The 109,049-nt window shown below is 40.5% G+C and overlaps 2 protein-coding genes and 3 long non-coding RNA genes across 5 annotated transcripts; 2 read left to right on the plus strand and 3 right to left on the minus strand.

The window, feature by feature from the left end:
- Window positions 1-3,522: 3,522 nt before the first annotated feature.
- Window positions 3,523-6,347, plus strand: LOC145438632 (uncharacterized). Its single transcript, XM_080315981.1, has 2 exons — window positions 3,523-4,150; window positions 4,351-6,347. Exons 1-2 carry the CDS (start codon window positions 3,523-3,525, stop codon window positions 6,345-6,347), a joined length of 2,625 nt encoding a protein of 874 aa, XP_080172107.1.
- A 5,592-nt stretch (window positions 6,348-11,939) lies between these two features.
- LOC145433458 (uncharacterized) lies at window positions 11,940-13,606 on the minus strand. The gene is made up of 5 exons (XR_013913107.1): window positions 13,559-13,606; window positions 13,387-13,503; window positions 13,049-13,258; window positions 12,877-12,947; window positions 11,940-12,254 (listed from the first exon to the last, which is right to left on the minus strand). It is a non-coding gene; the product is annotated as an uncharacterized LOC145433458 (long non-coding RNA).
- A 176-nt stretch (window positions 13,607-13,782) lies between these two features.
- Window positions 13,783-14,374, plus strand: LOC145433560 (uncharacterized). The gene is made up of 2 exons (XR_013913137.1): window positions 13,783-13,940; window positions 14,005-14,374. It is a non-coding gene; the product is annotated as an uncharacterized LOC145433560 (long non-coding RNA).
- A 16,280-nt stretch (window positions 14,375-30,654) lies between these two features.
- LOC145457980 (uncharacterized) lies at window positions 30,655-86,199 on the minus strand. Its single transcript, XM_080336300.1, has 13 exons — window positions 86,024-86,199; window positions 85,809-85,938; window positions 68,483-68,574; window positions 68,094-68,256; window positions 67,815-67,957; window positions 49,881-49,936; window positions 39,389-39,491; window positions 38,690-38,854; window positions 36,086-36,219; window positions 35,926-36,020; window positions 35,152-35,323; window positions 33,436-33,521; window positions 30,655-32,044 (listed from the first exon to the last, which is right to left on the minus strand). Exons 1-13 carry the CDS (start codon window positions 86,189-86,191, stop codon window positions 31,941-31,943), a joined length of 1,611 nt encoding a protein of 536 aa, XP_080192426.1. The 5' UTR covers window positions 86,192-86,199; the 3' UTR covers window positions 30,655-31,940.
- Window positions 77,627-82,105, minus strand: LOC145433555 (uncharacterized). Its single transcript, XR_013913135.1, has 5 exons — window positions 80,897-82,105; window positions 80,532-80,652; window positions 79,785-79,974; window positions 79,145-79,240; window positions 77,627-78,790 (listed from the first exon to the last, which is right to left on the minus strand). It is a non-coding gene; the product is annotated as an uncharacterized LOC145433555 (long non-coding RNA).
- Window positions 86,200-109,049: the final 22,850 nt, after the last annotated feature.

The raw sequence follows: 109,049 nt of genomic DNA on the forward strand, positions 1-109,049 counted from the left end.
ACCTTCTTTGACACCTGGGGCTGCCTAGTTTGACCTTTGAACCCATGGTTCTATTTGTAACTTTTGAAGGCACTCATGCGTGACGTCAGTTTTAATTGCAGATATCTCTTGGCCAACAGGTGGAATCATCAAGTGTAAGGTATCATTGGAAAGCCCTTGGAAAGGCTTTCAAAATCAACAATAGAATTAGTGGATATCTCATCATCATTTGTTGTATACCAGTGTTGAAAAAAGTTATTGAATTTCGAAATTTTATTATAATTTTACTTTTAGAGGTTGCACGGTATTGAATTAAGTCTTATGTTTGTAGAATGGATACTTGTAGTATAGGCTGTGTTTTGGAAGCTGATTGTCACATAAAGGCCTACCGATATCAAAAGCAAAAATTAGAGTCACTGGATGATCTAACTGATGAAGAACGAGAGCTTCTTTAAAATCCAGGTTGGGGCAGAATGCAACATCAGTACAAGACCCGGTACTGATCTCCTGACTACTAGTACAATTTGCACGTTTCACAAGTATAAATGTGTTGACACTTATTCTGCATCATATAAATCCTGGTGTGATGTATTTCAACGCCACCAAAGACCTATCAAAAACCATCCACGCATCATTACTTTGAACTGGTTTAAACGATTCAAGCAACACGACAGTAGTTCGAATATCATTCCAGGGAGGAAACTGTGCAGCAATTGCAGAAACAAAATGGAGAAAAAGCTTGTAGGCGATCCTGATATATCATTGAGTACTAGTGGAAGTGAGTTGGAAGAAATACAATCATAGTTTGAAGCAGATTCCTACAGCAATGGAAAGTCTGAGACGCCCACTGACTGATCAGATTTTGAATATGGAAGGAATGATGTCTTACTGCGTGCCAAACCTTCAAAAAATTAAATTTATAAATTTGCTCAAAGACGAATTGGATGATACAAAACATTTTTTGAAGTATTTTGTGTATTCACCACAAACTGCGTACCGGTAGCAGAATTTCCTTCAATATTTGAAAATCTGTTTGTTCCATAAGTACGCAATGTGAGAATTTTTTATTAAAACATGCTATTTTCAGGTTAGTTTCATGGCACTCTTACGGTATGTAATGATTGGATATCCAGTAATTCTATTGTTGATTTTGAAAGTCCTTGTCTAGAGCTTTCCAACGACACCTTACACTTGATGACATCACTTCTTGGCCAAAAGAAATTTGCAATTAAAAATGACGTCACGCGTGAGCGATTTTTGAAGACGCGAACAGAATCACGGGGTTTAAGGTCAGACTATGCAACCCCAGGTGTCAAAGAAGGGGGCAAAGTATCAAGTAGGATGTAAATCAGTGGTTCTTAACCTTGCCCCCAGCGCCCCCCAGGGGGCGCTGGCGATCTTGAAGGGGGCGCTGGGCTCAGGGGGCGGTATGGGGGGCGCTGGAGAAAAATGGCTTCGCAGTAGATGATGTGGTGATAGGACATATCCTTAATCAGTATTCAGAGCAAATTAACACCGAAAACTTCGTTACATATAGCCTTCAAAATACATATAGGTTTAATTGTCCATGGGCGCCTAAATGACTGACACCGAATGTTCTTGTCTTGGCAATCTGAACCCCAGAAGACGAATTCCATCTGGCAGGGAAAAATTATATGTCAGTGAAGAAATACCAATCTGAAATCGTGTGCGTCTTTTAGGTTAGTACGATTGGGCGACATGGATATTCCTGTTGGGCGATATCCCCATTGAGCGATTCTATATTTTTTGATATTGCAGACAGGGGCTCACGAAATAACATCATGCAACGAAGTCATACCAACGGGTTCGCCCGCCCGAATATGTTAATTATTAGTAACGGGCCCTACAGTTTCCAAGAAACCTCACAATGTTCGCTTTAAGTTTTTCTGAGTCTGTGCACACTCAACAACTCACTGCGCTGGCCCTTGGACAACAGTGCGTAGGGGGGGTGTGGGAACTTGAGTAGGTAGGGAAATTTGAGTACATTTGGCTAAAACTTCCGCTGGTCCAACATTTCTGCTTCAAATTTGTCAGTTCTGCCTTCATTCAGTAGCTCACTATGCAAGCTATAGATAAGACTAATAACCAATTTCCTTGCAGGAAAATTATAGCTTACACATGCAATTGAAAATTTGTGACGCATTTTTTCATTTTTAACACTGTTTTTCAACTTCTTCACAGGTGACATAAAAATGGTTGTTGCAAAACGATATACCACTCAAATAGTGATAGTTGATCATACTACAGGGTATAGCTATGGATATTGTCAATGGTGGTGTCAGTAAGTTTTAATTTACAAAATAATTTTTTGGGGTATTTTGGTTATAGTATGCCATAAGTGGCGGGTAAATTGAGTGTACCATTGAATGCGGAATTTCTCTGTCCCACGATTATCAGAGGGGTTGCAAATACTCAATTGAATCTTGTTATGCAGGTTTTGTTAAATATTAGAGAAATCAATTGTTAAAACAGTCAAAAGATATGCCCAGGAATTATAAGAAAAAGCGAACTCCTACATACACGACACAGCAATTGCAACAGGCAGTAAAGGAAATTAAGGGAGGAAAAAGCTGTTATACAGACTGGAAAGAAACTGGAATTCCATATGAAACTCTCAGGAGAAACTCAATTCGAGAAATGCAAAAAATTGGAGCCCCAACCGTACTTAGTAGTGAGGATGAGAAATTGATCGCAATTGCATTGGGAACCCTGGCTGATGAAGGATTCCCATTTGATAGGAAAGATCTGAAACTGATGATCAAATCGTTCCTGGATTTGAATGGAGTTGAAACACGATTTGTGAACAATATACCAAGTATTGAATGGATCAGGAGCTTTGAGAAGAGAAATTCAGGGATCTCGAGAAGGAAGTCGGAGATTTTGACGAAAGCAAGAGCAGAAGGCCTGTCATGTGAGGTAATTGATTCTTTTTTAAGTAAATACCTTGACATTCTGAAACAAAATAACTTGGAAAACCAACCCACACGTATATTCAATTTGGATGAAACTGGCCTAAGCACTGACCCCAGGTCTCAAAAAGTTTATGGGACAAAGGGAAGGAAGCAGTCATACATGATGCATTCAACCTGTGGAAAAACAACATATTCCACACTATTTTGCTGCTCAGCCGCTGGATCCTATCTGCCTCCCTTCGTAGTCTACAAAGGCCTCAATATCTATGATACTTGGACGTCTGGAGGCCCAGAGGGAACACATTATGCTGTTACTCTAAGTGGGTGGATGCAAGATTGTGTATTTGAGAATTGGCTCAAGGAATTTGCAACTCAAATACAATCGTTGGATAAACCCTGCCTACTTATTCTGGATGGTCATGGCAGTCATATTACATATAAATGCTCTGAAATTTGCCGAGTGTGGTTTGCATGCGTTGTATGTGCACCGGGACCTGCGAGAGGCACTGGTGTGGGGAGAACGTGAGAGCGGCGGCGGTGGTATGTCGGACTAAGTTTGCCTGTACTGATTCTGTTAATACAATTACTATCTACAAGCTATCGCGGCAATATGTCGACGGTGAGGATAACGGACATTATGCCTATGTATGTGGACTTCGCTACTTCGGGGGATGTGGCTGTGTGGCTGGATAAATTTGAGACCGTTATGAAACTGCGAGGTAACAAGCCAGAAGAATATGTTCCTCTATTGTTGGACACTGCGGCGTTCTCAGTATATAGGCAATTAAGTGATGAGGATAAAAAGGAGTACAGTAAAGTAAAGACTGCTCTCTTGGCAGCATTTGGCGTCAATTGTTACGATGCGTACTGCCAGTTTCAGCGCAGGACTCTTCAAGAACGTGAGAGTGTTGATGTTTTCGTAGCTGACCTCCAGAGACTGGTTACTCTTGTGGGTATGGACCCTGCTGCTTCTGAACCGATAGTAAAGTGCGCTTTTGTGACTGGGCTGCCGATCGATGTGGCATGCCAGCTAAAGTCTCTTGCTGAAATTGAGAAACTGGAAATTGGTGAATTGGTGGTACGAGCTAGAATGATCATGCCCACCAGGGTGCCCGTTGGCATGCTCTGTGCAGCTGGCACATACAAAGGAAAGACTTTTGAGTGCTTCTCTTGTGGGAAAGACGGACATATAGCACGCGAGTGCCCTAATAGGGATATTGGGAGACGGAGTTATGGCCGTGGGCTGCCGCCAATAAAGTGTTTTGAATGTGGTAACCCTGGTCATATAGCTCGGTTCTGCAAGAACGGTGCTACATGGCCAATCAATCAGGGAAACGGCAATGGGGAACGGTCAGCATCGGATGGGTTCCCCAGCCACCGACAGTGAGGAAAGAGGTGCTGCCAATCATTTCTGTAAAAATATTTTGAATATCTGTAGAAGCTCTCGTTGATAGTGGTTGCCAGAGATCAGTGGTGCGAGAAGACGTGTGTAAGCAATTGGGCGTGCCAGTGAGGGGACCAAAGCTAGTTGTGGAAATGTTGAATGGCGAATTAACATTTTGTCATGGTGACGCGACAGTCAAACTGGAAATTGACGAAGTTGACCTCTGTATGGAAGTTTTAATAGCAACTCGTCTGGTTTGTAATGCAAAGGTGATTCTGGGGACGGATGTGATCGAGAGGATGGATGGGGTGTTTGTTGGTCCAGATCTTCGAGTACGGTTTGGTGCACTTCCCGCATATGTTGCTGTGGGAGTGAGTTGTCAAGAAGAAAATGAGAAGTTGAGTGAAGAAGAAGTTGAGAAGCCGATTGAAGTAGAAGAAGTCGAGAAGTTGGGTGAAGAAGAAGATGTGAAGTTGATTGAAGAAGAAGTCGAGAAGTTGAGGGAAGAAGAAGAAGATGAGAAGTTGATTGAAGAAGAAGTGGAGAAGCTGGTAATCGATGATAAAGATTTTAACGCTATTTTTGATGGTTCAAAGTGGGTTGTAGAGTGGAAATGGACGAATGAAGAACCAACCTTGTCAAACCGCTGTCCAGGGTACGCGATTCCACCTGAGTGCCAAGAAGAGTTCCATCATGAAGTGAATCAATGGATTCAAAATGGCTGGTTGGAAGAATACAACCCAGACGTTCATGGACGTCAAAAGGGTCTGATCCCTCTGATGGCAGTAAAACAACCGAACAAATCAAGAAAGGTGCGGCCAGTTATGGATTACCGCGAGATGAATAGGCATGTGATGAGTCATCCCGGTGCAGATGTTGTGGTGTGCCAGGAAAAACTGAGAGAATGGCGGAAGAAAGGCACACATGCGTATATGTTAGATCTGCAAAAAGCATATCTACAAATTCACGTTTCAGAGCGCTTGCACACATTTCAAATCGTGCAGCATGGCGAGAAGAAATACGTCATGACGCGTATGGGATTTGGCCTCAATGTTGCGCCAAAAGTAATGTCAAAGATCCTGTCGGTGGTGTTGTCGCAGAGTCAAGAGATGAAGCGTGGAACAGATCATTATATCGATGATATATTTGTTGATGCCAGTATTGTGGATGTGGAAACGGTGAGGAGGCACTTATTACGGTATGGACTAAGAGCAAAGGAGCCTGTCCCATTGAACGAAGCACGGGTATTAGGACTGAGAGTCACTGCGACGGCTGCGGGGTCGTATGAATGGGCCAGAGATGGAATCCTACCAGAGCCTGCTAAAGAATGGTCAAAGAGGCAGCTCTTTTCTATGTTCGGTAAACTTATCGGTCACTACCCTGTGGCAGGCTGGCTGAGGATTGCTTGCAGCTACGTAAAGCGCCTTGCTAATGAAGTGACATGGGACGAAACAGTACCACTTCATGTGTTACAACTAGCTGGCGAAATCCTTGCAAGGGTGAAAGAGAAAGATCCGGTGGGAGGAATTTGGCAAGCTCCTGCTGGAGGAAGGGTGCAACTTTGGTGTGATGCGAGTAACCTAGCAATTGGGTGTTGTCTAATGGTGGATGGCCATGTAGTGGAAGATGCGGCCTGGATGAGAAAGCAGGATGACGGTGCTCACATCAACGTCGCAGAATTGGAGGCTGTGGTGAAGGGACTGAATCTAGCGCTAAAATGGAAGGTAAGGAAAGTAGAGATTATCACTGATTCCGCAAGTGTCTACAATTGGGTGAGATCAATTTTGGAGGATTTGAACCGGCCAAGAGTGCATGGCTTAAGTGAAATGATTGTTAGAAGAAGGCTGGGATTGATGGCGCAGTTGATTGAAGAATATGATATGAAAGTCAGCATTCGTCTGGTTCCCTCTGCAAAAAACATAGCTAATGCTTTGACACGGGTACCACGGAGCTGGCACCCAAAGATTTGTGTGGGAGTTGCCACGCAAAGTCAAGCGGTGGAAGATCGTGTCAAGAGGATCCACGAAAAGCATCACCTGGGAACAGACTGAACATTGTATGTAGCAGAACGCTGCTTGGGGCGGGAAGTAAGCCTGGAAATGGTTAAACAAGTTGTTGACAATTGTAACATATGTCGCCAAATTGATCCTCATCCAGTCAAGTGGGAACACGGGCAGTTGTCGGTGGATAAAGTATGGAGTAGGCTGGCATTAGACATTACATACGTTGGTGGGCAGCCTTACTTAAGTATGATTGATTGTGGTCCAAGTCGATTTGCGATATGGAGGAAAATAACAACCGAATCTACCGAACAAGTCATCCAGCATCTAGGCCAAGTGTTGCTGGAGCGTGGGGCTGTCGACGAAATTTTGAGTGACAATGGTAGTTGCTTCAAAAGTCACAAAATGTCACAATTTTTGTGGAATTGGGGAATTGGCCATGTATTCAGCTGTGCTTACAAACATTCCGGAAATTCGATTGTTGAAAGAAATCACAGGACCATCAAACGGATGGTGGCCAGGACTGGTGGTAGTGTGAGTGAAATGGTGTATTGGTATAATAATACCCCAAACGTTGAGAATGTCGTACCAGCTGAGAGGGTATTTCGTTATGAGTCTACTCTTCCAGATGGAGAGCGGGGAGTAGCAAAAGACCGCAATTCCAGAAAGAAACATTTAAACCCATACAACATCGGAGAACGTGTCTTTGTGAAGCCACCTAATGCGAGGTGTACATCTGTGTGGAACAAAGGAACTGTGACGGATATTGTATCGGACTCGGTTGTTGAAGTGAATGGGACGAACCGTCATATATCACATATAAGACGCGTAATGGGTTGCGGCCCAGATCAGGAACGAAGCCAGAGCAGAATGCCACATCTGATTGACTTATTTTCAACTGATGACGAAAATGCTAGTGAATCGAGAATGGCTTCGGAAGGTGAACCGTTGGGGGAAGAATTGATGCCAGAAGTAGAACAAAGACCATCTCGCAGAAGGGCACAACCCGGCTGGTTGGCAGACTTTGATATGGGATAGCATTATATTCTAGTTTGTTGCATTGTTTAGTGATTTGTTTCATTTCTTTTGATCTTGAGATCAGGGGGGTATGTGGTTTGCATGCGTTGTATGTGCACCGGGACCTGCGAGAGGCACTGGTGTGGGGAGAACGTGAGAGCGGCGGCGGTGGTATGTCGGACTAAGTTTGCCTGTACTGATTCTGTTAATACAATTACTATCTACACCGAGATAACGGCATAATCTTATTTTGTCTTCCACCTCATTCGTCGCATGCTCTGCAGCCACTGGACGTCGGGGTTTTCAGGCCTTTGAAAATAGCCTGGAAGAATATTCTGAAAAACTGGGCCCGAGAAACACGAATGCAATCGGTATCAAAAGCCATATTTCCGACCCTACTGAAAAAATTGATGACTGAATTACAATCTAACTGGGCTGTGGGGGGGTTTAAAGGAAGTGGACTTTACCCAGTCAATGCTGACATAGTAAAAACAAGGCAGTTGATCGTGTTCAGCATGAAATTGTCGAAGAAAGCGATGTGGTGAAAAATTTGACACAGGCTATTACGAGAGTAGTGTCACTAGCAATTTCAAAAGAAACAAGAACTGCTTTAGATAATCACAATGCGAAACGGAGACTTGTTCAGGCCAAAACTGGTGAGGTGCTGACATCGGAAGAGAGCATGGCCAGACTTCAAGAGGAGGAGACAGTAAGAAAGCTTAAGCGCAGAGGTGGAAAAACCAATAAAGTTGTGGCCATAATTCCGACGCAACTTTGAGAAATACATGAAAAATCGCCTTGAACGCCATTGAAACAAGCACTTGAGCTATCCTGTTTTGGGTGGATCCATCTGACCGTGACCATTCTGCCGGCTAACAATGGGAGAACAATCGAGTCGTCACTCCAGTCATACTCTACAGTGCCACTGAAGGAGACCATTGATATTTGTGCGGACGGGCTATTTTAACGAAATATATTGGTATAACGCCATTTTATTAATATTCAATGAAGAGTTGGTAAACCGTACGTAATTCCCTGAACTGAGACCCGATAAGACCTTTGTGAGTCGTATATTTGTCGTGTGAACGTAGATAACAGAATATGAAATCGTGCGATGTTTTGTGCATGTACTCTCTCGCAGCTATGATAAATATGCGTATGTAATACCACGTAGAGATTCATTCATTCATTATTCGCTGATTCGGAAGTCCGTTGCATTGTCGTACGTGCGATACAGCTGATCTCATCTGTACCTTTACGTACCAATTTATCGCCTTACTACCGTAAGCATCGAATTTTGCGAGTTGATGAACTATATCGCTTCGAAGTATCAAAAGTTGTTCACAAATATTTTTCCAATAGTCTGCCTACTGTGTTTGATGACTTTTTCATACCTGCTAAACATGTCCATTCCCATTACACGAGATCCTCGTCTAAAGAAAACATCTACTTACCCCCACCCAATAGCAACCTAACTAAGAGATCTATCGACTACTCGGCAGTGATGAGCATCGGACGGACTCGGATGGCATTCGGACCGGATATTAGACGATTTTGTGGCAGTCGGATAGGACTCGGATATTATCACAAATATTTTTTCGGATATTGTCGGATAGTTGTAACTTTTGATAGGATATTTCCGGATAGTTGTAACCTTATGTGAGATTTGATTACAGGCCTATAGAAAGAAGTCATCAATTCAATAACCAATTTCAGACAGCTGACACCTTGCGATATGACTGGTAGCAGTCTAAAAATGTTTGTCAAGAGTCCAAGATAATATAGATCAACTATTGCCACTACCATTCTAACCATTCAAGAATAGACAATACTATAAGATCAGCCATGTTATCAGATTTATTAGCTAAAACACAAAGTATACCATACTTGCCAGTCTAACGATATATAATATGTGAACTGATAAAAGATGGTATGATTGGACATGAGCTCGTCTGATATGGTTATCATCAGTACGGTATTCTCGCAGAGCAGTGTCTGAAGTTCGCAAAATTAAAGGTATGGTTTCAACATCAGTCACAAAACTGCGTTTGCTTCTCGCCTTCACATGTAGTTTTTTAACCCATTGCTGATGAATGTCACAATAGGGCATACAATTTCTAGAATCCTCAAATTGTTGTTGTGGCAGTCTTCTGTAGATTAATATAGCGGTAAGTCAAATCCCTCTTTGCGTACTTGTAGCATGAATGATTTTCATGCTGCCACAGTAGCCGTATGATACCCTTTCGATCAACACTATACAGCGGTGCTTGTGCTATGGCACAATCTTTGGCTACCATGAGTCTTTCAGCAGTTCATGATCATAACGGAATATATCCTGATGACGTTCAACAATGTAATAACTCCATTCTGTGAGAAGGTATTCCCAGTGTGGACTTGGACTTCTTGTCAGCTTGGCACATCGAGTTAACAGCTATTCACACACTTGCAGCCCAGTCAACCAAATAAGAATATGCAGACAAACATGTACAAGTAACTTTCTGGAGTCAGATAATTATATAGAAAATTATGTAAGAAGATATATAGATAAAATGTATGATAATTAATATAATGATGCCTTGACGATACAGCAGCCTACCAGCCTCTTTGAAATCATTCAAGATACATGCATATCATACTAAGGCACACTAACAACATATAACAAGGCTATAAAATCCAGAATTCCTATATACCGTTACAACGAAAGCAAACCTACTCAACTGTCCTGCTTACTCTTCCCTTCCTTCAGCTGCTGTATTTTCTCCAATATGATTGACGGAATCAATCATCCAGAGCCACTGAGCCATACAAGAAAAAGCTGTTAGTTTTTTTGTCAAGCAATGGTCTGTTTAAGTAAATTTGATTTCAGTTGAAGAATTGTGAAAAAAGACTTTGGCGGTGATTATGGTGCTTTTCCATATGATTTCAACGAGAGACCATGTAAACAGTTTGAAAGTCAACGCCAAGGAGTGTTGATCAGTACGTTAGTGATGCGTCATATCTCTTGAGTGGAGCTCCATCAACTAGTGCATAGCATCATGGAAAACTGAATGGGATAGAACGGTAACTGCGTGGCCTGTCAATCATCCATGGTTGGATAATAATCAGTAGACCAAATTCCCGCGATACACAAAACCTTGGCGCACTCAGAAAGTTTATCTTGTCTGCCGTCGATCGGGTGCGGCATTTGACCTCATTTAATGTATATCTTTTGCAGAACTACTTGGTACTCGGTGATATTAGTATTGTTAAAATCGTCGTCGTCTTAATTTTATCCATTGCACGGCCTACACAATTATATTGTTTCTTTTGGAATTATGGCCTCCCAAGTCAGTGACGTTGTTGAGGAATGGTACGATATTCCACCGGAAATTGTCCATGAACTTCTCTTCAACGACTTTGATGAAAGCATGGCCACTGTAACTGTTCCAAATATTATACAACAACCGGTTGACCTCACACCGTTGTTGCACTCATTGGATTTCAAAGACCCACCAGAACTCTCCGAAAAAGGTATTGAACTAGCTACCGGATGGATTATCAGTATGAATTCCAACGGAAATCCAGATGATATTGTGATTAGTTACAGTAAAGTTTGCGTTGATCCTATAATATTCACAAAATCAAACGATAGGCTTTCCTCTGCCAAATTTTTACTCGAGCTCATGGAAAAAATAATTGATAATGGGTTGAAGCCGCCTCAGTCAGAGTCATTGGTGTCTGCGAGTATTTCTGAAAGGGAGAACGATATTCTAGAATACATTGCTGGTTTTACTTTGAGAAAGGCAATTCGAAAATTTAATGACCAGCTGGACCGTTCCTTGCTTGAATATCTATCAAATAACCGTGGTAAGGCCTTCGGCAAATTAATCCCCTTGATGGAGCGAAAAGCCGGGGTGCTTATATATCCAAGCTCAGAGCTACTTTTTCTTTTTAGGAGAGTCTACAGAGAGTTTACGAGAGAATGCAGCAAATCGCCAAATTTAATAAACTTCTCAATTTTGCAGGACAGAGTTGTGAAAAGTTCCTACGTATTCAACTTTATATGCAGCATAAACAAAGCAACATGTCCTGATGACCATTCTAAACTAGTAATAGATTATATCATTGGATTGTTTCTTAGAGTGTTGGGTCACTCTTTCACAAAGAAGCTAGTTCATAAACTTTGGAAAGGAAATGAATCAAATAAAGGAAGCCAGGGTACACGTGGTGATTTGAAGGGAAAACCTTGAGTAGAGTAAAAAATCATGAAGTATTTTCTTGGTAATTTCAGAGCTATTAGTATGTAACTTGCCTCTAATTTGCTTTCCATCTAGTTGCTATGAATCTGAATAAGACTAGTGCCATTTTTCCTCTCTAATATGCTATATTTTTCGGATTACAGGTTCTGTCTGCACCGCCAACTCTCTACACTGTAACAATTGACATCGCAGGGTCACTAAAGAAACGTTATCAAAAGTATGACGGTTCGATGACGATGCGTATATCATCAAACCCTCTCTACCACACGGAAGGGATGGCACAATAATACTGCATAGTGTATACATAGTCACTAGGTATTGTTAACTACTATTATCATGTATCTGGGCATGCAATCCTTTCTCAAGCAATAAACAAATTTCAACAGTCATTTCTGGTATTGTGTATTGACCATTATCAACCATTTGCTAGATGTTAGCCAGTTATGCAAAACTATCCGGGGCACAACTGGAAATAAACTGCTCGGTGTATGAAGACACCGTGGAGACCAAAGTATAAACCCGGTTAAAATGAAAGATCTCCGGGTCGCCATGACCCTTTCATAACTAGCAAATGGGATTGGTGTCGGTGACAGTTCTGCTTTATTCATCCGATTTTGTAATCTCCTCATCCTTCGTTACACGGTCCGTGGTGTTGCGGCTTGTCAATATGGCACATTTTCATCTGTATCTGGAAAATATAAATCTACGGCAGCATACGATGTGGTTGATAATAAGTGTACTGGACAAGGTCAGGATCGGAGCAAGCCATGCGTTGACATTGAACTGAGTGGAATTTTCTTTCAGTCTCAAACTGAACCTTTATTATTTCTTAGTATGAGTACCGCACTTAATTGAGCACCATCCTTAATAATACATATTTCAAGAGGGCAAAGCTTCATAGGAGATTAGCAGACTGATACAAATATACAATATAGGGTTACCATATTTTGGAAATCTGAAATGACGACACTTTTTTAAATGCTCAGACATAATACTGGAGTAGAGTCCGGAGACTTCGTTGTTGGTTGACTAAAAAAAAGGTCATTTTTCCTACTCGGCTGCTGAAATTCACACTTTTGCTGAATTCCTCCGCTAGTTGACTAAAGCAAAATAGGTCAACTTTACGACTCAAATCCCGAAATAGCAGCCGGAGTGTTGCTTAGGTGCTGATTTAATTTATCTCAGTCGAACCAAAATGCTCAAAAAAGAAAACATTTAGGGATCCTCCGAGGACGCTTTAACAAAGTTTAGAAAGAGGACAAATCCTCTTAAAAGAGAACGCATGGTAACCCTAATTAATATAGGTTGAAAAAATGTATTAGTACCTTCTATGGACAGCACCCCACACCTTCATCCATGATGATTATCTATTATCGTCACTGTGGCAATCCTTGGTCTAAAAATGATCACAGCTATGCAAAAGTCTGCGTGGAAAAGAAAATATTATGATGCATGTCTCAATCTATGCTAATATTAATGATCCTACAACTATCTCACCTCACGCTGGAATGATTACGAATCACACTTTTTCTTCTTGACAATGGGTTCTTCATAGATGGTAGTCCAAACATTACTAGTGCCATGCGTGGAAGAGGAACCGGCATTGGACCCTTTGATTTTCTTTATGGACTTCCGCTGGGTCTGGTGTTGCAGCCCATAATATGCCTGCGAAGCATCCGGATGACGAGATCGATAAGCTTGCATTCTCTGTTACAGAGGATGTATTGGAGAGATCAAATTATGCCACATGCTGTAAAATTAAAACAGACCAGATTTCCAAAACAAGCCTCCAGAATGTCCTGAGTAAATGACTTGAGCCATAAACAGGGCATTACTTCGAGAAATATTTCGGCCAATTTGACCAGGTTCAATGTCGTGAAAATGAGTCCCTCAAGAGTTGGACGAGCTATTATCCTTTTTCTCTCTCCTCTATGATGCTTGGATACATCCTCCTTAAAATATCCAACAAAATCGAATGAAATTGCCAATTCATCAAGATGTACTTACTTCCCAATCCAACAGCGATTTCACAAATTCATCCTGAAGCCACGTCAACCGGTCAACGGTCAAATGCTAGACCTGATCAGCAACATACAAGAAACAAGTTTCTGAATGCCAATTGCCAGGATTTGTGAAGCGCGCGAATTTGGTCTACTGATTATCATCCAACTGTGAATGATTGACAGGCCACGCAGTTACCGTTCTATCCCATTCAGTTTTCCATGATAGCATACACTGAGGTATATAAACACTGGAGTGCGCAACTTACCGTGACGGCCGAGAAAATTGAAAAACAGCTCTGGCTACCTACTTGCGCACTGGTGCTTATGGTGAACTATTGGGATTCTCCGTGTTTTTACGCTTTTCGTGGGATTTTCTTCTGGAATAAGTATGTTTTATCACAAAACTAACACAGAACATATTCATAAACTATAGTATACTCTTTCTAATAGGTATGTCAGCCTTGAATGACGCCATGGATTGCATTTGCGACTTCCGTATTCATAGTTGGATGGAAAACGGCGAAGACTCGTGTGTAAATTCAAGGGATACTGCATTGCAACGACATGCCGACGCGAATATTTCAACGATTAACTTCTGACTACATCAAACTCAACGTGCAGCAGTCTTAAGTAGCAGTGATGCTAATCGCCTTCGGTGATGTTAGCTTGCGAGTACTGGAACACAGCAAGTTTGCTGTCTCAAGAAGTTATCTAAACCTAAGCTGCTTCTGCCCTGTCCATGATTTTGCCATAGTTATTAAACTGTAATTGCACTATCGGTTCTATGCATCAGAAATATATCAACGAGATCATTGTGATATACGGTACTTTTATTTTAGCGATCCAAATAGCAAGAGTATGGTTTAACTGGGAAATTCATAAATAGTTTTCAATATTGCCGGAGATATGCCAGTCTTTTGTGCCACCGAAATAAAGTGTGCCACCGAAATAAAGAAGGATAATCAGTTTCTTGCAGATTGAGATGACCAAATAGACTTGTCATGGAATATGGTACACTGTAAAACCAAAATATCAGAAACAGAACAACAAAACTAATTCATGTAAATTGCTGGAGCATCAGGAATACTGAACACTTTCATTCAAAACAGAACTAGCCAAGAAAGAAACATGTTGACATTGATGCTACTGAAATAATTCCTGGTGGAGTCCAACAGTCCATATAGTTGCAGATTGTCAACATGGTCAATTCACGAAATCGACAAAATATATACGTCAATTAAGAATGTCGAAATAGAGTCGGCCTGAAATACCAGCCTAGTGAGCCTGCCACTTTTGGAACAGAAAGTATGGGAAACTATCCACGTCATTCGGAAGGTAGTTGCTGACGGCTGATGCCATCGCGAAATCGCTAATATTAATCTTCACTGACGCATCGAAAGAAAAAAGTTATGATCGTGTACAGATATCAGCAACGGTGCATATCCATCCATAGCTATGTCATAAGTGACAATATGTTTTGAAATCTTGAAAATTTTCTCGTATTTATTTTTATGTTGGTGTCGAGTAAGGGATACTGCAGAATCAACAGTTGGCTGATTACAAATGAACAGAAATGCTGAATCTGATAACACTTGAGCTCGCGGTCAAAATAAGTAGAAAAGTCACCTATCCTTTTTGCTGGATAAACTATTTGATGAAAAATTCGCTGCAACAAACTGAGGCGATTAAACTCAAAACATCAACTGCAACAAACTTTTCAATTTGAAATTTTTCAAAAATTAAGATCCAACTGAGTGATTCCCAGCCGGGGGGATTTTGAAATCTTTTGGGGGAAATCTAGCTTTATGGTTGTATCGGAAGATACACTGGGTTCACGAGTTTTCAAGTTTTTTATGGTAGCACTGTTCGGAATCAGTTATTTATAATTGTATTTTCTTTTGACGATTTTTAGCTAGATGTATGTATGTATAGTATAATTATATATAAATGATTTCTGTAGAAATTCCACCCCCTATTTAAGTAAGGGTCTCGAGACGATTTCATTGGGTCTGTGACAGCTTTTCGACCAAATTGCTACTAAGCATGGAAAAGTCAGGCCATCAGATTATATATAGTTTCATCTGAACATGACACACGGATAGGAGCATGCCGAACGACCAGTTGCAGTTGCTCAAACTGGCATCCACCTTGGCCTAGTGCTCGATGTCACAGTTCCTTTCGATGTTAGTCTCTATTCCGCGGCTCTTTCTTGCCCTTTCCATTGTTTGAGAGCTCTTTCCATTCTTTGGAGCAGATCCTTTATTATTTTAAGGGCTTCCAATTTTCTCTCTTGATGTTTTTAATCCATTCGTTCTTCAGAGCATATTGCTTCCAGGGAAACTGAAGACATACCATAGTAATAATCAGGTGTTCTTGAGCATTCCTTCAGCTGCAAACTATTTCATCTGCTCATGTATCTGTAAATAGAAAAATTTTCAAATTGTCAAGCTGGCTTCAAGCAAAGTGTTGGATTTCGACGCTTAAATAAACTGTGTTTCCTCATCCCCACTACCCTCGCTATAACTCCTGACAAACTCGATACTGCTTTCAAACGTTTTGTACAGCCATAAGATTATAACTTATAAGCACAGCACATCTGACCAACTGATCCCCCCCCCCCCCCGACAATATCTTGGAATCACCTGTACATGGATGTGAAAATGCATACGGATGAAAAATTTAGAAGGATCACCTAGTGATCAGTGATATTAGTTCAGAGTTGTGAATCTTACTTCTAAAGCAAACTGCTGTTCTGAGATCTGAGTTATCTCCTGTTCCTATATCGTACTTCTTATTCTTTTCCCACAATCCCCCTATGTTATAATCTGTTATAGGAATAAATGGTTTAGTATAAACGCAATATCATAAGATGGACGGCTGATAACTAACAGTTCCTGATTACTAGTCAGTTTTATGAAGGTACAATGCGTAAACGCATAAGCGCACAGGTAAAACTTCCGACGAGTAGGTAGCCAAGGAGACAAAATGGCTACGCTTCAATTGTCTCCGCTGGAGACAACATTGGGAATACGAGATGCGCACCGCTTGATAGCATAGCAATTTACAACGCAGCTACGTGCATAGTGTGCATTGCATTATTTGAAGACCTTGAATGTTGTCAAACTCCTCGTCTGAGTGTCGATTTGAGCTATGATTCCGTACTGTCGGAGTTTCGTTTCTCAATTATAATGGATTGAAGAAAGTCGACGTCTTGAGAGATAGCACAGCCAGAGTGGAGTGTAGAGGGATTGCATCCGGATTTATGGGACACTGGCTCTGCTGAATGCTATAATTTCTATGTTCAAGTGAAACACCACACGTTATCAAGTGGTACAATGAACCTTACAAACCATATCCAAAAGGCCAAGGATACACCACAGTTAAAGATGAGTTTCTTCTCGTCCAATAAACAAGTCGGCAAGACAACTACTAACCAGCTACTGGAGAGGAAATTTGGACAGATTGTGGGACATTCAGGAATCAGGATGGTGCTATTATTCACATCTTGTGTGACACGACTATAAGCGTCATGCTCGAAGCTTTGAACTGATTGACCAAAGGTATTATAAGCATCAGCAAGTTGCTACTAAACAGGCCTTCACGCCTTCCAGCACTTGTGGGCAAAATGTGGCTTTTCTGCATCTAATATTGACCATCTCCCGATTGTGAAATTCCATGGTCACAACTTGCTACTATTACTTCTTGATATATATTGGGTGATATGGTTAAATGCCTGATTGTTACATATGGCCATGGCCTAATAATCTTTGTCATTTTACATTTGCTTTTGATCGAGATACCACTTTCATTCGCACACTTCAAATTAGTAGCGTTGTTTCTTTGCGTTAACTTTCCTATAAATGAAATTCCAATTTTTGTTCATTCCATAGATACAATTAGTGATCTTCTAGTGCAGAACTGTAACTAAGCTCAGCTGTATAATTGATATTCTGCGATATCATTATTCGATAAGGATTTTTCGGATTCTTGTAGGAGATTTCCGGATAAATTCGGATAGTTGGATGAGATTATCCGGAGTCGGACGGATAGTTCCGCAGACACATAAACTGTCGGACGGATTCGGATTCTCAAAATCCAACATCCGCTCATCACTGCTACTCGGGACCTATCATCTGGAATGCATTACCACCACATATCCGTGAATTGCCTTATAATAGATTCAAAAAAGCCCTACTTGATCACCTCTTGTCGTTACACTAACACTGTTGCCCTACCTCGCCCAGACATTGCTTCATTGATCATTTGCCACCATTGTTTTTTTTTCTATTTTCCTTTAACTAAACATTTCTTTACAGCCAGACTGTTCAGAGTCAAGTGTACCTGTTTGATGCTGGTGTGATCAGACTAGATGACCTTCGCGGTCTTATCGATCATTCCTATCTAATACCGAATACTGTGCACGCATATTTTCTGTACCACCATCACTGCCGTTTGTAATGTATTTTGGTTCGATGAAAATAAAGACTCTCTCTCTCTCTCTCTCTCTTCAATAAAGTTAGAAGTCGTGGAGACAGAAACAAAATATATTCGTCAGTGTGATCCGTCGATGATACGTGTTTAATAGACAGGCTTCGTGGTACGTCAGCCAACAAGGCCGCATGGCGTGGTTACGCCGGTCCGTCGAACGCAAGGGAACACGCAGCGAATTGTAAACGCAACCTTCTGGAGTCAGATTATACAAATATAACATCTACCAGGGATATATAGAACTCCGGGATGGCTGACTCCGTCGATTGCGTCATCGCGGTCATACACAAGTAGGGTCATTTTCGCGCTTTCGCTTCAGATTGGATTGCTGACAGCGCTTTGTCTGTGCATAACTTGGAGACTTGGAATTGCCTTTCTAGTCTGATGATTGGGGGTGGATGATTATGTCAATATATAAACGTTTATAAAGCTAGAGGACTTATGTGATGTTCAGGTAGTTGATCATTTTAGCAGTATTGGTTGTGGAACTTCAGCTGCAGGTTATCATCGGCACTACCGGTATGCCGAATGCCGGCACGATATATCGCTGGTATTCGGAATATCTCCGCTTATCAAGTATGTTTTGCTACATTGATAAGCGTAAGTGCATATCAGGATGTAGCAGATTGTTGAGAATTACATTTCAGGATGATTTTAGTATTGATTACGTTATGCTTTTAAGACTGATCTGATGCTATAGAATTGCATAATAAGCTCAAGTCCTAGGCTGTACGGTGTCCAGTACAGTGACTGCCGCCAGTTTAGAGTGACTTCGTCTGTCAGGATTTTATGCAATAGGTTAATTAATGATTACAATTTATCCATGCTAAGTTCCTAATTGTAGAACATGATGCAGAACAAGGGAAAGGAAGGAGTATCGAACGAGCCTAACGATTCTATACCTACCCATGGTTTCCCAGAAGACAGTTATATAGTTGTATAGGGTGAAATGACCAAGAACTGCAGCCTCTAAGTACCAGTATGCAAGTTGCATTGCAGTCAGACAGCCAGGATGTAGAATACAAACCCTTGGGGCATGATAGTGGTACAATACAATACATGGTATTTATAAGGTTTCATAATTGTATAACAGTCCAAAGCACCATATAAATTCAACCTGTCTTTACAGGTACCGATAGGAATAGTGATACATAAATATGTTTGGTAATGACTGGCAATCAAATGCCACTATCCTGGAAAGATACCTCCGTTGCAGTGAACTGTAAGGAATGGCGGACACAAAATATAGCCATGGCATTTGCTGGCCACTTAAATTTTTCAAGATACAAGACAGGACTATTCATCACATCAATAGACTTGATGTTGGCCACTCCCTCATGATCATAACTCTATCATCAGGATGTGGCAATGGGGAAAAGCTTGTAGGCCTATGTGGCGAAGGAAGATTAAACTCTTGAAACTGCATCAAGTTTAAAAGGTTTTGTCAAATACTTGCAACTCATCCAGGACCTCTCCTCAGCATGCATGGGTAAGTTTGTCTGATTCTGGTGAGCTGTATCAAATGAAGGATTGAAATCCATCTAAATAAATTGAATATATTGTCGTGTGTGTGTGTGTGTGTGTGTGTGTGTCGAGTGAATCAACTGCTTATGGCTTGAGGCACTATGCTATAGAAAAGGTCATCCTGCCATTTTATTAACTGTGCATTTTGTCGACATTATACTCAATAGTTGGAATATTATGGCATTAGTTAAATCAGTGGTTGTCATTTCTCCACCAACTTCAGTTTGACTGTTTGATTGCCTTTGAAAAAAATACCAGCAGCTTGCTTATCAGTTTTCTAGCCCTCCTCAATTCTACTGCTGAAGATCCCTAAATTGTACTGTCCAAATTTCTTAATAGTCTTATAGCTTTCACATATAACTGCTTCTAAAAGAGGTGTAGGATAATTCATTCCGTACACTTGCAGCATTGCGATGTTGCATTCTCTAATGGACATGCGTCCAGCTTCATGAATTTGGAATTCAGATATAAAAATCTAACATATTTGGCGGTTGAGAACCACTGGGTTGAATCCCCAGATCAAGCTATTCTTAAATATTGTGTTCATGGTTGATTTGTATCTCTAGATTTCTGAAGCGAAAAGCGACGTTTCATCCTCTACAGCACATCATCGGTGGATATGCTGCTATACTATACTTGCGTTACCATCTTCATATATTGGCTTCGAACTGGAAATTTGGGTCTTGTATCTCAGCAGCGACACTTTTAATATGTACTCAGTCCATTGAATCAGTTATCAGCATGTCCAGAAATCTTCGAGAGAGAGAGAGAGATGATATTCTTTTTCGCCTGCACCATCGAGATGCTTTGACGGTGGAGATGCGATACGACCGTAACGTCACCTAGTCTGCACCCACGCATTTTTCTCTCCATGCTACATCCGTGGATGCTGAGCGCCTAGCAGGATAGCCGTGGATGCTAAGCACCTAGCAGGATAGCCGCGCATACCAGTTTTCGAGTCTTTGGTCTGACCCGGCCAGGAATCGAACCCACGACCTAGCGATCAGAAGCCGGACCGCATCACCATTACACATAATTTCCAATACTTGCGAATTAGTATCGAACCCTTCAGAAGCTTGATCCGGGATGTATTGCTACTGCACAGCAAATGACGACAAAGCTCAGCAATGTCTATCGACAAAAAATGGGGCATGGTGTAGTATTCAAAATAGCGTTTACAATTCATAGTCTCAATCATCATATATTTACTCTTTCCTGCTTGACTTATTACTTTTCCCCAAATACTTTTCAAAAATATCACCTCCACCGAAAAAGTTTGTAAAACAATGTCTTGAACGTTTAGAAAATCCTGATTTTCTTTGTTATCCACCTTTCTATGTATTACCCTCTGTAAAGTTAGGCTAATTTGAAGTGTACAACTGTATTCATGATTTACTGCATGAAATTGCTGATATTGAACGTTGTCAGAGTTTGCTTATTTGTCTATATAGCATAACGATTGAGGTATGGGAAGACCCATGTTTTCTAGAATGTCTTGCTTGCTCACCAGGAAGGCGACAAAAGGTGAAGGAACCTGATTGTGTAATCACCTACATCACTAACTTGCGAAAAAGTGAAGATTTCGAGGTAGATTGCAGCTTGATATATAGCCCTACTTATGTATAGGCCAAAAAGAAGTCAGCCCTCCCGGAGTTCTATATATCCCTGACATCTACAAACATTCGCTCTGCGTTATAGTGGTGGTGATTTAGCACCGCCTTCCTTCTCGCGTAAAGTATTCGTTGAACTTCTTAATACGGGTACTTGCTCTGTTGAGTTTAGTTTTAACGATACCTTGTACATGCAAACCGACGGTGTAGCTATGGGTAGCCCGCTTGGCCCGATTTTGGCTAATATATTTGTGGGATTCCATGAAGACAGACTTTTCGCCGCAGATAAAACCATAAGCCTCCATTCATGTATCATCGCTATGTCGCCGACACCTTCGTTATCAGTCACAATGAGACGGAGTTCGATGGCTTTTTTGATAACTAGAATTCTCTACACCCGTCTTTAAAATTCACATTTGAAAAAGAGCGTGCTAACTCGTTCTTTCGTTCTTAGACGTTCTAGTGGAAAAACGGGGTATTAGCTTTGTCACTTCGGTTTACCGGAAGCCAACGTTTACAGGTCAATATATACGCCGGAATTCGTTTAGCCCGAATCGCCGTAAACTAAATTTGATTGGCACGTTGGTGCACAGAGCCTTGGTGATATGTTCGGATGTAAAATTAAACGCGGAGCTAGAATATATCCGCAAAATTCTAATCGATAACGGGTACCTCGAACACATCATCAAGAGTTCTGTGGACAGAAAACTCAGTAATTTCAATCTCAGCAAATCACAAAACACGAACACACGGTCTGAGGAGAAGGCATAATTTACCGCGGCTGGGGCCCATCTCTTATCGTTTTGAAAAGCAATTGATTTCTGCTGTAAATCGCTGTTACGATAACGTAAAAACAAATGTTGTGTTTACCACCAAACAATTATTGCTTCCTGCAACGCGCAAAGATGTTCTTCCTGCTTCTCAACAATGCAATATAGTCTATATCAGTGGTTCTTAACCTTGCCCCCAGCGCCCCCCAGGGGGCGCTGGCGATGTTGAAGGGGGGCGGAAACGCTCAGGGGGCGATATGGGGGGCGCTGGGCTCAGGGGGGCGGTATGGGGGGCGCTGGAGAAAAATGGCTTCGCAGTAGATGATGTGGTGATAGGACATATCCTTAATGAGTATTCAGAGCAAATTAACACCGAAAACTTCGTTACATATAGCCTTCAAAATACATATAGGTTTAATTGTCAATGGGCGCATAAATGACTGACACCGAATGTTCCTGTCTTGGAAATCTGAACCCCAGAAGACGAATTCCATCTGGCAGGGAAAAATTATATGTCAGTTAAGAAATACCAATCTGAAATCGTGTGCGTCTTTTAGTTTAGTACGATTGGGCGACAAGCTATATTCCTGTTGGGCGATATCCCCGTTGAGCGATTCTATATTTTTTTGATATTGCAGACAGGGGGTCACGAAATAACATCATGCAACGAGGTCAATACCAACGGGTTCGCCTGCCCGAATATGTGTAATTATTGGTAACGGGCCCTACAGTTTCTAAGAAACCTCACAATGTTCGCTTTAAGTTTTGATGAGTCTGCGCACACTCAACAACTCACTGCGCTGACCTTTGGACAACAGTGCGTAACGACTAAAAAAACTCCGGATTTGTTGTGCGCAACGTAGATTTTCTGTGCGCAGAGACCGTGTCAGCACTGCACACGTGCGCAGCTTAGAGGGAACTTTGCACCTAACTCAGCTCTACCGGTAAATGTGTTCACGTGAGCAGAGAGAGGATAAAAATTGATCTCAATTTACATGCAATTCCCGATGATATTGACCAATTCAATCATTAAATAGTGAAATTTTTCGCACTTCGCGCGACTAGGCGAGAATAGCTCCCTCAGTAAATGTACACCCAATGTAGATACCTAATAGGCTATCAGCAAATAGCGGACAGCCTAATGGGGGTCTGGGAGCGAAGTCCCCCGGAAGTTTGGTTTATCACCCGATGGGGGCCCAGGACCAACGTTTTATGTTTGGGGAGGGGGGCTGACGAAGTGCTGTTACGGCCCTGGTAACGAATAATTGTACCTGCGGGAACGCCCGAATATGTTTAATTATTAATTACGTGCCCTTTATTTTCCTATACAACAGCTCACTCAGTGCTACTGGTAAATCTGATTACGTGGGCTGAGAGGATAAAAAGTTTATAGCGACTTATAAATGTAATTACCATGCATTATAGCAAATTTTGGTACCTAGGGCGACCAGGCCACACAAACTTTGCTGACCATCAAAATCACGATATGGGGTTCGTGGGGGCGAAGCCCTCAGAAGTTCGGTTTATCACGCTATGGGTGCGCAAGGCAATCGTTTTTAGGGGGGTTGACGAAGTACTGTTACGGCCCTCCCTCTTACTCATTGTCTTTATTACATTCCTTACAATATGAAGTTGAGGGGGGCGCTGGAGCACGATAATTTTTGAAAGGGGGCGCTGGACGAAAAAAGGTTAAGAACCACTGGTCTATATGATTTCAAGTGCCACTGTGATTGTCGGTACGTGGGAAGAACAACTCAGCGCTTGCATGAACGCATCAAACAGCATGTTCCGAGCGTTATTAGATCGCGAACATTGGAATCTGGTGAAGACGCAGCTGTAACTGATCTACGATTACTAGAACGTAATCAGGCCATGGCTATGAACTCTGCCAGCGGCAAGCATTTGGCTGAGAATGCAACTAGCGCTAAAAACTATCGCGATGAAAGATTTTCTATATTAGGTAGAGGCCGCACTAATTTCCATCTGGCTGCACTGGAATCGACTTATATTATAATCCACCGACCGCGCTTGTGTCAGCAGAGGGAATTTTTAGTGAATCTAAAAATTGGCCACTAGCTGCGCTGGCGTTTTGCCTGTATTTCTTGTTGTTCGTTTCTATGACGTCATAATTGGTTGTATACAATGTAGCTAGAATTTAGGGTTGCCATACGTCCGGAATTTCCAGGACATGTCCGGAATTTCACCGAAAAATCTGCGTCCGGGAGGAATTTCTAAAATATGCCTAAATGTCCGGAATTTTGAAGGCTTGAAGCAGGCTCCAAAGTTTTTCGTAAATCAACATAAACAATGTTATTTTCAAGCAGATTTATGCTATTCAAAATTGTTCTTCGCGCCGCGCGCGATTTAATTTAATGCAACGTATAATGATATTAGTATGGGCTTCAGGCACCACCCTCGCCAAAAAAATACAATCAAAATAAATATAAATAACCATTATTTACTGAAATAAGTCTGATTGTAATCGCAATTATAAGCTAACGGTATGTTCCTAGAGTTGGTTAAAGCCGATTAGATGCTTCAATCACAGACAGTGGTTCCAGATTTAGGGCTCGTCCGCCTTTAGGCTATCTGGAGATCGCGATGATGTTGGACGTAATCAGCTTCCTAGGCCGTGAGTAAGTTTGAGCAAGCTAAATTTTTTTAGTAATCAGCTTCACAAGTTTTGAGCTTTGCCACGGAACTTTTTCAAGTGGTAAACGAGGTCGCGAGCATAAAAGGTTGGAAATCACCGGATGTGCAACCTGCTGGTGCATTTTATAATAGCCTAATAATATATCGAAGAATCAATATTATTGCCAGAATTCATACATAAAATTCAACAGCCAAATGCATATAGTAGGTGCCCAACAAGTTAGATAGACTACCCTATGGTGGCCCAAGATCAGTGCTTTTTGGGCGGAAGGGGGGGGGGGAGAAAAATGTTGTTCCGAACCTGATTAAAACACATGAGCAGATAGCCGGATCGACCTCACTGTATAGCAGGGCTGTCAAACACAATCCTGACAGGCCAGACACGACCCGCCAGATGATTTCATCCGACGCGTGGAGGAATATATTGCAAACCCTAGCAAAGCAATCACCAGAGCTCACATTACAGATGGCTCAATTCATGACTTATGCTCGACTTCATTCCCGTATAGTGTATATCAGTGGTTCCCAAAGTGGGCGCCAGCGCCCCCGTTGGGGCGTTCGCGAGCGTGAAGGGGGCGCCGGCGATGAAATGGGTGATTGGGGGGGGGGGGCGCTGGCTGTAAAATTGGGCGGCAGGGGGCACTGAGTGCATATGGGGGCGGTGAGGGGTTAGAAGGCATTTAGCCTATCCCGTAATGATGAACGGTTGCTGAATAAAGCAGCTAAATATGTAGTCAAAACGCAAAATCGTTCAACTCAGGGCAATTCAAGGTCACCCGTCTCTATTTCATCAGCTGTACCGTAGAAGTCCAATTGTTACTTGACAATGTTGAATCTGTCCATAAATGGACTAATTTAACAGTCGGCAGAATGCCTAGACGGCGTGGTTCATCGTGTGCTATGAGAACTACGAAGCATATGAGCAGTTTTTGCTATGCTCTGCTCATGCTCACAGTGAGGTGTGATAGCTTTTTGAGAGAAACTGCCTTGTATCATTTTAATCTCTGCTTCAAACGATCGCGGATTATCCACAGTGCTGCTACCGAGGCCTTCGACACGACGTTCTGATTGCGAGAATCGATATCCCTTTTGGGCCTACTTGACGGGCATATTCTATAAAATTTATCAGTAAAATTTATCCGTTCCTAGCAATAATGAAACGCGATAAAGACGAAAACGGCGCTGTCCGGATTCAGTGATAAGCCCGTGATATTGCACCGAAATTTTGCGAGACGTGAACTGTTCCAATTCTCAAGCTTGCATGAGCTATCGGCCCAGCTCGACTACCCGATTTTGACGGAGAAGCATAAATCAATCACTGCTCAAGGATATGGTGGTAATATTCCGGGATATATTCCCATTAGAAATTCCTTACAATATTATCAATTCATTCTGTAAAGTTTCCGAGCATGAAATGATTTAGGATCTGATTCCATAGTAGTGTAGGTAGAACAGTTTGGAGTTCAATATTGCGAATCAATCATCCTGGATACACAATTAAATCAACTAGAAATACTCTCAATTGAGTCGGGTTGACTTTTTTGTCGTTGCCCTTCTCCGCTCATATTTGATAGAACGTGTCAAGGTTTTTGACTCACAGCAGCAGAAACCGACTTGACAGTACAGGACGTGGAGACTGGATATTTTAGAATGAGATTGCTCTTATGAAAACTCAAACCCAATGTGAAGAGGATGATGATAATAATAATAAACCATCTTCATCCGTCTCATTACTAGCTGTAATAAATGCATAATAGCATTCGTTTAATTTAGGCGTGGTGAGGGGGTCAGGGGGCGCTGGCACTTTATTCGTTGTCGTGGGAGCGGTGGCTCAAAAAAGTTTGGGAGACACTGGTGTATATAGTCGATGGGCAATGCTTTGCTAGTGTGACGTCATATTGACGGTCAATGTGTTACAACTCATTTTAAAATTCGCTAGTGGGCGCTAAAGAGTGTCCGGAATTTGCTTCACAAAAATATGGCAACCCTAAGCTAGATGCATGTTTTTGAAATTCTCCATTTGCTGACGATTGCCCTTGAAAAGTGTCAGCTCGAATAGCTTTGGGTTTTAATATATTTTACTATGAATACATGATTAAAATGTATATTGGTCACTCCAAAACTACAGTGCGCGAAGCGCAACAAAATTTCCGGGCTTTACTGGACTTTTATGAATATTAGATGTTGGTACTCCGTGAAAACAGCCCCAAAATTCGTCAGGCTATCTTTCGTGTTTGGCAATTAAATTACTTCTACTTGACAAACTGAAAATAGCGAGACGTAAGTAAGTATAGATAACAAAATTTTACGAAGTAGAATTAGAAGTAGATAAAATCAGATCTACCTGAGTAAGTACCAGAAGTAGAGGAAAACTACTTGAGTACTTCCAATAAATAGAAGTACTTCGTTACTGACCACCTCTGCAGAAGGCACAGCTAGGATTATCGATCCGGAGAACCCTATTCTGCTGAGGTGGAAATTCAGACGATAGTGTCCCGTCCGCAATCTCAATAGAATTGTTTCCACACAAGGCGTAGCTATAGTTTGTGGCTTGATATATATATATATATATGTGTGGAGAGAACTGTTTGTAATGGGCTCCAGCGAGAGTTTCTTGGCGGACTTATTACCATTGATTTTAGTTATCTCCGCAACACAATGCAATCAGCCAGTTTACTTCGGTAGACGTAAGTTTTATTACATTTCGATCGGCGAATTCATAGGCTGGAGTCTGTTTTGCAAGTCGATCGGTGACTAAATTTCCATACATGACAGACTATCCTGAAATCTATGTAAACGAAATAGCGGAATTGCTTCCGTGCAGAAGATGATCCAGTTCAGATCCAGTATTAGCTTCTTATAGAAGTATCTTTGCCAAGATGATTTTGCACTAGAGTATTTATTCAAAGTGACAACGTGTATCTTACTTTGTAATGCGTAGAAATCCATAGCAATGCATCGAATATTGCTTACATTTATATCAGTCGAGACAATATATTGCAGTTTAGATATCAAGCTTTGATACTTCAATGTTGCGATCGTGAATATAAAAAGAATATCAAACGCCACCAATATTGTTGGATCCATCGGTGAATACAAGAATAGTGTTTGGGTATTGCTCAGAGATCGTCAAGTATCGAGTGGATAACGTAGAGTGGAGGGTTGCGTCCGGGGGCTGTATGCAATATTACTTTAGCCATAGCTCGTTGCAATATCTAATGGTATAGATGGCAGATGGATAGATGCCTGCGACATGTAAATCCTCCAGCTATTGAAGTCGAGATAAACTAGGCCTATTGAAATACCAGTTATACCCTTTCATTCCCCACCGCATGATGTGCCATGCGATCATCGAAATTGCAGCTGCCGCTGTCCGTCACATGCCCAGGGTTGCGTTCAAGCAAAGGCCCTGTGAAAATTTCACTGAATATCTCGATCGCTGTAGGACGTTCATGACGCTCAATGTATGATAGTGCTACCCCGGTCGAATAAATAGCACCGGAAGCAGCTGATTTGACAATGCAATTTGCGACAATGCTCCTACTCATTGATGTTACTTCTCGGACCTGTCCGGAATTTCTCTGTTGAAACTGCGTCTGGAAGGAAATGCTAAAATATGTTTAATGATAGCTCAAAATTCTTCTTAAATCAACATAAACAATATGCTATTTTGGGCAGATTTATACTATGATAAGTTTTGTCGCGCTGCTCGCGGTTTATTCAGCGTCAAATAGCCTGATATTAGTGTGGGTATAACGGGTATTGATTAAGGCCCGTTTGGATGCTTTAGTTAAACACAGTTGAAAACCCCCAGGCGTGCTGTTGCGGGCCGGCATTTCGGCTCATAAATAGTCTTATTCGTGTGACATGAGCACGACTTGACGATGTACAATGTAGGCTACTTTCCTATTCATCACCTCCACCAGCTCTACCGCTATCTCTGATAACGTGGGCGGAGAGAGGACTAAAATGTTAGTAATATAGTAATATATGGAAGACCAAGATTATTGACAGAATTCATTCACAAAATTTAACAACCACATGCATATAGTGAGCTCATCAGAAGTTCCATCGATCAGCCGATGGTGCGCCCAAGGCCAGTATTTTTTAGGCGGTAGGGTGCGGGAAAAGTGTTTTTTGGTCCTAGTTACAACATACAGCCACATAGCTGCCTCGACGTAGCAGTATAGCGGGGCTGGTAAACACATTCGTCGTTCCGGACACAGCGCCCCCGACGAACATCCGGCCCGTGAAGTCTGTTGACGACCAAATGTGAATAGCAAATCTAGCAATCGCCAGAGCTCAAAATAGAGATAATAGTATAGTTTATTCACGACCTATGTTTAAAAATTCACTTATGTATACAGTCGGTAAAATGCAAAGCATTGCTAGTGTGACGTCATATTGATATCTTATTTCGAAACCCGCTAGCAGGCGTAAAGAGTGTCCGGAATTTGGGTCACAAAAATATGGTAACACTTTACTATGTGTTTCATGTGCCACGACGTGGAAAATAGTATTGAAACCATAATTCTCAATATGTTTTCCAGCTATGTTTTTTCCACTAAAGTACATAGTATATAGCAGGGGCAGGCAACATACGGCCCGCGCGCTGGATCCTGCCCGCGACGGTATTTAGACCGGCACGCAGAGAGTTTCTACCCTGAAGTGAAGTCCTAATCTGAAAGTAATGAGAAATTATATGCGTCACAGAATGAATCCAAGTTTGCCAACCTGAGAGCGATGGTCATGAAGCATGATTCAACATTTCCGACTAATAACAATTGAACAAGACAAGGCTGCGCTCCAGTATAACTGATTCTCAGGTGCACTCGTGCAGTCTTTACTAAGGGTTTCTACATCTGGCATGAAGCCAGTGGAAAGAACGTGGTGAGTGGTGACACTTCGATCGCCCACTGATGTCTGATGGACTTCAACAGCAATTGAAGGACAGTCGGTTAATAAATATATTAAATATTGTATCTGGTTTGTATGTTTCAAACTTGCAGTTTACATTAAATACGATTTATTCATTTTATAGATTGATAAATACGCGATTAATGTGGCGATTTTGTAATCCGGCTCGCCAAGAACTTCATTTTCCCATGTCAGGCCCGCCAACCGGAGAAGTTACTCGCCAATGGATTTTAGGCTACTACGTGTTTCGTACGCTAAGATGCGACCAATCTAGGTTTACAGCCTTCCACAGTAAAAAGGTTACGAAACTATAATTCTCGCTGATAAATCAGCACCTACTGGCCAGTATCGTGCAATTCAAGTGCTCGAAAAATCATTTGCGATTACTTCACTCGGCCGGCCCTAGTACTAACACCCCCTCTTGCCTGTGATTGCTTGAACGAGTTGATGTACACTGAGACTTGCAAATGTATATTGTAGGGTGACAAATCGATACACCGTTAACATTGAACCTCGTGGTGTCGGACAGCAGGTCGCCTTTGCTAATACAGCCCGCCTCAATCCAACAGTTTGAAAAAGTACACGATATCTCCACGTCAGCAGGAGCGAGGATCGTATAATTTCAGTACTCGATAATATCGTATTTTGCTACTCGACTCGAATCATTAAAATAATTACTCGATTCAGGTTCGAGTACTTGGATCATTGAGCCCAGCCCTAGTAATCACATAATATCTGGAGACATTATACAGGATATGATAGGCTTACCATATTTCGGAAATGAAAAAAGAGGACACTTTTTCAGAAATTTCAGACATGCAAAACTGGAGAAGAATTCTCAAAAACAGGTAAATTTCACCCGCTTCATGATCGGTTGACTAAAAAAAAAAAAAAAGGTCTTCATTTCGCTCAGAGCTGAAATCACCGCTTTTTCCTCCGAAATACCCGCCGGAGCTTCACTTCTGCGCTAATTTGCGGCATATCACTCTCAATTTCCTCTATATCTGACCTAAATTTTCAAAAAAGAGGACAAAATCTCAAAAAAGAGGACAAAAGGGCGTCCTCCGAGGACACTTTCAAAAAAGTCAAAAAAGAGGACAAATCCTCTTAAAAGAGGACGTATGGTAAGCCTAGGATATTACAACCCAACAGGACATGTTATGTGATTTGATATGTGTATCGATGGATGTGCGATAGACCTATATGGATGCATGTTATACAACGCTAATTCAGTAATTCGATGACATTCATTCAACGGGATTTTGAAACGATTAGTCAATAAGTTTACAAGTGGTGGGGAAAGAAACAAAGAAAGTTGTCCGTGGGATTTTGATATACGTATGTACGAGACAGAATCCGTTGTACGTCAGACAACGAAGCAGTTCACTGCCGCTCGGCACCAGTCCTTCCAATGGAGGATATACGCAGCGAATCTTACAAGTAAACTTTTGGAGTCATCACATAAAAACATTGCCCTGCGTTATACCCACTGGTTACAGACAAATTGTACAATTGATCAAAAACACCGACCGGCTGCAATTGTGGAGGCGCGGATTTTATTCCAGCCTATAGCGTATGTTTGATCTTTCGGATAATAAAAACGCAAAATAAACTATTTTTATGATCGACTTGAAGTTGTGACGTGAAGTTGAAACGTACAATTTACGATTACCTTAACATTATAACACAAATAATGCTATAGCAGTGTCGTGTTATTATAGTAGGATTACAGATACGTTTTCATTTGGTTTCGAATCAATTGATTACTGATATCTCCAGAGATAAGAACAGGGTTGTAACCAACGCACAACGCCCCAAATCGCAAGTCAATCTCACTTTCATAGTTTTGACTCTAGTCAAGTCGAGTCATTTTCAATTCACCGCCGAGTTAAGTCCGAGTCCAAGTCAGCGAGCAAAGCATCGAGTCCGAGTCATGGTATTATGACTCGAGTCCGAGTCCAAGTCATTGTCAAGTCACTTTTTTGAATTAGCAAGTTCAACATACTATCTACGGCCCGGTCAAATAGAAAATATGCTCATGGAAATATGGCAACATACTTCTTAAGGTCAATCCATTCGCAAAAAATACATACCGCTGAAGGCCAGACGGATAATAGTTGTGCAATTTAAGAAATGAAATCAGTAATTGCCAATCTATTATAAAAACTCATACAGTTGTGCATACGATGGGGAGTAATAATTTCAGACTTTCAAGAAAGGTTGCGTATATATGCCATCACAACATGGACCAACTCATGGTAATGATACAACGCCGACTAAGGTCATCTAGTGCATGTAAGCTTTCATCGATCTCATTGACAGTCTCAACTAAATGAAACAAAATGAACCAACGGTAAATTTTATAATGCATGTTATCCTTGAATCCACTATCACCATAATCAGATACTTCTGCATCTTAAATTGTTTATCGGTAAAATATCAGGAGAGTGGACGCGATGTCTTCTAATGAATGGCCATACGCCGATGACTTGTTGTGTGACCGTACATCGCCAGAAACACCGTACCATCCTGTAAAACGACAAAATTAAGTTATTGTCGCACATGATCTGCACAAAGAAAAGCTATTCATGGCTGAGGACGGTCAACGTAGAGGATGAACGATGGCAGGCTACACAGGTAGAAGCGAAAGTGACTCATAAATTTGTAAGCTAACGTGGTAACATGAGCAAATTTCTTCAAAAGTGCGAGTAGGAAAAGAAGGTAAGTAATATATCTTTATAGTGCTTGTTACACTAGAAAATAAAAAGTGTGAGCTTCAAGTACTTTTGCCTGAAAAACTTTGGTGTAGAAGTAGACGTAGTCCCAAAATATACCCACCAGAATAAGTACTGCAAGTCAGCAAAACCTACTTGAATGCTCCAGGAAAGAGGTACCGGCTACACAATGTACACATGCTTGGTGATAATGTAGCAACAAACATTGCAATTATTTGATATGGTGACGACAATACCAGTTAAGGCCATAATCGTTCTGTTGTGATTTTGGTAAATTTCAACCATCGTTCGTAGTCAATAGTTTCACACAATTCAGTTCATACCATGTGTGATGGTCTGAGGCTGGCCAATGGCAATATCTGGAATTCGTACTAGGTCATTTGTATGTAGTAAAGTGCAATAAATGCGAAGTAGAATCGAAATGAAACCAATTGACAGAATAATAATGAGCTTTTTGCTACTACCAAGACAGCACTTCGTTACCCCCTCCAATACATAAGTGTGTGCTTACGATAGGGTGATCAACCATACTATACATGTATTAAGGTCTCGGTAAACATGCAGTGGGCATTTTCAGCTAAGCTGTTCCCGACGATATTTTGGCAGCACAATTTGCGAAGTCTAATGATGGTCTAAACTTTATAAGTTTTTGACTGTCGTGGCGTTGTGACGGCCGGCTTGAAATGACATTTACTAAATATTTCATTTAGGAATTTTTTTAATTCTTTTGGGCCCCCTCTCAGCTAGTCTTTTAATTAGGGGGTTAGGGAGCAAGAGCTACGGTAAAGTTTATATGTTAGAGCTCGAATACAGCATTCGGCATGGTGCCGGGAAATACAGTCTGAGATTGATCAAGTCCTTCATCGCAGAAAAAGACACAGGATAATTTGACAGTTGCGAGGATTTTGCGCCAAGCACGAATGGAACAAATTGCAATATTCTTATTGCTCATCGAGTCATTAACTGTAATAACGATGATTTTGAGCTGTTCAATGAATTGACTCAATACGGATTTGACACTGCACCGTGTTCAGGCGGATGTCATATTGAAAACAACTACCAATACCAACTACCAATACATTACGATAACGGGATTAGTGAAGCCATCAGATTAGCAGATTCGTGGACCGTGTCCATCTTAACGTTCTTCCACCAACCGATATTCGGTAAGAGACATTCAATTACCTGCATAATCTCCACATGTGCCGTAAGTAGAGATGTCGTTCGAAACTCCTCCCACACAAGCATATTCCGGCTGGACGCCCGTCACCCTACAAGGCATTAGGTAAAACTTTGTATATTACAGATCTCAACTGCCTACATTGTCATTCGCACAAAGCGGCGTCATCAGGGCGATTAGTGATCTGATGAACGATTTCCGTACTTATGTGTCGCAACGCAAAGTACAGGTCGTCTGCTTATTCCTCTATTGGTTATAAATCTAGATTTCTCGGAGGATAAAATACAGAATGAAAATGGTTTTGAATATAGTCACGATCGGTACTATACGGCGGTAAACCAAACTTTATGCTGATTGGTCGAGAGATAAGGGCCATGGATACTGCGCAACAACGAGGACGCTGCATTTACGTAAGCCTAGTTGACACTACATTGTATTTCCATGGCTAAGTAGACGCTATATAAACTGTATAAAAACGACAGGATTACAGTTGAATGTTTATTCCTTCATCAATAACAGTAGTATTAGGAACGTAAACAAAATATTTAGTTAACATATACAAAAGTGAAATACCGAAATACTCATGTGTTTAACTGTTACTAAGTGCAGTGCCACCAATGGCAACGACCTGGGGAAGAACAGATCTTTCCATTCATTTCCTTCCAACGCAAAGGACTTCGGATTGGGAATGTAGAGTAAGAAGGCATAACTATTTGTGGCATAGATTTTGGCCTGAATTTGATGCTAATAATAGTGATTTAATTGTAATTATCCAGCAGCAGTCAAATAAAAACTCCCTTTCTGTGATTTCTGACCCAGTTCGAATTTCATGAACTTATCGACCACAATATTACGATATTTCCAGGGACACCTTACCTCAGGCACACCAATTGCAGATGAGGTTTGCTCAGCTAGAATCACTCTATCAGGTTAAGTACACAGATATCCACATGAAAAAACAAAAACAAGACCAATCTCTGCTACATTCACATGAGTGATGATGCCTAGTAATCTTGTATAGCCCTTTCTTTGTGCGACAACCCCCACAATATTGAATCCCTGCTCATACTGCACTGTCCTTGAAGTGATTTGTAAGGAAATGGTGGATATGGAGTACCTGCTGACTTGTTCCCCTCAAAACAGTCCAAAACCCTACGAAAATTGTTTCTTGTGAGTCGAAGAGCCCTATGTATTTATAGCCCATTCTGCACATTCTCTCTGTTCTGATGTCATGTGGGCAAAGTAGATAATCTGCATATGACTAGCTTTGTTGGTTTCTAACCCTTGATTCATGCGATGGCGTTGAAGATTCACTTCAAGGTTACACGATGGGGATTCCATATCTGGATCACCAGATGACAATGTAGGATTTGTATGTGCAGCATCCATAACATTGGATGAATACAGTTGACACGGCATGGAGTTCAGGGTCAGTCTTCTTGCAATGCGCGTATCTTCTGCTTCACCACGGAGATTGTCGCTCCGTAAACGGTGGTTGAGCGTATTTTCGGATCGTATGTATAGAGAGCAGTGATGCAATAAATCGTATACGAATGAGGGTCTAATAGTAGAAGCTCATCTCCCCATAGGTTCGGTTTATCACCCTATATCGGGGTTCCAATACCAGCATTTGGGTGGGGTAACAAAGAGCTGTGTCGGTCTTTCCTACACTATTTTGGCTACTCCTAACAACTGCGCAATATACGACAAGATATGCTTACCTGATACCAGGGCATAGTGCATTTGCATATCCGTACAGGTTATACGCTCGGAATTGCAGATGTCCGCTTTGGACCTGAGATCGCATTTCGGTTGGAATCTTATCGTTCAAAACATCGGTTGATCCTTGGTCAAAAGTCACTGGTACCGTGACAGAGTCAGCGTCCGATTGTGCTGCAGAATGAGTTGTTATAACATTGACACGACGAGCACAGATATCGGGCTTCTCTTAGGCTAAATATTTGATGAATGAGGTCACGCAGTAAATATAGGCCTACTCGCATAACTACTATTGTTGTAGTAGTTGCAAAATCAGAAGATCGTATAGTCTCAGTGCTCATATATGTTTATGCCGTTTTTTCATTTTATTCAAAATCAGGTATGAAAATTTATCACGGGTATCAATATAATATACCAAAGCACGTCTTTAGCCAGGTCAGACTTATTTCGTATCTCTTCTTTGTGAACGACCAAGTAGACAGAGCACGATTATTCATGTAAATACGAGACAAAATCCTTACTCAGAGATACTATATGAAGAGTGATGATATGTAATGCTACCTGCATGTTATTTGAGGGTAATAGGCTGTTTCACGATTCTCGATATTTCATTGCGGTTTATCCAAGTAAGCATTGTGCCAAAGTAAAGTTGAGGAACAGAAATTATTCAAGTGGTTATGTAAATTGAAGAATATTTTAGTATATTCGTTTTCGTATGTTCTGGGTATCTTTCACGTCTCTCGATCTCTCTTTTCTCTCTATGTCTATATATATACCTTTCATCAGATCATATTGAAACGTGCGGACAGTTTTCAAAATAGAATCTGCAAATACATCAAGGTCGGATGTGTCATAAATCTTTCCGTTTACGCTGCAACAACATCAGTGGAAACTTGATTCAGAAAAAATACAGAATTACTCCTGAAAATGTTTTACCGAGAAAGTAGTATGTTGCCAAACAGTACTCTGGCGGGGTATCCATCAATTTCGTATTCCACATTCCTATATCCATAATTGTTGAAATATCTATACGTTTCGAGAATCCCCGATGGATGTTTGGAATTCCACGCCTGTCATGAACAATTATGCGTATAAATTGATATCATTGTATTTCGAGCCAATGGTGACATAATTCGCAAAATTGAGTTGAGTTGTATATTCGATAGTAGTGCATGGTGGATACACAAGTTCTCTGGTCGACTCCGATCCTAAAACAGGGCCGGATTATTGAAATGACCAAGATAATATACGAAAAAAACTCCGATGATAAGGATCTACGAGTAGCTATTTCTTCTGAACTACAAAGACAGTACATCATACGGTACGGATTCAGGTTAAATATTCAAAATTACAACAAAAGAAACTTGACAAGAAAGAGACACTCACAGGTTTGTATTGGCGGCTACTGGAGTGTGGTTGCTAATTAAAACAGCCATGCTCATGAATTGCCCCGATAGTAATACTGACCGCATCAAAAGAGTATAGGAATCTGGCTCCAAACCAGTCAAAATTGAGATTAAACGGCTGGATTTATCAGCCCGGCTCCGCGGTCTATACTCCGCTCTACTCGCTAGGGATTATTCGGGTATGACAAACCCTTAGCGGTTAACTGTAGAACTTCGTCCGGCTCTTCAAGTCCACGCTTGGAGCTGTATAGAATATTGCTGTATACCGGCTAATATACTCATATATGCTACCAATATTCAGACTCTTATACGTCACCATCGCAATACAGGTGAGCATGCCATAAATGTTTGCCTGTGTTAACAAGTTGATACGGTGTAGCGATCCGAGTGATTATCGACTAGCTCAACTTTTTACAGGAATGTGATGGATATGTTTATTTTGAATGTGTTTTGTACTAGGGATGGTGTGAACCTCTGAAAGGTTCAGGTTCGTGCGAACGCGAACCTTTTTGAAAGGTTCTGTGTGAACACGAACGTGAACCTCATGACGTCACGTGACGTCATATTGCTAATTCCAACCCCATCCTTCAATGAAATGATAGCCTACAATAATGTGCAGATTGTACACGATACCTAGCGACATAATGTCTCAATGCTGAAGTATCCTATACTGACGCTTTAAACGTCGCCAAATGTATCAACTGGGGAAATCAAATGATATAATAATCTCGTAAAATCAATATCTTCCGCCGCTTTGCCAACAATTTCGATGAGGACTTACCAGGGAATATAATGACAGGAAAGGAAGTAGTTTATTTTTGTCCTTGATGGTTTTTTGCCGCATATACACCGAATCATGACATAAATACACACTATCTGCGAATATGCCCACCATGAGTACATGATGTGCATATGCCGCCAGGCAAGGAAGATGCAGATATAGCCTTGTAGCAGTGTTTGGGATGACTCGAGTCATGATTTTACTTAAGTCAAACTCGAATCACCTTTTCATATGAGACCGGAAAATGTATTCGACATCATATATTGATATTGAGCAGAGTGTGAAACGGGTATCTATGCTTGCTACTGATATTATATTACCCCATTAACAATTCATTCAGTCAATCGCACCGATTTGGTTTTAATGATACAGTAAACATGAAGTGAAGTTTGACCCCGTAAGCCTGCTAGTTTTTTTACATCAGAAAACGATATCAATCTCATTGATTGGTTGAATAAGCATCATTCTCTGACTACATAGCTTATTTCGCTCGTGATGTTTGTGATTGCGGGTCAAGCTCGCAGCATAGAGTCATTAAATATTTACAAACGGAAAGCAGGATCTTTCGGGCAAACTTTTGTAACAAAGCAAGCAAAACTTTTGAGATTGTCACGATGAATGCTCGTTTAGTGTCGATTTTTTTTTATGCTGCCAGCGCCATGAATAGATTGGCCTGTCGTTAACATGCAATAAATTTAAACCAGCAATGTTATAATGAAGTGAAAATTGTAACATATGAAAAAGGTTCACAGTGCAGAACCTACCAAGGTTCTGTTGTGAACGCGAACCTCTAAATTTCCGAGGTTCACACACAGAACGCGAACGTGAACCTCACGTTCACACCATCCCTATTTTGTACCGTATCGAGAAGGATGAAGTGATGCGAATATGGAACAAGTCTGCTGTAGATCTATAAACATGTAAATGAATATATGGCTGGCAGTACTGAACTTGAGTATTGCTTTTAGAACTACATTTCATTGCAGTATAGAATTTATTAACTTGAATACGTTAACTCTTGGTAAGGGGCACACGAAAAGCCTTCGAGTTGATAAATTCTGTACTGCAATGAATGCAGTTCTAAAAGCAGTGCTCAAAAATGTAAATGTATATATAAGGGCTATATCTAGCCAAAACATCAAGATCAGTACCAACAAAATTGAACTGCCAAATACGTTCCTGAATGTATCCATTATAAATGAGAAAACTGCATTATATATTCCAAAGTACAGGCGCTGTCTTATTTTCTGTTATAAATAGTAATGTCTACAATAATTGGGCCCTAATAACAAACAATGTTCGTCAGGATGGAAATGTCGATCATTGGTTGTAAATATCTTTAAAGAAACATACCTTGGTGTTTGACACATAGAAGTAAAAGCGACACTCTGTCTTTAGTTTCTGACTAGGCTCATAAAACTGAATCCCACGATAATAAATCTCGAAGTTTCCAAGTTGTCTCTTTCCCGAGAATTCGGTGGTATTACTATCTTCACCATTAATTCTGTATGACCGTTCCTGTTGCATGAACAGAAACAAGATAGGTCAAGTTTATATTTCGTCTATATCATTGGTAATCTTATATATTGCTAATAATATTTCAAACTTTTTAAACCCATGTGATCAAATTAACCGAAAGAACAGAGGGACGTGTTCACTTCCGAAAGCCAGCACAGGACCATAGGCGCCTGTCCATAATGAACAATTGGAAAAATGGACCAACATCCCAGGGTCATTCTCGGCGACCAAGAATTCATTTTGTAACACACTTCGCGAATGGACATGTTTACGGCAACTTCATAAGTCTTGGAGTGTCGTGTTACGGTAATGGCCGGCGCCGCATTTCCACGGATTCGAAAAATACAGGAAAATGAAGTAGGCTACTTCACTTCTTTATTTAAAAATAGGTCCTTCGATGTGAAAAATAAACGAAGTTGTATCAGAATAATGCGATTTGGGGAAAACTATAATATGATTGATAAATGAGTTGATTGTAGTCTAATTGAGTGCTCTCTCAAAGCATGTGGGCAAACAGAGCAAGAATATACTCACCCCTATTAGGTAGTAACTGCTATATCTAAAATCGTTTCTCACTAATACCAATCCCATCGATGGAGATGTAGAAGTTCTGAATACTGTTGAGAGACATGGCAACCTAAATGAATTGATATGTATTTAACTATATATCAACCCTTTGCAACTGCCCTGGGAGACTCAAAATCATATTGTAGACTTGTAATTGACCCTGATCACCTTCAAGGCGAAGCATCCTCAATTCATATGACAGGAATATGAACGTTTTATAGCAATGCGCTATCGTACTTATATGAAGGTATACCCGACGGCTCAGAAAAATATACGGACGTTGGTGCAGCATTTTGTATCGGGGAATTTGAATATTCTCTTTTGGTCTCTCGTAGCAATAAATAATTAATATTTTCGGAATTGTACGCAATTTGTTAACGTTCAAATTGGGCTAGCAACGTATGTATACTAAGTTTGCTCAGAATTAAGCGACTGTCAATAAGTCGTGGTTTTGCAACCGTTTTCCAGCCTTTTTTTTAGTGAAAAACGTGTCCTAACTACTGTTTCTTTAATTCATCCCTTGTATCTGAGTGCATGATCAATGATCATAGACCACGTTATAACCACCCGACCGCGGCATTGTAGTTTCACATTGGTAAGCATTGGGAACAAGTCAGTGACCCTGTTTTCAGAAGGGGAAAGAGAGCACTGAGTTTACAGTTATGTGTAAAAGTGGACCGAAAAGTAGGTATTTATAGAACCGAAAGCGCCAATGCGGAACCGTTATATGCAGTTTACATCAATGAGCTACAGGGAGAATATATTAGTTACACCATAGTGTCCTATATGGTGTCGACACAAGCAAATCTCACGGCTCAGTGAAATTGTATCACGTCACAATTTCCATTTGGATACAGGCAATTTGACGGTCATTTTTGACCGGCTTGCCGAGCATTAAATTTGGTAAAACGGATATCAATCGAAAGCTGACTCTTCACTGATTACGAAAATATAAATTTTATTCCGATCGCGGCCCTGGAACCCCCACAATCAGCCTCTAGTTTTCCATTGTTATGGAAATTGGCATTGGGACGCAACAATGCTGTCTAGCGAAACGAGAGAATAGCTCAAGAAAAAAGGACCCAGACAGCATTGTTGCGTCTCTCGTTTCGCCAGACAGCATTGTTGCGTCCCAATGCCAATCTCCATAACAATGAAAAATTAGAGGCTGATTGTGGGGGTTCCAGGGCCGCGAGCGGAATACAATTTATATTTTCGTAATCAGTGAAGAGTCAGCTTTCGATTGATACCCGTTTCACCAAATTCAATGCTCGGCATGCCGGTCAAAAAAGACCGTCAAATTGCCAGTAGCCAAATGGAAATTGTGACGTGAATCAATTTCACTGAGCCGTGAGATTTGCTTGTGTCGACACCATATAGTACACTATGGTTACACAAAAATACAATTCAAATATATATGGTCCAGGGATGTATAGAACTCCGGAATGGCTGACTCCGTCAATTGCGTCATCGCGGTCATGCACAAGTGGGGTCATTTTCGCGCACTCACTTCAGATAGGATTGCTGACAGCACTTTGTTTGTGCATAACTTGGAGACTTGGTATCGCCTATCAAGTTTGTGATTGGTGGTAAATACGTATGGTGTCAATATAGAAACGTTTATACAGCTAGAAGACTCATGTGATGTTCAGGTAGCTTATTATTTTATCAGTATTGGTTATGTAACTTCAGCTGCAGGTTATTATCGCCCGGCACTACCGGTATGCCGGTACGATATATCGCTGGTATTCGCAATATCTCCGCTTATCGAGTATGTTTTGCTGCATTGATAAGCGTAGGTGCAGATCAGGATGTAGCAGAATGTGGATAATTACATTTCAGGATGATGACACATTAGCTTCAGACATGTCACTGAATGACTGAAACAGTATTAGTATCATATGATGAACTTTGATACCGGTACTGGTTTTTAAATATGATATTATTAATAACTACAGCTCTCAGTCTATCTATTTCCACTTAGAAATATTTTACCTTTTCAGAATTTTGTGTCGAGGACATGGAGACACGTTAAATGTTGATTGGAGTAAACAGGATTGCTAACGGGTGGTTATAATGTCTTAGAGAGCATGTTTGACATTTTCTACGGTGTAGCGATCCGAGTGATTATCGACTAGCCTAACTTTTTACAGAAATATGATGGATATAATGTTTATTTTGAATGTATTTTATACCGTATCGAGAAGGACGAAGTGATGCGAATATGGAACAAGTCGGCTGTAGATCTATAAACATGTAAATGAATGTATGCCTGGCAGTACTGAACTTGAGTATTGCTTTTAGAACTGCATTCATTGCAGTATATAATTTATTAACTTGAAGACGTTAACTCTTTATAAGGGGCACAGGAAAAGCCTTCGAGTTGATAAATTCTTAACTGCAATGAATGCAGTTCTAAAAGCAATGCTCAAAAATGTAAATGTAGGCCTATATATAAGGGATATATCTAGCCAAAACATCAAAACACCGGTATTGTACCAGTACAGTAATTAACGAAGATAGGAAATCAAGTTTGAAGGCAGCAGCTAATGCACGGGCGGGCAACATACGGCCCGCGGACAGATTTTCGTATTACATGATAATGGGGCCCGCGGCCCCAGTCCCCGGGATTCCCCACTACTTGCTTACTATGTCAAAGTTTAGTGAATGTATGTGATAATATACCTGTATAGTGTATGCTCATTGCTCAGCGTTGCGAGAGTGGAGCTTACGCGTAAGTTCGTCGAAGCGAGAAGACTTGCATAATCGTCATTTAAGATGCACTCAACCCTAGTTTCCAGTCGTGGCTTTTGGGGTGGGCGAGGTGGGCGGTCGCCCGGTCCCCCCTGGTCAAAGCCCCCCCCCCCTATTTGGATTTTGCGCTTTTTTCAAGGATAATAACGAATAAACATGGAACTACGTGTACCAAGCAATACTATGATTCCGATTCATCATCAAATCTCTGCATTTGTTAGAAAAGTCCTGTATCCCGATAATCATCACGTCTCTGCATGCGGTAGAATTACTTAGTTTTTATGTAGTCTATCCTTGCACACAAGCAATAAAAGACATGGCCGAATCCAGCACCTGGCCAAACCTTGCGGGGGTGAAAGATAGACAATAATAACATATGCGAAAGGGGGGTCTGGTGGGCGGATCCCCCCAAAAGTTACGGTTGGATACTTGAAGGAGGCCCAGGGGTCTCGCCCGGGTCGCATGAATTCAATATCGAGATTAATCAGGCCACACAGTTGAACAACAACGCTATCTCGTCACCTACTCCACCCTAATGAATTGATATTTTGGTAGATTAGGGTTACCGGGCTTATCGAACGCCTTGAAATCTTGATCAAGGATTGCACCGTGTGTTGATTGATCAGAGAGAAGCAGACATGGCGGCGCCTGTATGACAATGTTTTTTTTCTCAAATCCACATTGCCTTCGCCATTATCGGCGAGAAATGGCGTTGAAGTGACATCGCTATCGTTAAAATACATTCATTGAATACGATTTATTTCTTGTATATGTGTATAAATGGGCGAATAATGTATCGATTGAGTAATCCGGCCCGCCAAGTACCTAATTTTTCTATTTCCGGCCCGCCGACTGGAGAAGTTGCCCGCCTCTGATCTAATGGATAATTTGTCTCTAGAAATTTCGTAAAATAGGTGTCTGAGTCTGGGTTTGATTATGGTTCATACTTGCTGCGTTCCTGGTTGCAGGACCGGGTACAGAGCTAAGAAAGGGACATCAAGTGAGGCTGGTGACTCTATATTGGGGTTACCATATTTTTGTGGAGCAAATTCCGGACACTCTTCAGCACCCACTAACGGATTTTATGATGATGTATGACATATTGTCTGTCAATCAGTGTTGGGATGACTCGAGTCATGACTTGACTCGAGTCAACTTTTTTGCATGACTTATCTTGACTCGAGTCACTTTGCTAAAATGACTTGACTTGACTCGGTGTATCAGAAATGTGGATTGACTCGTGACTCGGAGCAAAACTCACGAGTCAATTTCAAGTCATCAATTAATCGCTGTCGATAAAAATCACTGTATCTTGCATATGTTCGGATTGTTCGCGAAATGCTGGTGAAACCCATGAGAGCGACCAATCATTCAATGACCGTACATTTACTGGGCCTCCATTGTTCTCACACAAATAAATTGGCCACAAATGAAGTGATCGAAGCTTACAGCTCAAGTTGCAGTAAACTAGAAGTAAAGTAATATAATAGAAAATTATATATTTCTGTTCTCTGTTCTTACGTTTAACCGAACCTCTAGTTTTATTGATTTTGAATTTGAATATAGTTTATATACTCCTCAACCATTGGCGCAGGCTCGAATTGTTTCAAATCAAAATGTAAATGGGTAAAGAGTAATGTATTGCATCTTATCAATTCATCTTATCAATTCGCGATACATCGCCTTGTTAAGTGTATATTCAACTCTATATTCGTTCATTGGTTCGAAAGCAATGACCACCCAACCTGTATTACAGACAGCTAGGAAAATGTAATGACGTAATCATGCCTCATACTACGAAATAGCAACTTGACTTCAATTTTGACTTGACTCGTGACTTGACTTGACTTGACTCGAGTCACCTTCGAAAACCGATTGACTTGACTTGACTCGAGTCAAAATGTGCAATGACTCGAAATGAGTCGTGACTCGAAGGTAGTGACTTGATCCCAACACTGCTGTAAATATGACGTCACACTAGCAAAGCTATGTCTATCGATCAGAGGTGGTCGTGATCCGGATCAAGAGCCGCTATATTCTTATGTCGATGCATTTATGTGGTTGTTCTGTGTGTCGTAACCAGGACCGAAGCAACATTTTCTCCAGCCCCCTCCCGTCCAAATAAATACTGATCTTGAGCCCCCCATAGGGTAATCGATGCATCTTCTGGGAGGATTACAATATAGCCTACATCTGGTTTCTATATGCATCTGGTCATTAAATTTCGTGAATGAACTCTGACTATAATACTGGTTCCCGTGTATTAGCCTACTATAAAATTTTGATCCGCTCACCGCCCACATGCTGATTATAGTTAGCGGGAGAGCTGGTGGAGGATGATGACCTCGAAAATGCAAGGAACGTAATTATACATACATAGTAAAGGCATGCCATGTCACACGAATAAAACTATTCAGAGCCTAAATGCCGCTCCGCTCCATCAGGTTGCACACCCGGTGGTTTTCAACATTTTATGGTCGCGACTTCATTTCTAATTTGAAAATGTTCTGTGGCCCAGCTCATTACTGAAAAACGGTCAGCACCTGTTTATCTTAGCGAACCCCCGAATAAAGGCAAACGACTCCCAGGTGACTAAAAAAAAGGTCATCTTTCTCAGCTCAGAGCTCAAAATAACGTATTTATCTCCGCATTGCTAGGTGGATGACTAAAAAAAAAAAAAAAAAAGATCAGCCGTTTTGTTGCGTCATCGCCCCCTTGTCTAATTTCGCCTCCTGTCGCCCTTTTTGTCCATTTCGCCCCCCTATCGCCCCCTTCGTCATTTTCGCCCCCTGGACCGCCAAATCGCCCACGTTGGGAACCACTGATCCAAACGGCCTTAACCGACTCTAGGAATATACCATTCTCACATAATTGCGATTACAATTAGACTTAAAACAGTAAATGATGGATAATTTATTTATTTATTCACAACTGCATGTTTTGCGAGGGCGGTGGCTCACATACTAGAATATATGAATGTGAAACTACATCGCGCACATGGCGCGAAGAAAAATTTCTAGTGGCACAAATCTGCCCAAAAATAATATATTTTTTGTTGATTTACGAAAAAAAATTATCCTATTTCAAGCCTTCAAAATTCCGGACATTTAGGCATATTTTAGAAATTCCTCCCGGACACAGTTTGAACGGTGAAATTCCGGACATGTCCGGAAAATTCCGGACGAATGGCAACCCTACTCTATATCAACTTGTAATTTCCCAAAAGACAGTGTTTTGAAAGAACAGTGGGTGAGAGCTATTCCAAGGAAAAATTGGACAGTATCGGGAGGACACAGAGTATGTAAGAAGCATTTCAGTCCAGAAGATTTTCAATCCTTCACATATGACACTAACACAGCACGTCGACGTAGTCGAGAGTCAGCATCGTTGCGCAGGCCAAATTTGAGTCCAAATGCATTACCCATATTTTTTTTATTATAATCCTCGGATTATCCTTGATCGGGGATAATCCGCGATTTATCAACGAAAAACTCACATAACCCCGCTTCTACTGGTCGGAATTGACTCAAATCTGTTTTGCAACATCTTTGATGACAGCTCAACAATTTCATGGGATTTGCAGAAAAATTTGGATTTTTTTTTAATTTTCCATGATAAATTAATTTTTTTTATTGGATATGCGGAGTCCTATACTTGTTAGAATCGAACCAAATTGCATGTGCAGCGTTTTTTAGGGTAACCTGACAATTTAATCAGTGAATGGCAGGAATCCGTAAAAAAAGTTATTTTTGAACAGTTCTAGTGAACAGTGGTGATTGTGCGGATACTACTGCTCATATTGCATTAGCTATCAGTCATTTGAAAAGTTATGTAATGTCAAGAGACGGCGTCTCGGCCTTTAATGAACAGCCTGATGCTCTCATAAAATTTATAATGGCGCAATTGGAAATGATTTCTCGGCCGAAGCAAGGCCGTCGGTACTCGTCAGACATCTTTGTAACGGTATTTCTGTGGAAATTAACCAGCACCAGTTTGTACAAGAAGCTCTAAACACTTTTTAATTTTGCCATCCATCAGTCACCTAAGGAGCAGTTGAATCGGGCGAGGTTGATATAAGCTAACTGATGGCAAGAACATGTGATTTGACAGAGTCCGAAAAAGTTGTCAGGCTTGTGATTGACGAGGTCTACACAGCTCAGCGTGTAGAATACACTAATAGGTCTTTTGTTGGATACACAGACGATGCTACTCCATCTAAAACGGTATTGGCTTTCATGGTACAGTCATTCCATGGGAATGTTGTATGGTTGATTCCTGTGAGCACATTGGACACTAGCACACTGAGGAAATGGTTTGACATTGTGATGAATGCTCTCAACGATTTCCTTTTTGTCGTTTCTTTATCTGTTGACAACCATGTGTGCAATAGGAAATTGTTTCTTGATCTGTGCGATGGACATCTTCGCCCAAGTGTGCCGCACCCACAACGTTTTGATGAGCAATTATTTCTGATTTTTGACTTCACCCACAACTTCAAGAACATTTACAATCACCTCGTCAACAAAAATATCTGAATCTCCTAACCATGAATTTTGAGCATATTCTGGGTGAATCATGTACGCCGGAGTTCAGTCATATAAAAAAGCTGGAAGAAACGAAGACTCTAAAAATCGCTTCGAACTTGAAAAGGGTTTCACTAAATCCTAGCAATATAGCAAGGACCTCGCCGCAGCATGCATTGAGCATATTCAGCGAATCAACTGCACGTGGCTTGCGATTCTATGGCAAGGACCATCCAGCCCTTTTGTCAACTGCACGTTTCATCGAAATCATCCACAATATCTGGAGCATTATGTCAGTTAAATCTCCAAATATAGTCATCAGAAAGAAAAATTTGATGTTTAAGCCTTTGGAACACATTGAAAGTGGGCATTCTGGATTATTATACCTAAAATATGGCCTCCCTGGTTGATTGAATGTGTCACACAGCCCCGTTTCATGAAGTCCAAGTCCATGCAGATGTGCGTTTAGTCTACAATGCCCCGTTTATATTCGAATGAGAATAGAGGATCCTCTAGGATAGGGCATTGCTTTTCAACCATTTTGAGCTCCGTTCGCACTTTTAATTGCACAAATTAACCGAAAGTTGTCATACAAAAAGAAGATGAAGATAGGCCGTTATACTGAACAACATTTTGTTCAGATGTGCAACAGATTGGCTACTATGTAGCTTGAGCTATCAAGTGTCTCATCATGCTCGTTTTGATATAAACTATATTTCCCTAAAACCTTTCTCGGCGAAGCAAGTTGTTGGGTTTTGTACAAGAATGTCTACTAGTGCTCGGATGGCCAGGTCTTAAAATATGTTCTGCACTCCTGTCGAAAATACAGCGTATTTTCCGAGAGTGGATAATGCTTGCTGGCAGACATGTTTTTGAGAGCTGACACAAAGCTCCTGGAGGCTCCAGTTTGCCGAAAGGGTGAAGAACTCACATGTTTGCATTGAGGATTCTGCCTTATGTCTTGGAACATAAGGTCCAAAACGATCAAGGAGAGTAGGCACATTAGAGCTCGCTACTAGGGTTGGTTTGAACGTAAGCGTCACGTTCGCATTCTATGTGTGAACCTCAGAAATTTAGATGCTCACGCTCACAAACGAACATTTGTAGGTTCTGCACTTTTTAATATATTATAATTTCCATTTCATTTTAACATCATTGGTTGAAATTTATTCCATTTTAACTGCGGGTACCTCTATGCATGGTGCTGGCCACATGGAAAATCAACACTAAACGAGCATGCACCTTTCCAATTTCAGAAATTTCACTTGCTTTGTTACAAAAGTTTGCTCGAAATATCGAATTTGAATGTTTTTAATGTGAATATTTTATGACTTTCTGCTGTGAGCTTGATCGCAATCACCCACCATCAACAGCAAATATACTACATGTATAGGTAGTCAGTGAATGATGCTTATTCAACCAATCAATGAAATTAATATCATTGTCTGATGTAAAAAATCTAGCAGGCGTACGGGTTAATTTCGATTTCATATGCTTATTGTATCATAAAAACCAAATGCGTGCGATTGGGGTAGTTGGCTACTGATCCATACCTTGTTAATGGGGTGAGATCCTTAGCAGGTACAGAAATCCGTTTTACACTCTGCGCAATATCAACGTAGTAATACACCGACGCTTAATGCATTGTCCGGTCTGTGATTGCTCGCCATGAAAATGGGCGATTGGGGGCGCTAGATATAAAATGGGGCAGTGGGTGGACGCTGAAAGCAAATTGGGGCGGGTAGGTTTAGAGGTCAACTGCTGAATAGTGTTGAAACGACTGATGAACAAAGCAACCAATTCGCAGTAACAATGCAGAATCGATTCAGTCAGGGCAATTTAGGGCCCTCCGTCTATGCATTCTGTTGTATTGGAAAAGTCCATTGTCACTTGACAATGTCGATCCTACCCATCAATGGGCTAATTTAGCAGTTCTCAATATATCCCGGACCTGTGTGGTTCATTGTGTGCTGTGAGAACAACGAAGTATTTGAGGAGTTCTTGCTCATTGGACTTTTCAGGAGATACTGCCTTTCGTTAATTTATTGTCTTTTTCAAACGATTGCGGATTTTCCACTGTACTCCAACCAAGGCCTTCGACACGGCGTTCTGGTTGCGACATACGATATCGCTTCTACCTGACCTGCATATTCTCCAAAATTTATGAATAGAATATATCCGTTCTGTGTAATGATGAAACCTGATAAAGGTGAAAATGGTACTCTCCGGATTCAGTGATACGCCCGTGATATTTCACCGAAATTTTGCGACACTAGAACTGTTTCAATTCTCAAGATTGCGTGAGTTAAACCTGTACAGCTCTAGTACCCGATTGTGTTGGAGGAACAAAAGACAACATCTCTGAAAAATGCACGAGTGTATAGTGATTTCATTCCAGGACATATTCCAATTAAAAATCCCTCACTGAATAATCAATCTGTTCTGTGAAGTTCCCGAACATCGTATTGTAGAACAATTTGGAGCTCAATCAAAAGTATGCATATAATCCTTCTTAGTTCTGGATTCACAATTGAATCAAATACAAACACTCTCATTGGAGTCGGATTGAACTTATCGTCGTAGCCCTTCTCCGCTCATATTTGATCGTAGGCTACTTGACTCACGGCGGACACCGACTTAACAGTATGGGACGTGGACACTGTAAATCTTAGAATGAGACATGAAGAGAGATGACGATAACCATCATCATTCATCCGTCTTATTATTGGCTGTAATAAATGCAGAGCAAATTTCGTTTAATAAATTTAGCGTGATGAGGGAGTGTCGGGGGGCGCTGGCATTTTCTTCGTTTTCCAGGGAGCTGTAGCTCGAAAAAGTTTAGCAAACACTGGTCTAGTTGACAAAGTTGTTAGGTCTGCTAAAAAGCTGCGCATCAAATTTGGTTCAATTACAACCTGCGGAGCGAGGTCATTGAAGTACAAAATTTTATATCTGAAAAAAATATTATAAACGGTTGGTAATTCCCTAATTGATAATGAATGATTGCATGGCACATATCCACAAGTCAACAATGAACGCTTGAATAATAGGTCACCGCAGTAGGCTACACTTGGACAGTATCCTACATAATTACCGATGTAGAAGGACTAGTGCTAAATGTGGAGTAACATAAATGATTTATCAATCAGCATGCGGTTATATTTATCCTGAAATGTACCCACGTCATATTCTCTCCGTAATGTAGGAAGACCCACGATTGATCGGTCCCAAATAGCATCTAAGAACAATAAATAGAGATATCAAAACGAGTTTTGAGGGTGCAGTATTGGTTGACGTAAAGTAAAATAAGTTGACCGAAAAAACTTCGTCAATAGTAAAGTTTAGGGCATTGGAGCTCGTGAACGTTGTGGAAGATTTTGGATATCACCACACGAGGGTGTGCCAAGCCCTACTTTGAAAGGACGATTTATCGAGGTTTGTGTCCTTGTATTTTCTGTAAAAAATAAAATAGCCATGGGTGTATGGACGGGTTCTCGTGATGAGGTCATTATAATATAAGTCGTATCCATGATTTCACAATGAAGGTTCTACATTGGTGACACAATTGCGAAAGACTTCTATACTATCCTGTGGCAGAAAAAAAAATTAAATCCCTGGATCGGAATTTCACGGTATTCCTACTCCGTGATTTGACTGGTCTCCATGCTTCGGATCTCGAATACTAATCGAGTATTAATTGCCATGATTCGAGTAGCGAGAGACAATTTTTCGAGTGTTGGGATTATACGCTAGCTTTGATGGTTACATGAAATCACTGAGAGAACTATGACCGAAAATGATATTGCCGAGAATTATGTTATCGAGAATGTATTATTACAGAATGATGATGGTGTGTACACAATATGGACCGTAACGCTCCTCCCAAGAACCAACAACACTAACACAGAGGTGGTTCAAGTAGTAAAGACTGCAGCACAAATAGAAATACAACTTAGCGACGCAAAAATCTTACTGAAGTCTGAGTACAAGAAGCCGTTTTATTGACATCCTAAAACTACTTCAAGGGAACGTAGAATTAGCTTGCTTCAAGACGCAAAAATCTTACTGAAGTCTGAGTACAAGAAGCCGTTTTATTGACATCCTAAAACTACTTCAAGGGAACGTAGAATTAGCTTGCTTCAAGTCTACTCAGGTATCAGGAAGTAAGTAATAATTTAACCCTTTTAAAATCTGATTCCGTATACGGAATCGGTCAACTTCATCTGGCCTTATCTTTATTTGTCTATGTCCTATAGGCTTCATTTTTGTTTGTAGGGAAAGCTAGCAATCTTCTGATTTATATGATACCTAATTCGAAGGCATAAGGCATGACAATTTTCGTGCACCGACAATCTTACATAAGGAGTTCGGCCGAAAATACGCATGCAGAAAAAAGTGGTTATCACCAAAAATTTCCAGATATTTTCCGAGTGGGAAATCTAGTCAGACATTCTGTCAGAACATCAGAAGTCGACTTGTACGGTGTTCTGTGTAATTTTTCACCGTCTCAAACATCAAAACTTGTTCTTGGATGTATTCTGAAGGGGTTTGGTAATTGTGGTCACGCTTCGGTGATTTTCCAGAACATAGTTAAGTTCGTGACCGAATATGAGTCATAAACTGGTTTACTATGCCTGCAAATGGCTGGATACGACAAGACAAAGTATACCACGTTGTTTCATGCCATTAACTGGGCGGTAGGGGTCCGATTCGGTATTGATCTTGAAGTTGACCATAGTGACCACTTACTGACCACGCCCATATGTAAATTTTTCATGTATTTTTGATATTTCGATAACTGGCGAGCGGCATGGTTTACGGTCATGGTTGACGGCTTGTTTGAAACCAGGCAACGGTGGCTACGCACTCATGCATCATTTTTGACTCTCTGGCGCTATCCTGGGGGTCAGTCTTGAAAAATGAGAGAAAGAAAGAGATTTTTTAGAGAAAAAGATTGTTTATTTAGTCTTATACAAAACCCTAGACATGTCTTGGGGTGTCGATCGAGGGCGGAAACGGTAGAGGGGTATAGTCCGCCCACTTTTAAACTGAAACAGCCCAGAGTTAAGTCTTGCTGAGGTCACGGTATGAATTTGGAAAGTGATGGTCAGTTTCGCGAAAACTGACCGGATTTCAAAAGGGTTAAGTAGTTGTGAGAAGCACTTATAAATTTGCCTGCATAGGCTGTCAAAATCAGGAAAGTGCAAAATGGCTGGGATCGTGCTGCTACATACCAACACTAAAAAAGTTTCCACTGCATCATGGGATGTAAAAGATAATCACACCAGTGACCGTTTTCATATAATGTTATGACATAGTACCCTCAACCATATTTCGAGGCTCGTAGTTAAGGCGAAGAGCAATACAGAGATGCATCACATACCGCATTAACGAGTTGCGCAGTTTTCGTAAATTAACATGAGGTAGAGTATATTTAAGAAGATGAATTCAACTTGAACTTTTTCTTCGCGAATCGCATCGCATTTTTTAATTGTTGACCAACGGCCTACCGATAAATAAAAATGACAAAATACGCCCAAATAAAAAAGACGCGTGTAGACTAGGGGTCTTCAAAAATGACTTTTCTTCTCAAATCGTACTGACTACTTGATAAAATTGTTAGGTTATCTAATTTAAGCCTACACACCAAATTTGGATCAATTCCAACCAGTAGCCGCATTGCTACAGGAGAAGAAAGTTTCTATTTAATATGTAAAAATGAATTACAAACTATTTTAAAATTTCCTGTTCACCCCATGAACGTGTTAGGTTGTCTATAAAAATGATGTTCACCAAATTTAGTTCAATTCCAACCAGTGAAAGTGAAGTTATTGTCGTCGAAAAATTTGGATTTGAATGAAATAGTATTTAGGGTGGGCAAGAATATGATAAATAATTAAAGAGCTTCTTGGAGGTACATAACTTTATTATACAATTGAAATAAATAATAATAAATAATATTGAAAAGAACCCGAATATTTTCGACAGACACTCGTCAGGGGTGATAGTCAGCAACAAGTAGAGAATTGGAAAGAACATAGTATAACAACTGTCGTATCACAAAATATGTCAAACGAAAATATCCGGGTTCATTGCAATATGAATATCCTATTCAAAACTATTTTTCTAGCCCAAAATTCACCAGGTCTAGTCTACTTTATTATCCATAACAACATGACCATCACCAATCCGAGAACATGTTTAATTTATGGCGTTTATAATTGAATTGAGGTTACCCTTACTCCCTACCCTAATCCAACGACACCCCAACCTTGATTATAATTAGTAACCCTAACTTTAAAACTCACCCCAACCCGGACAACCCTACTCCATCTTAACATTTCAATACTTTAACAAGCCTAACCAACCCCAAACCCTAATTTGAAGATGCCCAAACCCAGGAGTCACCAACACGCCGTAAAAGGATAAATATTTTATAGTAATATGTAAAACTATACTAATATTTGTTGACGAAATTCACTCATGAACATAAATATTTTTTCGCGCTTCGCGCGACTACAGAACGTTTACATGTGGCTATTTACGACATAACTACTAACGATTTCGGTGCGCATAGTAAGCCAATATGCGTAAGTCGACTAGTTCGGAGTGTACCGGCATTGGACAGGAACAGTATGACGTGGGTATTTGGCCGCAGCTAGTTTGTCACAACTAACCACGCGACCGCAGGCTACATGAGTAATCGAAATGCGGCCGTGAATAGCAAAAATGTTAGCCACCCCTATTTTAGCGGCTACAGAGTGTTGTCAGGTATCGTGTACAGCTCATAGCTCAAAATATAATGAAATTGATGATCATGATACTTTTTGTTGTATTTGTGTTTGTTCAATAAAACATTAGTTCTTTTGTGGTGACTATAACCGTCGCCCATGTTAGAGAGCAAAGCATTGCAATAACGTAGAGTTATCAGACGTGGATGTTGAACTGCGTTGCCTACTTTTATCTCGATATTGATAGCATGCGGCCCGCGGATTCTAGGAAATTGAAAAAGTGACCCGCGACCCATTTTGAGTTGGCGACCCCTGCCCTAACCCTAAATTCTACTACACCGAACCTAATCCTGAACCCAATCCGATTTTATGTGACTTTAACCAAACCCCTACCCCCAACCCTAATTTTAGGACAACTCAACCGCAACCTAATCCCGGACGCCATAAATTTCAACATGTTCATGGTGGGATCTGATTTGATTCGTGATGTTGATACATATGTGGAAAGGAAAATACACTAGACTAGATCAAATTTTCCGTTTCAATGAATTCACATACACCGGTTGTAATTCAACTTATAGCATCTTCAGCCAGTAAATATGAAAAAAGAAGTCATTTCTATCCAACTCTAATGCACCTATACAAGACAAATATTTATTATAACCATACCTATATGCTAACTGCAATTTCATATTTCTATAATTCTAACATCAAATACCTCCTTAGGTGCTCGCGTAAACAGCATTTTATAAGACACAATGTGCTGTTAACAAATTTACATTGCTATAGTTGAAGAAATTCCAAAGTGCCAACGTGCCAAACTCATCATTCCGGTGCCAACCAGCATGAAAATGTGCCAAAATTCCGTAATTTGTATTCTAAATGCGTCAATTGGCAACACTGGTAACAATTATTCTCTCTAGCCACCGGGCACTTCTGGTTGCGAAATCACCGTGCACGACTCCGGATTTTGGCATGCTCAAAGTCTAAGTCCAACATTTTTTCTCAGAATCACAGAACGGATCCAACGAAAATAACCCACAATCCGGGTCCTGTCCAAAGTTCATATCTGCCGTGAAGCTGCGGTCTAGTGCATTTTTTTGCTCTCCGCACGATTTAACTCGAATTCATAGTTATTGCTTTGTGTATAGTCTGAATTTCATATTTGAGAATAGTCTCATAGCCAGTCTTAACCTTCCATGCCATCAAACTATCCGTTGGGATAACTAGCATTCTGGTTGCATTTTGTGACATGATGATAAGGGAACGCGAAATTTTCCATTATCAAAAAGGGGGGTGCGTCTAAAAAGTTTGAGAATCACTGTACTAGATGCGCATCCAGTTTATTACCAGTTTATTTGAGATTGCTTTCTGCCAATACTGACTAACTGAGATTAAGCAGTTGATAATTACTTTAACAACCCCCTATTATGGATTGAATGATGGTTTACACTTTACAGTGTCGTCACAGCTAATAGGAATTTCAATGAAGTGCTATGTTCTTTGGTCTTGTTTGAACAATAACTCAATACGACGAGGTTGCAATAAGAAATCAGTATATTGTACAGCAGAATAACTATCAGACAGGCGACACGATCCAGAGTGCAGTTAAATGAAAAGACCACGAGACAACAGAACACAGGGTATAAATCCAAGCACGACACACAAGGAAATAATGATTGGAGTTAATTACTAGTCCTATAGAAATTAGGAGACACTTAGGAAACAACACTGAAACGTAAATGCACGAACATAACAGTCCTCCCCTGTAAGTTAGAGGGTTGCCCACATGTACGTAGGTCTATAGAAATCGGTGGGTTTCCTATTCCTAAGAGGATAACGTCTACCCGACGTACAGGCAGGACTAGCTGCAGGACCTTGTGCCCTGTTCCTAACCAATGGTTGCTCAGCTTGCGACTGCGGAGGCTGAGCAACTTCCTGTGTGGCTGTATTATTTTGGGACAGGTGAAATCAAGCGTGGTTGAAGTTGGTTTTTGTGCCTTCTCCAATACCCATGATCTGTTTTTATAATGTACACAACACGCCCCAGTATTTCCGTCACCACGCCAGCAACCCACTTTGGTCCGCTTCGGTAACTGCGAGCGTAAACCGAGGAACCAATCTCGAAATGAGTGACTGATTGTCTAGGCCAGGGGTTCTCAGCCGTTCTTTGCCCGTGGCCCATTTTCCGGTTTGAAAATGTTCTGTGGCCCACCTCATATACTAGAGTCATACTAGTCCTGTTCAAGACGTGGTCATCGCTGGCGCCGATATGCCTATTTCTCTAAAATATGCGCTTTTTTCTCTTACTGATCATTACAACTGTAGACCTTAAAAGTAATGAAATCGCGCGAAGCGCGACGAAAATTTTCAAGTTGAGTAAATCTCCTTATACAAACAAACGACCAACGAAATTTGGACCCTTTGAGCTCCTCCCAATTGGAAGTTTTAGGTGCGGCAGTTACGGTCCTGGTAGATCGTATAACTCTTGTGTACCGCTGTTCCACTCACGTCGCGAAACCCAATTGTCGAATCCCCGCATCCACTGTGTGATTGCGGTTTTACTTCCACTATGGTGCGGATTGGGGCTGGGCCAGCTTCAAACAATTCGTTGGTGAAAGGGATACTGCACAGATGTGGAGAAAGAATATTTCAATGTTCAAGCTGTACAATGTACATATAGTATGTGCTGTATCCACTGAAGTTACGATGTCAGAACATTTATTTCAATGGTACAATCATTTCATGTGACTCTTACATTATGTACAATGATTTCAAGGCCGGAAATTTTAAACCGACTTGAACCATTAATGTGCTGCTCTTAATCCTCAATACATTATGATTCGTTGCGGTGGTGCCGTATACTTCGATAGGAAGTTGAATTGGTGATAAATTGCGATTATGGCTTTTTTTATATTACAATAACGACCTGCCAAGGTACCGTAAATCTACATTGAATACACGTCTGTCCTAGTTTATTGCACAATATTTTCAACGGCATACGACATACGACCCTGCTGGATACTTGGTCGCTTCAGCACTAACATCGAGTTAATATATAGTCGAAATTATTTTCGTTGGCGTAAGTTGTAGCCGAGGGATAAAAGTATCCGTTTCCCCTCCTATTTTCGACTTGTAGATTGTGACTCCATACGTTCCAATACGTCCCATCAGAGTTAAATGAAAAACTTAAGGTAGCCTACATATAATTTGATAATATGAATATATTTTCGAGCGAATAACATAACAAATATAACCAAATTTTCACTATAGTTCTACAATATTACAAATAGCTCTGTGGCCCACCTCAAATGCTCCTGTGGCCCACCAGTGGGCCATGACCCACCCTTTGAGAACCCCTGGTCTAGGCGTAACGGGTTTCGATTTATCGAAGGGCGAGCACAAACTTAACAAATTGCGCAGCTGCCGACCATGTAAAATCTCGGCAGGCGTTTTCCAGTCTATGCCCGGGTGCGGTGCACATCGGTACGTAGCGAGAAGTGTTTGGAGCGCGAAGTTGAGATCTTTTCCCCCGTCGCAATTTTTTATTAATCCAGCTTTTAAAGTCTGGACAAAACGCTCCGCTTCCCCGCTCGAGGCAGGATGAAAAGACGGTAATATGATATGGCTAATTGCCAAATTAGAGCAAAACGTATCGAATTCATTCGATGTGAATTGCGGCCCACCATCCGTGACAATTGTTACGGGCAAGCCTTCGATAGAGAAGACTTCCCTCAAAGCGTTGACCACACACAAGGTTGTGGTAGAACCGACATTCATTACTTTAACGAAAGGATATTTCGAATGCGCATCGACGATGACAAGAAATATTTTATTGTTTATTGGACCTGCGAAGTCCAAGTGAATCCGTTCAAAGCTTTCAGACGTTTTGGGCCATTCGCGATACTGACGATCAGGCGCTTTCATTACTTTGCGGCAAGCGTCGGAACTCTTGACGAGATTTTCAATGTCGCGATTAATGGAAGGCCATGCGATGTAGCGCCGATCCATCTGCTTCATTTTCGCGATACCCCAATGTCCTTCGTGCAACAATGATAAGACTCGCGAACGAAGTGACTGCGGAATTACTACGCGCTGAAAACCATCAATATTGAGCATGACTATGTCTTCGTGCAGAGAAAGCGAATGTTTGCGAGTGGAAAACCAAGAAAAATCATCAATGTGCGTCTTTGGATTCCAATTACCATGAGTGACAGATAATTTTACTAGTTTCATGGTTTTGTCTTTCAGCGTCGCGTCGCGAATTTCATTGCGAGTTAACGGTAAGCCATCGAATGCCATGTTAATAGCGTAAACGATCTCCGCGTTTTCACGAATTTCCAGTTCGTCAAACTCAGGGTCTGGACCCTTTGGTAGGCGAGATAAACCGTCGGCGTTTCCGTGCTGATTAGTCGGTTTATAGCGAAGATCGTATTGATAAGCCATGAGCGTTAGTGCCCATCGCTGTAAGCGTTGCGCTGTAATCACGGGAATTTTCTTGTCCGGCGAGAAAATAGCTAAAAGCGGTTTGTGGTCCGTTACGAGCGTAAATTTTCTACCATACAAGAATTGACGAAATTTAGTGACTCCGTAAATGATTGACAGAGCTTCCTTCTCGATTTGAGAGTAGGATTTTTGCGAATCAGAAAGCGTTTTCAATGCGTGCGCGATCGGTCTCTCTTCGCCATTGTGCTCCATTGAGAGGACAGCGCCGATTCCGAATTGAGAAGCGTCAGTTGACAAAATGAGCTGCTTGTTTACATCATAATAAGCTAACTGCGTAGCGTCGATAACGTCGTTTTTGAGAATGCGAAAAGCTGCGTCACAGTCCGTATTCCAAATGAATTTCGCGTCTTTTTGAAGAAAACGGTACAAGGCAGCGGCTTTATTCGTTAAATTAGGAATAAACGCGCGATAATAATTGACTTTGCCCAGGAATGCCTGTAGCTGGCGAACATCCTGAGGTTTAGGCAACTGTTTGATTGCTTCAACGGATTTCTGAGACGGGCGTTTGCCGTCCTTGTCGATTATATGACCAAGATACTCGATACTACTTTTGAAAAATTCACATTTAGCGAAGTTGACGGTGAAACCGTATTCGGTGAGGCGCTCAAAGACCACGCCGAATGGAGGCGTGGGTTCGAATCCCACTTCTGACACCAATTGTTATGTTCTTTGGTCTTGTTTGAACAATAACTCAATACGACGAGGTTGCAATAAGAAATCAGTATATTGTACAGCAGAATAACTATCAGACAGTCGACACGATCCAGAGTGCAGTTGAATGAAAAGACCACGAGTCAACAGAACACAGGGTATAAATACAAGCACGACACACAAGGAAATAATGATTGGAGTTAATTACTAGTCCTATAGAAATTAGGAGACACGTAGGAAACAACACTGAAACGTAAATGCACGAACATAACATGAAGGATATTGAAAAACATGGGGCGGGAACTTAAAAAAGCTTGAAATTACATTTTTAAACGACACTTGCGACAAAAAAGGCGGGAAACATGTTTTACAGTGGAATATGGTATAGGAACTATCAAAAAATCGGACATACTAAATGTCTGTTACATAGTGTTATTATTATCACTTTGCAACACTATTTTCGTTGACTTCGATCTGACAGTTGGTTTTGACTAACTTTAGGGCGCTGAATTCAAATATGACTAGGCTTTTCTCTTTCAGATTTGGGGGTTAGGCACCTGTCACATATTGTCTCATAATCCGCATAAAAGTACCACTTTTAATATTTTGTGTTTGTTACAGAAAACGTTTCAACAGCCAGCAGAAGAAAGTAACTCAATATTCCAGAAATAAACATCTATACTTCTGTATTTGGTTAATTTATTGTCATTGCTTCTGCAAAACAAATAAATCGCTAGCTTTAGGGCACAGATTTATGCTAATTATTCTTAAGATAGTGGGTTGCCTTGCTTGATTCTCAAGCAATAGTCGGCTGACATATGTAAGCTCTATAATCTAATCTGGTATCAGTCCCCAATCACCTTCAGATACTGAGTGAAACTAATCCATGCTTATAGCTGACCACGCAATATTTTCCGGGAAATTAGGGAAGTGGCTATGCCGAAATGCCTCGTATCTGAGATTGACCGACAAAAACGCTCATTTGTGATGAGCTGTAGAATTTATGGAGTAACAAATGCACCAGCTTTAACGTTTGTGATGTCAGGCGAGTAAACATCAAAGTGGGGCTATCCATTGGAGCAGTGCTTTTCAACCTTTTTGAGCTCCGTTTGCATTTTATTGGTAAAACAGAGTATTCGAAAGTACATTCTAAAACCGTGGCTCCTAACCAAGTTTCTTTTCCAGCGCCAGCTTTCAAAAAGTTCCTGGGTCTGACGCCCCCCTACTTTAAGGACTAGTAAAAACAATGGTTAAGTGTGCGAAATCTGATTTCGGGTTGGGACTTAACTATTAGACCACTCGGTTAATTAACGGTATAATTGTATCTGCTATTTACGGGATCAAATCCAGGTTGTTATACCAACAATCGCGTAAGGCCTAGGACCTCGTGACATTCGGTCAGAGGAAGTTAATTGTATTGGGTATAGTTTTATTGCTTCATTTCACTACTAAATGAGCTGAAAATGTGGTAGACATTTGCTCACATTAAATTTAGTAGGGCACCAAGCTCTTAACTTTAACGTGAGTATCATCCTTTATGACACGATGAAGAAATATTCTGACGATTTAATTTTGAAACTCTCAAATACAAGCATATTTGGTTGATCAGTTTGGCCAAAAAGCTTCAAAACATTTTTAATGTACCAAGGGCATCACTCTCAAAAGTTGTACAGTACCGTGACTTTTCGATTTCGACACGCAGTGCGCTGCAGGATACGGTGCATAGTTCCAAACATTTTGTGTAAATAACCCGAGCTATTAGAGCTACAAATATTTTTGCGCCGCCAAAAAACACTGTTTTAAAACATTCTACCTGTAATTGTGGAACGTCACATGTTCGCTACTTCTATGACGTCATCATGTTGTTTTCCTTTCGCCTGGTGTTTATAACCCGTTATTTTGACAAATTATCCCCAGCACTAAAACAATTTTATTCAAATATTTGAAAATGTGATTTTTTACGTCCTACGCGTGAATAGTACAACAGTAAATTACATTTACACGATGCTTGTGAAATGCCAGTCCGCTCGGTGCCGTCAAGTAAGGCGTACTTGCAAGTTATACCCGGAATACCCCTTTCAATAATGCTGCGCCTCGTGGCGTCATCAAAAACTTCCGACCCAGTTTTTAAGTTATACCTTGTCGAAAAGTCAAAGCAGAATTAACAGAAAGTTTCTAATTTGAATCTCAGTGTGTGCTGTGCAAGGAATTGCGTGAGGTGAGATCGTTCCCAGCGTGCCACACCATGTGTAAATCTTAAGAAGTTTTGGGTATTTTTACTATATTTTATTGACCTTGCTTACTTTGCTGATGTACAGCTAATTTTGTACACCACATAATCTATAGTAATAGAGTATAGATGTGTAGTCAGATATGTAATGTCAAAGGCGCCGAGTTACGGGGTGGCGGCCACCCCATACAAAATGCTTAAACGCCCGCCATCTGTCAATTAGCGAGTCCGTGATATACCGTAAATGCCAACTATTTACCATTTACCGATACGCGTGCCAATTATTGAATACGCACCTTCGTCGGCGACGACGAACTAGTGCTTAAAATGCTTCAATAAATTGTAATCCATGATTAGTAATCATGAAAATACAATCGAAGCGAACTCGTTTACGACGTCAATTTCGACATGCTTGCGCCGAGAAACGCCATCGCCTCTCTTGACCAAACGAGCTAATTCACGTTCTACTTATTAAATTGTATTTGGACGCATATTCCTTCACAAAATTATTAATGAGTTAGTTTCGTGAAAGTCTCTTTAATTGGGTCGCGAAATATGACAGTGTGTTTGTGCATGCCTGCGAATTTAAAGTCATTACTGTGCAAAGGGCGCATATTCATTACTCTATCAAGACTTTGCCAACTTTTATCGGGGAATACAGATATGCAGCTCAAGTGTCGTTGTATGAGCAAACAATTGTCGCGATGTCAGACTCGATCCCCCATTGTGCTATACGAAATTTGAGGAACTACTGGTTAGATGTGCACTTTCTCGTTCGCTATTATCTGTAGGCTACTAATTCTGGTCTGCTTTATACACTCGTATTCCCTCCATGTCACTTATCGGTGTTTGATTTACTATTATTACTGTGCATTGTGCATTGCACGGCGTTGAATTACGTAGTCAAATGCAGGGTTGTAATGACTCGAATCGTGCCTGTACGATTTTTTGTGTGACTCGATTTGACTCGAGTCATTTTCTTGCAATGGGAAATTGACTCGACTCGAGTCAATATTTGGATTGACTCGACTTGTACTCGAGTCATTACGCATGACTCGACTCAAGTCATTGACTCGGCTCATTTTATATGACTTGAAGGTGAAGAAATTTGCGAATCACGATGGTTGGATCAACAAATGTGACGAATTCTTACGACATCGCTATTTGTCACCACTGCTTTCGTTGCACTCGTCTGATATCAGATATGCCGCCGTGAAAACAATAGACAATGGTACATAGTAGTAATGCATTGTACAAAATCATCCAGTGAGGAAGAGGTAATAGATCCTCCGCCATCGAAGTACTCAAGAATTTTCTATTATACAAGCAAACAATCGAAGCAAAGTTCAATTAGAGCCAATGAAATGACTCAGATGGTCAAGTAGCCTACTTGGAAGAGACTGATAAGCTCATGTGTAGATTTGAAGGCAATGATTCTCTGCATTTTTGGGCGACTAGAATGCATGAGTATCTGATGCTCTTCAGTGTGGTTCAAAATTGCTTTTCAATTCCTGCATCTAATGCACCAGTGGAACTTGTATCCAGTGGATGTGGATTATTCTAAGGCCATGCCGCTTAAACATAAAAAAAACGTAATATAAAACTTCCATTTGACGTTTTGTTAGGTATGTGCATTGTGCACGTGAGTAATGTTGAATGGCTAATGTTGTGTGATGTTTGTACAATGGGACTGATCGAAAATAACTTCTTTTTTATTCTACTGGGTGGCAACTTGATAAAATTGTTACGTTGCATAAGAAGAACATTGGATCTGGCTTAATTTTAAAAAGTAGAATCAATGATGAGAAGAGAAAATTTTGGATTTGAAAATGAAAGGAGTATTTTTAGTGAGAAATGATTTCATATAATATAATTACGTACTAGTAGGGAGTCGACTATTTTATCATATCCGAAATATTCCACTCTAATAACTTCGCTTCTTCTAGTTGTAATTGAGCCAAATTTGCTGTGAATCATATTTTTACACAATCTAACAATATCATGAGGTAGCCTGTAAAATTCGGAAGTCTCTATTTGTAATTAATTCAAAATATTTTCTCTTAGCATTGCTCTCTTCTGGTTGGAATTGAGCCAAATTTAAGTTCTTTTCGTTAATCTAACAATTTTAAAAAGTACCCTCCTTTTCGAGATTTTGTCCTCATTTTTGAGAATTTTTGGTATATGTAGGGCAAATTCGACTAAGATAACAGTAAATCAGCACTAAAGTAACGCTCTGGCGACTATTTCGGGAGCTTAGTAGGAAAGTTGACCGTTTTCTGGTCAACCACCTGATAATGTGAAAGCAAATCTGTACCTCTACATAAACGTTTATCTGTTGATGCTCTACCAGCTTGTATCTAGACGTGAATTCGTTGGTTCTCTATCAGATAGTATGTAGACGTGAATTCGTTGGTTCTCAATCAGATAGTATGTAGACGTGAATTCGTTGATTCTCTATCAGATAGTATGTATACGTGAATTCATTAATTCTCTATAAGCTATTTGTGAGCGGTCGTCGATGTGCTCGTAATAAAAACTGAATGATTGTATTTGTGAAATATCAGACTGCCAAGACAGATATTTGATTTAAAGTTATAAGATTAGTAAAGTTTTCATATTGGCGGCCTGTCTCGTCTATCTGTAGCATCGGTAAATGACGCCAGGAACTATCCGTAATCTGCCTAAATAAACATGTGCCAGGACTATGATAGGGACAAAATAAGCATGTTTGGCAAGCAGGTAATTCGATATCACCCAAGGAGGATTGGAAACATACGTTGAACATGACTTCAATACTGTTACTTGGACTCGGACTCGAGTCATAACACTATGACTCGGACTTGACCCTTAAAACGGTGACTTGGACTCGGACTCAACTCGGTGATGAATTGAAAATGACTCGACTCGACTCCAGTCAAAACCACAAAAGTAAGATTGACTCGTGACTCGGAACAATGTGACTTGGTTACAACCCTGGTCAAATGTTGATGCAGCACAAGATTCTCGTTGACGGGAATTCTTAATTTATTCGATTAGATTGAGAGAGAACATGTTTTTTTGCAATAAACTTCATTGCTGGGCGGACTTTATCGGACGCAATCATATCGTAGATCGAATTTCAAACCATCTAAATTTGTATTCCTATTGATAAGGCTGCGGCATGCGCCCATATTGTTCTTGCTGCAATAACAAGTGGATAATTAGAATCCACAATTTCACGATGAAATTCGACTGGCTGATCAAGACCTCAGTAGGCCCCGGGCTGATAATAACCCTACGTGCGTAGCCCGGCAGTTTCTCATTTAAAACTAGAATTCCCGTCCTTTTGAAATGCCAATTCGTATTATCGACGATGCGCTCTGCAAATTCGCGAGAAACATTTGTATGCGAAATGGCTCATTATTGTCTAATATGCGCTATCATCGCTTATTTGATTAAGCGCGGCCGCATACAGGCATGCACGCTTTAATCGCTCATATGTTTAGCTTTAGCGCATCCGCACGCAGGCCTGCACGCTATAATCGCAAGCATGAACAACATCTGAACTATCACCAGGCTAGGCCTTACATCGTTACCAGCCGGAACTATTTAGTCCACACTACGGCAGGACTGCTGCATGTGATAACATCACTGGCCTAAACTATAGCGCTGCTACTGGCCTCGCTTGATTTGCCAGATATCCCTAGTTACGCGATTGTTATATCGTACTGGCCAGCTGACAGCGTGAAATTGAATAACTTTGAATCCGCGCAATTGGCCGTGAACAAGACTCGAACTGACATAATTCATTAGCGCGAATACTAAAACATCAGACGATGTGTGTTGAAGCTGAGTTATCTGAAGATACGAGGACAGGCCCGAATCACAACAGCAGAATTCAATCGTATTAATTTGTGAGTAATAATAGTTCATCTTCACAGAGGTAGCGTATTAAATTGCTCGCTCGCGTGTTGGTGAAAAGTGAATACCGTAATTTACCGAATATAATGAGCCCCCGTGTGTTACGCATCCTTAAAATGGAGTTTAAATTCTGGGAAAAAGCCTGTGCCCATCTATAGTACGCCCTGCATTCGCAGTACATGAATAGTTGTGTTTTAGTACACGATGTTGTTCTGTTTTGCGATGTCACTGTCGAACAATCATGACATAACCATCCATGCATCGCTAATCATAATACAATTAGCGGCATTGTCTCTAAACGAGACTAGATAGTAGCAAAAGCCTGTGAGGCCGGCGACGCGATAGTTCAGGCTAGCGACACACGACCAGGCTTGGACAACTAAAATATTCTCAGCTTGTATAAATTAGAGTAGAATTAGAATTAGAGCTACACATTTTTTTCCAAATCAGATTAGAATTTGAATTAGAATTTCTGAATTCGAATAAAGTTGAAAATTGAGCGAAATTGTGAATTAGAAATAAATACAGCGAAAAGCAAGCTCGGTTCATATCAAACCACAGTGCATTCTCATAAACATGAGTATGGATAACGTCTGTACATCAAGCTTATCTTGTTTTGTACTATACCAGAGGTCACCAACACGCGGGCCACATGGGGTCAGCGATCTGATTAGTGATTTTGGAAGAACGCGATAAACAACTTGAAATGCTGAAATTGATTTCAAGTATCAAATTATTGTAGTTGTTTCAAAATACTCCATTCGTCTGTGCCAGACACCACTGTTCCTCACTAGCTGAAATGGCTCCGGCCATGGAAACATCGTTGGAGAGTAAGCTGATATTAGCATATTTCCTTGACGTAAAATTGTCCAGACACTGTCAAGGCCGATACGCTTAGAAAACGGCCTAGGGCTTTCCCACAAAATCAATCCGTGGGATGATATGTCCACATATCTCCAATATCGATTCATTAGTCGCTGAAAATCCTGGTCAGGTATCGTGCGCAGCTTATAGTTCCAAATAAAATTAAGTTTATGATCACGATATTTCATGTTTTATATGTACTTCCCTAATAGAATATTACTTATTTTGTCGTAACCAAGTCCATCGCCCATGTTAGTGAGCACGGCGTTGTACTAACGTAAAGCTTTAAAACATGGTTACTCAACTGTGTGTGGGCTATTTTTTCTCGATATTGCATTATTGCATGACTCTCTTGCATGGCTGCAGGAAAAGCGAACATTGCAGTCATGCCTACGAGTTCTCGAGCAGCAGCAGCCTTAAGATGAGTAAAACGATTTTCTCCACTCAAAACATCGCAGTCCACGATCCCCTGCTCTGCTTCAAAATCTCTTTCCACTTCACTCTCTAATATGTTTTCTTTGGTTAGATCTGAAGCAATCATCCTCTTTTTACTTGATGTAGTTATGGGTATGAGTATAAAGAAGCCTGTGTTAACTATCTATTTTACTTCGCTGCTGTACTGTTTGTGATCGAAACTAGAATGTCGTTCGGAGACTACAAGCTACTATGCCAGCATGGCTATTGTTCGTCACGATAAATACTTTATTATGGTACGGTGTATCTAAGTAATGCGATGGCGCCTTGGCACTGGATTGCCCTGTGCGGGAGTGATATTTCTGTTAACTCGCTCCAAAATGCCGCGGACAAAGAGGCATTTTCAGGAAACAATAAATTAGATTAGAACTAAAATTAGAGCATGGAAACATTTGACAAATTAGATTATAATTGGAATTAGAGCATAGACACATTTCGCAAATTGGATTAGAATTAGAACATAGAAAATTTCATAAATCAGATTTGAATTATATTACTGGCATTTCGCTCTAATTTAGTCAAATGAGTCAACTAGAATGATCTAGTTGTCCAAGTCTGCACACGACTTCTTGCGCACGAGGCCTATTACAATTACAGATGCGATTGCTCAGGCCAACGGTTATGTAGGGCGCACCAGTCCTGTTGGAGATGCGACTGAATACGCGAGCGATTTATCTTGCGCACATGGCCTCTTGTGTATGCGATTGTTAAGGCCTGCCGTTGACGCGATGAATCAGCAAGGATTGCCGCGCACGCTTGTAGCAATCAGCCACCTAATTTTGCTCGCGTACAAACGACAAACCAAGTTAGCAAGAGATCGCGTGCTGTGCCGACTCTCGTTAGCTGGCAACACGCTCCTTTATTTGGCAGCGTGTTACACTCCGTAATATGAATTACGGGGCACGATGGCTAGAGGTGATGCGCGATTGGAAACGAACATGAAGAAAGGTGTGATTTCAAGTTTTTTAGGGAGGGGAATTTTCTTCAAGGCTTGCTGTACCCATGTACAACACGCACCCCCTTCTTTGGGGCAAAACATCGGTTAAATTTTGCGCATTATACATGGAAAATTACGGTAGTTGATATTGAAGCAAAATCGAGGAATCGCGGATTAACTGCTGGACTCAATGGCTATCTTACGCGCACTTATACGCGTGAATTAGTCAACATAATGGAGCTTGTCCTATCCATGCATTACGGGCATTCACGCATGTACTTAATCATAATAAATTGATTCCAACTTTGTAAATTTGAAACAATCTCAGACCCCTCCCTTTTTATTCAAACCCTCCCCTTTTTCATCTCGCCACCCCATGTAAAAATCGGCGCCTATGTGTGATGAGATATATTTTTGTTTTCACGACAATGGAGAAATTTGGTGTTCTACGAAGGCTTGCAGACTTGCGTAAGTTCTCCTCAGGTTAGTCAAGAAAAAAAACGCTGATTTAGAGAAATCCCGCGATTTTAATAGGGTAGAACGCGAGATGTGGGATAAAAATTTGCTATAGAAGTCCAAGGATTCGGCGATCGGGATTACTCGGGGAAAACGAGAAGAATAGTATTTCTTTAATCAAAGGAATGTGGTGTATTTGTGAGTATATATTTGTTCCATTAGAATTTTTTATTGCACGATTTGGTGATTTTAATATGGACACCCCGCCCCCCTCAATCTAGTACAGTATATCACGTTTATACAGTCGAACGAATTGGCCATGACAAATCACGCGAACTTTGTTATAGCAACATTTGAATTTGCCTACCATATTTCCATAGTATCCAAACATATTTTGGTCCCTAATCCGGTCTGTGAAATAATCGGGCATGCTATAGTTGTACCAGCCAGAAATCAAATTCTTCACAGAAAAACTCTGCGACACGGCATGTAATATTGTTGCCCTGTAATCTGAAAATAGTGTCAGTATAGCACTTCGCGATGATTCGTGTATCAAACCGTATTTTATATAAACTGGTAATTTTCAATAAATGATTTCATGGCCGAAACACTCAATGTGAAATGTCAATATGGAAGTCAATCTTACCGTTCCCAGCGGCAATAGGAAAGTGATCGCTGAATAATTTTTTTAGATTTCCTCCGTACTTCTGTAGAAATTGATTGGCCGACCGATATTTCAACATGGTTCCTGATTGCATTGAATCTAATTTCCCCTGACTGCGGACATGCCACACCATCACATCAGACGCCTGTAAAGATAGAAATGGTAATCAGGTCAATACCACAAAATCTTGCATGGACATTGGACAATCAATCGATAGTGGTATTTTGGCTCGGCAAATGGTATGTCTGCTTCAAATACTATACCTTTCACACCTAAATTGAAATATCCTGTATTAAACACTTCAAACTCTCTTACAGGAATGACATGCAATAATGCAATATGCTTCATCGCTGAGCGTAATGTATACTTACGTCTATTTTGTAATAGCCTTCATTTTTGTAGTCGTCTTGCATACAGTTACGTACATTCCCAAACGTTATTTGGTTTTCCCAGTTCGTCTTCCCTGCGAATGAGATCATTTACTGCGAACGTAAAAGTATATAATGTATGATGAGTAGGGCAATTTTTTTTTGACCTAAAAAACGGAAGATTTTGACCTAAAAAATCTAAATTTTGACCTTTTTTGACCTAAAAAAACTGAAATTTGACCAAATTTTGACCTCACGTATGCAAATTAGGTGTTTTCGCATATAATGTTAAAATTGTACTACTTATCTTCATTTCTGGTTGGAACTGTCTGTCCTTACAAAGTAGATTGGCCTGAAAAAAAACGTTTTTGGCTCAAAAACTGACAGATTTTTACATGAAAAACTAGTATTGTAACGAAATCTGGCCCTATGAAGAATTCCAGTAGTTACATTACGTATTCTGGTGGAAATAATTAAAATTTGTTGTAGTACAACGTAAGATCCTTTCCTACATTCTCGGGTAGAAAGTGTCTGTTCTTACTACGTAGCTTGCCAAGAACGGAGAAAGAACGTTCAACAGCAGCATTTGTTGGCTGACAACACTCAAGTTGTGTGCACACTGCTGGTGACAAACCGTGTTGCTTCATTCTGACAATGTTGTCTGTATCACAATTTTTCAGCTTGCGCTTCTTGATATAAGAACCATGCAATGTCCAAGCAGTCTTGCTTCAGCTAGGATATTGCGGTACGTTTACCATAAAACCATGTCACTATTTGTTTCATTTGACCATTTATGATTCACAATGAGCAGACGATGGTCCGTTTACAACGGTAGGCCTATAAAGTAGGCTGCAAGCTGTAAAATATCAAATGATAAGTTCACCGACAGCGCAAAATCTACGATACAAACGAAATGCAGAGGTCAAAAAATGTTTGACTTTGTTAACAATTTTGACAAATTTTGACCTAACGCTACAATTTTGACCTAATTTTGACTTTTTTTGACATGTCAAAAAAAAATTGCCCTAATGATGAGGTATCGGCTATATACGTTCATATTGTCATATTTATTCCACTGGAAGATTTACAACTGACTCTCTTCAGCAGTGAACGCCAGTAAATTAGGTTAACATAGTTCGAAATATAGCAAGAATTTTGTCGTTGTGGTGTAATAATGACAATTACACATAGTCGCGAATGGCAGTAAACAGCGCATGGTTACGGTTCAGCACACACAAAACCAGCTGTAAACAGCCGAATGACAAATCAACAGTAATGGAAGATTCCCAGCGGATCGTTTTTGCAGTTGATTCAAGGACCTTTATATCAGTGATTCTTAACCTGGGGGTAATTACCCCCAAAGGGGTAATTTGCCAATTTTCGGGGGGTAATTCGAAGTGACAATTCTTATAAACTTATGACGCTGCACTTATAACGTCAATATTCATGTAGGCCAGGAGTCACCAACCTTTTTGCAACCGAGGGCTACTTTTGCGTAATGATTGAAACGGCGGGCTACTATTTACTCCCGCCGTTTACCCGTGTCACACTGTATTTCCGCTTTGATATCCATAGCACTGGGCAGGACTGGACATCATGTTATCTGTTTCTATAACAGTCAGTGGGAAGCCTGGCATTGTATGAAATCAACTTGTGCGCTGTACTCTATGGTATGTAACTTGACACTGCAATTCTGAGTGAGTGTTCCAGATGTGCAATTAATTAGGCGTGTTTTGTGTTTGGTTTTGATGAAGTTCATGTCCGAAAAGGCTGATTCACAACAATAAGTTGAACCATAGACGCTTGCAACCTTCGTAGCTTCTGCGCATAGACCAGGCACTGGCGTCGCAGCATGTGCTGCCGCCCCTGGCTCTCGCTTAAAATGCCGCCCCTAAGTAGACAGCAGCAAATTTCGACATATATTGATTTCCAAACAATCTTTTCAATACAAATAATTACAAATAATATGCCGCATCTCAGCCTCACCGTCTCAACGTTAATAAGGCCAAAAATAATGCAGACGAGAAATAGCGAACGAATGTATTGTGCAATTAGAAAATCAATAGCCGCCTCAAAACTTGACTTTTCGGGCTTTCACTAAAGCAAAATCAGCGATAATATCTTCAAATTGAAGTTTTTGAACGTATTAGTCTCTTTCCATAGACAGAATGGATGGAGCTGATAGCCGATCATCATTCATGGTAGAACGTAAATAAGACTTGATCAGTTTGAGCTGTGAGAAGCTCCTCTCACAGCTTGCAATTGAAACACCAATGGTCAGATAAAGTTTCAGACACGAGCATAAATATGGTGACGAATCAAGTAGCTTTTCATTAACTAACCACTGTAAAACATCAAACGCTGTTGCACTACGAATAAACGTGGTTTCACTGCTCCATACCAGCCTCTTAAATCTGTCAATTTCCACAGCTAACTCCAAAAAGTCCACCTCGTCGTCATAGATGCTTTTAAATCCGCTGGTGAATAAATTGTGACTTTCGCTTTGCAGCAGCGCGTGGGGATTAAAAAATCCATACTTGTAAGTGGTGTAGGCTATGCCGGGAAACCTAGTTTGAGCTTCAAGGTTAGTTGTCACACTTGAATACCCAGACAGGCTTACTGCTGAGCCAGCTAAAAGCAGCATAATTGGTCATGGTCATCCTATAGTTGGCGCAGGCCCTCCGACCGCTCAAATTTAACAAAACTGATCTTAATCGAAAGTTATTGTTGCCCTGATTCCGGAAATACAATTTAAATGCTGGTCTGAAAATTGGTATTGCTCCGAATAATCGCTCGATACAATTGCCATTATCATGGTCAATTGGTCAGTGTGTCGCGGCGCTCCGATTGTTAGGAACAATCAGCCTTGACGGCTATTTTGGAGTGGTTCCATTGCCATGTTAACATATTAATTCGTGTTTTCTGAATCAGCGCGACACTATAGCTTTTGATTGAGACCATTTGATTCAGTTTTACCTCACGGGATGTCAGCTTTTGGACTACCAATTACGCTGCTTTTAGCCGGCTGTGTACAACTGTACAGTGTACACTGTGCAGTGTGCAGCCTCATTTTGCCGCCCCCTTGGAGCCTGCCGCCCCTGGCGCGGAGCCAGAACCGCCAAGTGGCTGCTACGCCACTGCACTGCTGTACTTTTCCGTATCAACAAGCCACCAAACGTTTGCTGCAGACTGAGGTGGGGGTAATTTTGCAGTGTTACAATTTCAATCTCCAACGGTTCAGCATCCAGAAATGACAAGATTTAATTATACCGGACAGCAGCAACGATTACATAAAGTTAGAAACATGGTATACTAAACTGTGTTGAGTGTAACAGAAACAAGCTGTGTCAAAAGATGCAATACGTAATGGGTATACAGATATCCAAAATCTGTTGGTACTTCACGGCAATCTAACTCCGAATAGTAATATTGTTTACTACTTTGGCATTGTCCTGGACGTCGAGCTATCATAACGGAGCCCCCGCCATTTCAGGAAGACCGTGAATGTCATTCCGTCATGTAGCCTGTATATGCAATGCGCCGTATCTTCAATTTCTGGTGATTCTATCACATACATCTATATCTTAGTAATTGTAATTGAGGATATTTTTAAAGTGTTTATATATGTAAGTTATCCATGTTACTGTATTTTAAACAAAAATAGCTGAATCAAGCAATCTATATATTTAAAAGCTCGGTGGTGCAAATCTGAGGAATATTGGTAAATGCTGCCATTCCACCTATTTTTAGGACGGGCTCGCGGGATACTCACCAAGTCCTCGCGGGCTACCCAGGGCCCGCGGGCACCGGGTTGGTGACCCCTGATGTAGGCTAACATATATTTTTGCGAGCTTGTAGGCTATATATTTTGTCTCACTTAACATGCCATGCCTGCTCTGATATCATAGTAACCAGAACCAATAGTGATTATGAATAACAGAGTCGAATGTAATTTAGTATAATGCTAGGTAAGTCCAATTTAATTTGCAGTAGTGAGGATCATATATTGTTACATATGCTGGCAAATTGAAAGACAAGAAGGGTCGTCTAAGTTCAGCTTTACGCCTATAATGCAGTAACAATATCGTAAAAATATAGTTGTTCGTATTGAAAAGTGTAGTGGTCTAGTCCAGTCAGAAAAATTATGTCTGGCATCATCGAAATCAGGGATATCTAGATATCCCTGATCGAAATGCCTTCCAAGAAAATAGGGGAAGATGTTGGAACCTTTTAGGTTCACCTTGAAAATGAATAACCATTTTTCGTCATAAAAGCTTTGAACTTTCTGAATAGAATTTCCTTCAATGGTATCCATTAAAACGAAATAAGTCTGTGATTGACAATTGCCTGAGATGCTATCTATTATCCTCCCCTTTTCCTAAATGTGACCACTGGATAACCCAAAAACAGCATCAGCCTTCCCAATAATTAGATATTCTTAACAGGTATTTCAGTGTACATTACGACGTCACGTTGAGTGCAAACAGTAATTTGTTATTTCTTGAAAAGGGGTGATTGCATCCTGTCATTTTCTTCTTTGGGGTAACGGTATGATAAAGGTTGAGAACCACTGCTTTATATGATCAAAAGAACGACCACGAGCAACTATGGAAAACTGATTGTTAGGCCTACTGTAATGTTTTGCACACTCTGTGTGTTTCAATAGGTACTGTCCGATGGCAGAGTTACATGCTGTTACTTGGTCATAATCACGCATGGTAAGTAGAGACTGTGATGATGAAGCAGACGTGTCATCACCCTGCGAATTCCTAATTTGACATGGGAAGTGTTGACGAATTCTTTGTTGCAAGCGCTGAGATGTGCGACCCACATACCGACTGTCGCATCGGCGCGTATATTGGTAAATTATGTTACTCTGATGAATCGCAGGAAACACATCCTTACGCGTTGCTGGTAGTAAAGATTTCGTATTAAATATGACACGGGTTTCCACTTGTGGAAAATAACGACTCAAAGATGGATTCCACGGCGAGGTTTCAATCCCATTACCGGTACAGATTAGTAAAAAAACTCCAGATATTTCTCTTTCAAACTTCTGTTCACTAATTTGCTGAGACTGACGACTTCAAATCCAAGATGATTCGTAAACCTTCCGAAGTCACACTGATTGAGCATACTACTCCAACTTGTTATTTCCTCCACAAACTCCTCAAAACTCCCCTAAACGACAATATATTTGTATCAGTAGGCCATTTTGACTTGGTAATAAAATGGGTTTGCACAGTAGAATGTTTCATCTCAGACGACAATGCTGTTGATGTGAGTCTTGAAGTTTTAGCAGGGATGAAACAAAACTGGTTCGTGATTTCCCTATCATAAAAAATACAATTATATTATCAATCTTTCTTCAAATAAGAGGCTTCGTGGGTGGACCCCCTGGAATTGGTTCTAGGACCGCTAGGGGTTCGCGGACCCTTGACTGAGAACCACTGCACTAGAGTCAGGTGCCTAATTCGACTCCTATTCCGATCACTACGAGAACGCAATCGACCAGATCCAATTGCTATCGCCATCATGTTGCTTTACGTCAAGAATGGATTGGGCGACATATTGGCTGGAATAATTTTGCAAATCTAGATCCAACTTCGAGATGATATAATTATACATTAAACTGGTAATTTAGATGTCGGATAGAATCAGTTTCTTTTCAGACATACACTCTAAATTCCAAGCGGTAGATTAAAACAGTGGTACTCAACCGCCGGTCCGCGGAACGGCTCCGGTCCGCCACGACTTTCCTGCCGGTCCGCCGGACATTTTACGATTCTATACCTTAATTTCAAGATACAATATGTTGAAGGCTTGTCCATTGATAAAACAAATAAAACATCAAAATTTAAACTGATTGAGAACCTCGTGAGGTAACATTAGGTCTGGAAACATTTGACTTGCCATTCAAGCCGTGTCATTTGACGACATGCGAGCGACAAGTACAAGTTTATTCGCCAAAATGCACAGTTTGTACGATGATTCGTTTTTCATTCATTCATTTTTGTACAGTAGCGTAGGGGCTATAGTAAATGCCGCACCGCAAACCCCTAATTGACAGGAGCCGAGCTTGAAGGGGACCTAAAGTTATTTCGTGAATGAACATGAATTATAGATTATTTTAGGTGAAAATTCATCGAATCTTTTTCAAACTTTTTTCACGCTTTTTCCGATTTTGTGTAACTAAATAAATTGAATATTGTGTCCCCTTCCGCCAAGAAATACATATGATTTGTAAGATCAGGCATTTTCGGCGTGGGCCATTGCCGCGCCACGCTGCGCCACGCCGCACCAATACATGAAGAAGTTTGGGCCAACACTGAACTGCGAAAAGTGTGCCAAAAATTTGGCAGCGAGAAAACCTTGGCCAAAAACGACTGCCCTTTGTAGATCGAAAACCTCGATAGACATGTGTCAAATCGTCCATAGGCACCTAAATGGCTGGAGCTGAATTACGCTGTCCTGGCAATCTGTACCCCACAGGAAAAACGCCATCCAACAAAGAAAAGATATTTTCCAGAGAAGAAATAGCAATTTGGAATCGTGTGCTTCTTTTGGCTAGGTGCGCATGGGCGATTTCAATATCTATTCACTATATAACAGACAGCAGATCATGAATTAATGACATGCAACGAAGTAATCAATGCAATAGTCCAGCCCAAATATGTTTAATTTGATTTCATGCCATAAATTTTCCACTCAACTCTACCGGAGAATCTCATAATTCTGAGGGGATTAAAAAAATTATAGCAATATGTACGCAATTACTAATATTATTGAGGGATTCTTTCATTAAATATAGGACATTTCCACGCTTCTTGCGATTAGGCTACGTAAACTATCTGCCTGCATATAGTAGAATCGATGTACTCACAAGTAGTGGTGAAAGCATCCATCTAATTGTGGGGCCCAAGACCAATTTTTATCGGGGGTTTTACTGACGACGTGTTTTTTCGTCGCTAGTTTTGTGCAGGGTTGTAATGACTCGAGTCATGACTCGACTCGAATCAGACTCGAGTCACGATTTTCTGATGACTCGACTTGACTCGAGTCATTTTCTCAAAATACGGAAATGACTCGACTCGACTTGAGTCAATATGTGTATTTACTCGACATGGACTCGAGTCATTTATCTGAAAAAGGCAATTTTACCTCGATGCAGACTCACTACCATAAAATCTCAGGAATACCATCATGAACATAATTACGATTAATTGCGATCAAAACCCTTAAAATGTAACCCTCTTGCACCATATTCATGCAAAAAACGGCTTCATATTTGACATTTTGGGTTGCTTTCAATTTCTGAAAGTCCACCGGTCCGCCATATAATTTTTGAAATTTTGCCGGTCCGCGAGGTGAAAAAGGTTGAGAACCCCTGGATTAAAACACAAAATGACTTTTTCCATCTATCGAGTAGCGTGATATTCAAGTAAACACCGATCAAGCGAGAGAGAAAGAGAGAGATTTTCGTCTTATCTCATATAATGTAAACTCTAAAACAGAGGTCTCAAACACGCGGGCCGCATGCGGCCCGCCAGAGCATTTTGTGCGGCCCGCGACGACGTTTTAGATTTCTATTATTTTGAAAAAATATAAGTGTCACATATATCTTTTCAGGTTATAAAGTGAAAATTCCCTCTTAAAATGCTCCGAAAGCCTTAAACTATTCATCAAACTTCACTATCGCATCAATTGCATACGCTACGATGCAGTGGAACAATCACTATTTCGCCACATTTCCAATTCATGATGACAAAACCGGACCCTTAGACGATTCTAGACTGAAATTTGTGAGTTGAACTTGGACGCGACCTTTCTTTGAGTTACTCAGACTCGGGCCAATTCGATGGCAAAATGAAAATGACTCGAATGGACTTGGAGTGACTTGGAATGCCGTAAATTTGTTAGAACCATGGACGCAACAAACTAATCGCGTATCAGGGGAATAGTAATAGATCAGAAGGTCGCAGCTTGGTATTTCGCTAACCAAGCAAGTATAGTTATGGCAACCATTGGCAATCTGATAGTTACATCTTTGGTCGCTAGACCATGTTATTAAGGCCACTTAAAGGTACCGAGTACCGAAGTGGTACGCTCCAACGATGTAACAGCAATGGGCCATTCGGCGTTCCGACATTTTAATCACTAGGACACATTCAATAATATATATATATCATATTTATATTTTTTTCCTGCTCCTATATTTGAACATATTTGGCAATGAGATTAATAGCCTACTTATAAGAAGTATACCCGAATCATGGATTGGAATTACAAAGCTCAACTTAAAAATGTTTTGATATCACATGAGTCTCTATTATCAATCTGTTGGATTCAAAATATTCATAGTAGCCTAGCTGAAAATTATAACCCGATAGCTGTTACGATGACACCATACATTTGTCCGCCCATATGGTGTCTATACCTTATAGTTAATATATATCAAGTACAACAACAATTCTGTTCAAATAGTTATAGATGTGATGACTCTTTTCGTGCCAGGCCTAAATTGATACAAACGTAAATCACATTTTGACGATGTGTGTTCACTGTCAGTCTGCTGGATCGGCTCACTTTCAATAGGAAAATTCATTCTCGCCAAATAAGGCCTACTTGGAAAGACATAAAATACCCCTATATAGATGCTGCGGCCCGCGGCGTCGTCAAAACTGGAAAACTGGCCAGCAAGCACATTTGAGTTTGAGACCTCTGCTCTAAAACGAAATGCCGTATCACGCGCTCGATGGTGTGTCAGGCGCGAGAATTCAGAGAGCCTTGGACCGCATTTTCCATGCCGAAGGTCGAGTCAAATTGCGAGTTTCCCGTGCCGAGTGTCGAATTGCGACTATTGTTCTTGATATAGTTCGTGATGGATTCCGAATTGGCTCAATGTTTGTTAGGAAACGATATAAAAAGAGACTTATTGAAAGGTAAGTGTTGAGAATATCCATCACGCACATCATAGGAAGCTACACTGTAAATTCTGAAGTGTTGCTCAACCCGGAAAATTGAACACGAAACGTGATCCAAAAATTGAACGCCTAGAAGTGTTGTGAAGTGTTCAAATTTAAGGTGTTTACCTAAAAAGTGTTCAGTCTCAAAGTGGCTGGTTGACTAGTCACTGGAACGCAGGGCTCAAAGTAAAATCAGATTTTATTGATTCATGAATAAATGACGCTTATAATACCCAACCTGGGTGATTAAATACGTGCAAACATTGAAATTTCCAATAGCTGCTGTTACAGGGTTTCATAAATTCAGATCAGCAGTTGAAACCGATCCCGGAAGAGTCGATGAAATGACGAACATCACAAATGATTAAGAGCAAACTTACTACAAATATCATGCAAATCGCTCTCAATGATGAAAATGAATGCATAGGGAATTAGGGATAGTGATAACAAAATATCATTTAGTATCCTGAACTTTCGTGACAAGGGCATGGAATCAAATTCATTGGTTACGTCCGTTAACGGAAAACATGATCAACACAAATCATTACAACTTATTTAAAACTGACCAAATTACGGCTTGTAAATTTCTAATTTATTGTAAACAAACAAACAATGAATGTATCAGTATCACTACCACTACCACGATAAACAACCATATATATTTTTTCACTCTTAATGAAATTGGGCCTGCTAAAAATATCCTAGGGCTTGCATTAGAAGTATTTATATCAGCTTAATGCCAATCACTTTTGTTTAAATAACAAAGAAATCGTTTCTTTGAGTCCATACAAATTTTGCAGATTTACAGAAAATATTTTGTTGTTATTTACCAGTCTGCTGCAAAATATGAAATATGGAAGTCATTAGGGCAGTGGTTCTTAAAAATTTTTGGACACGCTCCCATATGATAGCAAAACATTTCACACACTCCTTGTTGTCGTATAATAAAATTTAAAAAAGCAACCAGAACGCTAGAAATCCCAACGGATAGTTAGATGGCAGTGACGGTAATGGTTGTTGATGAGAGAATATTCAAATATTAAATTCTGACCATACACAGAGAAATAACTACAAGCTGCCACGCATGCATGTGCGAAAAAGATTTTAGTTTACAGCGGCTTCACGACGCTTCAAATGCTTTCTCCTGTTTGAGAACCACTCCTTTAGGGTATGACAATCCAATGCGTAGCAGCTCAAAACGTCAAGAATGTTTCTGAATACTCCATTTTCACTGAAGCAGTTTTATATTCTTGCCATCAGCTGCAATCCAGGCTCGGTCAATCTCTGATTCGTGGCGTGCCATGGCGTTTGTTTCTTTTCTACTGGTCGACTCCAAGTTGTGCTCCTTGAAAATGTGAATAAATTCCAAAGTTTTGAATATGTCAATGAAAATTCTAAATTTTATGCAGAAATAAATATAAAGATTTCACACACGCAGGTTACACAAGCTTAGGAAAGGCGCTCGGATAAATGTAAAATCCTATCACTGAGAAGGACTAAAATTAGCATAACAACTAATAAAAAGATCTTGAATCAGGTCTGCGTTTTTTTCAATTCGGCCATTTTGACATTTACAATGACATTCAGACGCACAGGCAACAGTGAGAATGCAGAACTGTAACTCAAAAGGACAGTTACAGCAGAACGTCGCAGGTCTATGTAAATTTGTATGGTCCACAAAAAAGAAAGATTACGGTACCTGTTTCAATAAGACTTGCGCTTGGGTCTTGGATTATATTCGTTTGTCTCTGAATTTGGCTTTGAGATGACAGTTGACTTCATCAACCTCGTTTCGCTGAAAATGAAATTGATTGCAAACAAGATCCGACAATAAATGTAGTAGAATTGTTATCCCTATGGGATAATTGACATACGGTAGGCTTTACATATAACTTTGATTCCAAGATTTTATAGGTGCTTTGAATTGAGACGAGAAAATATACCAGACAAAAGACACATTGATTGTCTTTAGTACAAAAACTTTGTGACATCTTATCGAAGGTGTTGAATACTTTTCCTTCATTGCGGTAATTGTAACTGTTCTCAATCTTTCAAAATCCTTCATTCCTGATTAAATTTAACTAACAAAATTAATTGGAATTAGCACGACATGGGAAATGATCTCCATTTGATGTTCCAAGTATAGTTCAGTAAGCGGTAGTTTAAATACATGTTACACCAGCTCTTCACATTCAACAACACCTCTGTTCAATGTACACAGATCAAGCCTCTCTTCAGCTCATATAGCATATATAGATAGTTTTTGAGAAAATTGGGACTGCAAAAACCAGCATATTACATAATCAATGGTGATATATGAAATGAATAAATAGACTTACATAATCACATGTTTCCATGGGTTCTTGAGGCAAAAGTATGTATCACAAAAGATGACTGCACCGGTACAAAATCCGTTCAGATGACTGCTCAAGTCACTATCAACATTGTCTGTTAGCAGAGGCACGGTGGAACCAGGGTTCTTTTCGAAGAGTCGACATCAGTTGGATGAATTTGAGGATCAATCTAAGACTGTTGAAAAGAAAATACTTGTTTTAAAAATTTGCAATACAAGGGAACTATTCAATATTCGAACAGCTTCTTCGAGGTACAAAACTTCAATATAAAATTGAATAGTATATAATATAATAAATTATATACTATATATATATAATAATATATAGTATAATCGTCAGCAACTAGTGGAGAACTCGAAAGAACGTTGTACATCAACAATATTATCACAAAATAATACATTACCAGCATTCAGTATTTACTTACGCAGATATCAGACTGGATGTATTGTATGTGACAAAAGGGTGTCTTTCATAGAACAATTAATTATTGTAATGGAAAGTTGCATGTGACCTTAACACCAATTTTACCCCAGCCCGAGTACCATACTTTCCTGGATTGTTAATCCTTTTAGTGAAATTTTACCAGCAGACATTCATAAAAATAACCGAATGCAGCTGAATCAAATTCATTATCTAAGGATATACCAGTTTACTTACGAAACATGGCGATGCTTAGCAGTATTTCAAACAACAAATCTATTTCAAAAAAGTGCCATTTGCAATACATACTACCTGCACTTTAGGGCATTTTTCATATTCTTTCCATCAGCCGCAACCCAGGCTTGATGAGTCCCTGATTCGTGGCATGCCATGGCGGCTCTTTTTCTGTACTGGTCAAATCCAATTGCTGCTCCTAGAAAATACAATAAATAATAAAGGAAAATTGTAAATTTTATGCACAAGTAAATATAAATATTTCACACAGGTAATAGGTTACAGAAGCGCAGGAGAGGTGCTCAACCCCCCAGGTTCAGAACCACTGACCTAGTCCATTATAGTTCAGTAAGCAATAGTTAAAGTACAAGTTACACGAGCTCATTACTTTCAACTACATCCCTGTTCAGTGTTCAGAGTATACAGTTCACTGTACACTGTACATAATCACATGTATCCATGGGTTCTTGAGAAGGTCTGCATCGCATAAGATGACTGTGCTGGCACAAAACCCGTTACGAACGACTCCTCACGTCACTGTCAACATTGTCTGATAGCGCAGGCACGGTAGACCCAGGGGGCTCTTTTTAGAGAGTAGACATCAGTTGGACAAATTTGAGGATCAATCCAAGACTATTGAAAAGAAAATATTTGTTGCGAAAATTCGCAATACAAATGAACTGCTCAGTAATCACGCAGATATCATACTGGATACAGTTGTTATTTTCTGCAATAAGTTGTGCATGACTGAACGGTGTCTTTCATAGAATAATTAGGTAATGGAATGGAAAGTTGCACATGACGTTACCACCAATTTACTTTGGCACAGGTAGTATACTTCCTGGATTGTTAACAATTTTAGTGAAATTTTATCAGCAGACACTCATAAAAATCTTCATCACAAAGATAACCGAATGCAACAGAATCAAATTCATTCTCTACGGATATTCCAGTTCACTTACAAATCACCGTGATGCTTACCAGGATTCCATACAGCAAATGCATTTCAAAAAGGTGCCAATTTCAATACATACTACCTGCGACATAGAGTTTAGTTCAGTTACCATATCATAATATAAACTCAGAAAAGTCAAATTTGGGGATTGGGCGAAACCAATACTACCCCTTTTGATCCATGGTTTGTTGAAAAGATTGTTTGTTTTGCTGTGCTATTATTAGGGCGATTTTTTGGACTTAAAAAGGGAAATTTGACTAAAAAATCCAAATTCACACATATTTTGATGATGAAAAACTTAATTTTGACCCCATGTACTTAAATTAGGTGTTTCTCACATAATGTTAGAATTGTATTACCGGTACTTATCTTCATTTCTGGATGGAGCTGTCTGTTCTTCCGAAGTAGTTTGACCTGAAAAAATCTTATAGCATGAAAACTGACAAATTTTTACATGAAAAAAACTTATTTTATCGAAATCTGGACCCGTGGAGAATTCTAGTATTAGTTACATCTCGTATTATGGTAGAAATAATTAAAACTTTGGTGTAGTACAACGAAAGATACTTTCCTACATTTTCGGTTAGAAAGTGTCTGTCCTAACTAAGTAGCTTGGCAAGAATGAAGAAAGAACGTTCACCAGCGGCAGTTGTTGGCCGGCTACACTGAAGTTGTGAGTACACTGCCCTTTCTCTACATCACAATTTTTCATCATACGGTTTCTAATGGAAGAACCAATGCTCACGCAGTGTTGCTTTAGTTACGATAGTGCAGTAGGCTACGTTGAGCATTTGTTTCATTTGACAGTCTATGATTCACAATTAGCAGACGATGGTCCGTCTACAACGGTAGGACTATAAAGTAGGCTGCAAGATGTAAATTATAAAATGATAAGTTCACCGACAGTGCAATCATCTATGATACAAATGAAATGCAAGTTTGCCAAAAACATTTTGATTTTGTAAACAATTTCGGCAATTTTTGACCTGACCGTACAATTTTGACAAAATTTTGACCTATGTTGACATGTCACAAAATCGCTTCAGTAAGCAGTACAGTGTAAAATGTGTACAGTTGAAAAACAACCAAAACCGTTGCATGACTGTCATACCGGTATTCAATTGCTGATATTGCAGTACTTGTCCACAATGGACCACAATATCGCCTACATAGGGTTATTTCAGTGTGGATGGAGAGAACATCCCTTTATCTATATATCAAAAAAGTTAGTTCGATAGCAGCTTCCTATCAGTACCTTGTACCTGGTCGCAGCCTGGTATATTATCAGATTCGAAGCTCGATCCTCCAGCAATAAGATCAGACGAATTATATACTACAAAACATCTAAAGAACATTCATATGAATAAGGGATATCAGTAGCCTACTAAAACATCTAAAACAAACGACCTTACTGTGCACAATGGCAAAACGAGTTCATTTTATGACTATTCTCACATATATTCAATAACATTTACCGCATTTCCATACCTTACAGTACATGGACGTTATGATCCTTTATGCCACCAGGTAGCAGGAACTGCTTTAATATATCCATTCCGCCAAGTCTTTTAGTGTACCCTACTCTCTGCTTGAAGCCTGACGAACCACCAATTCAAATTCGAAACTGAAATCGAGCGCGCTCTACCGTAACGAAGGTGGCGACCCCTCTGCGTCACAGGGAAATATGTATATTTTATTGTAATATTACCCTTAAACTTGATGGTTTGGTCAGTTGAATAACATTATTATACATGTACCATGATTTTATGTGATCTCCAATCCCACCGATACTTTATGAATGTGAAATTGACGATAAATTACAAAGTATAAATTTTCTTGAAAATAAGCAGCAGTGGCGAAGTGTTACATATAAACGGAGAAATACGCAGAAGCGTTGCGACGATAATGGCCCAATGCGTTTATATGCCCAAAAGGTGTGTCTGTACGCAGAAAAAAGTGTTATGAAGTGTTCAATACGACCTTGCGGATTTACAGTGTATTAAGATAGGTTCTCTTTAATAACGATATGACAAATATATGCTGCTGTCTTCGATCTCAACAGCTCGATTGTTATTTGTTAACGCGCAGCAACGCTGTTTGGTTCATTGTAAGCTTTAAGATGCACATATAGTGCAGTGCAGCTGTTCCTGAATTTTGCGTTATACTGCATGGTAACAGTGTTTGTAGCAATCGGCAGAGTGCAACGGTACAGTGAAAACTGGTGTAAGTTCCTGGCAAAAACAGTACGGTATGTATTATGGTTTCAAATTCGTTCACATTAGAAGATAAAATCCGGAGCAAAGTTCAAATATTGATATTCACCCTTTCTATTGACACAGCTTTATTGCTATTTTATAAATGTAACTTAACTTGGATACACAATAATGTCTGAACAACGGATTGCTCGGTTATGCCCACTTTTCTGTTCTGACCGGAATGCTTCAACAAAGCATTTGTTGGATCGCCACAAGGATAAATGCGATTTTATAATGTCATGCGGAATTTGCCATTTACATTTTTCCAATCACAAAGGGCCAAAGAATCACGTTGTCAGGCAAAATAAAAGTAAGCTATATGCAACAACATCTGTTATAATATGAATGATTTTCTCGTTATGAAATTCGGAGACTTCAGCTACCCTCAGTTCATTTGCGTTGTTACTGTTGTACAGTACAGTACCGCATCGGGGACCATATTCGCATGTACCGTCGCCTCAATGTAGGCCTACTACTCGCTCAGAGCTCAAAATACCTTTTTTCTCGCAATTTGCTCTTAATCTCACCTGAATTTTCAAAAAAGAGGAAAAAAGGGCGTCCTCTGAGGACACTTTCAAAAATGTCAAAAAAGAGGACAAATCCTCTTGAAAGAGGACGTATAGTAAGCCTATTATAACCAAGTGTATTGATCAGGTGTGGTGTCTTTAAAGGGAGTCCTGCTAAAGCTAGTGGTATGTTGTTTAACATGTCATACCTTTGACAGGGAAAATATATGTGTGTGTTTTTTGTTCAGCAAACGAAGTATGTAGCATGGCGTTTGGCTTGCTGGCTGATGAGGATATTATTGAACTGGATTTTAAATTCGGGTTGATTCGCAATATATATACCTGCTCTGAATAATGATTTCGAATATGCAGGAACATTTGGAGCACCCACGTCTGATGCACATAACAAATAGCTATATGATGGGTTAGCTGCATCTCATTGTTATGTGTGGTATAATATGCTCATAATTTACCAAAATTATAAAATGCAATATTTGTTGAAATTAAGTGCAACTTTCTCGCGATTTTAGTGTCACAAAAACTTGCCCTACGGATGACCTCTGGTCTTTATAAGGGCGATAGAGATATATGTTGAACATAGACTTGGACGTGCATATTACCAAATACTAACTTGATGAAAATGTTGTTTTTTAGGAAGAAAATGGAAGTAAAAAGGTCAAAAGTCCGCAATTCCTGCATAAACAATTGACCGACAAGCGAATAAAATCAACGATAAAGTTGCTCGCTATCGACGTGAAACAGGCATAATTCTATATACGTCACGGGTGACCAGGATTGTAACCGAGTCACAAGGCTAAGAGTCACAAGTCAATCTCACTGTTATATTTTCGACTCTAGTCAAGTCGAGTCCTTTTCAATTCACCACCGTGTCAAGTCCGAGCTCAATTCAGCGAAAAGAGGGTCGAGTGTGAGTTATGGTATAATGACTCGAGTCTGAGTCTAAGTCATTGTGTTGACTGCTCAGTTTCCAGTTGATGTCTTGGTAAGCTCACTTCATATAACTCTGTTTGGTGATATCGAATGTTTCGAGTTTATAATATACTAATTTCCCTCACTTTTAGCAGTTTCTGGTCGCATACCAGTACCAATAGACAAAATTCTAACGACAGTCTGGTTACGTTGCTATTCTTCAAAATGACGATGAAATGTCGGTCTTGGCCGTCTGAGGCTCGAGCCATATGACTTGAGTCGAGTCATTTTCGTATTTTTAATAAATGACTCGGGTCAAGGCGAGTCATTACAACCCGGCAGGTGACCCGGCAGGTGACCAAACAGTTACCCACATGTGGCACAAGAGAAGGTTTTAAGTGGGGAGGTGATATTTCAGACTTGGAGGACAGATTCTAGGTGGATCAGTGCCTGATCATATTTTATTTATTATTTTTTGGAATTGGTGCAACAGTAGCTTTCGATCAAGATCAGATTCGAATGAAACTGCAAAATCGGTTGTTGCCGTTCCATGTTTAATTTCTATAGTTAAACTAAAACGTAAAAGGGTCAGACACAATATGAGACGCAATCGGACAGTTATAAAGGGTTCACTTTGGCGTTTAATTTTCCGTCTCATAAATGATTTTGAAATATTGGTTGAATGGACATTGGATATTTCTACTCATACCTGTGTATTGCTCACCCCCAGTATAAGCGGACCATCTGTCGTCAAGTGCACATTTTGCAGTGATTTTGCTTTCATGAATGCTCGCAACCAACGTCCACCCACCTCCGTCAGTTTCCATTTCGCAATACGCCTATGCAGAATGAAAAATAATTTGGAACGCATCGACAAAAGATTAAACTCCAGCTTTTCATTTTACTGTAACCCAGATACAATACCTCATACAGTTCGGTTCCGTTAACATCAAGGTTCAACGACTTGATTCCACTGCGATTGAATCCTCGGTGTTTCAGGTCCAAGCAAGTTTCGCTGGTCGGATATATTGTACCATGTCCACTGAATTGTTTCATACCATAGGCATTTTGAAAATATGTATCAATTTCCATTTTAAGAGTGTGAAAGTGGAAAAAGTGAAAAATAAATGTTAAATGTTAAATGATGTTAAAGTGAATGCGACCCTAATGCCATTACATCCATATTGGCGCTGAAACATAATTTGGAATGTATGATGATGGTCAGCTACGTCAAAACAAATCGTAAGTGTCATAATTTTTATCCTTCCCGCAGTAACATGATCGGAATGAAATCAAAATCTCAATTCGATGCTAATCAACTTATATCTGTATTCATTGGTTTTTGTTTATTGGATCACGATAGGTCTATTAGCAATTTTCCTAGTTCAACGGTTAAGTTTATCAAAAATTTTATCGGCTCAATGCACCTCAGAAATTGCGATACAATGAAAAGTTAGGAAAAGATAGGTGTCGAAACTACTTGGACTAGTCATTGAGATCAGATTATTAGGTGAGATTTCGTCACATGTAGATGGTTATCAGCAAGTTGGAGTGCGACATTAGAGTTGGGGGAGAGGGCTATTAGGATTAAGGGAGAGGGATATGTGACGTTGAACGTGGGAAATTCAAATTATAATTGCGGAAGTGCGGAGTTCACTGGTGACCGGTATCCCACATAAATTATATTAACATAGAATTTTGTGGCCACAGCATATCTATTTCGCTCGAAACTTTATGAAAATTATGCACACAGCGCGAAAACAGCCGTTGAATGTATCGGTCTGGGTCTCTCTGTCTCGTTCGAAGAACATATAACTTCTACTTGGCAAACTGTATATAGCAAAAAGTAAGTAATTAAATCGCATAATATGACGAGATAGAAACACCGGAAATTAGATTTACTTGATTAGGTGCAGCAAGTAGAGTAAAATTACTTGAGTGCTTACTAAAACTAGAAGTAGCCTACTTCGTTACTGACCACCTCTGATTTTTAGCTTATCCTGTGATTCTTACAGCGGACCGCCGAGGACTTCGTTCTCGGTATGGCATTGACGCAAAAATACGGCCAATTTTGTCTACCTATTTTAGCGAACGGGACCACTAAGGAAAACATTTCGTCGATGGATCACCGTGCCTTTAGCATCCGATAAATGAATTGCTCACAGCAGCCAACGCCACAAGGAATGTATGCATATACATGTGGTTTATTTTCTCATATCATGCCTGCTGACGGCAGAAATTGCCATGCCGCTGCAGTAATGTATGCTTTTTCGCAGATGTCATTTTACTACCGTTGATAACCTGCATTTCGTGACGAAGGCACAATATATGACATACTATTACTAGGATTTTATGAAAATGTCTTAAGCAGATAATTCCACATCGTACAAAATTGTAGCAATCACGCCCTGTCGCGCGCTTATCTTATTAGTTTTTCCACTGAAGTCTGTCGGTTTGGTATCAAGTCGAATAATTTGAAACCTTCATATGTTCTCTCGAGTGAATCCGGTAACCACGATTAGGCGAACCATTGGTATGAATTATGATGTCTCATAATGTAGATGCTCTGTAGTGAAGTACTTATACGCAAACGAGGTCAGTAACCAAGTACTTCTACTTTTCCGAGGAACTTCCCTCTACTTGCAGTACTTGCTCCAGTAAATCTAGTATTCGGCTTATACTTATACTTCCAGTTATTCATATTTTCACTATTTAAGGGTTGTCAAGTAATATCACGTACTGCTAATAGGAGTGAGAGAAAATGAGACAAAGACTAAGAAAATTAGGCTGATTTCGCGGAGAGAGACCAGAATTGTTGTTATGCTTAGCGCGAAATATATATGGAGCAGACAATATCTTTCCAAGAAAGTCTCGATCAAGATAATATTTGCTGCCGTTATGTGCTTCATATGCGTAATTTCATGCTGTGACAATTACATCACAGCAAAAAGAACAAATCAAAACGTTGATGATTGTTTTCAATTGCTTTCCTAATCTAATAAAGCATTTATGTAGTATCCGATACAATTTCAATACGGTCAAAAAATACACGTGAAGATGGCTTATTTGGCACATGACTAGAAAATCAGAATAACTCAACGGAGAGTACAATCGGAAACCGGGTTTCCGAGCACCACGTCGGACAAATGGCAGTTTTTTAGTAAATTCACCAGCGATCATAGTTAGGTGAATACATTTCCCGATTATATATCCTATTTTTCGGATCCGTAAATATGGGGGTTAAAATTTGTGTCTAGATCGATAAGAGGACGATGAGTCGAAAAAGTTGGGCAACCACTGGTATGAAACAACATTTTCAATAGCAAAGTAATCATTTGTAACCCATGATGCGGTCGAATCCTTATAGTGTTGAATATAGCCTATATATGTATATGTATATATATCCTGCAAGGGGTGTATAGCAAGACGAACACCAAGCCCACTGCGCCATCTGTATTTCCTTGTTTGACGGTCCGTGAGAGCATATCTGTGGCTACAAAAGCTACTTATTATGTACTTGAGTCGTTTTCAAAGAAATAAAATTATACCACTACTTGAAGTGGTTTTAGGCTGCTTCGAAAATAACTAGGAGCCTCATTGACTACTTTAATCACTCATATGTTCGCTGCTTATTGAAGAAATTATGCAACTACGAACACAATGCGTACCACAAGAAAATACTTTACAGCAGCTACACGGGCCTTTCGCAAATCCGGGCCAAAAAGCACTTCGTCAGCCGACCCCAAAAAACGCTGGGTTTGGGCCCCCGCTGGGCGATGACCTAACCTTCTGGGGGCTTCACTCCTAGACCCGACAGTTGGGTCGATGTTTTGACCCATACTTGTGAGCACATTCCTTCTACACAGTATAAGCAGAGAGTTTATGTGATATGTAGCTTAATCGCGCCAATAGCGAAAATTTTCGATCATTCATGATTGAATCGACTTTCTCGCAGCCGAATTTTTGGAACACCTTTCGGAGTCACATGTTAGCCTAAACTTCACTATAAGTTGGTAAGTCGTGGCGCGGTAATGGCTGACGCCATAATCCCGATTTCTCTAAATCATGCGTATTTCTCGGAGAATGGCACCTAAGAAGCAAGACATTTAGTGACACTAAAACGCGCCATGCGCGTAAAGAAATTTGAAAACTGTTGGAAAAAGTTTCAAGAGATACGCTATGATTTATGCGCATTTGCAAAATAATATTGGGCCCTTTTCAAGCTCGGCCCCACTCCAATTTGGCGGCTTCGGGTGCCCCCGTTATGGTCCTGCACAATACGAATGAATCGAAAATGAATGATCACGCAAACTGCGCTGTTTAGCGATGTGTCAACTCGTATACGTACTGCACTTGTCGCTCGCATGTCGTCAAAGGAGACGTCTTGAACTTATAGTCAAATCGAACATGTTTCCAGCCCTAATATTATATCACGAAGTTCTGAATCAGTTCAAAATTTGATGTTGTATTTATTTTATCAATGGACAAGCCTTCAACATTGCATCTTGAAAGTAAGGGATAAAATTGTAATATACCTGACAGACCGGCAAGAATGTTGTCGCGGACCGGCGGTTGAGAACCACTGATATATAGTACTTTCACAAACAAGCACAGGTTACTACTTATGAATAAACTACTTATATTCTATAATTTCTTTTCGAATTAGTAGCTGTGGGATAAGTTTGCATCGCTTTTATATGATGATTTGTCATAAGAACTGCGTGAAATAGACCACTGTATATGGTAGCTGAATATACTTTCGATTGTTCCTCCTTTTTATAGCTCTACTAGTCATTTTACTTTAGACGCGTCTAGCAATTTCAAAAGTAGCCACATCCGAGTAACTACTCATAGTATGCAACCATTCACAAAAGATATCCTTCGAGCCCCTTACTTTACTGAATAATTTTCAAATCTGTCACTCGTTTTTCCACTTTAACCGTCCTTGACATATGATGGAAATTTACCGGTAATTACGCAGAAATTCACCTTGCTACTTCTACTTCTGCTTAAGTAGCAACGCTGACTATACGTAGAGGTTGGCCACATTTGCTTATAACGGTCACATCAGACCTCATATCTAAAATATTACCTCAGTTGTGTTCACTGATTCATATATCGGTCAAATGTGGTTTGAATGCTCACCTGCAGGTGCATCCTTCGGAATTATCTTCGGAATTAGGAGAATTCCGTGCTAGTAATATTGATAAAGTAACCAGAAATGCAACAGTTGAGCACAAGGTGGTTATTCTCCAAACATTCATCCAATTTCTCTTCTTAGGCTCCTGTGCTATATTGACATTGTCGTATGACTGATTTATCCTTGGCTTTGTAGCAAGGCCAACTGTAATATTTTATTGTGAGGTTTTTAGTATGCCAACATGGAAGGACCAGGCATATATGTTTCCCTAACACTTATACTCGAAAAGCACCGATATATGATTTCTCCGTAAGTATAGATGAAAATACTCACATTTCGTGTAGACCTGATTTACTCTGCTCAAAGTTTCTTCGTATGCATGTTGATCTTCCATTTCATAGTCCTATGAGACTACGAAAGTTAAACAAAACACAAAAAGATGAAGGTTGGTTATGACTAGACGCTAGCTTAGAAAACATCAAATTTCCTGCGACAAAATGTATATCAAATTTCCCCTATTCATACCGACTTGTTTTGCATAACTCCCCATGCAATTATTCCCACGAGTATCGAAAGTGTTCAAGAAAAACGAATCATTCAACTATATGTGGTGTCGCAAATACGACCACCAGGTTTATCTGCTCTGGTAGCATAGATATGAAATGATATCATAGTAATAGACGGCAAATCTGTAAGTAATCCTACAATGCAATTTGGTCTGGATCGATCGACCAATATTTTATGTCTTCGCTATCCGCTTGAAACTAAGATTGCAGTGTACTAATAATGTTGACTGCCCAGCGTTTCCCTACCATAATATATCGTTTCATCAAGTCCGTGAACAAACCGGGAATTCCTATGAATACACATCAATAATATTTCATCATTCATAATTGGATATGAGGGAGAGGTATGTTGATGTAAGGACACAGTTCGATAATACGAATATGATGCAGACTATAAATATTAACCGGAATTCGTACCATGGAATGAGGGGGAAATGATGTCATTGACTATTTCCTGTACAAAATTGTGTTTGTTAGCTTGTGGCCCACATATCACATATGAGGGTCAATATGTCTTATGTCTCTAAATCAGTGCTTTTCAACCTGTGTGACGGTTTGCACTAGTCCGAATGAAAAAAATTTCAGTGCGAATGACAAGCATCATGCAAATGAAAAATCCGGATGAGCGCGAATAAAAATTATCCATGTTTTTCACTTTTTCCGACGTGGAGTAATTTAAATGAATGTAATTAGTTATTAAATACAGTGAGCCCGTAACTTTTGTCGTTTGGAAGCAATTCTAGAAACTTGTTGGTAGCTATAGACTTTTCTAGTTCACAAGTTAGGAACGCTACCCATCCCTGTATATTGCAAAGTTTGAGAGAACAGTTCCGAGCGAGAGGATTACGTCACTGCCTGGAAAATAGTAGTGGAATCAGTATCACTGTTGCTCGGAAACATCCGCCGCGTACGGACCTTGTAGGAATGTAGGCAATAGTAGCCGATGCCAGTGTTGACATTTGGCATATTTGATTGCAAACTATTGGAATTTTGGCACATATTTATGTTCGTTAACAGCAGAATTTTGCGTTTCTTCAACTATAACAATTAGCCCATTAGATCTATAACAAGTGTTGTTTAATCGTGTACCAAACCAAGGATTAGAGGCTGCTAAAAATAACATTAGTGCAAGCACATTGGTTACGTCCGATGAATATTTATCTTGCATTACGTCGAGATAGGGGTCACTTCTCTTTAGAAATGAATTTTACAGCTGTTCACGTTTAGGGTCATAAATTTCCAACAGTAGATACCAGCCCGATGATCCATATATTGTTGGAAAGAGCAGGGAATTTCCTTCCAGAATATGGTCTGTATGGTCTGTATGTTGAACCATGGGCATATACCCTAACGATTCACAAACTCAAAAATCGATGAAAATTTTCACCACCCGTCCTAAAAATCCTAAAAATTCAGAAGACCCTTGAAATAGTCCGTCCAATATTGGTACAGTGATAGTACATACATATGTCTATAAAATGATTGAGGGATTTTCAAAAAAGGTTTTCTAACAAAATCTAAAAATTTTCCAGCGAACCCTAAATTTTGATTATTTTCAAAATTATTTCCTCTGTAAAAATTTCCATGGTCAAAAGTTCGAGAAAACGCTCAATCACTTTATTATATATACCCTAACCATCATTCGTGCTAAATTTCAGATGAATCCGACAAGCAGAAGCGGAGCAGATACAATTTTTGTTAAGAAAAAGTCTTTTTGAGAAAAACGCGTTTAAAAAAGTACAACCACAATAACTTCGAAAATCAACGATATGAACCCTGCTCTTGTCATCAATGGTCACATTAGTTGATTTACATCATACAGTGAACCATATTTAACACAACCTGAGTAGTAATAGCCGTCATGCACATATTTAGATGTGTCTAAGGACTCTCGAACTGTTAGACAGCGGTAGAGCGGATGCAGTCTTTCTTTCTTTTAGTCTTTTGAAACCAGTTCGATTTCTGCGACAGTGTTCACTGGCAAGTTTAGGCTTTCAAGAACCAACTATATCCAATAGTCCAGTTCAGCACTGACAGAGTTACACGTTCTACTGCCACATTTCCAAGGTACATGTTCTTCCGACACCTTTGCCATATAATCGCACTTTGGTTTTGGGAGAGTCCACAATATGCATCTTTTCAATATAAATATTGTTCTTAACCTCTACATTTCCTTGATCGACTCATTCTAGGCTTATTGATAGCTAGAAATGAAAACCAATCCAAGACAACTATCAAAAAACAAATACTACCCAATAATTGTCAGTCATCACTCATCATTCAATGAATAGAAAAAGATGAAATAGAAAAAACAAACAACCTCCACCTTGACTGTTTGCTTGGTAATGAATCAGTGAAGCAGCCAAGTATATGGAAGCAGACATGCTAGAACACGTATTCATCGAAAGACAATAAATACTACCCTATATTTTCAGTTATCAGTCAACAAATCAAAAAATAAATGAAAAAACAACCTCACCTCTCGTGTTTACTGAATCAGTGGAGCAGCCAAGTTTATGACGGAAGACCGGCTAGAACACTTATTTCAAGCACTGTACAACATAGATCTCACCAGGTAGCGTTATTTTCACCAGCGAAGGTGAATGTTTGATTAGAATGACCGCAACTGCAGCAAAAGTTGGGCTGTAATCATTTTTTTAATAAAATGGGCCCCAAAAGAAGATAATTTTAAATAAGAATGAGTTGGAATAGCATAAAAATAATGACTTATTTAGAAAGAGCGTGAAAATTCCGTTCTAGATCGACGAAAACAAAAAAAAATATTTCTAAAGAGAAGTGACCCCTTAGTCACTGGGCAGCTTATCTGCTGATCATTGCAATAGCCTGTTTGTAATGCGAACTCTACGATGTAGGCTTAGACGCTCTTTCCTGTTCTTGTACTGATGATCTCAGGCCAAGTCTAGATCGTAAAGGCATAGACATGTATTGTATATAATTACCTGGTGATCCCGCTAAGCTTGCTGATCCTGAGGAAAAGTTTGCCTGGTTTGTATTGGTACCCCCTTTGTACTACAAACTTTGTAATGTTCCGAACTCTACCGATTTAGCTTGAGCGTAGGAGCAGTGCTCATTTATCGCCCTCTGAAGAGCAAAATCAAATTCACCAAGCCGTACGTCTTACAATATTCCTTCTACAGATTGATTTAGGCCTAATTAGCATGTTTAAACTTATTACTCTTTGTGTATACAGATATGTTAGATCAGTGGTTCTCAACCTTTTTTGTCTTCACTGACCCCCGCGGACCCCGACATGTTTTCGTTCAAAATTAGCTCAATTATCGTGCAATCGTCGTCTGTCTCGTGAAAATATTTATTGCATGCTAGCGATAAAATGCCACAAAATGACATATATCTATTAGACTTATATCAACGACAGCAGTAATATTTTTATTTTAATATTATTAATGATGATTTTTAAGTGGCGCGTGTCGCCGTTTCCGGCCTTGTGCACCACGGACAAAATATGTTATCAAGGATCGAGTTTTGGTGCTCTGGGACATAGGCTTATAATAAGTTTCAAACTATATAAACTTTCAAACTATATATACAAGTTACATGCAATAATAAACTCGGCGACCGGCGTAAATAATTGCGGCATAGTGAGTAAATTGGTTAAAGTAAGCGGTACATTGAGCGTGGTACAAGCGTAGGCAAGAAATGTTCGGTGAAAGTCATATTTTTCGCAATGCAAGAGTATGTGGTCAACCGTGTCGGGGACGTAACACACATTACAAAGGGGGGAGTCGGCGCAACCTATTTTGAATAGGTGAGCCGCCAGGCGACAGTGACCGGTTTGGAGGCGAAACAGGATTTTTTCAAATAGGCGATTTCGGCAGGAATCTGGCGCCTCTGTTGCTATAGATGGTCGCAACATCCGGTAGTGGTGCCCTCTCTCCTCTGCAGTGAACTCGGCCTGCCATTGGTCTCTGCAGAGCTTTCGGGTGACCGCTTTCGCCTCTGATAATGTTACGGTTGGGATATCGATACCGGGTTCCCGCGATTGACTTGATGCAGCCCGAGCTAGTTGGTCAGCCTTCTCGTTGCCCTCTATTCCGGCGTGACCTGGTATCCAGGCAAATGTTACCATGCCACCCGTGGTCTTTATCTGTGAAAGAATATCAAATGAGAGATATATTTCCTTATGCGGCTTACGGGTATGCGGGGATGACAACGCCCTCAGGGCCGCCAGGCAGTCGGAAAAAATCACATAGCGTCGATTCGTGGAGCTGCTGTGTTGTAGTATCCACATCATCGCGAAGACTATAGCTTTCAATTCGGCTGAGAATGAGGAAGATAGAGTCGGGCAAGCCCGATTATAGCAATACGAATATTCTGGGACGTAGACCCCAAGTCCAGCACCATATTCAGTCTTTGAACCATCAGTAAATATATGGACGTGTTCGCCAAATCTTTCAAAGATAAAGTCGAGACATCTACATTTGATGTACTGGGGTACGTCCTGTTTCGAGACTAACCTAGATAGGTCGATATCAACGCATGGAATCGGTAAATCCCACGGAGGGGAAGGGGAATCGAATCGCTCGATCACCATGTTTTCAAAACAAGCTGCCTTCGTTAGCGTGTTAAAAGTATTGAATCTCGGATTTATAACACGATATATTTCATGCCACGAGTCTTCGATAATGTGCCGAGATGAGTGGCTGCTCGCTGGATGACTAAGCAGAAGACATCGGTAGTTTAGGCTTAGGTATCTATGGCGAATGTGCGGAGGCATTTCGCAACAGGATGCTTGCAATGCGCAAATCGGTGTACTATGCATAGCTCCGCAGATAATTCGAAGTGCCTTGTTTTGGATTTTCTCCACCTTCACCAGGTGGGATTTCGGGGCGAAGAAGTATGCTGGCATTCCATAATCGGTAAGTGATCGTATCATTGTCCTATAGATTATCAGTAGCGAACTCTTGCCAGCGCACCACGAGGTTCCAGTCAGAAGACGCAAAGCGTTCAATCTGTTGCTACATTTCTTCTCGAGATACTCTATATGGCATTTATATGACAACAATTTATCGAAAACAACCCCAAGATATTTAAAATTGTCTACAAAGCTGAGTTGCGTGCCGCCGATACGTAGAGACACGGATGGCAGTGATCGCTTTCTTGTGAATAGCATCGCCACCGATTTCGTGTGCGATATTTTGAAACCCCACTGTTTACACCACAGTTGAATCGATGTTAGGGCTAACTGGACCGCAGAGATGTTGGATTCCACGGATAATCCACTTTCCCATATAGCACAATCGTCCGCGAATAATGCATGCTCACACTGAATAACTGTAGGAAGGTCATTAATCATCACGGAGAAGAGTAATGGCGAAATAACGCAACCTTGGGGTAAACCATTTTCTAGAATGTGATATCGCGACAACGAGCTACCCACGCGGACTTGGAAGGTTCTGTTTTTTAGAAATTCTGAGATCCACCTAAGCATGTTTCCTTTAACCCCCATTTGTGACAGCTTGTGGATGAGGCCAGTTCGCCAAACCATGTCGTATGCTCGTTCTATATCAAGAAAAACTGCCGCCACCGATCGTTTATTATGTAACGCTTTATAAACAGTGTCATGGACTCTCAGAATATGGTCGAGCGTGCTGCGACCATGGCGAAAACCCGATTGACATCTATTTAGCAGATTCTTGGATTCCAAGTACCATCGTAATCTGTTCGTGACCATAGTTTCCATAATTTTACTGATGTGACTTGTGAGTGAGATGGCGCGATAGGACTCCGGCCTAGTTGACTCCTTGCCTGTTTTCAAGATTGGGGTGACGATGGAGTGTTTCCAGGCCCCCGGAACGCATCCTGTTCCCCAAGAGCTATTTATAAGGGCAAGAAGCTTGACAACAGCAGCGGATGATAGACGTTTGATCATTGCATAGCAGATGGAGTCATCTCCGGGTGCCGTGCTTTTGCGTGACCGTAATGCAACATTAAATTCTTGTAGCGTAAATGGTCTATCGAGAGGACTATTTAGATTATTTTCATTAACCATGTCGCTGATGGGGTGTGATTTTTCGAAATCGGTTTTCGTGAGCAGGAAGTCAGGGTCGTAGTTTTCGGAGCTGCTAACGGAAGCGAAAGTCGATGCCAGCATATTTGCCTTGCTCAAGTCGCCGATGGCGTTACTGTTATTCGAGATAAGAGATGGTATAGACATGGAGCTGTATTTACCCGAAATCGAACCAATCGTTTTCCAGACCTTCGCTATTCCCGAATGACTGTTGAGGGTATCGCAGAAACGTTCCCAACTTAAGCGTTTTGATCGCAATATAGTTCGGCGACATTCGGAGCGGCGTTTTTTATATTCTATGACGTCACGCGTGGTGAAACTACGTTTCATCATTTTGAAAGCTGCTCTTTTGCGGCGGATGGCGCGAGCGCATTCCGGTGTCCACCACGGTACTGGGATCTTGTCTGTGGATCTAGAGCGCGGAATGGTTTCGGTGGCTGCGCGATTTAAAGCGTCGACAAAAGTGGAATTTAATGTTTCCACATCATCCTCGAGTACACCCGCCAGCGAATCGTCGACACATATTGAGAACCTCTCCCAATCAGCTTTCCCAAGCAACCACTTCTGGGGTCTAGGCGAGGAGCGAGTTATTCTGTCATTGATTGTTGTAAAGATAACAAAATGATCGCTTCCTATGAGGGTGTCGGAAACGGAAGTGTTGCATCGCGCGGCAATATCACCAGAGGCTACGGTCAAGTCCAAAAGAGACCACCTGTTTACTGCCGTTGTGGAGATGTTCAGACGAGTGGGCTGGGATGAGTTCAGCAAAACCAGGTTGTGTTGGTCGAGGGAATCGTAGATCGCTTTGCCTCTGGCGTTCAAGCAGTGGCTCCACTGTAGGTGGTGGGCATTGAAATCGCCGCAAATGAGTGACCGAGAGGAAAAGTGACGTAGGCATGCAAGATCGTTGCTGCCGATAACAACGTCGGGGGCCATATAAACGTTACAAATGTTTATTTATTCCGCTAACGTTAACGCATAACATTTCAAAACACGCCGATTGAAACCATAGCCAATCGAGGATGACAATGACTCGTGCACAAATGTGACGAGGCCACCGGAGTGTTATGTCTTATCTCGTCGATACAGATGGTATCCCCGTAGCTTCGGGGAGTATTTCGCAACGAGGTGCGTCTCTTGAATGAGTATAACATCCGGTTTAATGGTTAGGGTGGATACAAATTGTTTGAACTCGTTCAATTTTCTATATATGCCGCGACAGTTCCATTGGAGAATAGAGAGTGTTCTATTGAACTTTGCTGCCTTGCGAGACCGGAGAAGATTTATCGACGGAGGGATCTGATGTGTTTGATGCTTGCTGCAATAGATCGGATTCGACAGAGTAGCCGAAGTATTTACTCGATGCCTTAGCCACGATGTCGAAGATGTTGCTGTTTCCAGTTTTGTATGCTGATACCGTTAGCTGTACAACCTCCGCAACAAGCGACAATAGCTGAATTGGGTTGATATTCAAGCTGGACATGGATGTGGTTTGTTTCTGTCGATCTTCACTAATTTGGCTGGGTACGACAGTTGAGTTTGAGAGATATCTAAGGTCGCCGTCGTTAGGGGCGGGTGAAGTATAACAACTTGGTTCCTTATTGTTTGTTGAAGACCGGGCTGTAGTTTTACGACGATGATGCACTTCGGAATACAGTGTCTTAGCAGAGGTGGTCTGAGAGGTTTCAGAGGTTCGAGATCGTACGATTTCCTTCGCCTCTGTGAAAGACACGTTTGTGCGTTCTTTAACAATTTGAATTTTAGCTTCCTCTTTGTAGACGGGGCATCCTCCATACCCTGCGCTATGCGGTTGGTTACAATTAACGCATTTTTTCAAGTTAGGGCAATCCTTGTATTCGTGATCACGACTGCTGCATTTCGCGCAAGTAAGTTTACCGCGGCACGAATTCGCGGTGTGACCGAAGCGGTTACATTTAAAGCACCTAGTCGGGGGTGGATTATAATGTATTGTCCTAAAGCGAAGATATCCGATTGAAATGAATTCTGGCACTTCCTTGGTACTAAAACAAAGTAACACCGAGAGACTGTCGGAGACTCCGTCTTCTGGCCTTCTCTTCTTGAGTCGCTTGGCGTAAGTTACATGATAGGTGGCGAAGCTGTCCAATAACTCGGCGTCCGTTACGTCTAATGGAACACCCGTAATTACAGCTCTGCTGGCGAACGGCCTCGGTGTAAATTTCGACGTTTCGATTGGGATATCGGTATGCGTCACTGGGTCGCTTAGACTACCGCATGACAACAACTGCGTAACCTGCTTGTGATTGTGACAGGTGATGAGCAAAGAACCGGATTTGTGAAGAGGTTTGATGTCTTGATAATTGGTGATCAACGCGGACAACGCCCTGTTCACCACTGTTGGGTGATAGCGCAGAATAGACCTTTGTTGTCCTAAAATCACCACTTTCCTATCTATGTTATTTTCGTTGTTATCGGGAACAATGCTGGTTTGTGCCGCTGGCGGAGAAACTGTGTTTGCAGGAGGTCGGGAGACACTCCCGGACGTGGGAGAACAAACAATATTTGCATTAACATTAGTAGTGCTAGTTTGTAATACAGAATTCTCATCCGCTACTGCATACTTTCGAGCGGGGATTTTGCTCCCACTCGGTTGAAGCCGGTCACTAACGCCATCACTAGGCTCGTCACTATCCGATGATATAGGATCGGTCGGTTTACGCCAGGGCTGGCCAACCTTTTCGGCCAAAGGACCACATTTGATCGACGAACTTTTGTGCGGGCCACTATCCGCGCGAAGCGCGAAAAAAATTTGAAGTTCATAGGTCAATAATATTGTCACTTGACTATATTGCGGGCCTGCTGTATATCGCTGGGCTAAGTTTCCGAGGACTGGGCTATTCGGTGCATGGACAGATCGATATCGAAAGCTGTGACCAACATGCGTCAATCATTTCGTGCCTAGGTTTCATGGTCGACGGTCTTACTGCGAGCGCAAACGCAAGGTCGCATATGTTGAACGACACTTTGTCTCGTAATCGCGAATATAGTTGGACTCAATCTGATACATTAGGTGTTCTTCCATTTTCACTGAAGGGCAACAATATTAAAAACAAGAAATCGAGTGACAACATATTGCGCTAAGCTTGTAGAAAATTTTTACCTTGATAAATCTATCGCAAATTATTCTGATCTATTGTAGTGTACGAAGATATACCAATATGTGAATGGCTGATGGATCTGTCAATGCGTTGGAACTGATATGTTAGTCATCACATCTCAAGTATTGCGGCCGGACTAATCAAATTTTTGGTTGGCCACTCAAAACCTTCTCGCGGGCCACAGGTTGGCCGGCCCTGGTTTACGCTTTGCCCTCGTATGTTGTATGCCCTCCATTTACCACGCTGTGGTAGAGAGGGAGCTACCTCTTGAACCCTCTATGTATATTGACCTATCTATCTATTTGTTATACGTAACACCTGAATGAATAGCACTTTTCTACACTACACTGCGTACTAGGCTATAGTACAATGAAACGATCTCACCGCTGATTCTTCAAGTCGAGCGCCAACCCCGTGCATTAATCAGAGCTACCTCGAGACGTCCTCACTCGACGAAGGTCGGATCGGAATGGGAGCAGTAATATTTGCGAGACCGGGATTTTGTACCAGAAAATGGCAACGTCTTGTCTTGCCAGACGATGCAGTACAAGAATGCTAATAGACCCACCACTCACCACTCCACCATCATTGCTGCGATCGCACTACTTGCAACACATGATAGAATGATATAAATGCTTTGCACCAGTTGACTGTAATCTGACTAGTGGAACCACTGGCAATTTAGTCAAGAAAGATTCAACAGCGCTTCACATATTTGCACCATTTTCCATGTCACTCGCGTTCCAAAGTTTGTAAACCAAAACCACCGCCTCAAACAACATCCATTCGCGCGGGACATGCAATTTTTATACAATAAGGATGACGTTTGAGAAACATCATGTTCGTTCACTGCGAACAATATGTAGAACTGGGTATACCCGTACATATCCGTTGTATTGTGTTGTGAATGTGAATGAATATTGAGGGACAATTATTGCTGTGACTACATATCGTCGTTGAAATCGAAACAATGGTGGCTTTGGTGACATCATTATGATATAATACAGGGTAAAAGTGTGCCGAAGTGCTGTTCCATTCACTGTGAATAATGCAAACGGACACACGCAATATTTCGTTGCATTGTTTTTTGCGATATCATTGAATATTTTTGTGAATACTTGTTCCTACTACATTAGTTGTTCGTATTCAAACAATACCGCAATATATACAATGAGTAATAGTAGCATGTCAGAGCGTGTTTCACTATCTGATTGCATAGAGTTTCTTATCATATAGCTGTTTAAATCCATTTGCTTTATTCTATCCACGAAATGCACACTTTGAACGTACGTCAGTTGCGCCAAAAAATCGTCAATTCTTCCCCGCTTATAGTCAATGTTCCCTTTAAGCTGCGCCCGTGCACAAATGCGCAGTGCTCAAACGGTCTCTGCGCACAGAAAATCTAAGCTGCACACAAAAAATTTGAAGTGATGACTTTTTTTTTTGTCGTTGCGCACTGTTCTCCAAGGTACCGCACAAACGCGCAGACTCGTGAAAAATTAGAGGGAGCATTGCCAAGGGCAGATAGTGTTCTCGGTGAAGTCTGAAACCGAGGTACAATTGTGCACTGTGAAGAAATGATAATTTGCAATGACGTGGGCTTCACGAAACAGATTTTTCTTCTAGTATGGTCTCGTACGCGTCAGCGATACTCATATCATATCAATAGCGCAGTCTTTTCTAGGAATGGCGAAATAACATGGTTTAACAAAGTTATAAATAACAATGGACTAACTCGAAGTTAATCTGCGAGACACTAACGAATAGTATCCTCCGCGTGGCATGAACATTACATAAGATTTACTGTGCAATTACATGCCGTGAATTTTCGAAGTCATCACTTACATCAGCAAATCTGATTACGTGTGATGAGACAGGATAATATTCAGAATATGCAAGTACAAGCACCAATATTGCTGAAAAAATCTATCCCCCTGCAAACGCTGATCGAGATCATCAACTGCGCACTGTGGGGCGTTGAATTTAATCAGCTTCTCAGCAGCACAAATTTTGATGTTATTCGATTCGTTGAAACGTGAATGTTCTGTCGATAAGGTCATACCCTAATATTGTTCTTGCTTCAGTCAGACTTGATCATTTGTATCATTATAAATTACTGGATGTCTTGATAGTAATGAGTGCATTGCCGGTATTAATAAGACGTCACATCAGTGTTATAACGCGGTAGGCCTATATCGATCGCATGTATGGATTTGGAGTGCGTTCTCGTACCAGTCGTGTGTGTATGTCTACTTAATCTATATGTCACCATGTACGTACACGGATTTATCGTGACGTCGCATATGGTCGCACAAAATAACGATTTTTGTCATTTATAGTACTTGCGGTTACAAGCGTCCATTTGTGTCGCTACAGGTGCTTTGGCTATAGCTGCTTGCCTGTGTGGCCAACGTTGAGTGAATACTCGCTAATTCTCCTTGTAACAGTTTATACTGATCGCTTTTAATGATGACAAGACGAATGGGTAGTTTCTCATGATCATCCCTTAACCGAGCCAAATAACAAAGAAGTGCGAGCCGTTTGACATGGAAAGGTTGTCTAAGCATGTGAAAACGGAAGACATAAGTAGGTACGCCCGAAGACCTTTGATTACTATTTAAGGGGTCCTATACCTTTTCCAATACACCTGACTCGATCAGCTCAACCGGTAAATCTGTTCACGTGAGCAGAGAGAGTATAAAAATTGATAGCAATATACCGACTCAATCATGCCTTACATTAATTTTTCGCGCTTCGCTCGTTCAGGCATCACATCCACCCAATACATATGATAAGAAGCGGAAAAAGCGCACACCCTGAGGAGGGTCTGGGGGGAGAAGCCCCCCAGATGTTTGATATATCACCCTATGGAGGGCCTGCTTGCGCACTGTTGTCGAAGAGCCTGCACAGTGAGTGGGCGTGTTTGCGCAGACTCGTGAAAATTAGAGGGAACATTGCTTATAGTTAGCATAGTGAGTTGGTTCAGTTCGGCGGTTCAGTGCACTTCTGAAGCCGTGACTTAATACCTACTCCGTGAAAAGACAAATGGTACCTAAATCGAAGACTCTACAATCTACATATACAGTTCAACCTTTCAGCCAGGACCAAAGTCGTATCACGGCCAAGACAAATGGAGCATACAAATAATATAATTGATATCGCCGCGACCCCCAGCCCCAGGTCACTGTGTATAACTGTATCCAATCGCGTAGTCATTGTATATTTGCCAATGGTATTGTCATCCAATGAATATGTTTCTAGAAAGTATCTGTGGTTCGTAATATTGTATATTATGCATACGCTTTAAACTGAATTATCTCACGAAAAAACAAGATATGGTTTTGCCATAATTTGGCTGGTCCGACAAGGAAGCGACCATAAGCCGGTAATCCGGTACCAAAAGCAATTTGAATATGACACCCAAGAATTAGGACGAAACATTTGGACGAGAGGAACGGAAAAATGAAACTGAGTGGCCAACATCATCCAAATCATCCTCTGACATTAGTTGAGGGTTTACACAAGATAAGATCTTTAAACCTTAATTTATTCACGAAAGACTCTTCGACGAAAGTAAGCAATACGGCCATTCAACCAACGGGCAGACTGGCACGTACTGCTATGTCAACAATGAACATGTTAGTATGTATTTGAAATTTATTTGCCGCTGAAGCCATTTCCTGCGCGAACTTCGAGACCCCTAAGTCACATATAGTTTTGTTTTAGCAAAACTGAATATATGTCACTCAATAACATCAAACTTAAATGGTAAAAGACATCAGCAATACTGTGAAAAATCACGGTAAGATTCATGATTGGGGCTGCAAATTCCATGAAATTAGGATTTGCAAATACATAAAACCTAAAATGTTAGTGGATTGAGATGGCGACCTGTTTCTTATCACATCAGCCATCTTCACTCGCATGGTATCTAGGCTACTCCTCGCCATCTGTACATGTAAGCGGTGTCTTACAAAAGCCTTGAAGTGGACCGCGGTAGATATAGGATCGTAACATATAATATCGACCTGTAGTAAATGAGCATTGCAGTTGAAAATACCATAAAGGCCACAAACAACTACAATGCAGGCTATTTAAGTAGCTATCACATGCCACAATTTGAGGTAGCTGTATGGACGCAAAATACATAACAGCTGCATCAGAAAGGGAATGTATTTGCTCCACAATACGTATTGGTCGCCACGTTAGTTTCCGAAATTGATAGCGCGTTTCACTTTGCTGCGATTGTCCGATTGTTAGGGAACAGTGAGTCAGTCAGCTTCGACTGCGCCACACCTGGCTATCGTTATTCTGTTCTACCATTTCACGTAATAAGGTCGAATTTCACATTCCTTGTCGAATTCGAGGGGTTCCAGTGCCGGAATATTGGTAATATTCGGACTATAGGAAACGGTGCAAAAATAGCATTTGATTGATACCAGGTAATACGAATTCTGAGCTGTTTAACATAATTGCATTGTCGCAGGCGAGGCACGCTGTGCCTCACCTACCCTTCGCGCTATAGTTTGATTAAACATGAAAATTGGTGATGTTGGATGAAAAATTATTGAAATTTAGTTATTCGTTATAATCGACAATACATATCGATATTTATTGAAAGTGTCACAATTTTCATTCACTCATTCTTACGACAGGTGAGGCTCTGCCTCACATGCCTCCCCTGACTGCACGTCTCTGCCTGCCGCGAGTATGTTGTCGCATTGCACACTTGCAGGCATGCCAGAGTTGCTGACTTTAGATTAAGAACTATAAAGTCTCGACTAATTCTTAATCTTTCTCATGTCTCCAGATTTATATGCTATGCTATCGATAGTAGTGGCTTGAAGCGAAGTATAGAACAGACAGAAAAGTGGAGTCCGCTGCTGTGAATTAGCACCCAAGTTGTAATTTGGACAGTATATTTTCTGGTATACGACATTTATAGTGGCCAGGGTTACCATTACGTCCTCCTTCTGGCGAATTTGTGCTCTATTTTGAAGGAATGTCCTCCCTTCGCATAAATGTACTCCTTTTTGTAAATTTGTCCTCTTTAGTTTCATGTATAAAAATAGGCATTTCGTTGCCGCTGATATATCTATGTTAGGGTTACCATACGTCCTCTTTTAAAAGGATTTGTCCTCTTTTTTTGACTTTTTTGAAAGTGTCCTCGGAGGACGCCATTTTGTCCTCTTTTTTGAGATTTTGTCCTCTTTTTTGAAAATTTAGGTCAGATTTAGAGCAAATTGCGACTGATATGGTGTAAATTAGCACAGAAGTGACGCTCCGGCGGGTATTTCTGAGTGAAAAACGGTGAATTTAGCTCTGAGCGAAAAGATGACCTTTTTCTTTTTTTTTTAAATTATTCTAGTCATCCACCTAGCAATGCGGAAAGAAAAAACAGGTATTCTGAGCTCTGAGCGGAATAATGACCTTTTTTTAGTCAGCCGGTCACAAAGTGGGAAAAATTCACTGATTTTTGAGGATTCTACTCCAGTTTTGCAAGTCTCAAATTTCTGAAAAAGTGTCCTCTTTTTAGATTTCCAAAATATGGTAAGCCTAATCTATGTCCAGTTTTCAGTTGTTCATATACTAGGGTTGCCATACGTCCGGAATTTCCCGGACATGTCCGGAATTTCACTGTTCAAGCTAGCGTCCGGGAGGAATTTCTAAAATATGCCAAATGTCCGGAATTTTGAAGACTTAACGTGGGCTCATAATTTTTTCGTAAATCAACATAAAAACAATATTTTTTGGGAATATTTATGCTGATGCATCATATTTTTTTATCGTGCTGCGCGCGATTTACTATCACATTTATTGATTTTAATATGGAGACTACCACCCTCGCAAAAACTGCAATAAAATATAAATAAAAACAACCTTCATTTATCGGAATAAGCCTAATTGTAAACGCAATTATAGGAGAACGGTATATTCCTAGAGATCGTCAAGGCGGTTTAAAGGCTTCATTCAAAGATAGTGGTTCCAAATGGGGGGGGGGGTGGGAGGGGGGACTTATGATTTGATATTTTACACCTTGTAGCCTACTTTATAGTCCTACTGTTGTTGACAGGCCATTGTCGGCTCATTGTGAATCATAAGCGTTCAACTGATACAATTAGGTTGTCATGTTGTAATGCTCAACGTAACGCAATATCCTAACTGTAGCAAGAATGCGTGGGCATTGGTTCGTATATCATGGATCGCATGATAGAAATTCGTGATGTAGACAGCATTGTCAGAATGAAGCAACAGGGTGTGTCTCATCTTCAATTGTTAAAAATTACCTATTCTCGAATGTAGAATGAATGACACATCTTGGTTAAACTTGAAATTTAATATGCATTTAAATATATTATTATTCATCCCATTTTACGACTATTCCATACTGTGCGAGAGCAAAGGAAAGTAAGATGACTGAGATGGTAATTTCACTCTAGATCTGCGTGCTATATCTCACAACCTTACATCGACTCATAGTTCATACGACAAAACGTCAAAGATAAAATATCAATATAGTGGAACGAATATCTTCAAGTGAATGGCCGTATGTAGTTGGACGTGTGGTGGCGAGTAATTCGCAGTCACTGCTTCTGTAAGATTTGTTAGCAGAGGGGTTTGAATATGTGACTCTCAGAAAATTCCAAAGTGATCCGATTGAAAGAAGGTTCCCGCGGTATAGGCAAATGAGTGGCGGGAGATTTCTGGTGGGTTTAACGGAAGTTACCAATTCTGAAAAGATAATTTTGCTCCGACCCATCCTAAAAATTGAGGTAAACTACTGGGAGCATGATATTGGTGTTTCAAGTTCAACTCATCTTGATCATTTCAAACAAGTCATTGAAGATGTGGCGATTGAAATTACCGAATCAGTTGTATCTCCTGACAGCGAGGACGTGTTTTATGTTGTGGCTGGGTACACAGGTAAGAAGTTCCTCGAAAAATTGTCTTGTCAAATATGTCATGAGTCCTTTTTTGATGCGTCATGTGGCGCAAGTTCACGGTATTTCGACTTACTCGATCGCGGGGGACTGCTTGCTCCCTCAGAACCACTCGCCAAGTTTGTTGCATCCTGTTTTCAATCCTAGATGGTTCTGATAAAATCATCTGTTCTTACCTCCAAGTTGCAGTGAGGGAAGCTGGTCAATATGTTTTGCATCGTTTTGAAGGACCTCAAGTTTTTCATGTTGGGATCATTGAGATCGAGCTTTAAAATTGGCGGGCAAAATCATTGTTAACATATATAATATAATAACAAGGAGAAGCTGGTAAATGCCTCTGTGAGAATACTGTCGTGAAGGACTTTCAAAAGCGGCAGTTAAGCAAGACGTAATTTGCTTACTGCAGTAATTCATTTCACTTGCAGAACTTTTATGGCTAAGCTTTACGTAAGTGATTCAGAATAGTTCCAAATGAATGAATTTCATTTTCACGTGCTTGAATTCGTTTTACCATGCTGTAAAATACTTTTACGCGGCCAAGTTGGGGATTCTCGTTGCATTGTCTTCTTGTGTGTTAGTGGAAAAATACATTACGACGCTGTCACTTGGCTCTTAATTGGGTTGTTTCATCTGAAAGTACTAATTTTGCCTGTTATAAGACTTTATTAGACTTGTATGGCGAGGCGTCTATCGAGAAGTGAGATCGCAAGCAATCATTGAGTCAGTCGTGATGTCTGTTTGGGAGTGTCGGCCTCTTACATCCTACAAGTGTAATGTGCCATATTAGGCCGTAAGTATCGTAGGCTCCGGGTCAACGCTACAGAAAGTAGACGCAGAAATCGGTTTTCCGAGTACCTACCGCCTCGGAAAAATGACTTTTTTCGTAAATTCACCAGCGATCAGAGCGAGATGAAAAAATTTCCTCATCATATGTCCTCTTTTTCTGGTCATCAATTATGGGTAAGTAAGTAAGACGAGTTTGATAAGGGGGCGATGAGTCGAAAAAAGTTGGGAACCACTGGTATAAGACGTTCTATATTTTTCTCCTTGACGTTTTTGCGACGTTCATTCATGATATCCTCACGCTGCATGATGTGCATTTTGCTGCTAGACAAGGAAGGTACAGATATAGCTATTCAAAGCTTTCTAAGTATTGCAACACCAGTCCATTTTATCCCGGAAATGCTGATTGTCAAGCGGGGAAACCCGGATACAAGTTTTACAGATAACGTCTTCGGTCTTACCCGGTCGGGGCCAATATAAATCTTATGCCGGAGTATAGATCTTTTACAAAATATATGTCGTCATATAAGACCGTAGACTCCCATCATACCTACAGAGCTTGGTATGAAATAATGTCACTGGGTATGGTGAGATTCGGCATAAGGAGAGAGGCTGAATATATGCAAATATGAGAATAAAGCGTAGTATAAAAATATTCAGAATAACAAAGCTGCACTTCTACATATGTGATGACAATAGCTGAATACGGATCCGTCAGACAACTTGATAGTTGGAATGCATGGTAAATACAAATATTACCACACCTACCTGACGCCAGGTTAACGGGCATTTGCATAACCATTTGCATAATTCACATTGAAACTGAGATCTCATTTCGGAAGGTATTTTTTCGTTCAATTAATTGATTAGTTGCTTCATCGTCGATTGTCACTGTTACCGGGACGGTTTCGGAATCCGACTGAGCTGCAGTGTGAGCAAATCAGTGTTGGGATGACTCGAGTCATGACTTGACTCGAGTCAGACTCGAGTCACTTTTTCGTATGACTTGACTTGACTCGAGTCACTTTGCAAAAATGACTTGACTTGACTTGACTCGGCGCTTCAAACATGCGGATTGACTCGTGACTCGGAGCAAAATTTACTAGTCAATTTCAAGTCATCAAGTAAACGGTATCAATCAAATCGGTGTATTTTGGGCATATGTTTGTACTGTTCGCGATACGCCTATGTGCCATTTGTGCGACTAACCAGGCATTCACTGAATGTACGTTTGAATGATCCTCCATTATTGCATCACAAATATATTGACCACAACGAAATGATCACAGGTTACATTGTAGTCGTAGTAGTAGTAGTCGTAATAGTAGTAGTCG

Source organism: Botryllus schlosseri, chromosome 1 (genome assembly GCF_051294905.1).
Source record: "Botryllus schlosseri isolate E-star chromosome 1, Bs_hap1, whole genome shotgun sequence".
NCBI lineage: Eukaryota > Metazoa > Chordata > Ascidiacea > Stolidobranchia > Styelidae > Botryllus > Botryllus schlosseri.

Bases quoted from the DNA above. Each gene is read 5' to 3' on its own strand.
- LOC145438632 (XM_080315981.1), top strand. From the start codon at position 3,523: ATGTCGACGGTGAGGATAACGGACATTATGCCTATGTATGTGGACTTC. The intron at 4,151-4,350 runs GTGGGCTGCCGC...GAATATCTGTAG, and splicing joins TGGGAGACGGAGTTATGGCC to AAGCTCTCGTTGATAGTGGT.
- LOC145457980 (XM_080336300.1), bottom strand. From the start codon at position 86,191: ATGGAAATTGATACATATTTTCAAAATGCCTATGGTATGAAACAATTC. The intron at 36,021-36,085 runs GTAAAACATTTT...ATGTTGTTGCAG, and splicing joins GGCAACATACTACTTTCTCG to CGTAAACGGAAAGATTTATG. The intron at 32,045-33,435 runs GTAATTGAATGT...GTCGTTTTACAG, and splicing joins CACATGTGGAGATTATGCAG to GATGGTACGGTGTTTCTGGC.